The 132,834-nt window shown below is 44.9% G+C and overlaps 1 protein-coding gene across 1 annotated transcript; it reads right to left on the bottom strand.

Annotated features, from left to right (window-relative positions):
* Nucleotides 1-16,220: 16,220 nt before the first annotated feature.
* Nucleotides 16,221-130,103, bottom strand: SIK2 (salt inducible kinase 2). Its single transcript, XM_060786943.2, has 15 exons — nucleotides 129,827-130,103; nucleotides 104,269-104,385; nucleotides 96,771-96,834; nucleotides 74,913-75,074; nucleotides 58,384-58,508; nucleotides 51,680-51,803; nucleotides 49,076-49,296; nucleotides 46,954-47,106; nucleotides 41,443-41,607; nucleotides 30,478-30,706; nucleotides 26,382-26,678; nucleotides 24,651-24,814; nucleotides 22,034-22,147; nucleotides 21,660-21,751; nucleotides 16,221-20,104 (listed from the first exon to the last, which is right to left on the bottom strand). Exons 1-15 carry the CDS (start codon nucleotides 130,040-130,042, stop codon nucleotides 19,507-19,509), a joined length of 2,841 nt encoding a protein of 946 aa, XP_060642926.2. The 5' UTR covers nucleotides 130,043-130,103; the 3' UTR covers nucleotides 16,221-19,506.
* Between the last annotated feature and the right edge of the window lie 2,731 nt (nucleotides 130,104-132,834).

Raw genomic sequence — 132,834 nt, 5'->3', positions numbered from 1 at the left:
GCAGGGTTTTGAGCTTTTTGTGTGGTTTGTAAACCCTGAAGGCCAAGTTCTAGTTCAGGCATGGGCAAACTTGGGCCCTCAAGGAGTTTGGGACTTCAACTCCCACCATTCCTAACAGCCTCAGGCCCCTTCCTTTCCCCCCTCAGCCGCTTAAGCGGCTGAGGGGGAAAAGGAAAGGAACTGAGGCTGCTGAGGGGGAAAAGAAAAGGGACGGAGGCTGTTGAGGGAGGAAAGGAAAGAGACTGAAGCTCTTGAGGGTGAAAAGGAAAGGGACTGAGGCTGTAGAGGGTGAAAAGGAAAGGGACTGAGGCTGTAGAGGGGAAAAAGGAAAGGGACTGAGGCTGTTGAGGGGGGAAAGGAAAGGGACTGAGGCTACCGAGGGGGAAAAGGAAAAGGACTGAGGCTGTTGAGGGGGGGAAGGAAAGGGACTGAGGCTGCCGAGGGGGAAAAGAAAAGGGACTGAGGCTGTTGAGGGGGGAAAGGAAAGGGACTGAGGCTGCCAAGCGGGAAAATGAAAAGGACTGAGGCTGTTGAGGGGGGAAAGGAAAGGGACTGAGGCTGCCGAGGGGGGAAAGGAAAGAGATTGAGGCTGTTGAGGGAGGAAAGGAAAGGGATTGAGGCTGTTGAGGGGGGAAGGGAAAGGGACTGAGGCTGCCAAGCGGGAAAATGAAAAGGACTGAGGCTGTTGAGGAGGAAAAGGAAAGAGATTGAGGCTGCCGAGGGGGAAAAGGAAAGGGACTGAGACTGTTAGGAATGGTGGAAGTTGAAGTCCAAAACACCTGGAGGGCCCAAGTTTGCCCATGCCTGTTCTAATTGCTTTCCAAAGAGGAACCACACATTCTTCTTTGCTGTCCCTGTGAAATTGCACATATGCACCAAACAGCTTGTCAGAGCCAAATGAATGCATGGCTGAAGTAGACCCTGATCCATCTCTTTTGTCCAGAAGCAAACTGATGTTTCTTATCATCTCTACCTACCACCATTCCTAGGCTTTTCCTACACTATGGTGTTAATACAAGTGTTTGGCATGGGCAGGCTGGTCTCCATCTTGCCAAACTGTCTCCGTGAGATTGGCCATAGACATCTTCGTTCCAGAAATGGGAACAAATTGAATGTATTCATCCCAACCATAGGGCACAGGACCAGAAACTGGAAGCTATGAAAGTCTGGAAAAGGTTGAGGCTCTAGCTGGAGATGAGCAAATGAGCACGATGGTTGAATCATAGAATCATTGAGTTGGAAAAGACCTCATGGGCCATCCCTGCAAAGAAGCAGAAAGACCGCATTCAAAGCACCCCTGACAGATGGCCATCCAGCCTCTGTTTCAAAGCTTCCAAAGAAGGAGCCTCCACGACACGCTGGGGCAGAGAGTTCCACTGCTGAACAGATCTCACAGTGAGAAAGTTCAGGTGGAATCTCCTTTCCTGTAGTTTGAAGCCATTGTTCCATTGTGTCGTAGTCTACAGGGCAGCTCAAAACAAGCTTGCTCCCTCCTCCCTATGACTTCCCCTCATATCTTGATCCAAGGCCCTCATCATGTCTCCTCTCAGTCTTGTGTTCTGTGTCAATAGTGACAGACTGATGGGACTTGGCAGCCTTTTGAGCTTCTCCTCCGTAGGATATCTCTCTTGAGGCTATGCATGTGAATTTAATTCATCCGCTGGCAGTTTTAATCCCTTGCCTTTGCAGAGCAGAAATGCAGGAAGGCAGGTCGCTCCACAAGGACAGGAAGCTGCTCAGAGGGGTGTGCTTCAAGCGCAGTAAGAAGCAAAGCGCATCCCTCCACAATGGAAGGCTTGCCACGCAATGCTGAGGGAAACAATGCAGGCTCCTTGCAGAAGAGCATCTGCATTTGGGGGTCAGTGCCGCCCATCCATCTGCTCATGGCACAGGAGGAACCCGGCAGGCCTTTGGCCGTGTGCAGACGGGCGGCCGCAGCCTGGCGCTTCGAGAGTCACGACATCCCCGGCCGGTTTATGCAACGCCGCATGAATCACGCCGTCAACAAGCTCAGGGACTATTATTAGACCAGGAAACTGCTGCCTCAAGACAAGATTGGCTTATAAATATCAGTTATTTTTTGTCACAGCGCTTGACAGAAGGAGAAGAGAGCGGAGAAGAAAGAAAAGAGGAGGTCGGATCCATGGGACTCCTTCAGCTGGAAGCCACTAACCTTCTGGGCCCCGTCTCTTGTCAGTATTGGTCCACATGGGCTGTTTTGCAACACAGAACTGACCTTTTCTCTCTTGGGCATAGTTTGCCATGAACGCAGTTCCAAAGCCTGGCTGTATCAGATTAACTCCCTGATAACGGAGCCAAGATTTTTCTCTCTCTCCAAGTCATCCTTAGCTGCACCATTCACCTTATTTCACTTCTGGGAAGAATGGGAATTTCTCAAGATCCTCTGACAGGTCTTCTCTGGACTCCCAACAGGCCTCAGAGGTGAAAAATGCTGGGAGTTGCAGTCCCCGTAGCATCTGAAGACCCGCATCATCCTCATCCCCAAACAAAGGCAGAGTGATCTTATGCACAGAATCCAGACTCTGGGCATCGGAAACACTCTGACTTAGAGAATCCAAATCCAAAAGCTATTGCAAAGGAGGCAAGAAAAGAAAAAAGAGACCTTGAAATGGGTTGTTGTAGGTTTTCTGCGCTATATGGCCAGGTTCTAGAGGCATTTTCTCTTGACGTTTCGCCTGCATCTATGGCAAGCATCATCAGAGGTAGTGAGACCTTGAAATGCCCAAGTAACAGAAATAATATACAGGATTCTGAATTCCCATTAGACTCACTTCCAATATGTATTTATTAGGAGAGAGGAATTGTCTGGTTGCTGATGACACGATAAATATAAAATATAGGAGAGAGGAATATTCACCACATTTGTCTTCCAATTTACGTCTTCCAATCATAGCTCTACAGCAGGCATGAGCAAATGTTGGCCCTCCAGGTGATTTGGACTCCAACTCCCACAATCCCTAGCAGCCCCAGGCCCCTTCCTTTCCCCCCTCAGCTGCTTAAGCGAAAGACAGAGAGTTTTATCTACACTGATGATAGTGCCATCACCGCTCAAGCAGGGAGCTTTGAAATGGTTGAACAGAAGCTCTCCAAAGCTTTAGGTGCTCTTACTGCCTATTACAGGGAAAAATGACTGATTCCTAATCCTTAAGCGGCTGAGGGCGAAAAGGAAAGGGCCTGAGGCTGTTAGGAATTGTGGGAGTTGCAGTCCAAAACTCCTGGAGGGCCCAAGTTTGCCCATCCTTGATCTAGTACATGCCTTAGGCACAGCTCATACATGCCTATACTGTTTCCAAATGGCTATTCTCAGGTCTTTGCTCTCCACCCCAACTGCCCTCCATTCCCAGGAAGGGCTTCTTCTTACTGTTGTGAAGCTGCAAAGAGATGGCTCAGACCATGACAATATGGATACTATGCCCTCCATCTCTCTGCAGGTCTCTCATCTTGAGAAGCAGATGGCGAAAACAGAAGAATGGCCTGCCTCAGGGGAGCGTGATTGCTCCATCCATGTTTAACATGCACACAAATGATCAGCCACTGCCAGAAAGGCCAGAGAGTTTCATTTACGCTGACGATCGTGCCATCACCACACAAGCAGGGAGCTTTGAAATGGTTGAACAGTTCTCCAAAGCTCTTACTGCCTATGACAGGGAAAACCAGCTGATTCCTAATCCTTAAGCAGCTGAGGGGGGAAAGGAAGGGGCCTGAGGCTGTTAGGAATTGTGGAAGGTGGAGTCCAAAACACCTGGAGGGCCCAAGTTTGCCCATGCTTGATCTAGTACATGTCTCAGGCACAACTCATTCATAACCTGTCCTGTTTTCAAATTGGGTGCAATGGCGATTCCCAGGAAGGGCTTCTTCTTCCCATTGGGAAGCTGCAAAGAGAGGCTCAGACCATGACAATATGGATACTATACCCTCCATATCTCTCCCGGTCTCTCACCTTGAGAAGCAGATGGCGAAAACAGAAGAATGGCCTGCCTCAGGGGAGCATGCTTACTCTATCAACACAAATTATCAGCCACTTCCAGAAGGGACAGAGTTTTTCATGTACGTTGACGATCATGCCATCACTACTCAAGCAGTTATGGGGAAAAGGGAAGAGCCTGAGGCTGTTAGGAATTGTGGGAGTTGGAGCCCAAAACATCAGGAGGGCCAAAGTTTGCCAGTGCCTGCTCTATAGCCTACACTTTTTAAAAATTAGCTGTAAATAACTCCTTCTCTTTGTTGGATCACTGGTCTATGCAGCCTAAGAGAAACTCTGACTCTGTAAAGTGTCCTATCTCTTATCTATGCAGGTTGGAGTCACAAGCAGGATGATAGTCACTGTTTTGTTGGCCTAACTTTGTAGAATGAGAAGATGATGCTGAAATAAGGCTGGCATCGTGTTGGGGGAATACACAGGCATGTGCCAACCTTTCACCTGTGTATTTCTGTCTGTCAATCCAGATGCTGGCATTCCAATAGTGCAATTTACGGCACAGCTCCTCCTTTCCCCAAACCCATTCTGTGCCAAGAGGAAAGCAGGAGGGGAGACCATTGGAAAGAATTGTGTCACGTCGAGCCATACAAGATTGTGCCCTAAGCAACTCAGTCATCAAGTTTCTTGGATCCGAGATCCAAGGATTGTCCTTGTGGGCCAAGCATAACATGCAGAAACCGCTACCCCATCATCATCCCACTATTTCCTTTAGCTGGAGGGAAATGCCCAGCTAAGAAAACGCTTGTTATATTGACAGGGAAGATTGGGAGTTTTGATCCAAAGGGCCAGTTACTTTTGCTTTGGATGATTCTGGCTTTGGAGGAAGGAATCTGGCAAAGACGTGGCTCTCGAAAGGAGACATTTCCAGCACAATGATATTGAAGCAATGCGACGATCACTGGCGTTCCTGTCTCCAAACTCACCCTGCTCTTCCTTCTCCATGTAATAACCCCATGGACTGATTCATTGCCACTCTGTCAATGTCAGAAGTAAAGCTCATTGGGAAAACGGAGAATGGGGGGTAACGTTCCAAGCACCCGTCAAGGCAAGCCAGCAAGGAACAACATGGTCACAGCTTGTTCAGAAGAGCAAATATTGCTCTTGGACCATCTGGTCTCATCGGCTTGTGGCCATCACAGCCTGATATTTTTCTTCAGTGCCTAATATCTGCCTTCAGTTGATGGTGGAAATAGATTTTAGAAAGATCAAGATTTCCCCTTGACATTAAGTCTAGTTGAGTCCAACTCTAGGGGTTGGTGTTCACCTCCATTTTGAAGCTGAAGAGCTGGCGTTGTCAGTAGACACCTCCAAGGTCATGTGGCCAGCATGATTACACGGAGTGCTGTTATCTTCCTGCTTGTCCCATTGATTCGGAGTTGGTTTTGGCTTCGGCCCAGGGATGTGTTTTCTTTTCGAATTCTCAGCCGAGGTACCTATTGATTTACTCACATTTATATGTTTTCGAACTGCTAGGTTAGAAGCTGGGGCTAACAGTGGGAGCTCACGCCTTCCTGGATTCAAGCCGGCAACCTTTCGGTCACTAAGTTCAGCGGTTTAACCTACTTTTCACTGGGGGCTCCTGGGTGAAACAAAACTAAAAAGGAAAACGAAACAGTGGCAGGGGTCAAAAGGACATACTGCCCAATGTTTGGATTGTGGAAACTGCATCATAACTGGCAACCAACATCAACATGGAACGTAGTAGTACCTGTTGATCTACTCACATATGCATGTTTTCAAACTGCTAGGTTGGCAGAAGCTAGGCCTAACAGCGAAAGCTCACCCCGCTGCCCAGATTTGAACCATCAACCTTTTGGTCAGCAGCTCAGCAGTTTAACCCGCTGCACTACTGGGAACTCTGTGGAAATAGATATGGTGCAACATCTATAGTGGTTCTGCCATTTTACATGTTGTGCATTGCCACCCTTCCGCGTAAGGATTGTTCTAGCACAATCCATGCATGGCTCCGTATGGCTTACCAAATTGAGATTGAGTTTAGAATCATAGAATCAAAGAGTTGGAAGAGACCTCCTGGGCCATCCAGTCCAACCTCCTGCCTGGAAGCAGGAATATTGCATTAAAATCACCCCTGACAGATGGCCATCCAGCCTCTGTTTAAAAGCTTCCAAAGAAGGAGCCTCCACCACACTCCGGGGCAGAGAGTTCCACTGCTGAACACCTCTCACAGTCAGGAAGTTCTTCCTCGTGTTCAGATGGAATCTCCTTTCTTGTAGTTGGAAGCCATTGTTCCTTGTCCTAATCTCCATGGAAGCAGAAAATAATCTTGCTCCCTCCTCCCCGTAGCTTCCTCTCACATATTTATACATGGCTATCATATCTCCTCTCAGCCTTCTATTCCTCAGGCTAAACATGCCCAGCTCCTTAAGCCGCTCCTCATAGGGCTTGTTCTCCAGACCTTTTATCATTTTAGTCGCCCTCCTCTGGACACATTCCAGCTTGTCAATACCTCTCTTCAATTGTGCTGCCCAGAATTGGACACAATATTCCAGGTGTGGTCAAACCAAAGCAGAATAGAGCATGGGGATCATTACCTCCCTAGATCTAGACACGATGCTCCTCTTGATGCAGGCCAAAATCCCATTGGCTTTTTTTGCCGCCACATCACATTGTTGGCTCATGTTTAACTTGTTGTCCACAAGGACTCCAAGATCTCTTTCACAGGTACTGCTCTCGAGCCAGGCCTCGTCCCCCATTCTGTATCTTTGCATTTGTCATTCAAAGCACGTTTCTGTCCAAAGCTGTCTCCTTTTATCCCTTGGGGTGTCATTCCGTGGATCTGGAGTGTTGAGAAACAGGGACGCAAATAGGACAATGTTTCGTAGCTCCAGCCAACGCCGAGGGGTAAGATTGCCAACTGAACACAAGCTTAGTATGTGACAATTTCTGTTCGTTAGCGATGCCAATGTGATCACTGGAGGGGATCCTACTTGGGTAGAAGAGGGAATGTTGTGTTGCTGACTATCTGGTTGTCACTTGTCCATCATCAGAATTATTAACATAACGCTTAATCGAGACTCAAGGCAACTTCTGCCCAACCCTTGAAGGCACAGGAGCCCTCCTCGCCAGTGTTGATTTTGGAAACCTTTGCCCGAATGGTGACGCTTCTCCTCCTTTGCCGCCTCCAAACCCACTGTTTAGTTGGCCTCTTCTTCTGGACAAAAAGGCACGATTCTGCCAAGGGAGACGTCTGCCTTAAGCCCCCAAAGAGGCCGTTCCCTTTCCTGCTTGCAGACCGAGAGGACTTGACCTCAGGCAGCCCCTTCTGTGTGTCAACAGAAACCCTTGCGTCATTGCATTGCGCCTTGTGACCAGGAGGAATGTGGCCGCGGAGCTTCTCCCATTGATTCGGAGTTGGTTTTGGCTTCGGCCCAGGGATGTGTTTTCTTTTCGAATTCTCAGCCGAGGAGCAAGCAAAGCCAATGCCCTGCTACTCCACCATTGCGGCAGGAAATTAGGCATTTCTTCTTTCACGGGAAAACAGAGGAGCAATCTGGGTTGTTGTAGGTTTTTCCGGGCTATATGGCCATATTCTGGAGGCAATTTTTCTCCTGACGTTTCGCCTGCATCTATGGCAAGCATCCTCAGAGGTAGTGAGGTCTGTTGGAAGTAGGAAAAATGGGTTTATATATCTGTGGAATGACCAGGGTGGGACAAAGGACTTTTGTCTGCTGGGCTCGGTGTAAATGTTTCAGCTGATCACCTTGATTAGCATTTGATGGCTTGGAAGTGCCTGGGGGGAATCTTTTGTTGAGAGTGAGAGTGATTTTATGTGCAATCTTCTTCACGCTCATCCTTCGCACCAGTTTTAGAAACAAATAAGCTTCACTGTTCCCAGAATTGCTTGCAGATTTTTCTGAAATCTCACCTCAAGCCTTGACTTTTCTGGGAAGGCTCCAACTTGACCTCTCTATTTGAAAATCATTTACAACAAATCACCCAGTTGTTGTTATGCCTTGAAAGAGTTCTTTGTTATCCACCAATAATTGTTGTGCATCCAGTCCTTCATTGCTTCCCTGCTCGCTCTCTCATGTCTGCAGGAGAAAAGGGAAAAAAAGAATCCTAGAATTGGAAGAGACCCCCAAAGGCTATCCAGCCCAGCCCCCTTCTGCAGGAAGGAAAGGCACAATCAAAGCTCTCCTGACAGAGGATCCAGCCTCTGTTTAAAGAGGCTGGATTTTTGGGAGGATAGCATGGCTAGCACTTACTTAGGTGATCCCTCATAGCCTGAGGATTATAGTCCTCCAAGTGTAGTGTCTTGATGGTGGATCCATAGGTGGCTATGGAGGCCTCTTCTCCTTCAGTGAGGACATCGGTTTCCACGTAGAAGGCAGTCCCGGTCAGGGTTGGCTTGATGTGCCTTCCTCTTGGCACGTTTCTCCCTTTTGTCCTCCACTTGTGCCTTTTCGAATTCCACAACACTGTTGGTCACAGCTGACCTCAAGTCAGAGTGCTCAAAGGCTAGGGCTTCCCAGTTCTCAGTGTCTGTGCCACAGTTTTTAAGGTTGAAGCCCATCTTTAAATCTCTTTTCCTGTCCACCAACATTACATTTTCTGTTCTGGAGTTGGGAATAGAGAATCTGCTTTGGGAGATGGTGATTGGGCATTCGGACAACATGGCATTCAGTCCAAGCGGAGTTAGAATCATAGAATCAAAGAGTTGGAAGAGACCTCATGGGCCATCCAGTCCAACCCCATTCTGGCAAGAAGCAGGAATATTGTATTCAAATCACCCCTGACAGATGGCCATCCAGCCCCTGTTTAAAAGCTTCCAAAGAAGGAGCCTCCACCACACTCTGGGGCAGAGAGTTCCACTGCTGAACGGCTCTCACAGTCAGGAAGTTCTTCCTCATGTTCAGATGGAATCTCCTTTCTTGTAGTTTGAAGACATTGTTCCATGCCCTAGTCTCCAGGGAAGCAGAAAACAAGCTTGCTCCCTCCTCCCTGTGACTTCCTCTCACATATTTATACATGGTTATCATATCTCCTCTCAGCCTTCTCTTCTTCAGGCTAAACATGCCCAGCTCCTTAAGCCGCTCCTCATAGGGCTTGTTCTCCAGACCCTTGATCATTTTAGTCGCCCTCCTCTGGACACATTCCAGCTTGTCAATATCCCTCTTGAATTGTGGTGCCCAGAATTGGACACAATATTCCAGGTGTGGTCTAACCAAAGCGGAATAGAGCATGGGGAGCATGACTTCCCTAGATCTAGACACTATGCTCCTAACCTCTGAGATTTGGAGTTGATGGCATAGGATCATCGCTTCAATGCTGGTGGTGTTTGCTTCTTCCAGCATGCTGACATTTCTCCACCTGTCTTCTTTCCAAGAGATTTACAGGAGGCAATGCTGATGGAACCGTTCCAGGAGTTGAATGTGACACCTGTAGACAGTCCATGTTTCGCAGGGTTAGGGGACAATAGCTTTATAAACAACCCCTTGGTCTCTCTAAGGATGTCCCGATCCTCAAACACTCTCTGCTTCATTCGGCAAAACGCTGCTGCACTCGCAGAGCTTAGATGGTGTTGCATTTCAGTGTCAATGTTGACTTTTGTGGGGAGGTGGCTGCCAAGGGAGCGGAAATGGTCAACATTTTCTAATGTTACACCACTAAGCTGTATTTCTGGCATTGGAGAGGGATTGGCTGGTGACTGCTGGAAGAGTTATTATTATTATTATTATTATTATTATTATTATTATGGGAGAGCACTTTGGTTTTCTCAATTTTCGATGAGAAAAGGGAAAAAAGTCCTAGATTTGGAAGAGACCCCCAAAGGCTATCCAGTCCAGCCCCCTTCCGCAGGAAGGAAAAGCACAATCAAAGCCCTCCCGACAGAGGATCCAGCCTCTGTTTAAAGACTTCCAGAAGAAAAGATCATTGGGAGGCTAGCATGGTTAATAACCCATCAATCATTTTATCCATCATCATTTTTCCAATCGTCCTTTTAAAGCAAAGCAAAATGAATGATAACTGATGTGAAGAATAGAGAACAATAATTTAAAATAAATATTTAAGATCTTTTGCTGTGTATTTAGCTATGAAACAGGTTCAGGCTTCTAACCCACCCTTCGCTTCACCTCTCAAGCAACGAGGGGACCAGAACCCAAACTTTTTAGTATTCTCACAAAACGAACTCTCAGCCAAGTCTCGTTGGCAAGAGATCAAAAAAAGTGCTTGTTTTTTTGAGAAAAACATTAACAAAACCCAGAGCGGGAGGTTTTGGACTTTGAACTGGAACAAGGATAAATAAATAGCTGATAAAGGGAAGTGGGGTTGGGAGGAAAAGGGCTTTGAAGGGCAACGGGTGGGCAGAATGGGAAGAACAGGGAGAGGCCTGAAAATATGACTGGGTACGTTCAGCATAATATTTTGCAGAAAGAAAAATCCCCCTCCCTACACAAAAATCCTTTGAATCCCTTGCTTTGTTTTCAAGGAGTTGCACTGATGCAACATAAGAAACGGAAAAAAGAACCAGGGGGAAAAGTCCTGGCCAAAAAGCATCCTGGGAAATTCACCAAGTCAGAAGAATGGTCAGAGATAAAGAGCTAGAGATAGGCTCTTTCGGGGGAAAGATTACCTGGGGAGAAATCCCACTGGAGCATTGCAGCACACCCAAATACCTGGGAGTCACTCTGGACCGTGCTCTGACCTACAAGAAGCACTGCCTGAACATCAAGCAAAAAGTGGGCACTGGAAATAATATCATAGGAAAGCTGAATGGCACAACCTGGGGATCACAACCAGACACAGTGAAGACATCCGCCCCTGCGCTATGCTACTCTGCTGCTGAGTATGCATGCCCAGTGTGGAACACATCTCACCACGCTAAAACAGTGGATGTGGCTCTTAAGGAGACATGCTGCATTATCACGGGGTGTCTGCGCCCTACACCACTGGAGAAATTACACTGTTTAGCATGACCACCTGACATCCGCCGGGAAGTTGCGACCAATAGTGAAAGGACCAAGGCAGAGACATGCCCAGCTCATCCCCTGTTTGGGTGTCAGCCAGCATGCCAATGACTTAAATCAAGAATTAGTTTTCTAATTACACTCGCTGGAACACCCCAGCAAGCGAGAGTCCAAAAGTGGCAGGCTCAAACCCAGAACCTCAATCCATGGCTGATACCAAATAAGAGACTCCCCCCTGGGCAGAAAACTGGGCGACTTGGAAGGCGCTGAACAGACTGCACTCTGGAACAAACAAGATGCAGAGCTAACCTTAAGAAATTGGGCCACAAAGTGAGTCCACGACATGCAAGTGTGGAGAAGAGCAAACCACTGACTACCTGCTGCAATGCAACCTGAGCCCTGCCACATGCACAATGGAGGACCTTCTTATAGTAACACCAGAGGCTTTCCAAGGGGCCAGCTACTGGTCAAAGGACATTTAATAGAATGCCAAGTTTGCTAACTTTGTGTGTGTGTATGTGTGTGTTTTAAATACAATAAAACTGTTTGGTTTGCTCCTGACACTATAAATAAATAAATAGAGGAAGGATCTGTTCTTGCCCAAGCAAACACTATTAAATGCACTTGGGCAATTCTCCTTTAAGGAAGGCAGGAATGAAGAAAGGTAGGAATGAAAGAAGGAAGCAAGACAGAAAGGAGGGAAGGCAAAGAAGGCAGGCAGACAATGTTTGCTTTGAGCGTGCATTTTCCCCGAAATTTGAAATAAACGGGGAGGAAAGCATGAAGAACAGTTTCCCCGGCAACCGCTGATGTCAATGCGAACCTGGCAGGATGCAGCGGCTGCGCAGGGCCCTTGCATCTCTGATCCAGCTGCAAAAGAGCAAAGGAAGATTGGCCCAGAGAGAGGGATGCTGCAATTCAATACTGAGGCCGGCTTCAGGGAAGCCAGCAGAGGCTCCAACAACCCTTGAACTATTAGATGCAGAGTTAAGGCTATTCCCATTTCACTTGCAATGCACTGAGGCCCACCTTACAAGGTTGTTGTGAAGCTTGGCTGGGTCAACGGACAGAACATTTCAGTTGCTCAGTGTCATTGTGGCTGTAAAGGACAGTGCTTCTCCACTGCAGAATTATGACAGTTTTTGGCACTGCTTGGTTCAATGCTATGAGATCCTGGGAGTTGGTAGTTTTGCAAGGTCCTTCACTTTCTCTGCAGAGTGTGGGTGCATTGCAAAATTACAACTCCCAGCATCCCACGGCCATGAAAGTGTATGCATTCTGCAATATGGATACACCCGCTTCCACTGGAGAGTTAACATAAAACTGAACCAGTTCCTTTGGCTCCCCGTCTGTGCCCATCTGAAAATGGATTCATGCTGCTGAAGAAGAGAAAGAGAGAGAAAGCCATGCATTATTCAGCCTCGTCAAAGCCGCTGCTGGAATCGTAATGAGGCGGAGAAGGCCGCCGTTACCTCTTGCTCAAGGTGACCGCAGGCCAAGGGACAGCCAGGCATCGGCATCCGCACCACGAGGCAGCCGCCTCGCGTCTCCTTGGAGCCGTTGCCATGCCGACACATCTGCCTGGGTGATTGCCACTTGTTGAACCTCCGTTGGGAGAGAAATCGGTCCAAGCAAAGGGCAGGAAGAGGAAGAGAGAGATGAGTGGCTTATCCCTCCCTCGCAAAAGCAATTTGGGGTACCCAAGAAACTCTTCAGCCCCACAAAGACAAAAATGGGCCAAAACACATCCCTAGAAGCCAAGATGGCTCAACTGAAGCCGTCATACTTTGGCCGTATCACGAAAGACTGCATTCCTGATGGACTTGTTCAACAAAAGCCACATCTTTTCTGTATTGTTGAAGGCTTTCATGGCCTGAATCACTGGGTTGTTGTAGGGTTTTTTGGGCTATATGGCCATGTTCTAGAGGCATTCTCCTGACGTTTCACCTACATCTATGGCAAGCATCCTCAGAGGTAGTGAGGTCTGTTGGAACTAGGAAAAGGGGTTTGTATATATGTGGAATGACCAAGGTGGGACAAAGAACTCTTGTCTGTTGGAGCTAGGTGTGAATGTTTCAACTGACCACCTTGATTAGCATTTGATGGCCTGGCAGTTGTTTGGTGTGGCTTGTTGGTGCCTGGGGCAATCTTTTGTTGAGAGGTGATTAGATGTACCTGATTGTTTCCTCTCTGTTGTTTTGATGTTGTAATTTTAGAGTTTTTTTAAATACTGGTAGCCAGATTTTGTTCATTTTCATGGTTTCCTCCTTTCTGTTGAAATTGTTCACACCTCTCAACAAAAGATTTTCCTAGTTCCAACAGACCTCACTACCTCTGAGGATGCTTGCCATAGATGTGGGTGAAACGTCAGGAGAGAATGCCTCTAGAACATGGCCATATAGCCCGAAAAAAACCTACAACAACCCACATCTTTTCTGATTTTGCCAGACTTGAGCAGGAAGAAGCATGACAGGGATTCAGAGGTCTCCAATTCACCAGATCATCACGAGTCCAAAAAGTCAGCCTGAATTGCAGGTTGAGGCCATTGAACAGTATAGGATTTTGTTTGGAAACCTTCAGGAGGCGTGCAGCAGAGATGCTTCTGAGCTAAACAAAAGAGAGAAATAGATACCTACATCTGCAATGCCGAAGACATGGAATCTGAGAACAACAGATTCCATGCTTGGGAAACCTCGCCAAACTTTGGCAAGCGTCATTTTTCTAGGCCGCACTGACAAAAGGGAGATGTTTCATGTTTTTATTATTATTCTACTCTCTGCTCTGGATGTCTGCTCTGCTTTTTGCAGAGATGAGAGAACATGAAAAGGCCTTGTACACAAGACCAGAGGGGCCGTGCAGCCTTCTTGGCAGAAGCACCACTGAAAGGGGAATGCACACTCCGGCGGTTTCAAGGTGCACAGTCCTTTTGAATGGCTTGGAAATGCTGGCAAGCATTGCGTTGCTCATCCCTGCTGCAGAACTCCAAGCGGACTCTGTCCAAAAGGAGAAGTCACGGTCATTGCTCTTCCCTATGGACAGAACGAGGAAGGATGCCCAGTGGTCTTGAGCCCCAGATGTTGGCGCTGATCCCATAGAATCATGGCTGGAATGGACCACAAAGGCTCTTGCATCACACCAATGTTTGAGCAAAGGATCGTGGAAATGAATAAACACCTTCCTCCGAGGTCCCTGGAGCCCGTTCCCCCCTTTCCAATACCTGCCTCCTGCCAGGATATGAATTATTCAACCTGCCTGATAAGGGGAGGTTGCAAATTAATTCCACAGGTTCATTAGGGAGAGAGTTAATTTTATTCAGATTTGTTTTCTGTGCCGCAAAGAGCCCGGTTTGATGGAGAAGGCATAAGATAATCAGACATTGCTCGTCAAATCTGAGGTGCCCAATAAGCAAACGCATCCGTGAGCCAATGTCTTCATTCCCAAAAGAAACTCCTTTATGAAACAGATCAAGGTGAGCATGGGAGGAGAGGAAGTCAAAGTCAAAGCCAACTCTGACAAGGGTTTTTCTGGCCATTTGGGGCCACTCTGCTCTTGGCTTTCTCACTTAAGGCTGAAGTTTGCACTAATCTTGCACAGAGCAAGTCATGAATATTTCTCCCGCACCTTAAAGCAAGGAAAGGGGAACACCGCAGAGATCGAAAACAAGGAGAATGAAAGGAGTGATGAAAAAGAGCAAATGAAGGAAGCTTGGAGCAGAACGGCCAAAGCGATAGGAATCTCCCCTTCTGCTGTTGCTCTTGCGTCTTTTGGGAAATACAGCAGAATCTCACATATCTATATAAATAAAAATGTAATGTTCATTTGTGGGATTAACATAACTCAAAAACCACGGGGAGAATTGACACCAAATTTGGACACAAGACATATATCAGGTCAACAAGTGACCATCACTCATAAAAACACTGAAAAACACAGCAGAAGGGAATTAAGAAGCCAAAAAAGCAAAAAGACGCTACAGCGCATGTGCAAAAATGACTCCCCCCTGGCAAACAAAACACACAATAGCATAGCCACACTCTCTTCCGGACTACAGCTCCCAGCATCCCTTAGACCAGGCATTTAGGAGAGGAGGAGGATCCAAATGCACTGCTTCCAAGTTGCAAGCTTTCTTCTCCTTGGATTTCTTTAAGAGGATCCCTGCATATTTTCAATTTCCTATTCCTAGACTGAAACTCCCAGCAATCCTCCAAATAGATAAGATAGATAGATTCGATCTATCTTAGATAAGATAGATAGATTAGGTAGGTAGGTTGAGCAGGCCTGCTGGGAGTTGCAGTCCAAAAATAAGTAGAGAAGGAAGAAAGGGGAGAAAGAGGAAGGGAAAGAAAAGGTGTGGGGGGGAGAAGGGAAGAAGAAGAGAAGGAAGAAAGGAGAGAAAGGAAGGAAGCAGAGAAAGTGAGTGGGAAGAAAGGTTGGCCACAGCTAAATGTGGCGGGTACTGCTAGTCTGACATAAACGGGCCACCACAATATTGGATAAGCAAAAATGTAATACGGAAATGTTGGCTAATACAAGAATGGATACCACGGTCGAGTGCCAGAGAGCGAGGCCAGCAGAGCAGCTAATGCAGCAGGCAGCCTCCCCCTTTATCTGCACAGGGGCCACTTCCATGAAGCCTTGCCTGGGCTGAATGTGAGGACCCAGGGAGGAGAGAGACAGGAAGGAGGGAAGCGGAAGAAGCAAGGAAGGAAGGAAGGAAGGAAGGAAGGAAGGAAGGAAGGAAGGAAGGAAGGAAGGAAGGAAGGGCCTCCTTGCAATTCTCCAAGGAATTGGAAGAGCCTTGTTTTGATTCTTCCAAGCCAGAAGCAGCCAAGGTGTGTTAGATAATACGGAATGTCGGATAAGCGAAGGTTGGATAAGCGAGACTCTACTGTACGAGTGAACCAGAGCAGAAACCCTTCCCAAACACCCAGGAGGCTTTCAAAAACATTTCTGAGACTCACCTGAGCAAACGAGGTTCTGAAATACTGTGCATGCGCAGGAAAATCCCATATGTGCGAATTCAGACACCACAAAGAAGAAGCGTGTTTTGTTCTTGATCCATAACGCAATCTTCTGTATTCAGCAACGGTAGAGGATGCCATTCCAAGCTCACCAAACATTTTTTTAAAAACCAGAAAATCCACGTTATTGTGGATTTTATTGTGCATCAATACACTGTCAATGCTTTTACAGAGTCCAGCATCCTGACTGTGCCGTCAACCTGACATACGGATGCCTCCGAACGGATGCTCACACCACTAGCGCATTTCTCCCAAAAGCTGAGACCAAAACCCTTTCAACTCTTTTTATTTTAAAAAAATACATTAAAGAACGTACCACACACACATATTGCACTTGTCTCCAGATTTGGGGGGAGGAAAGAAGAAGAAAATGGTTGTTTCATCGCCCCTCCCGCACGCTCACCTCTCACCAAAGTCTCTCCAAAGGAACCTGTATTCAGAAATCATAAAGCTAGTAGTTGTTATACAGTAGTAGACACAGATCCTATCACAACGGACGCGGCAGACGCAACAGAAGCAGCTACTGCGGAGCAGCGAAAAGGCGGAAGAGGGGAAGGCAGTCCTTCAAGGGGGACCAAGGCGAGCCTGGCTTTGAGGGAGAAACCCGGGTTTTGCTCTCTATTCCTGTAATAGAAGGAACACCAAATGGGCACGGCATTGGAAGGGTGGTGGAAGGGGGTTCTCGTCTAGTTTTTACATTCAGAAACAAATGAGATCCCCTCTCTGACCTTGAATGTTGCTCTGCTGCCATTTGGGCCCTTCTTCCCTGGACAAGAGCTGGGATGTTCATACGAACCTTCTCTTCTCCCAAGATGTCTGCCATGGAAGAGCATTGTCGTTGGAGATGGACGTCCTTCCATCTTCGAGTATTTGCTCTCCGCAGCCAAGTTAATACTATGGGACATAGCCTGGGTAGGTGTTGCAAGACCAACCAGATGCATCCCATCATCTAGGATCTATGGCTGGGAGTTGCATCAGCCCCCTAAGAAACCCTAAAAGGCTACACTCCTTCCAGATCTCTTCAAAACCTATTTCTTTTTTGCCCTATAGAGATGCATGGGGCTTTTTTTTTTGCTATGTTTCAGAGACATCCCTTGATTATTTTAGGCCCAAGAGAGACTTTTTTTGAGGGGGAGCAATGTTTAGTCATTTCCTATTTTAGAAGAAGGCCTCTCATGAACCCAGGATGATGCCCAAAACATAGCAACAATATCCTCTATGCCCCTTGACTCTCACAGCCCATGAGCCATTCTTTGCCTGCTGCTGGCCTGGCAAGTATAAGCTGCGGAGCTCTGATGATCTGGGTGCAAATGATACCCCGCTGAGGACCAAAAAGGACCCATGGGTTTTGGATTTGCAGAGCGGAACGCATCTGTAGGGCCAGCTGAACTTCCTCCCCGAGTCTGACGAATAAACAAGGTCAGCCTTTCTACTCCGCTTTCACCACGGTGACTCTGTTCTATGGAATCTCCCATCATTTCATGAGGTATGGAGAAATCTCTGCCAGGAAGCCCTGCAAGCTCCCTGCAACACAAACCCACAGTCAAACTGGAATCGAAGTGCTAGAACCATGGGGTGCGGAAGGGTCTTGGGTGGAAGTAGTGGAGGAGGAGGACTCTCAGTGGAGGGCTCAATAAGACATTCTCCAAAGAGAAAAAGGTTTGGTGCCGACCCTGCTATGGTCTAGATCAGAGCTTCTTAAGCTGCAAGTGTAAGGGAGACACGAGTGTGAGGGAGAGAAAGAAAGGACAAGTTGAGAGAGAGGGAGAAAGCAGAAAGGGAGACACTCACAAGAGAGAGAAGGGAAAGCAGAGAGAGGAGCCAGCAAGGGAGAGAGACAGGGGACTCAAGGGCAACCCCAGCATACCATTATGGCAACCCTATTTGGGGTCCCAACCTATAGTTTAAGAAGCTCTGGTCTAGATCTGTGACTTCCAAACTTACATCCTCCATAGGTTTTGGACTTCATGGCCAACTATCAGGAACTCTGGGAGACGAAGTCCAAAACATCTCATATGGGAGTTTGGGCATCACCGGTCTGAATAGTCCTTGTCTTGGGACATGGTGTGTTTCCCTTCATCTCCAGAACAGACAGTGGCCGCATTGAGGCTCCTCTCCAATTTCTCTCCTGACACATCTACACCCTGGAGTGGCCCAGCCCAGCCCAGCAACAGACTGAATCCCTCCCTGCTCCGAACCAACCCTGCAAGTCCATGGTTCTTTGTGCTTAAACCAATCTGTGTTGTGCTTGATTCTTGATCTGCTCCAGAGCACCAGTGCCTTCCCTTAACACTGTCGACAGCATTTGGCAAGAGAGAGAGAGAGAGAGAGTAACAGAGACCGACAGAGACTTCCTTCTGTGCAACACGGTCAAGGGACTGTCTTCTTCCTATGGATCTGTGGTCAAGAAAGGGCTTGGCAGAGCAGATTGGCTGTTGGGAGAGCGTAGCAAACCCAACAGTTATTGATATTCCTAGATATTGCTGTAATACTTCTTAACGTTTTGGATATATATATAGAGAGAGGAATGGCTCAGAACCACTCCAGGAAAAGGTGGAAGGTGGGCTCTGAAGGGACTTTGGCCTCAGCGCGGACACAAAACGGGGGCGTTTTTCTACTCGAGAGGAAAGAAGTTGGGCCGGGGAAAGGGTTAGTAAGAGTCTTGAAAAGAACCCAAAAGAAAAAGGCACGGCACTATCACTTCACATGGGTTTTCTGATAAGCTCGTTTTGTGTTGTCCTTAAATTGCTACATCCCTAAAGAATTGTCCAAATATACAAAGCCGAAGTAGCCACCAGCGATGCGCCTCATTCAGTCCTAGGAGAGTGGCTTCATTTGAAACAGGAGGGAAAAGCAAGAGAGGGCAGCTTATGACAACATCTCCAGAGATCCGCTTTCCTCTCCCTCCCTCCCTCCGGCCCCTTCCCCTTGTTTCTCTCTTCTCGCTGGTTTTTGGGCCGTCTCCCAAATACATTTCAGTGCCCTGGAAGGCCTGGAATGATGGACGGACCCTGGGTGTCAACGAGGGCATGAAGATAGGCCATTTCTTGGAAAGAGTCACCAGCCAAAAGAAGAAAGCAACTATTACTCCGAGCCCGACTCAAGCAGCTCAGAGACAAGTCAGTCCACATCTCCATTCCTGATTTGCTTTAGTGTCAATCCCACACCTCTGTCCAGGTCCAAGTGGGGGAAATGTATTGCTTTTATTGCCAAGACATACGGTATGTCCCATATCTATGCTTCCACAGCAAAGAGAACACCAAAGAGGCCGGATATAGTCAACATCTTCCTTCCTTTTTTCCTTCCTTGAAGTGTGTCACCTCTTTCCCTGCAAAGGCCTTCCTCTTCCTTCCCTTGAAAGTGCAGAACTGCTCTCCTCAGCCACCCGCTGCTAGTACCAATAGAGAGAAGGGTCTGTGTGTTTGTCCATTCAGGGCAAGGCCTGGGGATGAAGCCGGTACGTGTTTAAGGGAAAGGGCGCACATGGAAAACCCACCCACGTCTCTCGTCTTTTGCTTCCACCTTCTTCCGAGAACAGGCCAGCGTGGCCGCCTTTCTAGTTCACCAAAACGTAGCCGCTGTGCTGAGGGTCGACCGTCTCCATCATTTCGCAATCGAAGAGAGCAGGCAGCTCCGCCAGACCCAAGGCCTCATAGCCAGGCTGGGACCCGGGCGTTTCGGGGTTCCTCTGGGCACCGTCGCCCATTGCTACAGTGGCGCTCTGCTGGGGATACTGGTGCTGGCTGGGGTAGTCTGGCTCCGGCGCGGGGCCCACTTGTGACAAGTCGCACGGCTGGTAAGGAGGAGGAGGATAGTGCTGCTGTTGCTGCTGCTGCTGGGGTGGGGGCTGCTGCATGGGCAGCCGGGGCGCGCCGTGGATGGGGGGCGAGGGAGGCTGGTGGTCCAGCGGCTGCAGCTTGGCATACTGGCCGAGGAAAGGGCCGTATTGCATTTGTTCCATGGAGGGCTCCAGGAGGGGACCCAGGGGCTGTGGCGCCAGGCTGAAAGGAGCTGGAGCCGGGGCTGGCGGGTCCTCGGGGCAAGGCAGCGGCATCTGGCTGGGCCCCGGGTAGGAACTCTCCGCTATCTGCATCTGGTTGAAGTAGGCTTGCAGCTGGGACTGCTTCTGCAGGAACAGGCGCTTCTGGTGGAGCCTGAGCAGGGAGAGAGACCCAGAAATCTACAAGCCACAACTCCACCTCCCCCATAACAACTCTGCCCCCCTCTGCATGCAAGTGGGGTGCAAAGGGATTTTCTGTCTGATTTGATGCTGTCAGCTAAGCCTGAGCTGAACCCTGTGCCAGCCCTTTTGGAAAAGGTCTTCTATTCTCCTTCCTTCCTTCCTTCCTTCCTTCCTTCCTTCCTTCCTTCCTTCCTTCCTTCCTTCCTTCCTTCCTTCCTTCCTTCCTTCCTCCCTCCCTCCCTCCCTCCCTCCCTCCCTTCCTTCCTTCCTTCCAAGTGCCCTGGAAGTGTCTCAGGGCAGACTAAACATTCCTTCATCTGCACATCTGGATCGTGTCAGCCTGTCCTGACCCCGCTTCCCTGCTTTGGAGCTGCCCCCATTCCCCACAAGGGATGTTCCTCCCACCGGCCCAAGGGATGGCCGTCCTAATCCAAGGGATTAAAGTAAAAGAGTTGTATCTGGAGCAGAGGAGGTGGGCAGGCCTGGTCTATGAATACCAGTGGCATGTACTTATCGATGAAAGACAGCCTTGGCCCATGAGTCTGCCTGCCTACCACCTACCTGGGCTACCTGGCGTGCCGCTTACTGCCACTGGTGTTTTGTTGTTCTTGGGTGCTCTTGGGTGGAACTCAACCCCATCCTGCACAAGGCTGTAGTCCTCATCTCAAAGACTTAGAGAGCCAGATGAGTCAGGTCCCTTCCACACAGCTGAATAATATCCCACGTTATCTGCTTTGAACTGGGTTATATGGCAGTGTGGACCCACATATTCCAGTTCACAGAATATGAAGAAAAGAGGAATAAAATGGAGGACTCAGGGGCTTGCCATGTGCTCAGAAAAGGTAATAAAAAAAGAGAATAGAGTGACAGGCAGGCAAACAAGCCCATGAGAGAAGAAGGGCTTTCCTCTTCCAGCTGAAGGCCCTTCCACACAGCCATATAACTCAGGATATCAAGGCAGGGAATCCCACAATATCTGCTTTGAACTGGCAGTGTGGACTCAGATATTCCAGTTCAAAGCAGATATTGTGGGATTCCCTGCCTTGATATCCTGAGTTATATGGCTGTGTGGAAGGGCCTTAGTTGGAAGAGGAAAGCCCTTCTTCTCTCATGGGCTTGTTTGCCTGTCTGTCACTCTGTTCTCTCTTTTTACCATCTTTTCTGAGCACATGGCAAGCCCCTGAGACCTCCACTTTATTCCTCTTGTGTTCATCTCCTGTGAGCATGGAGAGAGACAAGATGTCTGCTGTGAGTTTGAATAAAGTGTTTTATAACTTTTTAAGCTCGACTGTCACTATATTGCTTAAAGCTCAAGCTGCTCTATTGCTGGCACTAGATGCTTCTGACCTGCTGAACTGCTGCTGCTGCTACTACTGTTGTTGCTGCTTTACTATGTTTTGAATGCCTTTTCCTTTTTGGAAATTGCCCTAAGATGGCTCTGTTCTCTTGGCCTGACCCAAGGCTCCCTCCCGTGGCTGTGTTTCCAAGGGACCCCTTTCCCGAGACCCCCGCACCCTCTCGCTCACCTGTGCTCCTGTAACTGCTGCTCCAGGCTCCGGGGCAACTCCTTGCAAAACACCTGGCAGGCATTTTGGGCTTTGGAAAGCAGGTTGGGCTTCTGAAGCAAAGAGAGAAAGAACCGTTGCACGATGGCTACATACAAAGAGCGTGACGCCTTCCAAAAGGAGGAATAAACAGCCTTGTGGTATTTTTACGAAGCATGGACTACGGCCCATTGTATAAACCGCACAGCCTGAAAGGCACCACAATACTACATTTTCTTCTTTGTTTACACTCAAACTGCCAAACATGGCCATCACTACAACAACGGCACATACTGATGCAGAATGGAAAGGGAGAGAAAGAGAGTGGATAGCTGCTTCGTGAGGAGCCGGCGTACCTGGAGCCTGTGCTGCAAATACTGTGTTTCTAAGCTCTGCCGCCGCGAGAGCAGCTGTGGGTGCAAGCCGTTCGGGAAGGCCGAGGCAGCATCCGGTGGCTGGGAGGCCTCCTCCTTGGAAACACAGAGAAGAGAGAGAGAAGGAGAGAGAAATGGAGGAAAATAGTGAACTCACAGCCCAGTTCCACCATCCCCAAGTCAATGTATTATCGAAGGCTTTCATGGCTCGAATCATTGGGTTGTTGTAGGTTTTTCGGGCTGTCTGGCCATGTTCTAGCAGCATTCTCTCCTGACATTTCACCTGCATCTATGGCAGGCACCCTCAGAGGTTGTGAGGTCTGTTGGAAACTAGGAAAATTGGGTTTATATATCTGTGGAAAGTCCAGAAATAGGAGAAAGAACCCTTGTCTGTTGGAGGTAGGTGTGAAGAAACAATGAAAATGAACAAAATCTGGCTACCAGTATTAAAAAAACTCTAAAGTTATAACAGTAAATAAAGTTATAATGGAAAAAAATCCATTTTTTTTCCAAAAAAAAGTAATGGATAAAAGGTTAAGGGAAAAATATAGTCAAAATAGAGGATTGGATAAAGGTTGGAATGAAGAAGGAAATGATTATGGAAGAATATAGAGAAATAAAAATTCCATTGTATACAATTAGAACAATGGTTTAAAATCTGGGTAAAAAATTAATAAAAACGGAAGTAAGCTTAACCAATTTGAACAAATAATACAAAATGGAAGGGTTGTAGAGGAGCATGAAAATCTGAAAGGAGTAACTAGTAAAGTATACAAGATAATAATTGAAATAAAGGAAGGAAGAACAAAAAACAACATCCTTGAGGAGGTCTGGGAAGAAGACTTAGGGATAAAAATAAATGAAACAGAGTGGCAACAATTATGGAGACAAAGACGTGGAAAAATTTATCAGTATAGGTTAAAAAAATACTATAAGTTAACATGGAAATGGTACATAACATCAGTAAGAATAGCAAATATAAATAAAAACTATTCAAAAATTGCTGGAGAGGATGCCAAGAATCAGGAACATATACACATATGTGGTAGCAATGTAAATATGTAAATTATTTGCGGGGGGGGGGGGGAGTATTTAGAGAAATAGAAGATATAATGAACACTAAAATAGAAAGAAGTCCCAGTATAGCTTTATTATAATTATATAATAATAACTGAAAAAAGAGGATAAAGATGCAATAACAAACTTATTAACAATAGCAAGACTGCTTATAGCAAGGAATTGGAAAAGAGAAATAAATATAAAAAATAGAGGAGTGGTACGAGGATGTATGGACATTGGCAATAGATGATAAGCTGATGTGTATATTAAAAGTTAAAAGAGGTATATGGAAACCAAGTGATTTTGATGATGTATGGAGAAAATTTATTGAAAAAGGATCAAAAAATATAGAAGGAAAAGTCACCTCCAGCTTATCATACGAAAGCTGACTGGCACAACCTGGGGATCACAACCAGACACAGTGAAGACATCTGCCCTTGCGCTATGCTGCTCTGCTGCTGAATATGCATGCCCAGTGTGGAACACATCTCACCACGCAAAACAGTGAATGTAGATGAGAGACTCCCCGCTGGGCACACAGAAGACTGGGTGACTTGGAAGGCGCTGAGCAGACTGCTCTCTGGCACCACGAGATGCAGAGCCAACCTCAAGAAATGGGGCCACAAAGTGTAATCCACGACATGCGAGTGCGGAGAAGAGCAAACCACTGACCCCCTGCTGCAATGCAACCTGAGCCCTGCCACATGCACAATGGAGAACCTCCTTGCGGCAACACCAGAGGCACTCCAAGTGGCCAGATACTGGTCAAAGGATATTTAATCAGCTACCAAGTTTGCAAAATGTGTGGGGTTTTTTAAAATCTGTTTGTCTGTTTTGTTCTGTTAGAAATGTAATACAATGTTCTGGTTGTGGATGACACGAAAAATAAATAACCTCCACAAGAAGAATTGAAATTTTGGACAGATTATATGTAAAAGATGTGGTTTGGGGCGGGGGGGGGGGGGGGTGCACAGGGGTGAGATAAAATAATTAAATAGTTAAAAAGGTAACAGTAAATAAAGAACAAAACGCAAAGACAGGGGAACCCCAGACAAGAAACAATCAGCTAATCACCTCTTAACAAAGAATTCCCCCAATAATAATAATAATAATAATAATAATAATAATAATAATAATAATAATTCTATAAGCCCCACTTTCCAACAGACCTCACAACCTCTGAGGATGCCGGCCATAGATGCAGGTAAAACGTCAGGAGAGAATGCTTCTTGAGCATGGCCATATAGCCCAAAAAACCTACAACAGCCCATCCCCAAGTCAATCATCTTGTCTTGAGACTGAGATTGGGAGAAACGAATCTTAGCGGCTTGGGGAGGATGGTATGCTTGACCTTCTCCTCTTGAGCCAGAATCATGGCCGGAAACTGGTTGGAAAACTCCCCATTGCTGCCATGTTTGCAAAGGAAGCCCATGTTCTAGATAAAAGCTGGAAGCAAGCTTGCTCTCTCAGGCGCAACGGCCAAAGTTGGCTACACAGCAGCTTGTGAGGCTTCACAACGAACAATACACAAGCCCCATACCTGTTGTGGAGCACTCCTGAGGTCCTGAAGCTGAGAGGAAGGGCCCCCCAAGGCCGTTGCGTCTTCAGTCCTCATCTGTTCGTAAAACAGCTGGACTTTATTCAGCTCCAGGATGCCTTTGGTCCGCGCCAGGTTCTGGAGGTGCTGCCGAAAGGCTACGATTCCTGGGTCGGGAACATCCAAAACGACTGTTAGGAAAGAAAGCTATCCTGGTGTCATGAAAGTACAACCACGCTGCCAATTCTTAGGCGATGGTTCTTAAGGTGGTTTCAGCACATGTATATGGGCACCATATTTGTGGGGAAAGTCGCAAATAAACCATATTTTGTATTGTCAAAGGCTTTCATGGCCGGAATCACTGGGTTGTTGTAGGTTTTTTCGGGCTATATGGCCATGTTCTAGAATGCCTCTAGAACATGGCCATATAGCCCAATAAAACCTACAACAACCCAAACCATATTTTCTCCCAATCACACGAAATACGTGGAGGAAAGCAGTACATAGGTGGACAAATCACAGAAAGAGACACCATGGGTCATCTAGTCCAATCCCCTGCCATGCAGGAAAAACACAAAGTATCCCTGACAGATGGCCATCCAGCCTCAAGTTTCCAAGGTTTCACTGTTGGTTAGGAAGTTCTTCCTAACGTTTAAGTGGAATCTCCTATCCTGTCATTTGAACCCATTGCTCCACTGAGGCAGAAAGTTCCACTGTTGAACAACTTCTATGATTAGGGAGTTCTTCCTAACATTTAGATCCATCTCCTTTCCTGTCATTTGAACCCATTGCTCCATTGAGGCAGAGAGTTCCACTACTGAACAACTCGTATGGTTAGGAAGTTCTTCCTAACGTTTAAGTGGAATCTCCTATCCTGTCATTTGAACCCATTGCTCCACTGAGGCAGAAAGTTCCACTGTTTAACAACTTGTATGGTTAGGAAGTTCTTCCTAAAGTTTAGGTGGAATCTCCTTTCCTGTCATTTGAACCCATTGCTCCATTAAGGCAGAGAGTTCCACTACTGAACAACTCGTATGGTTAGGAAGTTCTTCCTAACATTTAGGTGGAATCTCCTTTCCTGTCATTTGAACCCATTGCTCCACTGAGGCAGAGAGTTCCACTACTGAACAACTCATATGGTTAGGAAATTCTGCCTAACGTTTAGGTGGAATCTCCTTTCCTGTCATTTGAACCCATTGCTCCACTGAGGCAGAGAGTTCCACTGCTGAACAACTTGTATGGTTAGGAAGTTCTGCCTAACGTTTAGGTGGAATCTCCTTTCCTGTCATTTGAACCCATTGCTCCACTGAGGCAGAGAGTTCCACTGCTGAACAACTTGTATGGTTAGGAAGTTCTGCCTAACGTTTAGGTGGAATCTCCTTTCCTGTCATTTGAACCCATTGCTCCATTGAGGCAGAGAGTTCCACTACTGAACAACTTGTATGGTTAGGAAGTTCTTCCTAACGTTTAGGTGGAATCTCCTTTCCTGTCATTAGAACCCATTGCTCCACTGAGGCAGAGAGTTCCACTACTGAACAACTTGTATGGTTAGGAAGTTCTTCCTAACGTTTAGGTGGAATCTCCTTTCCTGTCATTAGAACCCATTGCTCCACTGAGGCAGAGAGTTCCACTACTGAACAAATCGTATGATTAGGAAGTCATGAACCATATCCCAAACTCCCTGCAGTGTGCCCTGAAACGGCACGCTCTTCTTTGCTCAATGCCCCTCCGTACCTTGTGTCAGGGACGTGTCGGATGCCCGGCGTCCCTCTCGGAAGCTGACGGGGGAGCGGTTGTGGGCCTCTCGCTTGTGGGAGGCCAGGGCCTGCATGGCAGGGTTGGCAGGCCTCAGGCCGATGAAGGGCAGCGGCGTCGGCGGTGTCATCCGAGGTGCTGGCGGATTGGTCAGGACCACTTCCTTCAAGGAGGGGCCGTCTTCCAGGAAGCTGAGGTCTCTCTGGATGGAGCCCATGTCGTACTCGGAGTCCACGCTGCTCAAGGATGGGTTCTCCTCCACAGAGAAGACCTTTCCTGTAGAAACCCAGAAAAGGGCACATGTTAAGTCAACTTGGGACAGAAGCCCTTTCTACTGATGGACAAGAGATAAGCTTAACATGGGACTCTAGACCCAGATAAGGGTGCTCCCATGGTGCAGTGGGTTAAACTGCTGAGATGCTGAACTTGCTGACCAAAAGGTTGGAGGAGAAGTGTCTCTGGGCCATAGGAGAGCTTCCTTCAGTCCCAAATTTGAAGGGGTCCCACCACAGTCACTTCAATCTCCTCATTTTAAGACGTTGGTGTACCTAAACTCATACAGGATGCATGGAAACATAAGGAAAGACCTACACTACATTTGGAGCCCCTGGTGGCATAGTAGGTTAAAACACTGAGCTGCTGAACTTGCTGACCAAAAGGTCAGCGGTTCAAATCCGGGGAGTGGGGTGAGCTCCCGCCATTAGTCCCAGCTTCTGCCAACCCAGCAGTTCAAAAACATGCAAATGTGAGTAGATCAATAGGTACTGCTTCTGCTGGAAGGTAACCACTCCATGCAGTCATGCTGGTCCCATGATCTTGGAGGCGTCTATGGACAACGCCAGCTCTTTGGCTTAGAAATGGAGATAAACACCAACCCCCAGAGTTGGACATGACTAAACTTAATGTCAAGTGGAAACTTTTACTTTTTTTAAGGCCCAGCTAAGAGAAGCAATGGAAGACTGTCGGGAAAGGGACAATTACCCCCCACCCCCCGCCAATAGACTTCCATCTCTGGCAAACCCAAGCATCTCAATTTTCCTCTGAAATTGCAATAGGGAGTGACAACACATTGCTTCCTGTTGCCATTCTGGGAAGGGCTGCAACAGGAATGGACACATTGAGGGAAAATTGAGATGCTTGGGTTTGCCAGAGATGGGGATCTGTGCGGGGTAATTGTCCCTTTCCCAACAGTCTTCCATTGCCTCTCTATCTGGGCCTAAAAAAGTAAAGGTTTTCCCTGACATTAAGTCTAGTTCTGTCCAACTCTGGGACTCTGGTGCTGATCTCCATTTCTAAGCTGAAGAGCCAGCGTTGTCCATAGACACCTCCAAGGTCATGCGGCCAGCATGACTGAATGGAGCACTGTTACCTTCCTGCTGGAGCTGTACCTATTGATCTACTCACATCTGCATGTTTTCGAACTGCCAGGATGGCAGATGCTGGGGCTGACAGCGGGAGCTCACCCCGCTCCTCAGATTTGAACCACCAACCTTTCGGTCAGCAAGTTCAGCAGCTCAGCGGTTTAACCCGCTACATCACCGGGGGCTCCAAATGTAGTGTAGGTCCTTCCTTATGTTTCCATGTATTCTGTATGAGTTTAGGTACACCAACATCTTCAAATGGGGAAGATTGAAGGGACTGTGTTGGGGGCCCTGCAAATTTGGGATCCTAGGAAGCTCTCCTATGGCCTGGAGACACTTCCCCTCCAACCAAGAGCCAAAGGGATCGAGTTCAAACATCTAAAAGGCACAAAGGGCAAAGCGACAGGCTTCCTTTGTTGCTTTACGGCTGTCAACATCTCAGGGAGGAGGCCTGTTCAACCACTATTTTGGCAGAACACCGCTTGCCATGTCACTGTGCTGGATTTTGTTTATTTCCACTTCAGGGCCAGGAATTCCCCCTGCAGATCCAGAGCGCAAAAACGGGACACTATCTCCGAGAAGCAAGACGTTTCCCAGGTCAGGCGAGGACACGGCCGCCCCTTTTCTATTTGACAAGAGAGACCTTTTCTTCTCGGAGGGGCTTTTCCACTTCCTTTTTTCCATCCCTGTTAAGCCCTCGATTAGCTGACGGCTGGTCTGTTTGCTCTTCCCAGTCTTTGCTGCCATGAGACCGCTTGGCAAAACAAGCAGAAGCCATCTGTACATTGGCTCCCCCCTCTTATCTCCCTGCAAAGCACACTCATTGTTGGTTCGGAGGTAATAAAAACACACAGAGGACTTCTCTTTGTCGGCGGCGACGTTTCAGCAGGATGTCAAGCGGAGCCGGAGTCTGCAAATCCACTCCGGCCTCTTCCCTTGAAACATTTGCTTCCTGAATTTGCAGCAAAGATAGACGTTTCTTGAGTGACTCCTCTCAGAAATGCATGGAGGTTCAACTCAGAAATGCTTGGACTTCAACTCCCACAATTCCTAACAGCTTACTGGCTGTTAGGAATTGTGGGAGTTGAAGTCCAAAACACCTGGAGGGCTCTTCCCTTGAAACATTCGCTTCCTGAATTTGCAGCAAAGATTGACGTTTCTTGGGTGACTCCTCTCAGAAATGCATGGGGGTGCTCAAAAAAGTAACTTTTTTGCTTGGACTTCAACTCTCACAATTCCTAACAGCCTACCAGCTATTAGGAATTGTGGGAGTTGAAGTCTAAAACACTTGAAGGGCTGAAGTTTGCCCAGGCCTGCTCTAAAAGAATCACTACTTGTTCCATCTGGACTTTATGAATCCATGGGTCAGATGAAACCTCATGATTTTGGCCACCAAACCTGTCCTTTGGGGTCGACTTACATAGGAGTATATGTCAAAAATATTAACAATTAACTAGGTATGTGAATCAAGCACTGAAAGGGTTAAATATATACAATGATTGAGCAAAAGCTGCAGTTCTATATAAGCAGGTGTACCTGTAGCTTAGTAGCCCTCAATATGTGAGAGGCCTCTGTGGGAGAGGGTCCTCAGTGTGTTGGTAGGCCTCGGTACGAGAAGGCCTCAGTGTAAGTTTGCCTCAATGTGAGAGAAACATCAGTCTGAGAGACCCTTCACTGTGAGAAGGCCTCAGTGTGAGGTCGGCCTCAGTGTGAGGTCGGCCTCAGTGTTAGTTTGCCTCAGTGTGAGAGAGGCATCTGTTTGAGAGAGCCCTCACTGTGAGAAGGCCTGAGTGAAGTCGGCCTCAGTGTTAGTTCACCTCAGTGTGAGAGAGCCATCGGTCTGAGAGAGCCCTCACTGTGAGAAGGCCTCAGTGTGAGGTCAGCCTCAGTGTTACTAGGCCTCAGTGTTAGTTTGCCTCAGTGTGAGAGAAACATCAGTCTGAGAGACCCCTCACTGTAAGAAAGCCTCAATGTGAGGTCGGCCTCAGTGTTACTAGGCCTCAGTGTGAGAGAAGCATCAGTCTGAGAGACCTTTCATTGTGAAAAGACCTCAGTGTAAGGTCGGCATTAGTGTTACTAGGCCTCAGTGTTAGTTCGCCTCAGTCTGAGAGAGGTATTGGTCTGAGAGAGCCCTCACTGTGAGAAGGCCTCAGTGTTAGTAGGCCTCAGTATGAGAAGGTCTGGTGTGAGAAGCTTTGGTGAGAGGAAGCCCCAGGTTGAAGGTCTTGTGTATAAAGCTATTGTGTGAAACTCTAATGTGAAGGCTTCTGTGTGTAAAAAGCTATTGTGTAAAGCTCCTGTGTAACCGGTCTTGAGAGGAGGCTCTGTGAGAGTGAAGCTGTCTATCTGCATGAGAAAGAATCCCAGTGTGGAAGCAAAGAAGGAAGTATAAAGAACTTTATTTGTGTTATGGAAACATAGTTCTTGTAAATAGTGAAACTATATTATTTTACTACAAAGAAAAGCCTCCTAAGGAAGAGATAACATTGGTCTGTGTGTTTTTGTTCTTTTTATCACTTTGAACTACTGGTGCTGGGTCACACTGCTGCTAAGTTATTCTGGTATACATTCATGGGGAGGATCTTTCGTTAATAAGCCCACTTGCCCAACAGTATATATGATGACGAAGACAACTTGAGAATTCCTCCCTTGTCTTAAGGTTGTCTCCCTCCAATCAACCAGCTCCAAACGTGCCCGCGCTGCCCCTTCCTTACCTGTGCCCGGCATGACCATCAGCTGGTTGGTGACCTCTGCCAGAGTGTGCCTTCTCTTCCCGCAGCGAGTGGCTTGCAGGGCAGCAAAGGCTTGGGCCGGGTCCTCTTCTGACTCCCCTTCCGTCTCGATCCCTTCGTCGATGGAGGTCTCCATCATGCTGCTCGGCAGGGACTGGCAGCCCTTCCTGACCATCATCGGGGGCACTGGGTCCAGCAGGCAGCCGTTCACCTGATGCCACGATGAGCGGGGAGGGAAACAGACCAGGCTCAGTGAAACAACAAACAAAGATGGACTCTGACATTTGGGATCTCCATAAATGGAGTGAGAAGCAGAACCTTTGGGAATGGAGCAGAGGCAGCCTGCCACAAACCGTGGATCTGGCTCTTGAAAAGTCAAGAGTGGAGCTGGCAAGGCAGAGCAGAAACAGGCATCCATGAAGTGACCTTTGCAGGAAGCAGGCTGCAGACCCCTCTCTAAAATATCACCCTCATCCTTTTCTGAGAGATTTCAGTCCAGTCGCTTCTCTTCATTGACTCTTGGATGTGTGCATCACCCACACTCCATGAAAATAATAATAGAATCCCAGCTTATCCAGTGCCACCTCAATAAATAATGATAATTTGTACATGCCGCATTATCACGGGGTGTCTGCGCCCTACACCACTGGAGAAATTACACTGTCTAGCCGGTATTACACCACCTGACTTCCGCCGGGAAGTAGCAGCCAATAGTGAAAGGACCAAGGTAGTGACATCTCCAGCCCATCCCTTGTTTGGGTATCAGCCAGCACGTCAACGACTTAAATCAAGAAATAGTTTTCTAAGATCTACAGAGACACTCGCAGGAACACCTCAGCAAGTGAGAGTCCAAAACTGGCAGGTTCAAACCCAGAACCTCAATCCATGGCTGATAGCAAATGAGAGACTCCCCCCTGAGTATACAGAAGACTGGGTGATGTGGAAGGTGCTTACAGACTGCGCTCTGGTACCACGAGATGCAGAGCCAACCTTCAGAAATGGGGCCACAAAATGGAATTCACAACATATGAGTGTGGAGAAGAGCAAACCACAGACCACCTACTGCAATGCAACCTGAGCCCTGCCACATGCACAATGGAAGACCTCCTTGCAGCAACACCTGAGGCACTCCAAGTGGCCAGATACTGGTCAAAGGACATTTAATCAACTCTGTTTTGTCTGTTTGTTAAAAATTGTTTAAAATGTAATAGAATTGTCTGCTTGATACTGACACGATAAATAAATAACCTGGTTCTTGACTGTACAATTAAATGTGAAATAACCCCACCTCGAAGGGACCTCCTGGGATGTCCCTATTGACTGACGCTTTTCCCAATGTAAGAATCTTCATTCTACTATTATTTTCATGGAGTGTGGTTGATGCACACGTACAAGAGAGAGAATGAAGGGAAGCCACTGGGCTGAAACCTCTCATCTCCTTGAAAAACGGGTACAAAATGTGCTGCCGGATGATGTCCCTCCCGCAAAGGCAAAGTTTTTGAAGTTTGGTAAACTTTCCCCATGTTTTTATGATAGAACCAATTAGGAAATGACATTTCTAACCCAGGAACCAAAGATCGTGTTACAAAGTGTTATAGTAATCGCTATGTTTATTGTACTCTGCCAATTGTGTTTGATTTTATGTTATGTCAATTTGTGTGGTTTACTTTATGTTTCTATTTTATGTATTTTATTCCGTTGTAAGTTTGTTGTCTACATTTTGTATTTTATTTTGATGTATTGTATCTTCGGGCTTGTCCTCGTGTTAGCCGCCCCGAGTCCCCCTCGGGGAGATGGTGGCGGGGTATAAATAAAGATTATTATTATTATTATTATTATTATTATTATTATCATCATCGTCGTGGTGTTAGTGTTTAATGTTTACTGCTAGTCTTTTAATGCTTATTGTTTTGTTTTATGAGTTTATTTATTGTTGTATTTGTTATGCTGTTGTTTTATTGATGTGTTGGGCCTCGGCCGCTTGTAAGCCGCACCAAGTCCTTCGGGAGATGTTAGCGGGGTATAAATAAAGGTTTATTATTATTATTATTATTATTAAAGTCAATCTCTATTCTCTGCATGTTTCACTAACACAATGTTTTTGATGGTGTACTAACTGGCAACTCAAAGGATCAAGGCTCTGGAGAACAAGCCCTATGAGGAGTGGCTTGAAGAGCTGTGCATGTTTAGCTTGAAGAAGAGAAGGCTGAGAGGGGACATGATAGCCATGTATAAATACATGAGAGGAAGTCATAGGGAGGGGGGAGCAAGCTTGTTTTCCGCTGCCCTGGAGACTGGGACGCGAGAGAACAATGACTTCAAACTACAGGAAAGGAAGGAGATTCCACCTGAACATGGGGAAGAACTTCCTGACTGTGTTCAGCAGTGGAACTCTCTGTCCCAGAGTGTGCTGGAGGCACCTTCTTTTGAGGCTTTTATTTATTATTTATTTACAGTATTTCTATGCTGCCTTTCTCAGTTCGAAGGAAACTCAAGGCAGCTTACAAATTGGCAGCAATGTGATGCCACAACAAGCAGAGACTGGATGGCCATCTTTCAGGGTGCTTTGAATGCAATTTTCCTGTTTCTTGGCAGAATGGGTTGGACTGGATGGCCCATGAGGTCTCTTCCAACTCTAGGATTCTATTATTCTATGACTGCAACACAGAAATGAGCAGGCAATTGAACTGCACAAGGATTACTGTCAACTGAAAGAAACGGCATATGCTTTCTCTTGGAGACCAAAAAATGGGGTACAAATGACAGGGAATCCTTCTCTCTGATCCGCTGAAAGTGCTCTTGTCCAGCCAGGATCACGTGGAAACCCGTGTCCCAGGTGTGTGCAGTGCCGAAAGCAAACAGTCCTCTTGGCCGGCGGACGGGTGACCGACCTTGCTACTCTTGACTAATTCCCAGCCGTTTTGGCCACTGTTCCCAAATTCCCCCAGAAATCTGTCCCACGGGATCAGCTTCAAAATTAGTTAATTGCAGAGCGGCTGAGGCCAGGCCAAGGACCCGGTAGTCTATGGGTTTGTGCCGCATCTCTAAAAGCTTTTCTGCCTTTAGCGACTGTGGCATCAAGCGAAAGAGGGTTTGGTTTTGGGGGTGATAGCAATCTCTCCTCCAAAGGCACGCTCAACTATCCCTTCTAAAGCTGAAAAGGGAGGTCATGCTAGAGGTTTTAGCACAGAGGGGAAAGACAATCAGCTCCTTGAAGCTCAGCTTTGATCTTTCCGGCAATGTGGCCCCAAACCAGAGTCACAGAGTGAAGATGACTCCTGCAAAGCATGAAAACAAAAACACCTGTGGTTTTAATCTATTCTTCTGGGCGAAGAAGCCACCAGCACGTTCGTCACTAGGTTTGCTACAACTGCTCCAGAAATACTAGTTGGACCCGTCTGGGGATTGCTCTGGGTGCAAGTGGAAGCCGTTCCTCCATTCTGTCTTGTGATCAAACAGTCTTTCTCAACCTTCTTAATGCCGCGACCCCTTAATGCACTTCCTCAATGTTGTGGTGACCCCCAACCATCACATTATTTTCGTTGCTACTTCAGAACTGTCATTTTGCTCCTGTTATGAATCATACTGTTATGAATCCATGCAGTCATGCCGGCCACATGACATTGGAGGTGTCTATGGACAACGCCGGCTCTTCGCCTTAGAAATGGAGATGAGCACCACACCCCAGAGTCGGACACAACTGGACTTAATGTCAGGGGACAACCTTTACCTATGAATCATCATGTAAATGTCTGGCATGTATTTTCATTCTCTGGACCAAATTGGGCACAAATACCCATTACGCTCAAATTTGAATACTGATGGGATTGGGGAAGAGATTTATCTTTACATTTGAGAGTTGAAGTTGCTGGGATTTATAGTTCTCACTCAAGAGAGCATTCTGAACTCCACCAATGAAGAAATTGAACCAAACTTGGCACACAGAACTCCCATGACCAACAGAAAATACCGGGAGGGTTTGGTGGGCATTGACCTTGAGTTTTGGAGTTGTACTTCAGCTACATCCAGAGATGACTGGACTCAAACAATGATGGATCTGGACCAAACTTGGCATGAATACTCAGTATGCTCAAATGTGAACATTGGTGGAGTTTGGGGGGAAATAGACCTTGACATATAGGAGTTGCAGTTGCTGGGATTTATAGTTGACTTACAATCAAAGATCATTCTGAACTTCACCAACAATGAAATTGAACCAGAACTCCCATGACTAAAAGAGATACTGGAAGGGTTTGGTGGGCATTGACCTTGAGTTTTGGAGTTGTAGTTCACCTACATCCAGAGACGACTGTGAACTCAAACAATGATGGATCTGGACCAAACGTGGCACGGATAATCAAAATGCCCAAATGTGAACACTGGTGAAGTTTGGGGAAAATACACCTTGACATTTGGGAGTTGTGGTTGCTGGGATTTATAGTTCACCTACAATCGGAGAGCATTCTGAAACCCAAGACAAGGAACTGTATTAAAGGGTCACGGCATTAGGAAGGTTGGGAAACACTGTCTTCAAAGGACACCCCAAACTAATACACAGTAGACTAGTTTGGGCTGAAGGCAGCAATCGTATTGGCTGGGCCTACATCTGCCTTGGACCAGGGAAGGACTCCACTTTGATAAGGGCTAAATCCTTTATTTCACTACCTCCCGCTACACTGATGTTTCTCGTAGCCGAAAGACACCTGTGCTATGCAATACCTGTCCCTAAAGCCTTTCCAATGGAAGGCCAGCCTGAGCAGATGGCATGTGTTATATAGACATGCCTTCCCCGTGAGAGGAGAAAAGCTGCAGGGTCCCTTCATCCAGATTTGGAGCGGCGAGTCCGTACATGCAAAGACTCCTCCGGGGAAAGCTGACGGCTGGTTTGCCGTAAGACCCGGGCACTGAGCCAACGAACACGGGCTCCATGGCGATGACCGGGAGGGATACGGGAAGCGGCGTCATGCCCCGCTTGTGAGATGGGATTTGACAGCCGAGCGCAGAAGAAAAACAGGTTTAGGGCAACTCCACCTGTAGAAGCGGATTAGTTGGGCTCGGTTTTGTGGCCAGTGCCACACAACCACCCCTGCGTCACGGCTTCGGTGAGGGAGACATCAAGGATGGGGCTGCTCACGCCATCCCTGGCAAACAGAAGTGGTTCAAGACAAGACACCTGATGCAATGTAGAAGGTTCTCCTGCTTTGTTTTCAACCTGTTTGGAGTCATTCTAAGGGGAGGAGCACTCAAGACTGCGCAAAGTGACACCGGCCTCAATGGCACCCTGTCAAGGTGATGATAATGTGGGGTTGCCTTTGGAAACTGTTTGGAGTCGGCTACAGTTAAACCGCTGAGCTGCTGAACTTGCTGATTGAAATTCGGGGAGTGGGGTGAGCTCCCGTTGTTAGCCCCAGCTTCTGCCAACCTAGCAGTTTGAAAACATGCAAATGTGAGTAGATCAATAGGTAATGGTGCTCCATGCAGGCCACATGAACTTGGAGGTGTCTATGGATAATGCCACCTCTTCAGCTTAGAAATGGAGAGGAGCTTGCAGGTTCAAATCCAGGGAGCAGCATGAGCTCCCACTGTTAGTCCCAGCTTCTGCCAACCTAGCAGTTCGAAAACATGCAAATGTGAGTAGGTCAATAGGTAATGGCGCTCCATGCAGGCCACATGAACTTGGAGGTGTCTACGGACAATGCCACTTCTTCCGCTTAGAAATGGAGATGAGCTTGCAGCTTCAAATCCAGGGAGCAGCATGAGCTCCCACGGTTAGCCCCAGCTTCTGCCAACCTAGCAGTTCGAAAACATGCAAATGTGAGTAGGTCAATAGGTAATGGCGCTCCATGCAGGCCACATGAACTTGGAGGTGTCTACGGACAATGCCACCTCTTCCACTTAGAAATGGATGAGCTTGCAGCTTCAAATCCAGGGAACAGCATGAGCTCCCGCTGTTAGCCCCAGCTTCTGCCAACCTAGCAGTTCGAAAACATACAAATGTGAGTAGGTCAATAGGTAATGGTGCTCCGTGCAGTCATGCAGGCCACATGACCTTGGAGGTGTCTACGGACAATGCCACCTCTTCAATTTAGAAATGGAGATGAGCACCAACTCCCAGAGTCGGACATGACTAGACTTAATGTCAGGGGAAAACCTTTACCTTGACCTTACAGGAAGAATATAGAACTCCCTTCTTGAAATAGAGCTATTGGCTACCAGTTTGTTTGCCGACACAAAGATATCAGGAGCATAATTTAACTCAAGGGGCTGCTCATGAGCTACAGAATCCTATATTGTTTAGGTTGGTAGTCTAAAAGATCTCATCTATGCCTACGAACCTGGCAAAGTCTTACAGTCTTTCACGGAGGGCTTCGATCCTGCTACCGTTCTGAACCAGTTTGCTAAGACAGATCTGACTAGGTCAGAAACTACTTCAAGGCACACCAATTTCATTAAGTGGTTAATGGCTGGAGGAAAAAAGGTTCAGAGATTGCCCAGAGCCAGCGCCGGGGTGCTAAATATCGGCAGCCCTGCTCCAGTTTAATCCAGGCTTATTGGGGGAAGCTCCACGAGAGATACTCCACGAAAGCATGGGAGGGATGCTAATCAATCTCCAGAGCTACTACTTTGAAATGGCTGATAAGACCAAAGCTCTTTGAGCCCCCGGCCTGAAAATATTCCTGCTGGAAAATTCTTGAGGCCTCAAAGCCTTTTTGTTCCCATATACTTGGGATAAAAGTTGCAAGTTCACCTTTTCCGATCCCTGAAACAAAGTGTGGGAGGATCAGCCCTCTTGACAAGCTCAGGTACACAACTCACACAAGTGGCCGACTGTGCAAAACCAAGCTAATCCTATTCAGCCCCTCCTGGGCCATCTGTTGCTCACAGAAGATGCTGAGCTGGACAAAATGAGAATGACCACTAATGTCAGTGGTATTACACATCGGATTCGGTCACCAATGGACCTCCTTCTCTGACAGGAAAGGTTTCCAAGACATATGTCACGTGCATCTGATGCCCTGCTGCTTTCCTTGCTTCACCTTTGGCTTGTCCCGTAGAAGACAAACCAAGTTCAACATAGCATTTGTATTCTTCCTTGCTGGAGCAACTTGAGAAACTGCAAGTCGCTTCTGGTGTGAGAGAACTGGCTGTCTGCAAGGACATTGCCCAGAGGACACCCGGATGGTTTACTATCCTGTGGGAGGCTTCTCTCATGCCCCCGCACGGGAAGCTGGAACTGATAGATGGGAGCTCACCCCATTGCCCGGATTTGAACCGCTGACCTTTTGGTCAGCAGTTCTGCTGCCACAAGGGTTTATTATTTATTTATTAGTATTTATTTATTTAGAACATTTATACCCTCACCCATTCTCGACCTCCAAGGAGGGACTCAGGGCGGCTACCAACAGGAAACAATTCGATGTCAACGCAATGTAAACACATAAAAAATACAATCAAATCCATAAAAATAAATATAAATATACATTAAAACAGTTCACCAGGTTAGAAGCATCATCCAAATCAGTCCAAATTGCAGTCAATAAAATCTCATCTTTGCCAGTAAAATCAGTCTCATCTGAAACCCTTGCTTCATAACCAGGACTTAAGTTTCTTCCGGAAGGTCTAGAAGGAGGGGACAGATCTAACCTCCTTAGGGAGGGAGTTCCACAGCTGAGGAGCCACCACGGAGAAGGTCCTGTCTCGTCCCCACCAAATGTGACTGTGATGGCGGTGGGACCAAGAGCAGGGCATCCCTGTTTGATCTTAAAGTCCTTGATAGTTCGTAGAGGGAGACACGTGTGGACAGGTAAACTATATTGGAGTCACCAAGGCCTTCAATGTAGCAGTGCTCTGCCAACGTGGTTGCAGTCAGACATTAAGAGCAACCACTGCTCCTTCCTGGCTTTGGTGCACCGCACATGCTTCATTCAGTTCGAAGCCAGCCCAGGTTGGAGTGAGCTTCTGACCAATTTATGTAGCTTATTGTCGACCTTTGCAGCCCGAAAGACAGTTGCATCTGTCAAGTAGGAAATTTAGGTACCACTTACGTAGGGAGGCTAATTAAACTAATTTACGAGGCCATAAAAATCTCCAGCAAGCATGCAAAGAACGAGGAAGTACTTCAAATGGGCGTTGAAGCGACAGCTCCCCTGGTAGCCAGAAGCTGGAATGTTAAATAGCCTCTGAGTGTCTGTCGATATATGTTGTGTGTCTATGGCACTGAATGTTAGCCATGTATATGTACATTGTAATCCGCCCTGAGTCCCCTACGAGGTGAGAAGGGCAGAATATAAATACTATAAATAAATAAATAATAATAATAATAATAAATAAAAATAAGGCCATGTCAGGTGCACATGCTTGTAAATCATTTAACATATATGTTAATCTCTTATTTTGCTTGTTCGACGTCAAGCTTTATAGATAAGTTTACTGTTTATACTTTTCAAAATATATGAGTCGAGTTGCATGCCCGGAGATCTGGGAAGTAGAACAGAAATATTTCAGTGAATAAGGAAACGTTCCTGGGAAACAGCTCTCTCCTTGGAGAGGAGGCGTCTTTCGCAACAGCTCTTCCTGGACCCAGAAAGAGTCAGGTGCCTCAGGTGCCATGTTTATCTTGGGAGCTTTGCAAACCACTCATCCTGGAAAATACCCATTTCCTGCTGCTGAACGGAAGCCTCCGAATCCGTTCCTCACACACCTCTCCCTTTTTAACAACCTGCTTCTGGCACCTTTTGCGGTGAGGCTGAGCAAAGAGGGGCACCCTCACAACCGCTGTAAATGAACAGGAGCAACTGTACATCACCGCAAGGAAATTGAACACGGTTCTGCCATGAACAGAGTGAGGAACCGCAACACATGTACCAGAGAGAGAGAAAGAGAGCAAATGCACTGGCAGAGTTTGCTTTCTGATTCTTTGAACATCCCTTGCCAGCATTTCTCCAGAGTGTCTTGCAAAATCGGTTAATACAATACTGACACAAAACAACATAGAACCTTTGCACATAAAGCACAGTCAAAATCAATCTTTTCTAAAATTACAGGAATGGAAATTTGGACGACGTATTGGATCACGACTCTAGTTATGAGATGCATTGTGTTGTCTATTGTTGTGTCAATATTGTATATTATGCTTTTATGGTTTTAAATTGTATATCGTTGATTGATTCTTATCCTTGTTGTAAACCGAGTTGAGTCGCCTGTTGGGCTGAGAAACTGCGGTATACAAGTAAAGTAAAGTAAATAAATAAATAAATAAATAAAATGATACCAGCAATGTAGCTTCAATTTATCAAATGCTGCTAGATGCTTAGAAAACCAAAAGCAGCTTTTTTCTAGGAGCCCAAAATAATTGTTCGGGTTGATAAGAGAGAGAGGCCTGGGTTCCAAAAGCAGACACAGTCACCGAGAAAGCAGCCTCCTCTCACATCGCTTCCAAAACTCTCTCTAGCTGCTGCTGCAGAATTCTGGAAATTCACCAAACTAACCTTTCCAAATCCTATTCTTTTTGGTATCCTAGTGCCAAGCTATTCAGAGTTTTATAGTTTTACAGACTGACTTAAATTATTATTATTGTTATTATTATTATTATTATTACTACTATTATTATTAACAATATTTCTACCCTGCCTGGGGGGTGGGGGTGGGGGGCTCAGAGCGGATTACACTGGCAACAGTTCGATGCTGCAACAAATATGATAAATATAACAGCAATATAAAATAGTAAATAAAAAATAAAGTAAAAACAGTTTAAACATTATTATCACAATCATGTAGCCATTTCCATTATTATCATGAAATAGTATTAAATCAAGAAATAGTTTTCTAAGATCTACAGAGACACTCGCTGGATCACCTCAGCAAGCAAGAGTCCAAAAATAGCAGGCTCAAACCCAGAACCTCAATCCATGGCTGATACCAAATGAGAGACTCCTTCCTGGGCACACAGAAACCTGGACGACTTGGAAGGCACTGAACAGACTGCGCTCTGGCACCACGAGATGCGGAAATGGGGCTACAAAGGGTCCACGACATGCAAGTGTGGAGAAGAGCAAACCACAGACCACTTACTACAATGCAGCCTGAGCCCTGCCGCATGCACAATGGAGGACCCCCTTACAGCCACACCAGAGGCACTCCAAGTGGCCAGCTACTGGTCAAAGGACATTTAACAACATGCCGAGTTTGCAAACTTTGTGTGTGCTTTTAAAAAAAATACAATACAACCATTTGGTTCTCTCCTGATATGATAAATAAATAAACAGACTGACAGCAACTTTAAGTCCTTAACCACTAGCTTGATCCGCGTAGCTCTTCTGATACAACTTCATTCTGCAACAACCAACGCCTCCAACGCCATAGGAAGCCCCTGTAAAGTATTATCGCTGCAATCTAAAGTGGGTGTTAGCCAGGGCATGGAGAACAGAGGCAAGAGCAAGGTTTATTTTCCCAGCTTGAACATCAATTTCTCTTTTCAGCACCAGAAGCAGGGATCCCGCTAGGACACTGAATGCTGTTGGGTAGAGTAGGAGAGAAGAAAGCAACCACCAATCGATGGGATGGATTGACAGCCACTAACTTTGAGGACAGAGCTACTGCTGGTGACCAGTCAGGATGGCTTCATATCATCACCAAGATCGGATACGATACACTTCAGCAGATCACAAAGAGGAAAGCACTGCTGCCTTTCCACCCTGTTTGTGCATAACCTTGGTCACTATAGGGCAGCGTTTCTCAACCTTCCTAATGCCGTGACCCCTTAGTACAGTTCCTCATACCATTATTTTCGTTGCTACATCGTAGCTGTAATTTTGCTACTGTTATGAATTGTAACGTAAATATCTTTTATGCAGGATGTATTTTCATTCACTGGACCAAATTTGGCACAAACACCCGATACATCCAAATTTGAATCATCACAGGGCATTGGAGAAACGCAAATCTCACCTTTGGAGTGTCGATTCTCTCTTCCTCCATGAAAGCAGCCTCCGCCTGGCAGGCCGAGAGAGGGAAGGAGAAGGCTTCTGCGGCTGATGGCGGTGGGAGGCCAGGAGACCTCAGCAGCCGCACGTTCTGGGGTCGCAGAGTGACCGGAGGCATGGAGGCCTGGGCCTACAAGGGAGAAGAAAAAGCAGCTCTTGTTGCTCTCCAAGACTGGGAAGCACCTCTGCTCTGAACACACACTCCAGTCCAAGTAAAATAGCAAGCAGTATCACAAAACAGAGTCCAAAAATCAGAGATATTCCACAGAAATCAAGGCACATGAGAAGCATCCAGAAACCAGGAATACAGGAGCAGAATAAACCCAAAACATGAAATACCACCAAATGCAGCAATGCCCAAACACGAATCAAGGAACATGAAAGGCACTGCAGACTACTTCAACCAGAGAAGTCAGCCATAGCAGAGCACCTGAGGAACCAACCTGGACACAGCAGATTATTAGAGAACACATAAATGCTGGACCACTCTCACAACCACCATGTCAGGCTACACAGAGAAGCCACTGAAATCCATAAGCATGTGGACAATTTCAACAGAAAGGAATAAACCCTGAAAATGAACAAAATCTGGCTACCAGTATTAAAAAAACTCTAAAATTACAACAGCAAAACAACAGAGGGTAAACAATCAAGGACATCTAATCACCTCCCAACAAAAGATTGCCCCAGGCACTGCCAGGCCATCAAATGCTAATCAAGGTGATCAGTTGAAACATTCACACTTCGCTCCAACAGACAACAGTTCTTTGTCCCACCCTGGTCATTCCACAGATATATAAGCCCCTTTTCCTAGTTCTAACATACCTCACTACCTCTGAGGATGCTTGCCATAGATGCAGGCGAAACGTCAGGAGAAAAGCCTCTAGAACATGGCCCTATAGCCCGAAAAAACCCCACAAGATCCTAGTGATTCCAGCCATGAAAGCCTTCGACAATAGAAAGAGCAGAATAAATCCAAAATATGAAATTCACGAACAGCCCACAACACTTGGAAACAGGAACAAACATGGACCGTGAACATAGCAGTAGAAATCCCTTGACTTGACAGAAGTTCTATATTCAAACTCCAGTTTTGCTTCTAGTGACCAAAGACTCTGCTGGACTAGCTAATATAGAGAGAAAATCATGCTTTTTCCCTTGGGAAACAGATAAATACTTCTTTTTTTTTGCTAACAAGCCTCTTGATATTCTGACTTTTTCACGTGAAACCCTATGTTGACGAAACCTAAATCTTCTATCTAACTGCTCATTAGTCTGTCCATCTTGACTTCCATTATCATCTTCTGAGCTCAGCTCTGCTGAAATGTGGTCTTCAGACAGAAACCACTCATTTTCAGGGCCTAAAATTCCTAGCTATTCCTACTGACTTGCAGATTCAGAATCCGTAGGGATACCAAGGTGCTTGTCTATAAAGCTATTGTCCTCCCAACCCTGCTCTATGCCTGTGAAACGTGGATCGTCTACAGACATTACATGCAACTCCTGGAACAATTCCATCAGCGCTGCCTCTGGAAAATCCTGCAAATATCTTGGGAAGACAAGCGGACAAACGTCAGCGTGCTGGAAGAAGCAAAGACCATCAGCATTGAAGTGATGGTCCTCTGCCATCAACTCCGCTGGACTGGCCACGTTGTCCGGATGCCTGACCACCGTCTCCCAAAGGAGTTGCTCTACTCCGAACTCAAGAACAGAAAACGGAATGTTGGTGGACAGGGAAAGAGATTTAAAGATGGCCTCAAAGCCAACCTTAAAAACTCTGGCATAGACACTGAGAACTGGGAAGCCCTGGCCCTTGACCGCTCCAGCTGGAGGTCAGCTGTGATCAGCAGTGCTGCAGAATTCGAGGAGGCACGAGTGGAGGGTGAAAGAGAGAAGCGTGCCAAGAGGAAGGCGCGTCAAGCCAACCCCGACCGGGACCGCCTTCCACCTGGAAACCAATGCCTTCACTGTGGGAGAAGACGCGGGTCAAGAATAGGGCTCCACAACCACCTACAAACCCACAAAAATAGTCATCAAGGAAGACCATCTTACTCATCCAACGAGGGATCGCCTAAGTAAGTAAATAAAGCAGATCCAGAATACCTTGTGTCAACAGGCTGACTAACAGGCCCAGAATCCCCAGAGAGATCTGGTGCAGACACAAAGGCTGAACTACAACAGCTATAAAGGACATAGAGAGGACACTTTTTGGTGACCAAGTGGCCTTGAAAGAAAGCAACTCCTAACTTCAGAGGAGACTTCCCATTGCCTTGCACTAAACTGGAAACATGACAGCTAAATGGGGATTTGAACCCATGTTCCTCAGAATCTTAAGACTACTATGCAAACCGCTTCAGTACATTAGCATTCCACTGTTTGTTGTCATTCTGTATCTTCAGGCCACCCCATTATTATAAAGCAGGGGTCCTCAAACTAAGGCCCCGGGGAGGGGGGGGTAGATACGGCCCTCCAAGGTCATTTACGCGGCCCTCACTCAAGGTCAACCTAAGTCTGAAATGATTTGAAAGCACACAACAATAACAATAATTGTATCTCATCAGCCAAAAGCAGGCCACACTTCCCATTGAAATAGTAATAAGTTTATATTTGTTTAAATTGTTCTTCATTTTAATTATTGTGTTGTTTTTAAGTGTTTTTTGCACTACAAATAAGATATGTGCATAGGAATTCATTCATATTTTTTCAAATTATAATCTGGCTCTCCAACAGTTTGAGGGACTGTGAACTGGCCCTCTGTTTAAGAAGTTTGAGGAGTCCTGTTATAGAGCTTTCTGGTCAATGTTTATTTTGCCGCTGCAAATTGGCTAGCCCAACACTCCAAGTACGGCACCATACTGGCTCAAAAAACACAAATATTGAACCAAGAAGGACACTGAGCAGAAAGGAAGGTCGAAGAGTACCAGAATGTTGGGAAAAAGACCTGAGTATAGAAGAAAAACAGAAAACCAATAACATAACTGAAGGACTCAAAGGAAGCCCCACCACAAGGCAGAGGCACAACAAGAAGAAAAAAACAGGGAGCTCTTTGATTTTTTTAGTGTGTCGGCACTAAATGTCTTTAGTATTCCCACTCTTGGCAGCGGCCCAGAAAGGGGGTGGCAGAGGGCACAGGGATGCAGAGTTTTCCTAAGGGCTGGGCATTGTGCCTCCATTGTTATGGCAAGCAAGTGCAAGTCAGGATGCTCCAGGTATTGGCACCGGGCTGATTCAGAGGCTGCAAGATGCCCGCTGGCAAGGAGACTGCTGCATCAACACCGTGCGTCACAATGCTAGACCCAGAGGATGTCCCTTTGCCTCCAGCTTCACTGGAGCCCCCAAAGCCTCTCAGGCCCCACCACGACCAAACCCTGTTGTCATTATTGCCGATGTAAGACATAATGTGTTTGACCGGCACGACCTTGAGACGAGACACCAGGGCTCCCAAAATGGGAAGAGCGTGAGAATCGCTGTCGGCGCATTTCACTGACTTGTCTGAAAATGGGTTGAGCGGCCCCAGCACTTTCCGGACCACCAGATGCTTTGACAAGAGCGATAATGTGGGGTAGTTCTTACCCCGAGGCTTGTGAGTTGCACGCTAGGAGAACGGCAGCATCTGCCCAAAGCAAGGGGAGGGATGATTTGTGGGGAAAGCCATCAGCTACTTAGCAAGCATTTGCATAGCACTCTGGAGCAGCCAGACAGCTTCACGGGCAGTAATCCTCGCAGAGTGCCCTTTCGGGAAGGTCAATATGACCGTGCCCATAATGCAAAATAGGAAGGGGCGGGGAGAGGAAGTGGTGCTCGAGAGGCGCGGGATGTGTGACAGGAGCAAGACTGAGCCGGGGATTTCCTGGGTCACCCTCTTGGCGATTAGACCAGCCCCAATTTGGTGGCCTCAGGAGGGATCAGCTGCAAACATATGCACCAAGGACAGCGGCCTCAACTCCCCTTCCGGTTTCCAAGTTGCTGCAGCAGACAGACCACTTTCTGCAAAGGGTGGGGAACTGAGCACTGCCGCCCCTCACAGGAAACCATTCCTCTCCATTTTCCCCTGTAGTCCCTCTCCAAATGACAACAGGAAGTGACATCATGCCACCTCCTGTTATGCTACAGTAAGCTTTTCTCTAAAGGAATCTCTGGAGCATCCCAGGGTTTGTCGAAATCAGGAAACTGGACTGGCTCCGCTACAGCCTCACCCATTGTCCACACACATAATGCCACCATCATCCTTCCTGTGTTCAGAAAATATGATAGGTCATACTTGTGTCATTATTGTTGCTCCTTTCTAGCCACAGAAGTCCCATTTCAATCACTTTTGCTGGGATTAGAATGGGATGGCCAGTCCACTCCTTCAATGTCACTCTGACCATGACAGCCACACCCTTGCAGGGAGGACAATGGGACTGACAAGTGATGTGGTCTCAGCTTGGATACTGACATGAAGTCATGGATTTGACTTGATGTGTGTGGCCAGCATCACAGGTGATCCAGGGCCAATCTACAGCCGAGTGATCCAGACTGACCCTAAATTAAACAGTTGGTTTAGATGAAACCCTAGTCATGTTTACTGTGAGTACAGTAAGAATTTTGAGGAACAGTCGGGACTCCGAGTGCCACATATATGTGGTCTGAAGGCTGCACTAACCCCATTCCAGGCCAAGAACTTCAGCAGACGAATAGTTGGTGCCAAATCATTTTCAAGGAAGGAGAAGACACTGAAATCCTTTTCATCCCTGGGATCCACAAATGTAGGTCACCAAAGAATGAAAACTTATTTGCAAGGGGGTCTCTCAGTGAGAGTTGCGACCGCAAAGACAGACTCCATGGCTTTTCATTTCAGCGGGACAGTGCATGAAGAGCTTTTGACTAGATCCTGTTCCAGTTTGATGAAATCTGGAGCTTGGAGTTCAGTTCCCTGAATCCCATAGCACGGACATGGGAAAACCTTGCCCCCCCCCCCCCCAGGTGTTTGGACTACAGTTCTCACAGTTCCTAACAGCCTCAGCCCATTTCCTTTTCCCCCTCAGCAGCCTGAGTTCCTTTCCTTTTCCCCCGCAGTAGTAACAGGCCCTTTCCTTCCCCCCCCCAACAGCCACAGGCTCTTTCTGTTTCCCCTCAGCAGCCTCAGTCCCTGTCCTTTCCCCCCCCCCCCCCCAGCAGCCTCAGTCTTTTTCCATTTCCCCCTCAACAGCCTCAGTCCCTGTTCTTTTCCTCCTCAGCAGCTTCAGTCCCTTTCCTTTTCCCCCTCGGCAGCCTCAGTCCCTCCCCCCCCCCCCCCAGTAGCCTCAGTCCCTTTCCTTTCTCACCTCGGCAGCCTCAGTCCCCTTTCTTTTCCCTCTTAGCAGCCTCAGGCCCTTTCCTTTCCCCCCTCTGCAGCCTCGGGCCCTTTCCTTTCCCCCCTCGGCAGCCTCAGTCTCAGGTTCTGCTGCCAGTCTGCACACAAAGCGGTCTCCAATGCATACAGCGAGGCGCTTACCTTGGCGACGGTTTGCTCCGCAATGGTGCTTGGCCTCCGCTGCCGAGAATCCAACCGCTGCTCCACAGGGAAGCTACTCCGGTGGGACTTGAGCCTCTCTACCAGCAAGTAGTAGATAGCAGCAAAGTGGTTGTAGCTCTTGTTCTGGAGGGACTAAGAAGAGAAGGGGAAGTCAGGGGGTCTGTTACTTTCACTATATTGCAGGGTCGACATAGCCATGGAGACAAAGGAGCGAGTGGGGTCCCATTGAGGAAATTGGGGAAATTCACAGAAACAGAGCTGGATTTGGAAGGATGCTTGGAAACAGGAGAAGAGACTTGAGCCCTCCTCTCCCAACCCACTCCCCAGAAAGAATCGATGCCGCAAGCTCCTCACTGGCTAAAAATATCAATCGCACCAACTCCTTGGGGAAGCATTTCTGCATGTATTTCTGGTAAGAAGCTCGGTTGGAATCCCAGCAGAGACACCAAGAACATACAGACAAGTGCCCGCTTCTCTTATTTTTTAACCGCCCGTCACCAAATCTTGCATTTTAGACGCTTACAGCAAAAATAAGGTTTGCTTCCTTGTTTTGCTCTTCTTCTTTTATGCTTGGTATTTCTTAAAAATGAGTGAAGGGGGGGGGCAGGGGACAGTCCCATCTTGTCTCCTACATATGTCATCAGTTGGGGACCCCTCCACTCAGCACCAACTGCCACTCTGGGCCAGAGTGAAGAGAGAGGGGGCCAGGGGACAGTTCCACATTGTCTCCTGTGCTATGCTAACAATATAATATAATATATTGTGTATATATAATACTATACGTCCCCTGCCACGTCCCCTTTGTGTATGTATGTCTATATGTGTATATATGTGGTTTTGCACATGCGTTGTAATGTCCTTTTTTTGGCTTTTTAAGTCTCTTTCACTGTGTTTTTCAGTGTTTTTATGAGTGGTGGTCACTCGTTGGCCTGAGAGGTGTCTTGTGTCCAAATTTGGTGTCAATTCATCCAGTGGTTTTTGAGTTCTGTTAATCCCACAAACGAACATTACATTTTTATTTATATAGATAATGCAATGCAATATAATACTACTAATAATACGATATTATAATTACATATTTATATTACATGTACTATTACTAATAATATTACAATATAATGCTATAGTACAATATAGTAAAATATAATACTGATATTGTACTACGCTAATAGTATAATGTGTATGTGTGTGTGTATATATATGACCGTATCTCTGTTTACAAACCCACACGCTCCCTTCGATCATCTGGAGAGGCCCTGCTCTCGATCCCACCTGCGTCGTAGGCGCGTTTGGTGGGGACGAGGGACAGGGCCTTCTCTGTGGTGCCCCCCCCGACTCTGGAACTCTCTCCCCAAGGACATCAGACAAGCCCCAACGTTGGCTGTCTTTAGGAAGAGCCTGAAGACCTGGCTGTTCCAGTGTGCCTTTCCAGAATAGGAAACTCCTGGTTTCAAGTCCCAATTGCACTTTGCTAGAGATTCAGGATTATCTGCACATTGCACCTACCTCCATATACCTCTACATATTGCCTGTCAAGTTCAACATTTTAATTTTGTCCATTACATTTGGCCCGGCCTTGGTTTTAATTGTGTCACGGTGTCATTGTTTTACTGTTTTGCTTGATGTTTATTATTTGCTTTTGAGTTTATTGTGTATTGTATGTTGTTGATTGTTGGCGGCCTTGGCCTTTGTAAGTCGCACTGAGTCCTACAGGAGATTTTGCGGGGTATAAATAAAGTTAATAATAATAATAATAATAATAATAATAATAATAATAATAATATATTGTAAGCCGCTCTGAGTCCCCTTTGAGGTGAGAAAGGCGGCATATATATGTCGTAAATAAATAAATAAAAATCTATCCTTTCAACATAATGGGACATAGGACCACTCTCCTCTTTTTGAGAGTTGCTCTTTATTTACTGTCCTGATTTTAGAGGTTTTTTTAAATACAAGTAGCCAGATTTTGTTCATTTTCACAGTTTCCTCCTTTCTGTTGAAATTGTCCACATGCTTGTGGATTTCATGACAATGGCGCACAAAAAAGAGCGGCGCATGAAAGAAAGATGCTTCCCCTCCTGAGCAGGAGCGGCCGTTTTACCTCGATGGTCTTCTGCTGGTCGATTCCCAGGCTGTGCATCAGTCGCAGCACTTGCTCGTTGTACTCCCCGAGGGAAGGCTCGTTCTCCTGCCCCGGAGGGTAGAGGACCGACCTCTGGACGGGGACCTCCACCAGCATCCACTTGTGCTCTTTGATCTGCGCGATGGTCAGCCGCTTGGAAGGGTCCAGGACCAGCATCCTCCGGATCAGATGCTCGCACTCTGCAGAGAAGGAACGGGGAAAGGATCACCCATTTGGATCTCGGAGACTTTGCAACAAGGCCCTCTAATCAACAATGCCAACAGTCACTACGGCAGGCATGGGCAAAGTTTGGCCTTCCTCCAAGTGCTTTGGACTTCAACTCCCACCATTCCTAACAGCCTCAGGCCCCTTCCTTTTTCCCCTCAGCTGCTTAAGCGGCTGAGGGGAAAAAGGAAAGGGCCTGAGGCTGTTAGGAATGGTGAGAGTTAAAAAGGCAAAAGTCACGCTTCCATAAAAAATAATTTTTGAAAAAACTACGCCTTAATCGTGACAAAAGGCCAAAATGCATTTTCTCCACAGGTGAACCATCAAAGGGAGCAGCACCATTATTTCTCACGGCAGTGGCGGTACAAGGAATAATCGTAATGCTTTTTTGCACTCGCGGGGCCAACACGTATTCACAAAAGCACCACATCAGCAAGGGACAAGAACGCTTCGGGACGAGGTGAGAAAAGGCTTTGTTATTTTACAGCTAATGCGTCACAGGGATCCTGTGGCATAGGATGCTGCGTCGTGCCCCAAAATACCAGCTCCCTGGCCATGAATATATATACATATACATATATACATACATACATACACACACACACACACACACACACACATGCACATATATACTAGCTGTACCCAGCCACACGTTGCTGTGGCCCAGTCTGGTTAAATAGAGAAAAGAGAAAGTGCTAGATTATAATATATGTAATTTCATCATATATATATATACACACACACATAAACACACACAAGCTGTACCCAGCCACAAGTTGCTGTGGCCCAGTCTGGTTAAATAGAGAAGAGAGAGAGAGAGCTGGATTCTGATATATGTAATTTCACACACACACACACACACACACACACACCTCTTCTTGACGAGTTCATATGTGAAGAACACATTTTAATGTAGCGTCATTAGGTAAGTAGGAATGCCAGAAGGGGGTTTAGTTTCCTTTCAGTAGATCCCTAACTTATATTTAAATGCTATCCCAAGGTATCATCAAACTCTTAGGCGGACTATAAATCCCAGCAATTACAACTCCCAAATGTCAAGGTCTATTTTCACTAAACTCCACCAGTGTTCACATTTGGACATATTGAGTATTTATGCCAAGTTTGGTCCAGATCCATCATTGCTTGAGTCCACAGTGCTCTCTGGATATAGGTGAACTACAACTCCAAAACCCTTCCAGTATTTTCTGTTGGTCGTGGGAGTTCTGTGTGCCAAATTTGGTCAAGAGAATGACAATACATTCTGCATATCAGATATTTACATTACAATTCATAACAGTAGCAAAGTTATGAAGTAGCAATGAAAATAAATTTATGGTTGGGGGTAATCACAACATAAGGAACTGTCTTAAGGGGTCGTGGCTTTAGGAAGGTTGAGAAACACTGGCTTAAGCTTTCTGGCATCTAATTTAAGATCCTCTTCAATGTTTGCAATGGTTATTGTTCTGCTCGAAACATCCCTGTCCCTGTAGAACTTTAATTTGCAAGGGTTTCAACTGTATAACATGCCCATACTTGATTATTTTGTAAATGTATAGTTGGATTGATTGGTTATTTATAACTGTCAATCAATGTTGTTTGCACCAGTTATATTGCTTCCTCAGCTCAATTGCTTGGCTCCACCTCTTCCTGGAGGAGGGCAGAGCTTTTCCTTTTCCATTCTGCCATCAAACTTTCTATCAGATAGACGTGAAAAAAGAGACTGGGCTCTAAAGCCCTTAATTAAGTTACCTCTCATCACCAATTCTAAGGTTTTTACCCTTGGGACTCATACTTCATGCCCAGATCGCCCTGGACATCATTGAGGAGACCCAACCGCCTTCAAACTGGTCCTGTGGCACCAGAGGAAAGCTTCGTGCCTTCAAAATATAGGCCATTTGGATTGGGGCTGTGAATGTTCAGGCATTTACAGCCATTGAGAAAGAGGGAACCTGGAAAAGCTTCTCAGCTGCAAAATCTCCTTGGACCCAAGACAACCAGAGACTGTAATGTATATTTCCTTTATCCCTTTGAAACTTCCAGCTTATTGCCTTAAAGGGATAACTCTTTGTGAACAATAAAACCTATTTTGAGTTATCTACAGTGTTTTGGTCCTTGGGAGTTCCAGTTCTTTAAAGGAAGGCAAGGATCAATCCCCTGGGGGAAAGAGGTCACGTCTATGTCTCTTTCACTAAGAGCTATAGCCCCAGTTGCAACGGCACAACCCTTCTTCTTAGTCAGAGTGACAAACTGGGATTGACTTCAGAATTCTGCCTCTCCTTCCTTCTCTGCATCCTTGCCACAATGACGCTGCATAACCAAAACATGAAAATTTAAATCTCACCAAAACTGCGGTATTACCTTCGGACATGAAATAGGGAATCCGGAACCTTCCTTCAAGAACCCGCTGCCTCAGGATGGGGAGGGTTGGCCCGTCGAAAGGCAGCGCTCCGCAGACTAAAACGTAGAGGACGACACCCATGCTCTGGAAGACAGGGAAACAAACAGAGGAGTTCTGGGTTTGCCTCTCAACACAGGTCCACAGCAGCTAAGGTCCAAATCTACCCCACAGCCAAAGTCTCATCTACATCTTAAATGTTACCAAATTGCAATAACGATCCAAAATACGACTTGGGTCCAGGCCCTGTTCTCTTGTAAGAGAGATCTTTGGGTACAGTCCCACAATCTCATTGCACTCAAGGCATGTTTGGTGGAAAGGTAAACAAAGGCCTTCTTGGTGAATGCTCCCAGGTTGGACTCGCTGCAAAAGGGAGGCTATATAGCAGGCATGGGCAAACTTCGGCCTTCCAGGTATTTTGGACTTCGACAATTCCTAACAGCCAGTATTTGGAATGATTACACTATGTAGCAAAATAATATGAGTTATTATTATTATTATCATTATTATTATATGTAACAAAATTAGATTATTTTCTGTTCCTGGTTTGAAAATATAATTTCTGTGGTGTTAGGTCCCCCTGGTAGATCATCTTATACCAATTTTCTTTTCAATCATGTTGTTGTTGTTCATTCGTTCAGTCGTCTCTGACTCTTCATGACCTCATGGACCAGTCCACACCAGAGCTCCCTGTCGGCCGTCACCACCCCCAGCTCCTTCAAGGTCAGTCCAGTCACTTCAAGGATGCCATCCATCCATCTTGCCCTTGGTCGGCCCCTCTTCCTTTTGCCTTCCACTTTCCCCAGCATAATTGTCTTCTCTAGGCTTTGCTGTCTCCTCATGATGTGGCCAAAGTACTTCAACTTTGTCTCTAGTATCCTTCCCTCCAGTGAGCAGTCGGGCTTTATTTCCTGGAGGATGGACTGGTTGGATCTTCTCGCAGTCCAAGGCACTCTCAGAAGTTTCCTCCAACACCACAGCTCAAAAGCATCGATCTTCCTTTGCTCAGCCTTCCCTAAGGTCCAGCTCTCACATCCGTAGGTTACTACAGGGAATACCATGGCTTTGACTAGGCAATGGATCTTGGTTGCCAGTCTGATGTTTCTACTCTTTACTATTTTATCGAGACTGGACATTGCTCTCCTCCCAAGAAGTAAGCGTCTTCTGATTTCCTGGCCACAGTCTGCATCTGCAGTAATCTTTGCGCCTAGAAATACAAAGTCTGTCATGGCCTCCACATTTTCTCCCTCTATGTTCCAGTTGTCAATCATTCTTGTTGCCATAATCTTGGTTTTTTTGATGTTTAGCTGCAACCCAGCTTTTGCGCTTTCTTCTTTCACCTTGGTTAGAAGGCTCCTCAGCTCCTCCTCGCTTTCGGCCATCAGAGTGGTGTCATCTGCAAATCTGAGGTTGTTAATGTTTCTTCCAGCAATTTTCACCCCAGTATGTATATTTTCATTTTTTATTCCATATTTATTATTTATTTATTTGCAACATTTATACGCCACCCTTTTCACCCTGACTCAGAGCAGCTTACAAGTAAAAAGTAAATACAATATATTATATTATCATAGCACAATATTAATATTATATGTTACATCGTACTATAACATTATACTGTAATATTATTAGTAATATTTCATTTAATATAAAATATATAATTATAGTATATCTTTTCCCATTCTTCTAATTTTATTGTATGTCCAATATTTGCGGCCCATTTTATCACACAGCCTTAATTTGTTCTTCTTCTGTTGCCCATTCCAATAATTCCCCATATAACTTGGTTATTAATTTTTTTCTGTTAGATAGGGTTACGAATGCTGGAATGGACTATCTCACAGCGCTAGGGCAATACCTTCTCCATCTGCTCTATGTCTGTGATCCAACTAGACACTTGTGGTCTCTGCTTAACCAGCTGGATCCATCTGGAAGTGACGCCTCCATATTTGTCCTCCATTACAGTGTTGTTGATGCATTTAGTAGATGACACACTAAGTGGGACAACATCAACGCTCTGAACAGCATGGCAGGGAGACATCCTTTCACAGAATTGGGAACACCAGACAGAAGAGGTACCGGGTTGTGGCGAAGCTAGCTGGGAGCCAGCTGCATTAAATCACTACTGAATTACTGACCAAGAGGTCACGGGTTCGAAGCCAGCCCGGAGTCAGCTTCTGGCCATTAGTCTAGCTTGCTGTCAACCTATGTAGCCCTAAATACAGTTGAATCTGTCAAATTGGAAATTTAGATACCGTTTTATGCAGGGAGGCTTATTTAACTAATTTACAATGCCATAAAACCTTCCAGCAGCATGCAGAAGAATGAAGAAGTATTCCATCAAAGGACTCGATGTCACAAACGGATAGTGAAGTGCCAGCTCCCCCTGTGGCTGGAATCGAGCATACTCTCATGAAGACGGAAAAGGCTGGAACGTTAAAATTACCTCTGTCTGTCTATGTATGTTGTATGTCTAATTGGCATTGAATGTTTGCTGTGTATATGTGCATTGTAATCCGTCCTGAGTCCCTTGCGAGGTGAGAAGGGCGGAATATAAATACTGCAAATAAATAAATAATACCAGCTTAAATCCAAAGGCCAGCTCCGATTAGAGTATGAGGGTTGAATGAAAAGTAGCGCCTCCACCTTCGTTACTTGGGTTTGGATGGGAATATTTTAATAAATCAAATGCAGAAATAACCCTTAGAATGTGCTCTTTAACTACCGCTATTCATTTTTCCACATAATCACCAGACAATTGGATACATTTCTGCCAACGATGAACAAGTTTTCTGAAGTCGTCACGGAAGAAATCTGTGTGCTTTCATTTCAGGCATTAGCATCCTGGGTACCCATCGTGCACAGATCTTCCGACAGCCAAGCAAAGCAATAATGTGACCCACACATTCTTGTGAAATGCCGATTATGCTTGAAATTTGGGGTGACACCTTCTGCTGTCAAAAATTCAATGACTGCAAGTTGCTTAAGTCGCATTGACCGACCATCTGCACAGGGTTCCATACTTTGCACTTTAACAACACAACCGCTCAATGCTAAATCTTCCCACCAAAATGAAACTGTAGAGGAGAGTCTATTGAACAAGCCAGTACTTGCCACATACCAGTACTGCCGTCTATTGAGGAGTTATGTAGGTGGAGGCATTACTTTTCATTCAACCCTTATAGATCCATGGGAATGGAATTGATCTATGTCTTAACTGGCCAGTCAATCACTGAGTCAATCTAACCATTTGTTGGAGCAAACAAATGGGTTAGTTGTACAGCACGAATATACCCTCAAAGGTTGTAGATATGTTCTAGATAAACTGAAAAACTCTACAATTATTTCTGCAATTCTGGAATTGTAGAACAAATAATACTGATGAAGGAGGTTGGAATCTCAAGTTGGCTTTACTCACAAAAAGTGCGAGCCACCTTCATCAGAAGGATGAGTATGCTCAAGCCGTGTATGAATCCCACCCCAAATTTTGCACGAATCCCCCGCTGCTCGGGAAACACAAATCTGATCCGTTCCAGTCCCCAACTTGAGAAAGCTTAGGGGAAGAAATCCTTGCGAAGGTCAGGATAAGAGCCTCGGATCCTGATTTTATGCAAAGCCCGTTAAAGAGTTATTACATAAGGCGGGAGAGGGAAGAGGCAAAGTCAAAGCATCAGAGAGATGCTGACAGCTGAGCTCTCTTTTGGACGGATGGACATTATCTAAGAGCATGAGTGGACGCTTTAAACTCTGTGGGGACATTGCGTGAAGGCATTTCTGAGAGGGACAGGGTTTTATGTGCAAATTGTCCAAGTACTCTTACTGCCTTTTCTCTGTTCTCACTGGTAAGAGCTGTTTTGTCTCAAGCAGATTTGGGGTGATGGTGATCGCGGCTATTCATCCCAATCCGCTCATTATAGGAGGAATACAGGTTGCACTTTTGGGAAAAGACCACAACACACTTCTCTCACTTCTAATGCTGCTTCCGCAGCTCTTTTGTGAGCAACCTGGCAAAGAGTCAGCTGCTTTTGCAAACATCTCCCCAACCTCTGCTTGTCCAAGCCCATCCTCGCCTCAACCGCTGTAAATCTCTGGGTGCGGACAGGGCGTGCACCGGGTTCATTTGGAAGTTACAGGGCAACAAGGCGAGATCTGTTCCTTTGATGCTTGTTTTTGGGCTGTGTTTATCCACCAAACAACATGGATGTCTCATCACATGGCAGAAGGCAACACTCCCCCCAACTTGAGCCCTACCTTGTTTCTAAGGAGAAGGAATGCCAATTCCAACTCAAAAGGTTTTGGGCCTTTGTAATCCTCCCACTGTGGGATGACCACGGACCAAATGGATCTGTGTCAGAAATATTAAAAATTAACTAGGTATTTTTAATTACAAAAATGTGAGTCAAACACTGAAAGAATTAAATGGATGCAATGACTCAGCAAAAGCTGTAGTTCAATATAAGCAGGTATGACTGCTGCTTAGTAATGCTTCAGTCTGAGAGAGTTCTCAGTGTGAGAGAAGCCTCTCTGTGTGAGAGAACGCCTCAGTGGGAGAATAGGTCTCAGTGGTAGTAGCCTTTGCTGTGGGAGAAAGGCCTCAGAGTATGAGGTATGTTACAATAAGTCGTAACAGGATCAAGTATGTGTGTGTGTTAAAGAAAAGCTTATGCTGTTAATTATTATGTGCAGCTGCTAATAATAATTAGGAAAGCCCTGTTGGAGCTGTTTGAAATGTGTAATGTAGATTTCAAAGTATGTATGTTTCAAATGCAATGCTATGTGCCGAGTGTATTCCTGTGTGGAAAGAGTTAACTGTACTATGGAGGGAACAGCATTCCTAGAGAGGTCATAAATCAAAGGGTATAGAGCAATGGACGCAGCATCAGCGTTGTACATCATACATCACTCTGGAATGCAAGAGGTGTGGACTAGTACTGATAACAGTGGTGTAGGGCACAGATACCCCGTGATAATGCGGCATGTCTCATTAAGAGCCACATCCACTGTTATAGCGTGGTGAGATGTGTTCCACACTGGGCATGCGTACTCAGCAGCAGAGCAGCATAGCGTAAGGGTAGATGTCTTCACTGTGTCTGGTTGTGATCCCCAGGTTGTGCCAGTCAGCTTTCGTATGATATTGTTTCTAGCACCCACTTTTTGCTTGGTATTCAGGCAGTGCTTCTTGTAGGTAAGAGCATGGTCCAGAGTGACTCCCAGGTATTTGGGTGCGCTGCAATGCTCCAGTGGGATTCCTTCCCAGGTCATCCTCAGAGCTCGGGATGCTTGTCTGTTTTTAAGGTGCAAGGCACATGTCTGTGTTTTAGATGGATTAGGGATCAGCTGGTTTCCCCTGTAATAGGCAGTAAGAGCACCTAGAGCTTCGGAGAGCTTCTGTTCAACCATCTCAAAGCTCCCTGCTTGAGCAGTAATGGCACGATCATTTTTGCACTGTATGTAACATTGAAAGTTTATGTTTTAACTCCGCTGATAAGAGTAAAGTTTTTCTGTTCTTTTTCCTTTTGCCTGGGTGCAATGTTATTGTGTCTTCTGCACTGGACTTGAAATACGCTTAGTGCAACACGGTAGGCCTTGTTATGAGAAGGCCTTGTGTGTGAAGCTCCAGTGTGAAGGTTGAAATTTACTTGTGTTATAGAAATCTTGTGCTTGTAAATAGTGCAACTATATTACTCTACTATGAAGAAAAGTCTCCTATGGAAGAGATAACATTGGTCCGTGTGTTTTTGTTCTTTTTATCCCTTTGGGATACTGGTCCTGGGTCACACTACTGCTGCTAAGTTACTCTGCTGTATATATATATGGGGAGGGTCTTTTGTTAGTAAGCCCACTCGCCCAACCATCTGTACATCAGAAGATAAAATATTTCCTAACCTTAATGGTTTTCCTTGTAGGAGAGACCTGTGAGTACAACCCCCATGACTGCAAACCTGTCTACAAACTGCTGAGCTAAGCACCAGTGAAATATTCCTCCTGGCACGTCTCTGCTCCTTCCCTAAATCCGGCCCCGTAAGCGCCTGCAAAATCCCGCTGTGAGGATGGCGTTGCTAATACTCAGAGACACTAAGACCCAATTAGAAAAAGGAGAACAAATGAGGAGCAGCATGCTTGACAATGCCTTAAGATGTTTAAGGGCTCTGGCTCAGCATATTCTCCCTCTCTCCTCCTTGCACTTTGCGAGGCGTCCTTGTCACCCCGAGAGCCCCTTTCCATTAGGCAAACACGCACACATCGCACGCACATGCTCACTTGGGCTCCTCTGCATGCACCTGCCTGCAGCGAGAAACAGGCTGTCCGCTCAACAAAAAGAGGGCAGATAGCAGCCATGTGCAAATGACTCAGACAACGCCTCTGGCGCTGGAGAGGATTTGGTTTGAACTCCGAAGGCAGGCAGGAGGGATTAATGCTCTGAAGCACAGCATGGCTGGCCTTGCGCAGATTCGGGAATGAGAGGGTCAGCTCTCTGCCTCTGCTGAATTATTTCCCCATCTCACAAGAGTGGCCCAGTTCAAAGGGAGGCCTCAAAGCCATCCAGCCTCTGCAGCAGAAAAAGGCAAGAGCAAGGGATCCATGGGCCGGCAAAAGAAAGGAAGCCAAAGGGAAGGAGGGAGCGGGTTCTTTAAAAAGGACGCTTTACTTAATATGGTGGAGATACCCAAATATCCAGCTGCGGACCCTCGTACTGCTGGCCTTCGAAGACCTCGGGGGCTGCGTAGGGGGGGCTCCCACACCATGTCGTCAGGGGCTCGCCACTCTTGTAGAAGTTGCCAAACCCAAAATCTGGAAAAAAAGAAAAAAAGGGCAATAGATAACCATGCTTTCAAAGAAAATGTTTAAGGTATCCAGGGACTGTGGCGCAACTGACTGGGAGTCAGCTGCATTAAGATCACTGACCAAAACGTCATGAGTTCGAAGCTCACCCAGATCAAAGTGAGCTTCCAACCAAAATTGTGTAGCTTGTTGTCGACCTTTGCAGCCCAAAAGACAGTTGCATCTGTCAAGTAGGAAATTTAGGTACCACTTATGTGGGGAGGCTAATTTAACTGATTTATGAGGCCATAAAAGTCTTCAGGAAGTATGCAAAGAATGAGGAAGTACTTCATCAGTATCACAAATGGACGATGAAGCGACAGCTCCCCTGGTGGCCAGAAGCTGGAATGTTAAATAGCCTCTGTGTGTCTGTCTATAAATATTGTGTGCCTATGGCATTGAATGTTTGCCATGTATATGCAGTAATAATAATAATAATAATAATAATAATAATAATAATAATAATCTTTATTTATACCCCACCACCATCTCCCCGATGGGGACTCGGAGCGGCTTACATGGGGCCAAGCCCGGACAACATATTACAGCGAGAATAAAACCAAAACATAAACAACAAGCAAAATCATAAAAATTACAGGAGAAAAAAATATGAATACAGTAACAAAATAACATTACAATAAACAGAAACACAGTACATTGTAATTCGCCCTGAGTCCCCTTGCAGGGTGAGAAGAGCGGAATATAAATACTGTAAATAATAATAACAACAACAACAACAACAACAACAATAATTTGGTAGTTCTGGTGTACAAAATGGCAAGAATATCATTAAAAGTCCCTCTTGACTTCAAGGGACTTTTAATGATATTCTGGAAACACTTCTTTGTTAGTGAACATTTGACAGTTTAAAGCACAGTTTAAAGACCTGAATCTTGGAAAGCTTTTCCACTCGAGAAGAACAGAGATACCCAAAGATGCCCAGTTTGTCCCTGTTGTATCCCAGAGCAGGAACACCTCTATCCTTAAACAACATACCAGTAGAGTAAAATCAGCAAGCAGTTTATTGAAGGATATTTGTAAGCAAAGCAATAAAAATGATAGAAACAGTATAGTCCAAAACAGTACTTTCCAAAGGTAACATGAACTTCAAGGTACAAAGGTAAAAACACAAGATTCAAGGATGCAAAATCCAAAGGAACAAAACAGCATGGAGATCCAATGCCCAGAATAGGAGCCTGGCAAAACTTGAAATATGAAATTAGAAATCCACTTGGAAACAAGACCATCATGAAAATGCAACTTTGACCAGATTGAGATAAAATCCTTTTCCCGATCCATATAAAGCCTTTCCTGTCTCATGAAACGAAAGGAAAACATTATTTTTGCCTTTACAGCCAGATAAAGATTTCTTATCTCTCTTTTCTAGCAGACAGGCAGACCTTCAGGGATCTTGGGAACTTTGTCTTAGTTTACAGAAGTCTTGTCTTCTATTCTCAATCTCATTAACTTCGGCACCTGACAAATCATCCTCAGAAGACAGTTTCTGAGAGAAAGGCTGCCGTGGGCCTCTTTCAGGAATTTGACCTTGAGAATCTACAGGATAATCTACGCTTAACCTCGGGTCTCTCAGCAAGACCAGAACCAGGTCTTTCAACAAAGCCTGGACTTGCCTCAGGCCCAGGAAAACCCTCATCCCCTTGACATCAGACACAGGTGCAGGAAAACCATAATCCCCATTGATATCACACACAATCACAGGCTGAACTACAACAGTCCCACTGCTGATTGCTTTCCCTCCACATGGGAACTGTATTCATTTTAGGCCATGGTTGTCAAATATATATATAAAGATTTTGTGATATCTCTTTCTCTTCTTTTTTATTGTCTGGGGAGTTGCAGTCATCAACAACCAGTAAAATATTTCACTGCTTTATGGTGTGAGAGCTACTGGCTGTTGGTCTGCAAGAAGTATCTAAGCATCGATGTGGCTCTGATTTTTTTAATTTATTTCGTATCAAAAGCATTGCATAAATTAGTATAAAACTGATAAAAATAGGAGCACAGGTGGTTAAATATCTTTTGACCAAAAACGAGCAACAGCCTCCAATAGTTCTTCCTCTGTACATGAGGCAGAGCATAGTGGACAAGCATACAGATGCGGAGTTGTCTGTTCTGCTCCACAGTCACACAAGGTGTGGGATTCTTTTAGGTAGTGCCATTTTGCCAGGTTGTCTTTTGATCTGCCTGCTCCACTTCTGAGTCTGTTCAGGGACTTCCAAGTTGCCCATTCTTGGTTTGCCCCTGGAGGAAGACCCTCGTGGGAGGCCATCCAGTTGGGATCTCCCGGTTGAGCTGCCCAGAGGGATACCCTCACTGTTGCTGGGGGGATGCCAAGAGGAGTGGTAGTTCTCATAAAGCTTTTCCTTGATTTGAGTCTACTGGGAAGAAGCTGGTAGCCATGTAGTGAGTGGCTTTCACAGTGTTCAACCTTATTTCAAATTTAGCAGCAACTTCCCATCGCAGATTGGGAGGCAATGCCAGCTAGCTTGTAGAGTTTATCAACAGGTGTAGGTTTAAAACATCCTGTGTTTATTCTGCATGTTTTGTTCAATGGGAGTTTATCAACAGGTGTAGGTTTAAGACATCCTGTGTTTATTCTGCATGTTTCATTCAATGAGAGTTCATCAACAGGTGTAGGTTTAAGACATTCTGTGATTATTCTGCAAGTTTCATTCAATGCTATGTTCACTACTTTGCATGGGTAGACCTTTGCCAAACAGGGTGGTCATACTCGGCAATTGAGTAAGACAAGGCTAGGGCACTTGAGGCATTGCTCTGATAATAAAATGCCATAAATGTGTCAGAGGCCTTTGGCAGAATGGGGGAAAACTGCTGGTCTCTTGAGCGTGCCTTCATCGGGGTCTTCATTAAAGGTTGCCTGAATCACTGGAGCTCCTGAATACAATGGAGTACTGTTCGTGCCTTGGCTGAAGGGGCGTTTCGTGTGCCCTTGGGCTTTCTTGGATATCAATAACAGAGGCTCATCTTGTGCAGTCTCAAAGGCAAGGCTAATAGCCGAAGCAAGGGCAACCTGGTGATGGCCACATGTCTTGGACCAACACTGCATGGCCAATGGTCCAAACACTGGCGTCCAATGCCTCTGGAGGGCCTTCGAATGCCTACTCCTAGTTGAAACTGAACTAACAACAATGAACTAACAACTGCTTGTGGAAAAGCACAGTTTTTGGGGAATATGGGCTGGAAAAGTCATAGGAACCTTTTCTGAAAGTGCTTGGGGGGTCTCTGATCAGATTTAGACCTTGATTGGATTCCCATTTGCCTCCTTTTGCCCCGCTCCTATGAGATGAACTTCATCCTCTGCTCTGCGTAGGTCTCTCTGGGGATTCAACACTCCCCCCGAGAACCTGCAGCTGAATAACTACTAGTTGGCGTCTGAATTGGCAACCTCCAGCCCCGCTGTACATATCTGCAGCTCCACTTCCAAATCACCGAAGTCCTGAGGTGCCTTAAAAGCAGCTAAAATGCCTACCTACCAAGTCAGAACAGCTTAAAAGGGCAGAAATGTATGGATTGTGCATGAAGAGGAGGCGAACAATTCAGGCCCTTGGGGAGGACAACACAAAGGAGGAAAAGCTACAGCCTGTTCTCGCCCTTTTGCCGTTGAAAGTCTCCCGCGCAACGAGTGTGGAGGAGGAAACAAAAGTGCAAATGGGAGTTGATTTGAACCCAGAGACACGTTCCCAACTCTCTCTGCACTTTACTGTCTAACGCATAACATACCTGCATTTCATCTCCTGTGCTATTCTAATATAATATAATGTAATATAATATAATATATTGTATATACATATAATATTTATAATATTACTAGCTATCCCCTGCCACACGTTGCTGTAGCCCAGTCTTGTGATCTGGAAAATAAAGTAACGAGAAAGTGTTGGTTTCTAATATATTTAATTTCTTTATGGAGTTCAGAATGCTCTTTGATTGTAGGTGAACTATAAATCCCAACAACTACTACTCCCAAATGTCAAGGACTATTTCCCACAAACCCCATCTGTGTTCATATTTGGGAATATGGAATATTCATGCCAAGTTTGGTCCAGATCCAACATTTTTTGAGTCCACAGTGCTCTCTGGATGTAGGAGAACTACAACTCTCAAACTCAAGGTCAATGCCCACCAAACCCTTCTAGTGTTTTGTGTTGGTCATGGGAGTCCTGTGTACCACATTCGGTTCAATTCCATCATTGGTGGAGTTCGGAATGCTCTTTGATTGTAGGTTAACTATAAATCCCAGCAACTACAACTCCTAAATGACAAAATCAATTTTTTGAGTGATGGTCACTCCTTGCGTTAGCAGGTGGCTTATGGCCAAATTTGGCGGCAATTCGTTCAGTGGTTTTTGAATTATGTTAATCCCACAAATGACCATTACATTTTTATTTATATAGATAATGTAATGTAATATAATACTTATATTAATAATATATTATAATTATATATTTTATATTACATGTAATATTACTAATAATATTACAATATAATGGTATAGTACAATATAGTTATTGTACAATATTATATTATTGTACAATAATACAATATCAATTTAATATTGATATTGTACTATGCTAATAATATATTATATGTATATATACCTTGTAATCTGCTCTGAGTCCCCTTTGGTGTGAGAGGGGTGGCATATAAATGTTGTAAATAAAATAAATAGATAACATTTGTCTTTGCCGCACAGCTTCTTCGGGTGCTTACTATTAGCACAGAGAGAGGCTTAGCTTCTCATTCAACTTTAAAGGAGTTGACCTTACAAAAATAAAATTAAAAAACCCAAACCAAATGAGAACAAAAAAAAATGCATAACTCAAGCTGGCTCCTTGAAGAAAACCATGCCTGACAAAACAAGGAGCCCATTGCCTTCTGGTGGACAAGAGTTCCTTTGCGGAGTCCAGGGAGTTTTGAGTGAATTCCAAACAGTAGGAAACAGAGGACTGTTGGTTTGGCCTTATCTCCCATCTGAGATGTTCAGAGGCATGTGAGAACCATGAGGCTAGGAGGCCCTGGGCATGCACCAAGGCTTCTCTGCTCCAGCAATGGGCATGGCCATGCCTTCGGGTGGAGTGAGAGAGTCCATCTTCACCTGGTATGACCTGGATCTCCCACATGACGTTCTGCTATCTTTGCTTCTCTGTATGGTCCAAACTTTGGGATTGAAATGGCTTGACCAACCTGTGAAGGTTGACCAAATGTTCGGGGGCCAAGCCCAGAGCTCACAGGTGTAGCGTATGTCTTTTTGAAAATAATATAGGAAAAGAAACTTGGAATCCTAGAATCCTAGAGTTGGAAAAGACCTCATGGGCCATCCAGTCCAACCCCATTCTGCCAAGAAGCAGGACAATCGCATTCAAAGCACCCCTGACAGGTGGCCATCCAGCCTCTGTTTCAAAACCTCCAAAGAAGAAGCCTTCACCACTCCAGGGCAGATAGTTCCACTGTTGAACAGCTCTCAAAGTTAGGAAATTCTTCCTCATATTCAGAGGAATCTCCTTTCTCATAGTTTGAAGCCATTGTTTCGTGTCCTAGTCTCCAGGGCAGCAGAAACCAAGCTTGCTCTCTCCTCCCTATGACTTCCTCTCCTATATTTATACATCGCTCTCATCATATCTCTTCTCAGACTTCTCTTCTTCTTGCTAAACATGCCCAGCTCTTTAAGCCACTCCTCATAAGGCTTGTTATCCAGATCCTTGATCATTTTAGTCACTCTCCTCTGGGCACATTCCAGCTTAGAGTCAACCTCTCCCTTCAACAGTGGTGCCCAGAATTGGACACAATATTCCAGATGTGGTCTAACCAAGGCATACATTGCCTCTCCTGAGCCAAAACATGTACGAGGTGCATGGGATCTATGAAGTGCCATGATTCAAATGGCCTGAGTTCACATGAGAGGTGTGTCTCTCCGCATATTTGGATGATCTCTTGATGACGCTAGCAAAAATGTACCTGAAATACAAGTACCACGCAGCTTGTTTACTGTCTATAATTTTTAATCCTTTGTGTGTAATGTCAGAACGTTATCAAATGTAAATAGAGAACGGCTTGTTTCTTAGGGTTTTTTCTGTCTTGCACAGACTTGCAACGACTACTCATCTAAGGTGCACTACAACATATCTATATCTCTTCTTAGAAACAGTGGAGATAAGAACCCAACAAGATAACCAGCAAGGTGAGGACACTGCTCTTCAAGAATTCTGTCCCTCCTGATGTTTTCCTTCCACCCTGAACATCTAGCATTGAAGAGACTTAAAACTTCAGTCGAACATTTAGAAATGCAGTTTGAGCACCTGAAGAAAAGGGCCAGGCCACTGTTGAGTCTTGGAAGAACTTGCCTTCTGATGTTTCATATAATAGTTGAGATTAATATGTTGATGACAATGTAGTCTGTGCGCATTCAGAAGAAGAGCAGGCAAGAAAAGGGCCAGGCAATGTTCTTAAGGGAAGACCACCACAGCAAACAGGACTCTTCTAGGTGTAAATGATTGCCCATGTTTCCCTCTTTGCATTGTAACAAATTTGGTGACCAAAGAAAAATGTTGAGCAATAGAGCAGAATTTCCCCAGCTAAAGCCCTATTTATGGCAGACAGAAAGCCAAAACCAAGGTCACAACAACATCTATAATAGAACTCCAATATGCTGGTGATAAAGTAGTCTGTGTGCATTCAGAAGAAGACCTCCAAGCCACTTTGCAGAAGCATACGAGAAGCTCAGCCTCTCATTGAACACTGAGAAAACCAAAGTGTTCTTCCAGCAGGCACCAAACAATCCCTCTGCAATGCCAGGAATACATGGTGTAATGGCGTAATGGTGTAATGTTAGAAAATGTTAACCATTTCCGCTCCCTTGGCACCTCTCCACAAAAGTCAACATTCGACACTGATATACAACACCGCCTGAGCTCTGTGAGTGCAGCATGTTTCCAAATGAAGCAGAGATTGTTTGAAGATTGGGACATCCGTAGGGAGACCAAGATGCTTGCTTATAAAACTATTGTCCTCCCAACCCTGTTCTACACCAGCAAAACATGGACTGTCTACAGATGTCACACTCAACTCCTGGAACGATTCCATGAACGTTGTCTCCAAAAAATCCTGCAAATGTTTTGGGAAGACAGGCAGATAAATGTCAGTGTGCTGGAAAAAGCAAAGACCACCAGTATTGAAGCAATGCTCCTACGCCATCAACTCCACTGGACTAATTGCCACATTGTCTGAATGCCCAAAGATCACTGTCTCTCAAAGCAGTCACTCTACTCTCAACTGAAGAACGGGAAACGTAACGTTGGTGGACAGGAAAAGAGATTTAAAGATGGTCTTAAAGCTAACCTTAAAAATGTGGCATAAACACTGAGAACTGGGAAACCTGGCTTTTGAGCGCTCTAGCTGGAGATCAGCTGTGACCAGCAGTGCTGTGGAATTTGAAGAGACACAAATAGAGGGTGAAAAGGGGAAATGTGCCAAGAAGATGGGGCATCAAGCCAACTCTGACTGGGACCACCTTCCACCTGGAAGCCAATGTCCTCACTGTGGAAGAGTATGTGAGTCAAGAAAAGGGCTCCACAGGCACCTATGTATCCACCGCAAAGACTTGGAAGGCCATCGATATTTGGACAACGAGGGATCACCAAAGTAAGTATGGCTACCGATTTTATTTATTTATCGTGTCATCCGCAACCAGAACATTGTATTACATTTCTAACAGAACAAAACAAACAAACTGATAAAAAAAACCCCACAAATTTTGCAAACTTGGTAGCTGATTCAATGTCCTTTGACCAGTACCTGGCCACTTGGAGTGCCTCTGGTGTTGCCGCAAGAAGGTCCTCCATCGTGCATGTGGCAGGGCTCAGTGTGCATTGCAGCAGGTGGTCAGTGGTTTGCTCTTCTCCACACTCGCAGGTTGTGGATTCGACTTTGTGGCCCCATTTCTTGAGGTTGGCTCTGCATCTCGTGGTGCCAGAGCGCAGTCTGTTCAGCGCCTTCCAAGTCACCCAGTCTTCTGTGTGCCCAGGGGGGAGTCTCTCATCTGGTATCACCCACGGATTGAGGTGCTGGGTTTGAGCCTGCCACTTTTGAACTCTCGCTTGCTGAGGTGTTCCAGAGAGTGTCTCTGTAGATCTAAGAAAACTATTTCTTGATTTGAGTCGTTGACGTGCTGGGTGATACCCAAACAGGGGATGAGCTGGAGATGTCTCTGCCTTGGTCCTTTCACTATTGGCTGCTACTTCCCGGCGGATGTCAGGTGGTGCAATACCTTACACTAGGCAGTGTAATTTCTCCAGTGGTGTAGGGCGCAGACACCCCGTGATAATGCGGCATGTCTCATTAAGAGCCACATCCACTGTTTTAGCATGGTGAGATGTGTTCCACACTGGGCATGCATACTTGGCAGCAGAGTAGAATAGCGCAAGGGCAGATGTCTTCACTGTGTCTGGTTGTGATCCCCAGGTTGTGCCAGTCAGCTTTCGTATGATATTGTTTCTAGCACCCACTTTTTGTTTGATGTTCAGACAGTGCTTCTTGTAGGTCAGAGAACGGTCCAGAGTGACTCCCAGGTATTTGGGTGCGCTGCAATGCTCCAGTGGGATTCCTTCCCAGGTAATCCTCAGAGCTCGGGATGCTTGTCTGTTCTTAATGGCTACCAATTAAAAGCAGAATGAGTTGCTGCAAGGCTGTTAAGAAAGTTGAAGCAATTGGTTTGGGGAAACTGTGACAAAAAGATTCAAGAGCAGAGACTTTAAAAAGCCTCACTATTATCATAGTAGTATTAAGGCAGCTCTCCAAATGTCTTGGTCTCTCTTTCTGCCTCAACTGTTTTCTGTTTCCTGAAAGCACTAAACACGCCAGCTTTGTCTACACCAAACTTGGATTTTGTTTTGAAAAGGGTCTTACCTTTCCAGCAAGAGGAAGAGAGGAACTTTGATCCCCCCCAAAAAAGAGCAAATGATGTAAACCGAGAGTTATTTACGAAAGGGGATCTGGACGCTATCAGAAGGCACCTTCCTTGGCGTCACAGGAGAGATGCGTGGCTCTTTTGTGATTTGGTAATGAGAGCAACGCATTAATGGCCGGGAGAGGTGCTGATAGAAGGAAAGGTAGGAGAAGGAGGGAGGGAGGAATAAACCTGACCCGCTGCAGGGGCTGAATACTGATCGCCGATTGCCGGCCTCTGACGTCAATGCGAGTAACACAGTCCACCGGCAGAGGAAAGGAAAAGGGGGGAAACAAGGCTGCCCATCCACGCTTTCAGAATAACAGTCTCCCGTACCTACTTTCCATCGAGCGACCCAAATGCCATTGAATCCCAGGGAACCTCTGCTCTGCCAAGCATTGCCCTTTTGTGCCAGCCTCTCCGCTGGGCTTTGCCCTTCCTGGCCTTTCAAGAGGCCGACACAGACATTCGGGGAAGGAGTCAGGAGCAGACAAAAGAGCATCTCCGGAGGCCGCAAAGTACTGCGATTATAATTCTCAGCCCTGGCCCACATCACCTTTTCCTTTCCTCTAAAGGTCTCAAGGAAGCAAGGAAACAGCCCATTTTCAGAGGATTGTAGGAGACGGTTCGTCTCTTTATAGAGATGCCCCACAAAACACTGCAAAATCCAGCCAGAGGAATATTTATTTTGAGAGAAATAACTGTATGAGCCTCCAAAAAGGAAGTCTAGGTTGATATCCCTCTTTGATCTATTATCACCCGCAGGAAAAAAAACCTTTTGGTTGAAGCAGGCCTTCAGTTCTGAATTATTTGCTTACCATACCTATTTGTGCTTCTCATCAGTAACTTTTGATAACTCAAGATGTCTCGACCCCTATGTGTGATTTCACAGGGACCACGCTAAAGAAAAGCAGATTTCCTCACCAATACAACTTTAACGCAACACAAGCTGTGAGCATTTAGGACACTGGGCTGCTGTGCGTTTTCCAGGCTGTCTGGATATTTTGCCCACATCTATGGCAGGCATCCTCAGAGGTTGTGAGGTCTGTTGGAAACTAGGAAAATGGGGTTTATATATCTGTGGAATAATGTCCAGGGTGGGAGAAAGAAACCTGCTCTGTTTCAATTGGGCACCTTGATTAAGCATTGAATGGCCTAGCAGTTTCAAGGTCTGGCTTCTTACTGCCTTTTATGTCTCTGTGGAATGTCCAGGGTAGGAGAAAGAACTTGTCGGTTTGAGATAGGTGTGAATGTTTCAATTGGCCACCTTGATTAGCGTTGAATTGCTTTGAAGTTTCAAAGCCTGGCTTCTTCCTGCCTGGGGGAATCTTTTGTTGATTAGCTGGCCCTGATAATTTCTGGTCTGGAATTCCAGTATTTAAAAAAACTCTAAAATCATAACAGTATATAAAGGATAACACTTAAAAACAGGGGAATTCACAACCTGAGGATGTCTGCCATAGATACAGGCAAAACGTCAGGAGATAATGCTTCTGGAACATGGCCATACAGGTCAGAAAACATACAATAACCCAGTGATTCCGGCCATGAAAGCCTTCGACAATACATTTCAAGTTGTTCAAGTTCATGTTAGACGATTTCTCGTTGCCCGAGTAAAATTGTCCTCCAAGTGCGGTGTTATGGTGGTGAGTGACTGTGGAGCCTGATTCTTGACCCACATTTTCTCCCACAGTGAGGGCATCGGTTTCCAGGTGGAAGACGGTCCCGGTCGGGGTTGGCTTGATGTGCCTTCCTCTTGGCACGTTTCTCTTTCACCCTCCATTGTGCTTCTTCAAATTCTACAGCACTGCTGGTCACAGCTGACCTCCAGCTGGAGCTCTCAAGGGCCAGGGCTTCTCAGTTCTCGGTGTCTATGCCACAATTTTTAAGGTTGGCTTTGAGCCCATCTTTAAATATCTTTTTCTGTAGGACACTGTGATTGAGTATGCAGCATTTTCATGTCATTTCTTCACCTATGATGTAACCTTTGAGGATACGGAGAACAACGAGCACCAGAAATAAAGGTAAACAGACAAAAATATCATCCACATTTGCAACAGGAACAGACCAAGGCCTACCTAGTCTCACATTTTGTCAATGCAGCAGCCAGCTCCACAATATGCAGAAACATACTGGCTTTCATAGTAGATGTGGCACATAATTATCTTGGGTACTAATCAATGATCCTCCATGAATCAATCCAATCCCCCTTTTCAAAGCTATCCAAATTTGCAACCATTTGTATGCCAGCTAATTCCATAGTTCAGCTATTTGAGGCACAATATGGGGGAGAATGCAAGGAGATAATGATGCCCAAAAGGATGCCGGAAGCATTTATGACTTGATTCTCGAACCAAATTGACTCATGCTACAAAGTGAATCCGAATCGCACAACACTACTGCTTAAATAGTCAAGGATTTAAGGTTGTCTTTTCCCCTCTTTTTTTGTTCCTGTCCTCAAGAGATGTCCAAAAAGATGACCTGGGGACACAAATCCATTTTAGGTCAAACTGCAAATGCTATACTGTGAGAAACCAAAACACTTCCCCTTTCCCAGCTTCTGCTTTCCAATGCATAACTCATCACAGCGGGGAAGGAAAAGGTCAGAGGTATTCTAAGGGAACACATCAGGAAAAGACAGTGCACAAGCTCTGCTTTGTCTGTTCATGATCTAATTTACTGCAAAGGTAAACCAGGAAAGAAAGAAAGCCCTCTCCTGTAACTGAAAAATATGTTCCGATATCCTCATAAGCAGCCACTGACGTTGCGTCATTCTTTCCTCCAAATCTTTCAGTATTAAGATTTAGTGCTCCAGAGCTTTATCGCCCATTGATTTTCACTAAACTGTTGCTCCATACATCACTGGCAACCCATTTCCCCTGCCCAACATCCATCACGTGGGATTTATTGGCATGGGTGTCCGAAGCGCACTGTTTGCCAATGGTAAAGCAGGGAACCATTTCTAAAGGAAGGGAGGAATCCCTCCGCCGTTAACACTCATCAATATATGGGCCAAGCTGGGTGCGTTTTCTCTGTACCGGCACAACCCATTATGTTCCAGTTTCCTGGGAGCGTTTGATTCCAGCACTATTCATTTTCCAAAGCGATTCTTGCAATCGAGGAGAGGGATGTCTGCAACAAGCAGAACTGACTGCAGCTTGCCCGCCTTCCTGCCTTCCTTCCTTCTTTCTTTCCTTCCTTCCTTCCTTCCTTCCTTCCTTCCTTCCTTCCTTCCTTCCTTCCTTCTTTCTTTCCATCTTTCCTTCCTTCTTTCTTTCCAGCCTTCCTTCCTTCCTTAATTCTTTCCATCTTTCTTTCTTTCTTTCTTTCTTTCCTTCCTTCCTTCCCTCCTTCCTTTCTTTACATCCTTCCTTCTTTCTTTCTTTCCTTCCTTCCTTCTTTCCAGCCTTCCTTCCTTCCTTCTTTCTTTCTTTCCAGCCTTCCTTCCTTCCTTCCTTAATTCTTTCCATCTTTCTTTCTGTCTTTCTTTCCTTCCTTCTTCCTTTCTTTCCATCCTTCCTTCTTTCCTTCCTTCCTTCCTTCCTTCCTTCCTTCTTTCCAGCCTCCCTCCCTCCCTTCCTTCCTTCTTTCCATCCTTCCTTCCTTCTTTCTCCTTCCCTGATCATTGTTGACACCTACCCAAGGAAATGCTCAATATTCTCATCCCTCCCAGTATGTCTTTTGTGGAACTTAAGAAAGTCTGGAAGAGTTGTGTTGTCGAAAGCATTCATGGCTGGAATCACTGGGTTTCTGTGAGTTTTCCGGGCTGTCGGGCCATATTCCAGAAGCATTGTCTCCTGACATTTTGCCCACATCTATGGCAGGCATCCTCAGAGGGTGTGAGGTCTGTTGTAAACTAGGCAACTGGGGTTTATATTATCATCATCTTTATTTATATCCCACCACTATCTCCCAAAAGGGACTCATAGCAGCTCAAAGGGCACTACAAGGGTCATGTATAACATTAATGGTACATGAGTATAAAACAATATATCTATGGAATGTCCAAGGTTGGAGAAAGAACTCTTGTTTGCATGAGACAAGTGTGAATGTTGCAATCGATCACCTTGATTAGCATTGAATAGCCTTGCAGCTTCAAAGCCTGGCTGTTGCTGCTTGGGGGAACCAACAGCAAATAAAGAACAACTCTCTGAAAACAGGGGAGTTCCAGACAAGAAACAATCGAGGCCAGATGGCACCTCCCAACAAAGGATTCCCCTGGGCAAGAAGCAACCAAGCTTTGAAGCTGCAAGGCCATTCAATGCTAATCAAGCTGGCCAATGGTTAACATTCACACTTGCCACAAACAGACAAGAGTTTATATATCTGTGGAATGATGTCCAGGGTTGGAGAAAGAACTCTTGTCTGCTTGAGACAAGTGTGAATGTTGCAACTGGCCAGCTTGATTAGCACTGAATGGCCTTGCAGCTTCAAAGCTTGGCTGCTTTGTGCCTGGGAGAATCCTTTGTTGGGAGGTGTAAGCTGGCCCCGATTGTTTCTTGTCTGGAAATCCCCTGTTTTCTGAGAGTTGTTCTTTTATTTGCTGTCATGAATTAAGAACTTTTTAATACTGGTAGCCAGATTTTGAAGCTTCAAGGCCATTCAATGCTAATCAAGCTTGCTAATTGCAACATTCACACTTGCCTCCAACGGACATGAGTTCTTTCTCCCATCCTGGACATCATTCCACAGATATATAAACCTCACTTGACTCAATTCCAACAGACCTCACAACTGCTGAGGATGCCTGCCATAGATGTGGGCAAAACATCAGGAGGGAATGCTTCCCAAACACGGTGAGACAGCCTGAAAAACTCACAGCAACTCTGGAAGAGTTGCTAAACCTTTTAATTATTATTCCAAGGAGGCTCAGCTGCTTCAAAACATTTGGTTTTTGAGCATCCCTTGGTTTTGAAAATCTTCTCTGAGGATCCGAGGAGTTTTTCGCATTATACCGAGGCCAAAAAAGAAGAAGAGAAAATTATCCCATTGCAAGGAACATCTGCTGTGTCTAAATTTGTAATTAAAACTAAACCAAGCGTGCTAAAATAAACCAGGGAGCTTCCATTTTGAGCGCCTCCCTTTAATACTGGGGAATTATTTGATTAATTTGATTGTAACCTGCACATCTGGCAACGCTAATCTGTTGTCACGACACACACAGAAAATGGATAAAAAACCCTCAAAATCAGTGTCAATTTTCTGAAGAAGAGAAAATAAAGAAACATAAGAAGGGGTTGCTTGAAAGAGGAAGGGAGCTGTGCCAAATATTTTGCATTAAGCACAACGCAAACAGGTTAAACCATGCATGGGCAAACTTTGGCCCTCCAGGTGTTTTGGACCTCGACTCCCACCATTCCTAACAGCCTCAGGCCACTTCCTTTTTCCCCTCAGCTGCTTAAGTGGCTGAGGGGGAAAAGCAAAGGGACGGAGGCTGCTGAGGGGGGAAAGGAAAGGGACTGAGGTTGGCAAGGGGGAAAAGGAAAGGGACTGAGGCTGCTGAGGAGGGAAAGGAATGGGACTGAGGTTGTTGAGGGGGAGTTCAAGAGAGATGTTGACAAGCTGGAATGTGTTCAGAGGAGGGGAACTAAAATGATCAAGGGTCTGGAGAACAAGCCCTATGAGGAGAGGCTTAAGGAGCTGGGCATGTTTAGCCTAAAGAAGAGAAGACTGAGAGGAGATATGATAGCCATTAGGCCTGTTTGATCAAGAAAAAATTTGTTTCTAAAATCGATTTGTAATTAGGGTGTTTTTTTGTTTCGATATTTAAAATAATTACAAAACTTTCCCCCAAAAAAGTTTTGGTATTTATGAAATTTTGTAAATATTAACGAATTTTTAGAATATTTTTTGTATTTTTTAAGAATAATATTAAAATAATATTAAAAAAATATTTTAAAATGGAAATGCCCTCTTTGGCAGGAGCCTCCTCCCCGCCCCTCTGCTGCTCCGTGGCTAAAAATTCCCTTCCTTCCTGGGGCTGGGCTCCCAAGCCTGCTGCCGCTGAGGGCGAGGAGGAGGCTACTGGCGAAGGGGGCCTCAGCAGCGGCAGCTTCCCCCTCGCCCCTTTGCTCCTCCGTCCTCCTTCTTCCCCAAGCTGGGCGCCAGGCTTGGGAGCCCAGCCCGGGGAGGAAGGAAACTTTTAGCCACGGAGCAGCAGAAGGGCGAGGGGGAAGCTGCCGCCGCTGAGGCCCTCTTCGCCAGTAGCCTCCTCCTCACCCTTCTGCTGCTCCGTGGCTAAAAATTCCCTTCCTTCCCGGGGCTGGGCTCCCAAGCCTGGCGCCCAGCCTGGGGAAGAAGGAGCACGGAGCAGCAAAGGGGCGAGGGGGAAGCTGCTGCCGCTGAGGGGGAAGCTCCTGCCAAAGAGGGCCTCAGCCTAAGGGCGAGCGCGCGCGGGCCGGCCAATCGGGAGCCGCGCTCGCGCCCAACAGGCAGGCGCGGGGCTTGGCTCACTGGGTGCGCGCTCGCGCCGCCCCTTCGCCCCTGCCTGCCCCATTTACGAAACGAGCGAAAGCTCGTTAAAACTGTGGGGGTTGCCGTTTCGACATTTAAAAACCCTTCCGGGTTTGAAAATATGTTTTGTTATCGTTTCGTATATGCAAAAATTAACGAATGTTTAACGAATTAACGAATTAACGAACGAAACCGCACAGGCCTAATAGCCATGTATAAATATGTGAGAGGAAGCCACAGGGAGGAGGGAGCAAGCTTGTTTTCTGCGTCCCTGGAGACTAGGACGCAAAACAATGGCTTCAAACTACAAGAAAGGAGATTCCATCTGAACATGAGGAAGAACTTCCTGACTGTGAGAGCGTTCAGCAGCGGCACTCTCTGCTCCGGAGTGTGGTGGAGGCTCCTTCTTTGGAAGCTTTTAAACAGAGGCTGGATGGCCATCTGTCAGGGGTGATTTGAATGCAAAATTCCTGCTTCTTGGCAGAATGGGGTTGGACTGGATGGCCCATGAGGTCTCTTCCAACTCTTTGATTCTATGATTCTATGAAAAGGAAAGGGATTGAGGCTGCCAAGAGGGAAAAAGAAAGGGACTGAGGCTGCCAAGGGGGGAAATGAAAGAGACTGAGGCTGTGGAGGGGGAAAAAGGAAAGGGACTGAGGCTGCAAAGGGGGAAAAGGAAAGGGACTGAGGCTGCAGAGGAGGAAAAGAAAAGGGACTGGGGCTGTCGAGGGGAAAAAGGAAAGAGACTGAGGCTGCCGAGGGGGAAAAGGAAAGGGACTGGGGCTGTTAGGAATTGTGGGAGTCAAAGTCCAAAACACCTGGAGAGCCAAAGTTTGCCTGGGTTAAACCGACCACAAGGAAGTTGGCAAAGACTTTGGAGGAGAATACCACATAAACCCAGGCCTCAGCTGAAAAATAAAAAAAAGAGTTTGGGATACCTGCAATTTTAATATTCATGTTGTTATCAAGCAGGAGGTTTTCAGCTTTGAGGTCGCGGTGCACAATCTTCCGGCCGTGACAGTATTCCACCGCAGAGAGGATTTGCCAGAACTTACGCCTGGCCTCTGACTCGCTCAAACGGCCGTGATTCGCAAGGTAATCTGTGGAAAGAAAGAGAGCTTTTCAAAGGGGGGGAAACATAATCACAGGTAGAGCCTCGAGTTTTCAAAGATGCATCAAAGGTAGGCAGAAAGAACAAGAAAAAATGCCATCAACTCCTTTACTAGAGACTGAACATTTCACCCTTCCTTCTCGGTACTGAATGTTTACTACAGACATCAAAGTCTGTAGTCCCTTCGCCTAGAGCCTTCCCCAGTTTTCTGATAAGGCTGGAAAAGATCCTTCCTTTCCGATCAATACAATAAAACCAAAACGGTACAGAGGCTGTCAGGGAAAAAGATAGCTATTTCGTCTGTAGTCTCTTCCTTGTTTTACATTTCTGAAATAAAGGATGCCTATTATAATCCAAGCAGATCGGAAAAGAGTCTCGATATTCCTTAGTGACATTAATAATTCGGTAGCTGTGGGTTTTCCAGGTTGTTTGCAGAAAACCTACACGCACGGATAGATAGGTAAAGGTAAACATTTCCGCTTGACATTAAGTCTAATTGTGTCTGACTCTGGGGGCTGGTGCTCTTATCCATTTCTAAGCTGAAGAACCAGCGTTGTCAGCAGACACCTCCAAGGTCATGTGGCCAGCATGTATGGAGCGCCGTTACCTTCCTGCTGGAACGGTATGTATTGATCTACTCAATTTTGCATGTTTTCAACCTGTTAGATAGGCAGAAGCTGGAGCTAACAGCAGGAGCTCACCCCGCTCCCAGGATTTGAACCACTAACCTTTCGATCAGAAATTTCAGCAGCTCAGCAATTTAACCTGCTGTGCCACCAGGGGCTCTAACATGGACAGATACCTACATAAAAACTCCAACCATCACTAAAGTCAAAAACGCTCTGGCAGACCGTGCAAAAAGCATATGTGAAGCCCACCTCCTCCAAGGTGAATGGAACCACCTAAACAGGCTCTAGAGGCCAACGGAGACACCGCCACAGACATCAGAAGAGCTGCAAGGCCAAGAACAAGCCATGAGAGTCAAAACAAAGATCCATCCAGAGGAAAGGTGTTCTTACCATATATCAAGGGGACCACTGATGAGGAAACACAACATACAAACTATCTACAGACCCACCAAGAAAATCCAACAAATGCTCCATTCAGCAAAGCACAAGAGGGATCCTCTCACCTCTGCAGGAGTCTACCGTGTACCATGAAGCTGTGGACAAGTCTACAGAAGGGACCCCCAAATGCAGCGCCCAAAAACGAATCAAGGAACATGAAAGGCCCTGCAGACTACTTCAACCAGAGAAGTCAGCCATAGCAGAGAACCTGATGAATCAACCTGGACACAGCATATTATTGGAGAACACAGAAATGCTGGACCACTCGGGCAACCACCATGTCAGACTACACAGAGAAGCCATTGAAATACACAAGCATGTGGACAATTTCAACAGAAAGGAGGAAACCATGAAAAGGAACACAATCTGGCTACCAGTATTTTTAAAAAAACTCTAGAATTAGGACAGTAAATAAAGAGCAACACTAAATAGCTCCACAATCACCTATGCACCCACTGTCAGAACACTGCACTTGGAGGACAATCTTACTCAGACAACGAGGGATTGCCTAACTTGAACTTGAACAACTTGAAATGTATTGTTGAAGGCTTTCATGGCTGGAATCACTGGGTTGTTGTGTGTTTTCTGGGCTGTATGGCCATGTTCCAGGAGCATTATCTCCTGACATTTCGCCTGCATCTGTGGCAGACATCCTCAGAGGTTGTGAATTCCCCTGTTTTTGAGTGCTGTTCTTTATTTACTGTTATGATTTTAGAGTTTTTAAATACTGGAATTCCAGACATGAAACAATCAGGGACAGCTAATCACCTCCCAACAAAGGATTCCCCCAAGCAGTAAGAAGCCAGACCTTGAAAACTTCTAGGCCATTCAATGCTTAAAAGGGACAAGCCCAAAAAATTACAGATAAAGACACAAACAATCAAAAACATCAGATAAAATGTAAAGACAATCATTTCAAAGCCTTTCCAAATAACAAAACACACAGAGAATTTTGTTGTTATTGTGTGTCTTCATTGGGGGTTGCCTTTGCCTTTTCAGAGGCTGAGAGAGCATGACTCATGGAAGATGGGTTTCCATAAGTGGATTTGAACTTTGGTCTCCAGAGCCATAGTACAAAGCACCCCACACTTTGGCTGAATGGAGCACCAACTCTCCCTGCCCCCTCCAAAGCTGCAATACCATGTCACCCCTTACCCTCAAAGGCTGCAGAGAGATGATTGCAGACTTATTAATTACTAGCGGAAGTCTGCTTTCAGATGCGACGGATGATGGCCAGAGACCGTAATCCCCACATCGCTGGAGGGGAAAGGGAGCGGCAGAGGAAAAACAACCGTCTACATCTCGGAACATGCAATAATTGAAGCTTAATACACCGAGAGAAGGAACAAACATTCTCCTCTGGCAATATTTCAGCAGCACATAAAATTGTCAAAAGAACAAATCTAATTTACAGGACCAGTTAAGCTGTTTGTTTATGGTACAGAACGTAATGAGGGGAACTTGGCTGGCACAGAACCCACAAGGAATCAGGGCTGAAATCCGGCGCAAACCCACTCCTTGACAGATAAGCCGCGCACTGGACTTTTAACTGCCTCCGACCCAAAGTAGGCGGCTTGGGAATTGGAAGGGAGATGCAGAGCGCTCCTTGGAAGGAAGGAAGGAATCCCGACTGAGGGCCTGGAGCTTACACTAACCAGGAATTAGCAAACATGGGAGGGGAATGTCAAACTTTCTGCTGAAAGCCCCAGGGCATTTTGCTGGTGGACACTTGGCTTTCTCAGAAGGGTATATTTAGCAGGAAGAATTGCCATGACCGCATGGATTTGGAATCTCACTTGTTTCCTAACGGGGTTTTCCAGAATATCAAACTGTCAGCATTCTTCTCCGCAAAGGGTTTCTTTCGCTCATGTCTTTTTTTTTCAGTCTATACCAGAGCTGTCCAAACTTTCCATATTGGTGACACACTTTTCAGACATGCATCTTTTCGCGACACAGGAATTCGGTTTTCATGGAACCACATATACGTACAATATATTATATTATTAGTATAGTACAATATCAGTATTAAATATTACTATATTGTACTATACCATTATATTGTAATATAATGTATTTTTACAGACTATTGCTGGTGCTGCAAACATCATTTGGGTAAAGGAAGAATATGATAAAAATGTTTTAAATTGTTTTTTAACTTACTGTTTTATTTACTGTTTTAAATTGTTGTTATATCTGTTATAATTGTTTTGTATGTTGTGGCATCGAATTGTTGCCTGTGTTAAGCTGCTCTGAGTCCCCCCTTGAGAAGAATGGGGTAGAAATGTTGGAAATAAATAAATAATATTATTAGTAATGTAACATGTAATATAAATATAATTATAATATATTTGTATTAGTATTATATTGTATTACATTATTATTATTACATTAGTACTATTTATATTATTTATATTATTATATTTTGTTTATATAATTTGCTGAATTGTATTTTATGTTGTTGGGGGCATCGAATTGTGCCTCAGGCCCCTTCCTTTTCCCCCTCGGCAGCCTCAGTCTCTTTCCTTTTCCCCCTCAACAGCCTTAGTCCCTTTCCTTTTCCCTCAGCAGCCTCAGTCCCTTTCCTTTTCTCCCTCAACAGCCTTAGTCCCTTTCCTTTTTCCTCAACAGCCTCAGTCCCTTTCCTTTTCCCACTCAACAGTCTCAGTCCTTTCCTTTTCTCCCTCGACAGCCTCAGTCCCTTTCCTTTCCCCCCTCAACAGCCTCAGTCCCTTTCCTCCCCCCCCCCCAATAGCCTCAGTCCTTTCCTTTTCCCCTTTGGTAGCCTCAGTCCTTTCCTTTTCTCCCTCAACAGCCTCAGGCTCTTTCCTTTTCCCCCTCAACAGCCTCAATCCCTTTCCTTTTCCCCCTCTACAGTCTCAGTCCTTTCCTTTTCCCCTTCAACAGCCTCAGTCCCTTTCCTTTTCCCTCAACAGCCTCAGTCCCTTTCCTTTTCCCCCTCAACAGTCTCAGTCCTTTCCTTTTCTCCCTCAACAGCCTCAGTCCCTTTCCTTTCCCCCCTCAAAAGCCTCAGTCCCTTTCCTTTTCCCCCTTGGTAGCCTCAGTCCTTTCCTTTTCTCCCTCAACAGCCTCAGTCCCTTTCCTTTCCCCTCTCAACAGCCTCAGTCCTTTCCATTTCTCCCCCCAACAGCCTCAGTCCCTTTCCTTTCCCCTCTCAACAGCCTCAGTCCTTTCCATTTCCCCCCCCCCCCAACAGCCTCAGTCCCTTTCCTTTCCCCTCTCAACAGCCTCAGTCCCTTTCCTTTCCCCCCTCAACAGCCTCGGTCCCTTTCCTTTTCCCCCTCAACAGCCTCAGGCCCTTTCCTTTCCCCCCTCAACTGCCTCAGTCCCTTTCCTTTTCCCCCTCAACAGCCTCAGTCCCTTTCCTTTTCCCCCTCAAAAGCCTCAGTCCCTTTCCTTTTCCCCCTTGGTAGCCTCAATCCTTTCCTTTTCTCCCTCAACAGCCTCAGTCCCTTTCCTTTCCCCTCTCAACAGCCTCAGTCCTTTCCATTTCCCCCCCAACAGCCTCAGTCCCTTTCCTTTCCCCCCTCAACAGCCTCGGTCCCTTTCCTTTCCCCCCTCAACAGCCTCAGGCCCTTTCCTTTCCCCCCTCAACAGCCTCGGTCCCTTTCCTTTCCCCCCTCAACAGCCTCAGGCCCTTTCCTTTCCCCCCTCAACAGCCTCAGGCCCTTTCCTTTCCCCTCTCAACAGCCTCAGTCCCTTTCCTTTCCCCCCTCAACAGCCTCAGGCCCTTTCCTTTCCCCCCTCAACTGCCTCAGTCCCTTTCCTTTTCCCCCTCAACAGCCTCAGTCCCTTTCCTTTTCCCCCTCAAAAGCCTCAGTCCCTTTCCTTTTCCCCCTTGGTAGCCTCAATCCTTTCCTTTTCTCCCTCAACAGCCTCAGTCCCTTTCCTTTCCCCTCTCAACAGCCTCAGTCCTTTCCATTTCCCCCCCAACAGCCTCAGTCCCTTTCCTTTCCCCCCTCAACAGCCTCGGTCCCTTTCCTTTCCCCCCTCAACAGCCTCAGGCCCTTTCCTTTCCCCCCTCAACAGCCTCGGTCCCTTTCCTTTCCCCCCTCAACAGCCTCAGGCCCTTTCCTTTCCCCCCTCAACAGCCTCAGGCCCTTTCCTTTCCCCTCTCAACAGCCTCAGTCCCTTTCCTTTCCCCCCTCAACAACCTCAGGCCCTTTCCTTTCCCCCCTCAACAGCCTCAGGCCCTTTCCTTTCCCCCCTCAACAGCCTGGGGCCCTTTCCTTTCCCCCCTCAACAGCCTCAGGCCCTTTCCTTTCCCCCCTCAACAGCCTCAGGCCCTTTCCTTTCCCCCCTCAACAGCCTCAGGCCCTTTCCTTTCCCCCCTCAACAGCCTCAGGCCCTTTCCTTTCCCCCCTCAACAGCCTCAGGCCCTTTCCTTTCCCCCCTCAACAGCCTCAGTCCCTTTCCTTTCCCCCCTCAACAGCCTCGGTCCCTTTCCTTTCCCCCCTCAACTGCCTCAGGCCCTTTCCTTTCCCCCCTCAACAGCCTCAGTCCCTTTCCTTTCCCCCCTCAACAGCCTCAGGCCCTTTCCTTTCCCCCCTCAACAGCCTCAGTCCCTTTCCTTTCCCCCCTCAACAGCCTCAGTCCCTTTCCTTTCCCCTCTCAACAGCCTCAGTCCTTTCCATTTCCCCCCCAACAGCCTCAGTCCCTTTCCTTTCCCCCCTCAACAGCCTCGGTCCCTTTCCTTTCCCCCCTCAACAGCCTCAGGCCCTTTCCTTTCCCCCCTCAACAGCCTCAGGCCCTTTCCTTTCCCCCCTCAACAGCCTCAGGCCCTTTCCTTTCCCCTCTCAACAGCCTCAGTCCCTTTCCTTTCCCCCCTCAACAACCTCAGGCCCTTTCCTTTCCCCCCTCAACAGCCTCAGGCCCTTTCCTTTCCCCCCTCAACAGCCTCAGGCCCTTTCCTTTCCCCCCTCAACAGCCTCAGGCCCTTTCCTTTCCCCCCTCAACAGCCTCAGGCCCTTTCCTTTCCCCCCTCAACAGCCTCAGGCCCTTTCCTTTCCCCCCTCAACAGCCTCAGGCCCTTTCCTTTCCCCCCTCAACAGCCTCGGTCCCTTTCCTTTCCCCCCTCAACTGCCTCAGGCCCTTTCCTTTCCCCCCTCAACAGCCTCAGTCCCTTTCCTTTCCCCCCTCAACAGCCTCAGGCCCTTTCCTTTCCCCCCTCAACAGCCTCAGGCCCTTTCCTTTCCCCCCTCAACAGCCTCAGGCCCTTTCCTTTCCCCCCTCAACAGCCTCAGGCCCTTTCCTTTCCCCCCTCAACAGCCTCAGGCCCTTTCCTTTCCCCCCTCAACAGCCTCGGTCCCTTTCCTTTCCCCCCTCAACTGCCTCAGGCCCTTTCCTTTCCCCCCTCAACAGCCTCAGTCCCTTTCCTTTCCCCCCTCAACAGCCTCAGGCCCTTTCCTTTCCCCCCTCAACAGCCTCAGGCCCTTTCCTTTCCCCTCTCAACAGCCTCAGGCCCTTTCCTTTCCCCCCTCAACAGCCTCAGGCCCTTTCCTGGCGCCTGAAGCTATTAGGAACGGTGGGAGTTGAAGTCCAAAACACCTGGAGGGCCCAAGTTTGCCCATGCCTGCTGTAAAGTCATGAAAGTGCTGGCTTCAAGAATGTTCAAGAATAAGGGCAGACCCATAGAACAAGCACAAGAGTGGCATGATTTCAGAGAAGAATGAACTGTGGCAAAGGAAAGCTGGACAGGTAGCTGCCACCACCAAGATGGAAGATAACCATAGTGCTTTTGCTGAGGAAGAGGAAAGGTCTAGCAATACACCTTGGCAATAGAGAGAATCTGGGGAGCAGAGGGCAATCAGATTTCAAAGAAGGAAGTGTTGAGTTTGTTCAACGGGACAGACAGCAAATGTTGGCATTAATAGGGTCACATGAGGCGAGAAAGGCAGTAAAGGAAAGGTGAGACGTTTGTTTTGGATCCTTAGGAATCTGGGACACATCGTCCTTCTTATTTTGCTATTCTCTCTGTCTTTGTACAAATAGTCTGTATAACAGGATGGATGAGATGAAAAAGGTGTCCCATTCTGTCTGGGAGTGATTCCCACTCAACTCGTCTTCTCCATGAGCAGCCACGTTGCAGCAAAACCCAGAGCCGTGTGGCACCTTAAAGACTCATCATACGTGTTGGATGGAGTCAGCTTTCATGCATTTCAATCCATGTCAGCAGGTGCTTGGGAGTGTTATCCTGCCTCACAGGTTGACGTCAGCTGGTGTGTATGTACCCACACACACGTACAAAGGCTTGAAGGAATGGGGACGCCAAAGAGGAAGTGGGCTCAGAGGGAAATAAAGAAGGCCAGAGTCCTCTAAAGCATAAGGCAAAACACAAAAGTTGAAAAATTTCTGTTCCTGGTTTGAAAGGGTTATTTCCTGTTTAATTATGTGATACTACATTTGAACTCTATTACTAACAAAAATACAGGAGGGCTTTAAGGAAACACACTTTGATTTATAGGAGTTATAGTTCACCTACATCCAGAGAGCACTGTGAATACAAACAACAATGGATCTGCACCAAATTTGGCACGCATGCCCGATATGCCGAAATTTGAATATTGGTGGGTTTGAGGGGAATTGGCTTTGACATTTGTTAGTTGTAGGTACTGGGATTTATAGTTCACCTGCAATCAAAGAGCAGTCTGTAATCTACCAACAATGGAACTGGAGCTAACTTTGCACACAGAACCCCCATAACCAAGAAAACATATTGGAAGTCTTTGGAGGGATGTATAGGAGTTGTAGTTCACCTACATCCAGAGCACACTACAAACCCAAACAATGATGGATCTGGACCAAACTTGGTATACACACCCAATATGCCCAAGTCTGAATACTGGTGGGTTTTGGGGAGAATTGGCCTGGACGTTTTAGAGTCATAGGTACTGGGATTTATCGTTCACCTGAAATCAATAAGTATGTTGAATTCCACCAAAGACGGAATTAGACCAAACTTGCCACACAGAGACCCCATGACCAGCAAAAAATACTGGAGATATTTGGTAAAATTCACTTTGATTTGGGGGGGCTATAGTTGCCCTACATCCAGAGCATACTGTGAACCCAAACACCAATGGATCTGGACCAAACTTGGCACACATACTTGATATGCCAAAATTTGATTACTGCAGGGGTTTGTGGGAAAGAGATTGTGAGATTCCATCTGAACATGAGGAAGAACTTCCTGACTGTGAGAGCCATTCAGCAGTGGAACTCTCTGCCCTGGAGTGTGGTGGAGGCTCCTTCTTTGGAAGCTTTTAAACAGAGGCTGGATGGCCATCTGTCAGGGGTGATTTGAATGCAATATTCCTGCTTCTTGGCAGAATGGGGTTGGACTGGATGGCCCATGAGGTCTCTTCCAATTCTGTGATTCTATGATTCCATGAAACTGATCTTCCTTTCTGGGAGCTGTAGTTCACCCACAACCAGAGGAACTCTGATGTCCATCAATGATGGACCTGGACCAAACTTGGCACATAGAACTTCCATGACCAACTGAACCTACTGGAGGGATTTGAAGAAACTGACCCACCATGGTGAGAGTTGTAATTCATCCTAGAGCCAGAGAGCACATTGAACCCTACCAATGATGCATCTAGAGCAAACTTGGTGGAGTTTCAGGGGTTTAACCTGGCATGATGTGACTTGTAGTACACCAAATTTGCAGCAAATTCTGCTTAATATGTCAACATCTCTGCCTTTATTCCAAAAGAGATGTGGCCTTACTAGCAATCTATTGATGACTGGCAGACGAAGGCTCCAAAACAAGTTGCAATAGCTGGTGAACAAGTCAAACTGAATCTCAAATTCAGGATTGTTTCTATCTCTGATGCTCACTGAGTTCTTCAAAGACCTCATCATATTAGAGAATGAATCCACTTTAAATCAGAGTTTGTAGTTTGGTGAGGCTGTTAAAGGCTCCTCCCTAAACTACAAACCCCAGAATTCTGTAGGAGGCAGCAACCGGATTTAAAGTGGATTCATTCTCTAGTGTGATGAAGCAGAAAAATGAACATATAAGCAATGCTGCATGCAACTCTAGACCGACACTGGCATGCAACTAATACTGTGAAAAGAATGAGCACTTCCCAAGCGCAAAGCTCAGCTGAATTTGCTCGGCGGAGGTCAAAGCTTTTGCTTTTTAAAATGTAAACAAAAGGAGATGATGTAATGATGGATGCAAGGCCTGCTCCTGTTTGTAATAATCTTGTCGTAAGATCTGATTAATGGTTTTACTTACGGATTTCAGTCAAACTGGTTATGCAATTGCAGCGGGCCAAACGGGGATGGCCTAGAAAATTTAATTTCTCAATAGCGACAGGTTTGGGAAGCCCCGGGCGAAAGCAGGCCAATTCTGACCGGATTAGTTCATTGACAGTCTGTCAGAAATGCATCTGTCCCTGCACCCCACATCTTTTTCCCCCAATCAGGATGTCCCTTCTGCTTCTCTGGGTAAAATACAAAGAGCGCTCAATGTGTGAGGCGCGCATTTATAAAGGACGCAAGAGTCAAGAAAGGAGCTGGGAAACTCATTTTCCCACTAAGCAGATGCACAAGAGCAATGTACATAATTCTCTATGAAAGAATATTGATTTCGTGAATATCCACAAATCCCTCGAAGCAAAGGCAAGGCCTTGAGAAACAATGCCCTCTCAGGGCAAGACCTGACCCCTCAATGGAAAGAACTGGATCTTTCTCTCGATCCATCTCCAGAGGACCACAGATTAGCGAGGATCCATCTCCAGAGGACCACATATTGATGAGGATCCATCTCCAGAGAACCACATATTAACAAAGATCTATCTCTAGAGGACCACATAGTGGCGAGGATCCATTTTGAGAAGACCACATATTGGTGAGGATCCATCTTTAGAAGATCACATATTGGCAAGGATCCATTTCAAGAAGACTACATATTGGCAAGGATCCATCTCTAGAAAACTATGTTGGTGAGGATCCATCTTTAGAAGACCACATATTGGAGAGGATCAGTTTCTAGAAGACTACATATTGGTAAGAATCCATCTCTAGAAGACTACATATTGGAGACGATCCATTTCTAGAAGATCACATATTGGTGAGGATCCATCTCTAGAAGACCACATATTGGTGAGGATCCATCTTTAGAAGTCCACAAATTGGAAAGGATCCATTTCTAGAAGACTACATATTGGTGAGGATCCATCTTTAGAAGACCACATATTGGTGAGGATCCATTTCTAGAAGACTACATATTGGTGAGGATCCATCTCCAGAGGACTAAATATTGGTGAGGATCCATCTCTAGAAGACCACATACAGGTGAGGATCTATTTTGTGAAAACCACATAATGACCACAAATGTTCTCTAGACCATATTTAGAGAACAACATATTGGTGAGGATCCATTTCAAGAAGACCACATACAGGTGAGGATCTATTTTGTGAAGACCACATAATGACCACAAATGTTCTCTAGACCATATCTAGAGAACAACATATTGGTGAGGATCCATCTCTAGAAGACCATGTATTGGCAAGGATCCATCACCAGAGGACCACATATTGGCATGAAACTGTATGTCACCTGTAATAGCAGTAAGGTTTCGTCCTGGCTCTTTCATTACTGGTGTTTAGTTGGACAGTTACGATCTTTTCATTTCATTCATTTTCTCCCTTAATTGCTTTATGCCTTTATTCTAACCTATGAAGTTCTGCTTCGGTTCTCATTTAATCCGCTGATTATTGTGGACAGTTTTATGTGTTGAGCGCCTGGGAACGTCTTTGGACTGAGAGATAATAAAGACGTTATTAAGTAAAACAATACATTATTCTTGTATGAATAAATATAAAGCAGTGGACACAGACGACACAGTAGAGACTGACAGTTTTATGACTGACAGCCCTTTCAACTATGGACCTTGCTAATTATAATTAGTGTCAAGACATGCTTATGAAGCTGGTATCTGCCATGCAGTAACTCGAGATGGTCGAAGTGTGGCTATGGGTGCTTTTCAGTCGTTGACACAAATCCAGGACAAAACAGGGATGCTGGATGTCTAGGATCTTGTTGGTTCGGATGACAGACGGCTCTTCTACACAACAGGGGTTTTGACACACCAGCTGGACCTTGCTCTAAGGAGATTTGGAAGAGCCGACTGCAAGATAATAATTTAAGCTGCAGCTTTTTCTCCAGGGACGATGGCTTGCTTATTAGGGATATTGCAAGAGGAAGTCTCAGAACTAGTTTCCCATTACATACAGCCAAGGGAAACCCAAAGGGAAAGGACCAATAACATGTACCAATACATTCTGGATTGATAACAGAGCTCAGCAACGCACGCCACCTTTATGTATAAGCAGGCCATTCCAGTACAAAGATTGAAAAAATATTTATAATTTTAAAAATGCCTTGCCCTTTCAAGGTTGCTTGTTGCTGTCAGTAAAACAACATAGAAAAACAACCGCAGGTACAACAAAAATCAGACAGAGCAATCAAATTAGGTCATTTTAGGAAGCAAATAAAAATACTGAAAATCTGAGAACAGACAGAATAGGCAACACCAGAGCTGGGTGGAAAAAAAGGTCCTTAGAGACTGCCCCAAATCCAATGAGGAAGATGAACAAAAGGTACATTCCAGAGGTTGGAGCCAGCACAGAAGAGTCTAGCACAAGCAGGAGCAAACGTTCTAACTTGGGGGCCATATGCTAGGAGGATTGGCTGCCCAGTGATGGAAGGAAGGAAGGGAAGGAGGAAAGAAAGGGAGAAGGAAGGATGAAAGAGAGGAAGGGAAGGATGGAAAGAGAAAGAGGGAGAGGGGGAAGGAAGGAAAGACAAAAGGGAAAGAAAGGAAATGAGGAAGGAAAACGAGAAGGAAGGAAGAAAAAGAGGAAGAGGGAGGGATGGATGGATGGAAGGAAGGACGGACAGGATAAAGGAAAGAGAAAAGGAAGGAAAGACAAAAGGGTGGGACGGAATGGAGGGAGGGAGAAAGAGGGAAGGAGGGAGGAAAGAGAGAAGGAAGGAAAGACAAAGGGGAAGGAAAGAGAAAGAGGGAGAGAGGGGGGAAAGAGGGAGGGATCAAAGGAGAAAGAGGGAAGGGAGGGAGGGAGGTAAGGAGGAAGGAAAGAGAGAAGACAAGAGAAAAGTGGGTGAAGGATGGAAGGAAAGAAGGAATGAAAGAGAGAAGGAAGAATGAAAGGATGGAAGGGAATTGAGGGAAAAAAGGGAGGAAAAAAAGAAAAGGAAGGAAAGACAAATGGGAAGGAAGGAAGGAAGGAAGGAAGGAAGGAAGGAGAGAAGACAAGAGAAAAGTGGGTGAAGGATGGAAGGAAAGAAGGAAGGAAAGAAAGAGAGAAGGAAGGGTGAAAGGATGGAAGGGAATGGAGGTAGGGAAAGAGGGAGGAAGAAAAGAGAGAAGGAAGGAAAGACAAATGGGAAGGAAGGAAGGAAGGAAGGAAGGAAGGAAAAAAGAGAGAGGGGGAAGGAGGGAAGGAAAAATAGGGAGGAAAGGGAGGGAAGGAAGAAGGAAGGAAAGAGAGGAAGAAAAATGAAAGGATGGAAGAGAAGGAGAAAGAAGGAGGGAAGGAGGCAGGAAAGAGAGAAGGAAGGAAGGATAGGATGGTGTGAGAGAGGATGGCCTGAGAAAAGAGCCCAAGGGGCTGCATCTGGCCCCCCGGGCCTGGGTTTGCCTATACCTGGTCTAGCACTTCAGATGTCAATCATGAGGCTTTAGTTAATACAGAGGAGGATAGACAAGAGTTTGCAACTAAAGTTAAATACATGAATCTTAAACTAGCCTCAGAAATGAACAGGGAGTCAATACAGGTAGACCAAACCAGTCATAAAGTGATGGAAAAAAATATTTAGCTCCCACAAACTCTGGCATTCAATACCAAGTAAGCCTTCTGAACAGTCTTTAAAGGCAGCCCTGCACAGAGCGCATTGCAGTAGTCCAACTTAGAGGGTTCTCAAAAGACTTGGCCCTTTCAAGGAAGCTCGCCAACACCAGTGATATCCTATGATTCAGATCAACAATCCCTAACTTTACACTCAAAAAGCAGCAACAATAATATCCTCCTTTGTTTGCCAGGTATTAGTATGCGACGCCTGCCCTCTGACATTGCGGTTTATTCCACGCTTGCGTTACAGACACGTTCCGCCTTCTCCAATTGCTTGGGGCAATTCAGTAGAAATCTGGAAACCTCCTCAGACTTGAGTAAAACAATAGCTGGAATTGAGAGGCCTTTTGCTTGGAAGCGAAGTGGCTTCCTGTCCTGCTCTCAGCAGTGTGTTCCTTATTTGGAGGTGAAACATGTGGAAGAACTTGGAACAGGCTGATATTTCCAAACACATGACCTAACAGAAATTAAGCCCAAATCAACCATTCTGATTTTTCTAATCAGAGGTATTTCTAAGGTTTTCTTTTTTTAACAAAAGCACCAGATCTTGGAAGCTAAGCAGGGCCAGTGTTGGTTAGTACTTGGATGGAAGACCAGCAATGAATGCCAGGTGCTGAGGCCTATGTTTCCGAAGAAGGAAAGGCCAAAACTGCTGGAAATCACAACCTGAGATGTTATTTTAAAAGAAGACTATTTTTCTTTTTTAAAATCTCTGAATGCATATTTTTGAGCAACTTCAGCTTCAAAGAAACAACCATCCACTGCTAACTCAATATATAGTTTTGTAACAGCATGTCTTTATCCTTGGCAGTTTAAAGACATGGTTCTTCAGTTTAACAGCTGAGCTACCTATGTGCAGTTTACATGAATGCTTATGAATATCACTTGCTCAAAGGGTTGACTTCTAACAAGGTCATGGTTTTCAAAAGTGGTCTCCACATGTTCATGTGCCAAACGGATGTGACATCATTTTTACCTTTTGTCAATAAGGTTATAGTGCACTTATTTCCAATAGGTTATGCAATTTCGAATATAAAATACCTCTGAGTACTCTTTATGTAACGTTGATGGGACCACCATAGGTACATCGTAGGACTGGGACATCCGTAGGGAGACCAAGGTTCTTGTTTATAGAGCTATTGTCCTCCCAACCCTGCTATATGCCTGCGAAACGTGGACTGTCTACAGACATCACATGCAACTCCTGGAATGATTCCATCAGCATTGCCTCTGAAAAATCCTGCAAATCTCTTGGGAAAACAGGCATGCTAGAAGAAGCAAAGACCACCAGCACTGAAGTGATGGTCCTCCGCCATCAACTCCGCTGGACCGGCCACATTGTCCAAATGCCTGATCACCGTCTCCTAAAGCAGCTACTCTACTCTGAACTCAAGAATGGGAAACGGATTTACAGAAAAAGAAATTCAAAGATGGGCTCAAAGCCAACCTTAAAAACTGTAGCACAGACACTGAGAACTGGGAAGCCCTGGCCCTTGAGCATTCTAACTGGAGGTCAGCTGTGACCAGCAGTGCTGTAGAATTTGAAGAGGCACAAATGGAAGGCGAAAGGGAGAAATGTGCCAAGAGGAAGGCATGTCAAGCCAACCCCGACTGGGACTGCCTTCCACCTGGAAACCAATGCCCTCACTGCAGGAGAACATGTAGGTCAAGAATAGGGCTCCACAGTCATCTACATATCCACCGTCAAGACACATGACTTGGAGGACCATCATCCTCGGACTATGAGGGATCGCCTAAGTAAGTAAGTAAGGTACAAAAGGTACACGGATAGTCTTGAAGGCCCAAGAAAATATGTAGAGAGATCCAGCACTGTAGGTGTGTTCTTCAAACAGAAGCAACCAATCACTAAAGGAGAGGTGTGATAACAGCTCCAGAGCAAATTCCTTTTATGTATAGCTTACTGAATATTTGAAGTATGTTTATAAAGCTTTTAAAACACTTCAAGGTACAGGAGAGGGCAAGAAGGTCACTAAAAACAGTGTCTTAGATAAGCAAAAGCTGACATCTCACTTTGCCTACATGCAGAATGTCTCTGTGCAGCCAAGAAATGGGGCGCTGACACCCAGTTAAGCTAGAGGTTTTAAAAGGGATTAATTGTATAGCTTGGTGGGTTAAGAATACTGTTTAATCGCAAACTAGTTACTTTGGTTGGTATCTTACTTTACTTTACTTAGGCGATTCCTCATTGCCAGAGTAGGATTGTCTTCCAGGATCGGTGTACTGGTGGTGGATCCATAGGTGACTGTGGAGCCCTATTCTTGACCTGCATCTTCTCCCACAGTGAGGGCATTGGTTTCCAGGTGGAAGGCAGTCCCGGTCGGGGTTGGCTTGACGCGCCTTCCTCTTGGCACGCTTCTCTCTTTCGCCCTCCATTCGTGTCCTTTCAATTTCTGCAGCACTGCTGGTCACAGCTGACCTCCAGCTGGAGCGATCAAGGGCCAGGGCTTCCCAGTTCTCAGTGTCTATGCCAGAGTTTTTAAGGTTAGCTTTGAGCCCATCTTTCAATCTCTTTTCCTGCCCACCAACATTCCATTTTCTGTTCTTGAGTTTGGAATAGAGCAACTGCTTTGGGAGACGGTGGTCAGGCATCCAGACAAAAGTCCAGCAGAATTTATGGCGGAGGACCATCGCTTCAATGTTGGTGGTCTTTGCTTCTTCCAGCATGCTGACATTTGCCCGCTTGTCTTCCCAAGAAATTTGCAGGATTTTCTGGAGGCAACGCTGATGGAATAGTTCTAGGAGTTGCATGTGGCGTCTGTCAATAGTCCACGTCTCGCAGGCATATAGCAGGGTTGGGAGGACAATAGCTTTATCAAGAAGCACCTTGGTATCCCAACGGATGTCCCGGTCCTCAAACACTCTCTGCTTCATTCGGAAAAATGCTGCACTTGCAGAGCTCAGGCGATGTTGAATTTCAGTGTCAATGTTGACTTTGGTGGAGAGGTGGCTGCCAAGGGAGTGGAAAAGGTCAACATTTTCTAATGTTACACCATTAAGCTGTACACCAATAAACTAATTGGCTGGTAACTGCTGGAAGAGCACTTTGGTTTTCTCGATGTTCAATGACAGGCCGAGCTTCTCGTATGCTTCTGCAAAGTGGCTTGGAGATCTTCTTGTGAATGCGCACATACTACAGTATCATCGGCATATTGGAGTTCTATAACAGATGTTGTTGGGACCTTGGTACTGTCTTTCCGTCTGCCATAAATAGGGATTTAGCTGGGGAAATTCTGCTTGGTTAGTATTAATAAGAGTAGGAAGCCCTTCACCAGCACAAGGGAGTTTGATTTCCTTTGCCAGCTTTCGTTATCAACAGCAGGCTCGCTTTGGGGCTCTTATAAAACATCTGGTTGACCAACACCCAGGACGCCGCAAGGTACAGTTCAATGATAAGCTCCCAGAGCAAAAATACAGCACAAACATGTTCAGGACTGCTGCCAGCTCAGCAAGGCTCGCTCTAAAGCGGAGGCATTGAGCAAAGAGGAGGGCAGCGTCTCTTGGCATCTCCACCTCCTCCGCTCGCCAATCCCTAAAGCCCTCTTCTCCAGCATGAAGCAATGAACTCCACTCCAGTCAAAAGAGTCCTTCCTCCACCCAAGAACACTGACAAAGCCACACCGACTGCCTGCCATTTAGACTAGTGACTTTAAGCAAGATTATCCCCTTAACTGCTTCAGTGTCACTTTGCCCTTCGAAGAATATCTCACCCAGATCAGCAAGCAAGCCGTTCCCAGACCTGAAGCCAGGTTTCAGGAATGAAGGCCGGTTTGCGTTCTGTTCCTGGATGATGTAACCGCAATGCGCTTAAGCCATGACTTACACAAACACACAATCTTTCAGACCTATTGTTGAGGAACGTTTTTGTGAAAGTCACCTCTGCTGCGCCCAGCTCTTGGCCTTCTGACAACGAAATAGGCACTGCTCGAGTTTCACTGCTTCTAGCTTTTTCAAAATTTATTTATTTTTAATGGGAAAAAAGTGGGGGATAACAATAACAACAACAAAATTTATTTATTTTTAACGGTTTTTAATAATTTTAATTAGTTTATTTATACATATTTACAATTTGAATGCTTCTAAGGTTGCTTTGGGCCCGTTCTGGGGAAAAGTGGGGGATAACAATAACAACAACAACAACAACAACAACAGGATTGCTGTGAGTTTTCCGAGAATGTTCCAGGAGCATTCTCTCCTGATGTTTCACCCACATCAATGGCAGGCATCCTCAGAGGTTGTGAGGTCTGTTACAAACTAGGCAAAGTGGGGTTAATATAATAAAAATAATAAAAAATATGTTTAATTGTGTTTTAATTTAATGGCTTTTATTAATTTTAATTTGTTTATTTATACATATTGACAATTTGAATGCTGCTAAGGTTGCTTTGGGCCCATTCTGGGGAAAAAGTGGGGGATAACAATAACAACAACAACAGGGTTGCTGTGAGTTTTCCGAGAATGTTCTGGGAGCATTTTCTCCTGATGTTTCACCCACATCAACGGTAGGCATCCTCAGAGGTTGTGAGGTCTGTTACAAACTAGGCAAAGTGGGCTTGATATAATAAAAATAATAAAAAATATTTTAATGGTGTTTTAATTGAATGGTTTTTAATAATTTTAATTAGTTTATGTATACATATTTACAATTTGAATGCTTCTAAGGTTGCTTTGGGCCCGTTCTGGGGGAAAAGTGGGGGATAACAACAACAACAACAACAACAACAAGGTTGCTGTGAGTTTTCCAGGCTGTCTGGCCATGTTCCAGGAGCATTCCCTACTGATGTTTTGCCCACATCTGTAGCATGCATCCTCAGAAGTTCTGAGGTCTGTTGGAAACTTGGCAAAGTGAGATGAATATATCTGTGGAATGTCCAGGGTGGGAGAAAACAACTCTTGCCTGTTTGAGGAAAGTGTGAATGCTGCAAATGGCCACCTTGATTAGCATGAACAAAATTTGGCTACCACTATTTTAAAAAATCTAAAATCAGGACAGTAAAGAAAGAACAACACTCAAAAACAGGGAAATTCCAGACATGAAACAATCTGGATCAGCTAATCACCTCCCAATAAAGGATCCCCATGCAGCAACCAGCCAGGCTTGGAAGCTGCAAGGCCATTCAATGCTAATCAAGCTGGCCAACTCCAACCTTGATTAGAAGACAAGATCAAGGTTCTTTCTCCCACCTTGGGAATTCCACAGATATATAACAGCACTCCATGCAGTCATGCTGGCCACATAACCTTGGAGGTGTCTACAGACAATGCCGGCTCTTCAGCTTAGAAATGGAGATGAGCACCACACCCCAGAGTCGGACATGACTGGATTTAATGTCAGGGGAAAACCTTTACCTTTACCTATAAGCCACACCTGACTAGTTTCCAACAGACCTAACAACCTCTGAGGATGCCTGCCATAGATGTGGGCAAAATGTCAGGAGAGACTGCTTCTGTAACATGGCCAGACAGCCGGGAAAACTCACAGCAACCCAGTGATTCTGGCCACGAAAGGCTTCGACAACACAACAACACCTGAATGGCAGGGGATTGGATTGGATGACCCTTGCGGTCTCTTCCAATTTTATGATTCTATGAACAATAACCACCTTCTGATAGATTCAGTTTAGAATTTCCTCATTTGGACATAAGAGGGAAACAACCACTTTCTAAAATAGCTCCTAATTGTACAGATGTCTCATAAATTCATTTTATGGGTATAATAATATTACGGGTGAAGTTTGGAGAGAATACCTATGATTAAGGAGATAGGTCTCAGTCCTTCGGTTTAAAATAATGTATAGGTTCTCTTCTCAACAAGACTCTGTCACATGGAGTCCTATGTCGAATGCTAATGGTAATTAGCCAACTCAAGCAAAGTTGCCACTGAATGACAGGAAGCCTCATCTACATGGAAACGGCCCCCAAAAACAATTGCTGTGGGAAAAGATAAAGTGATAATGAACAGAGGAGCGTCGGGTTTGTCCTTGCATGCAGGTTGGTGCCCTCATTCCTGCATTTCCTCTCAGGAGACGTCTCTGCAAACGCTGGAGAGAGACGCACCACATCCGAGAGGGAACAACAGAGGATTGCTCAAATTTCACACTTGGGGACACGGGAAGTACGGATTGTCCCAGCATCGAGGCATTGAGTTTCCCAAACTATCTCCATGAATTATTTGAGTGGCAGCGAGATGTAAAGTAAAAACTGTAAAAGCTATGAAACATAGAGTGGGGATACCCCACAGCCTGTGTCCTCTCCCCAACACACAACTTCACATTATATGGAAATTGGTGTGATTAATTTACATTACGCTACCATGAAAATGAACAAAATCTGGCTACCAGTATTTAAAAACTCTAAAATCAGGACAGTAAATAAAGAGTAACACTAAATATTTTTTTTAAAAAAACCTAAAAAAAACCAGGGAAATTCCAGGCAAGAAACAATCAGGGCCAGCTAATTACCTCCCAACAAAGATTTCCTCCAGGCAAGAAGCAGCCAAGCCTTGAAGCTACAAGGCTAATCAAGGTGATCAATGGCAACACTGACACTTGCCTCAAGCAGACAAGAGTTCTTTCTGCCACACTGGACATTATTCCACAGGGGTATATATATATATATATATATATATATATATATATATATATATATACACACACACACACACACACACACACACACACACACACACACCTCACTTGCATAGTTTCCAACAGACATCACAACCTCTGAGGATGTGTGTCACAGATGTGGGCGAAATGTCAGGAGAGAATGCTTCTGGCATCTGCATAGAGGTCTGTTGGAAACTGGGCAAGTGAGGTTTCTATAGACCTTATTCAACAGGGATATATATATAAACCTCACTTGCCTAGTTTCCAACAGACCTCACAACCTCTGAGGATGCCTGCCATAGATGTGGGTGAAACATCAGGAGAGAATGCTTCTGGCATCTGCATAGAGGTCTGTTGGAAACTAGGCAAGTGGTTTCTATGGAATGTCCAGGGTGGGAGAAAGAACTCTTGTCTATTCGAGGCAAGTGTGAATGTTGCAACTGGCCACCTTAATTAGCATTGAATGGCCTTGCAGCTTCAAAGCCTGGCTGCTTCCTGCCTGGGGAAATCCTTTATTGGAAGCTGGCTAATCAAGGTGGCCGACTGAAACATTCACACTTGCTTTGAACAGACAAGAATTCTTTCTCCCACCCTGGGCATTCCAGATATATAAACACCACTTACCTGGTTTCCAACAGGGCCCACAACCTCTGAGGATACTTGCCATAGATGGAGGCAAAACATCAGGAGAGAATGCTTCTGGAATATGGCCAGGCAGGCCAGAAAACTCACAGCAACCCAGTGATCCTGGCCATGAAAGCTTTCGACATAGATATAATCCAGTTTCTGAATCAAGATTATCTGCTTGGAAGTGGATTATAGGAGTCTACACTGCCATATAAATCCAGCTCAAAGAATGATCTGTATTCAGAAACTGGATTAGAAAGTAGTGTAGATGGGACCTGAAGCACTGGTTTCCAAACATTTCAACCATTAGGCCATGACTTTGCTGTCACGGCTTCATCCTGGAACACCATCTCCTTCCAAACTAAAACACAACAAGTCTTTGGTTTGGGTTTGGTTCCCCTTGTAGATACCAAAATCTGGGGATGCTCAAGCTGCATTATATACAGCTGTGCAGGGAAATAGCATGCATAATATCAAATTGCACAACCAAGGTTGAATGCGTTGATGCAGAATCTATGGATATGGAAAGCCAACTTGTAGGATTTCAAAGATAATAATAATAATAATAATAATAATAATAATAATATTAAAAACTTTATTTATACCCCACTACCATCTCCCCAAGGGACTCGGTGCAGCTTACATGAGGCCGAGCCCAAAGTACATCAACAGTAAAAGCAATAAGAAAACCATCAATACAACAGTTAAAATAAATCTCATAAACAAAAGTAAACAATAAACAGTAACAATAACAACATGCATTTAAAATCTATGGCTGGGCCAAATGTAATAATTCAAAATTTTAAAAATAATACTGGGCATGTACAGGGTAGGATATAACTGGGATAGAGTTTTCAGGTAGAGATGGGGTGCGCAGATAATCCTAAATCAGTGATAAAGTGCATTTAGGGACATATTGCTGAGGGTATTTCCTTACTCTGGGAAGGAAAATACTGTTTCATCGTTTAACCATTTAACCAGGTCTGCAGATACCATAATACAACATGTGCCCAAAACACATGATGGATGAAGATGTTTCTATGGCTGATCATCTGCTTCGCTTTGCAAAAAAATATTTTTTTTAAAAAAAAGAGCTGCAAAGCCTGGAAAGTATTCAAAGCCTTATCGTGTTCAGCCACCGCCCAAGATGGCTGGATTAAAGAGATTATTAAGGCGGGTTCAAACCATTAAAGCCTTTCCCTAAAGACCTCGACGGCTTCCTCAAGCAACTAACTGAATGGAATATGACCCTCATATTCTTCTCTATCTTCCCTTACATTTAAAGAAGCAGCACAACCATGATTAAAAACAAGTTGAATTAGCTCTTGCTTTATTACGCCTGAAGAAAACACTGAGAGATATAAATCTTCCGCGTTTGAAATCAAAACAATCCCCAAATAAGCCAGAGCACGCCGCCATTGAAATAAGCTAGCAAGCTATTTTTGACGTGAGAAGGCTTACCGAATATTTCTCCATTTTTGGCGTATTCTGTCACCAGGTATAACATGCTTTTGGTCTCCATCACCTGTGGACAGAGAAGCCACACATTAGTGGAACTGCGCAAAAAAGAAGGGAAAGAAGGAAACAATTCCTAGAAACTTTGTTTTTTTCTATTTTGTCCCCAAACACATCACAAGTAGCCACTGAAAGCTTCCTCGCTGCTGTTTACTTCACGGGTTTACGATCAAGCGCTTCTCTAAACAGAAGCCTGCGTTTTTTTCCCCCAAAGGTCTATAAGATAAATTTATGTCTTCCAGGAATATTTGCAAAACCAAGGCAAAAGGCTCTTAGCCAACACTTTGCATCTTGAAGGCAGAGACACAAAGGATGCCGAACTGGGAAAATTCACCCACAAAGGATCAAAATTGTGGTGGTTTGCTCCTGTATTTTCTTTGAGCCGTTTCGTCTCCGTTTTGTTTTAAATTTGTTTGTGTTGGAAATAGCAACCTTCTCAAGCCTCCACTTATTCGTTATGTATATAATTCAAATTGCTTACTGCACTGTATATGTGTGTATCAGTTTGCAGTTTTTTTCTCGACTCTTTGTTGTGGGTGGGGCTGCAGACCATGTGATAAGGTCTGGGTTTGTTCAGGACTCAGACTGCATTTTAGAACTGTATGCTTAGAGACTTCAGTAGGAATGTTATGATGAGAGACTCCACTGGACTTTCAGACTAGATAGACTTTGTTGGGGGGGGGGGGTGGCGGCTGCAGACCATGTGATCAGGTCTGGGCTTGTTCAGAACTCAGACTCCACTTTAGAACTGTATACTTACAGACTTCAGTAGGAACGTTATGCTTAGAGATGCCATTGGCCTTTCAGACTAGACAGAGACTTTGTTGTGAGTGGGGCTGCAGACCATGCGATCGGGTCTGGGTTTGTTCAGGACTCAGACTATTTTAGAACCGTATGCTTACAGACTTAGTAGGAATGTTATGCTTAGAGACTCCATTGGACTTTCAGACTAGACGGAGACTTTGTTGTGAGTGGGGCTGCAGACCATGCAATTAGGTCTGGGCTTCTTCAGGACTCAGACTCCATTTTAGAACCGTATGCTTAAGAGACTTCAGCAGGAACATTATGTTTAGAGACTCAATCGGACTTTCAGACTAGACAGGAACTCAACTAGAATCTCAGAAGAGAGAGATTCTTTGAATTTTGGACTGTTAAGATTCAAGAAAGATGCTCTGTGTTATCTACACAGAGAAACTACTTCAAATCCTATTTGAAACTGGATTGATAAGTAAAGTATGCTGAATACATGAAGTTTGAGTAAACCAACTATGTTACTTCTAAAGAAGTCTGCTTATTTTTGTCTATTGAAACCGAGATTTAAAAGCAACTGTATTTTAAGAGAGAGTAGATGTTATGGGGCAACTAAAAAGAACACTTCTGAAACTCTACATACATGTTTTGTGCATTGGCATAGCTTTGTCCCTAACAGTTGAAATACTTACATCAGTTTAAAAGCTGAGAAACTCAATTGCCTTGCATGAATGCTATTTTCCCAAAACGTTATGGCATCATTTTTCAAAAGGTTTTGACTTCTAACATGGTCATGCCTTTCCAAAGATCATAAAAATTTCCAAAAGGTTGTGGATATTTAAATTTTTCAAGTTTGCAACTTCTGCAAGCTTCTCTCATTTGTCAATCCCTATATTTGCTTCTTTTTGGCCAGATCTCGCCAACCGCTTCCCACTGCTTGAAGGAAATGAGGATTATCCAAAATGTATAGTGTATTAGAGGAAAAAAGATACCGTATTGACTCAAATCTAATGCGCATTTACCATATTGACTCAAATCTAATGCATACATCAATTTTCAAAATCCTGAAAACATGAAGCGTATTTGCTGCTAAACAATATGCAGAGACAAATAGTGCACTCTTTTTGAAAATTTAAAACATCAAAGCTTTCAACGATGGGAAAGGAAACCTTGGGGTACTGCAGAATGAATCCACTTTAACTGTCTTAGTTCAATGCTATGAAATCCTGGGAGCTGTAGTTTGACAAGGTTGGAACCTTCTCTGCCAAAGAATGTCGATGCCTCACCAAACTACAAATCCCAGAATTGCACAGCATTGAGTCCTGGCCATTAAATGAGAGATGACGTCCTTCAAAGAGGAGCTCCAGAGGCCCCTGAGGCAGCTTCCCCATGAGATGACCGTATGATGCAAATCTAATGCACACCTTAATTTTGGATAGGTAATTTAGCCAAAAAGAGGTGAGCATTAGAACTGAGTAAATAGGGTAATTATTGTCTTCTTTCTGTCTCTTGTGGTCAAGTAGACACAACAGGAAATAAGCCTAAAGTATTTATTTAATATGTCAACTGTCTATAACAAGCAACTCCAATCCCTCATTATTTGAATTCAGACTAAACTCTTCTTCCCTTTTCTCTCCCTATCCAGATTTGTCACATACTTGAAACTGCTATAACAGATATGTTTTTGAAACTACATACAACATGTATGAAACTCTTAAATTTCTCCCTCTGCACCTTCCAATTCCTCTCTGCTTTTACATGACTTCTTCTTTCACGTCCATTCCTAAAAATGGGAAGGGCTAACAATTCACAGGATTGTAGTGAGTCCCACAAATTCCAAGATGGTTTCCAAATACTCTCGTGGCACAAGAGCACACCACTGGCACCAAATGAGGGCTAAGCTCATTTAGAGTCTTAAGGTGCCCATGGTAACGTGTCACGGCAACAAAAAACAGAGAATAATCCAAGAAATAAGTTGCAAGAGAGGAGCGATAACTCCTTAACTCTGCAATTATTCATTTTGTACATCCTCGGTTATAACGGTGCCTGACATCCATGTGTCATGTATGCCTCCACCACCAAATACTTCAAAAATATCTCCCTTTTAAGGCATGTTTCAGGTGACTATTGGTGGAAACATTTCCGAAGGAAGGAATTCAATTGTGATGTTATTTTTGCAAAATTAACCACTCTTTCCTTTACTCCTAATTTAGAAAAAAAAAATGTTTGCATCCTTCTATTAGAACTACCCACTTACGGAATTCTGTCATCAATAAGACATGATTGAAGAAAACTGAACTACTACTACATTTCTGGTAATGGATGTGTTATCCTTTTAAAGAACGTGCTATCAGAGCACCAATGGGATGAATGTGGCCCCAGAACAGAGCTGAGGAACACTTTGAGGACAAGAGGCACTAAAAAGGAAGGTCTTCTCAGTGCATGCCTTTCTATCTGTCCGCCAGCTTAAGCATATAATGAAGAACCACAGACTGAAGTCATGCTTACATGACCCATTTAAAGAGTTTCAAACCCAGCTATGCCTTTTGTGGGTTTGATCAAGGAAGCAGTGGAGGTGCATACTTCTAAAAGAGTGGTTCCCAACCTTTTTTTTTGTCCAGAGGCCACTTTGACCAGGGACCACTTGACCAGGGGCTATTGTGACCAGGAACCACTTTGACCAGGGACCACTTTGATCAAGAACCACTTGACCAGGGACCACTTTGACCAAGGGCCACTTTGACCAGGAACCACTTTGACCAGGGACTACTTTTGACCAGGGACCACTTTGACCAGGGGCCACTTTAATCAAGAACCACTTGACCAGGGACCACTTTGACCAGGGGCCACTTTGACCAGGAACCACTTTGACCAGGGACCACTTTAATCAAGAACCACTTGACCAGGAACCATTTTGACCAGGGACCACTTTGACCAGGGGCCACTTTAATCAAGAACCACTTGACCAGGGACCACTTTGCCCAGGGGCCACTTTGACTAGGAAACACTTGACCAGGAACCACTTGGACCAGGGACTACTTTGCCCAGGGGACACTTTGACCAGGGGCCACTCCCCAACATTAGTACCAAAAGGGTTACAAATCTGTTTTTGGTCAACTTTAGATTTGGTTTGGTTATTTGAAGTGCTAACTCAGAAAACTGCATTGGATTGACCACATCAGCTGTAGTTTCTGACACAGAACATATGCCATCCAGTAGTCGTCATCTGCTTGCCCACAGAAAATCATATTTAATAATGTAGAGCTGATGTGGTTTACCCAATGCAATTTTCTGAATCAGCACCCCAAATAACCCAGGAACAGGCCTAAAAACAAAGACACCAAGGCTCCCTCGCTTCCAGGTGCCACGTGGAACACCTTCACTCAAGGAAGGGAAGAGGAGGAGGACCAGCAGTCAGGAGGCTTGTTGTTGAGCCTTTGTGGATAGTCATAGCTTCTCCCCTCCTGACATCCCCATTGCCTCTGCACTATAAGAGGGTTTTTGTGGCCACTCACTCTCATTGCAACTTTGTAGTAACAGTGAGACTGTGGACCACATTTTAGTTCTTCAGGGGTCACGGGTGGTCCACGGATCACAGGTTGGGAACACTAGGAAATTCTTCAAGAATCCTCAGAATTCAGCAAACAAAAATGCACGACTCCAACAGAGGAAGCAACGACACTGACATTTCATCCTAGTTTATATTTATAGGACACGCGGGCCCTTAGGTTCAATGTGAAGCATGAGCAACCCAATCAATGTCTCAAGCCGTGTCTGACTAAGAGAGAAAAACAACTGAGTCATGAAAGAGGGATGTTTTCCTCCGCCCGCTTAGTATTCAGGACATGGGAGAAAGAAACTTCCGTCATTGTATAAAGTCAGCCTCAAACTTAGCCGCCTTAAAAAAAAAAATTTTCCAACTCAACCACACAACTTGGCATAAACCCCGTAAATTAGGAAGCCCACGCTCCAAGCTTTATGCTACCTTTGAGGTTCACTGCTCCGCACTATTTAATTGGCTGAACTGTGAGCTGCACTTCTGAACCTGCAGCCACAGAACTTTCCTCTTCAACTGGAATTTGGGAAACCAACAGGACTCCGTGAGAAAGGAAGTCTCGTTGATTCCACAAGCCCCGTGGAAATCCTTTTCCAGCCTGGCTTGTGAGAACAGTCAGAGTGAGAGAGAGATCGGAATGAGACGGGTTTAATCATGAATGAATGTTGAAGAACAATGACACTTTTAGAGCTAGGTTCCTCCGTGAACATGAACCCAGCCATACTTTCTTCCTTTGTTGTTGTTTATTCATTCAGTCACTTCTGACTCTTCGTGACCTCATGGACCACGCCAGAAGCTCCCTATCAGCCGTCACCACCCCCAGCTCCTTCAAAGCCAGTCACTTCAAGGATACTATCCATCCATTTCGCCCTAACTTAGCCCCTCTTCCTTTTTCCCCCCTTTTTCCTTTGTTGCTGTTGTTTATTCGTTGAGTCGCTTCCAAGTCTTGGTGACCTCCTGGACCATTCCATGTCAGAGTTCCCTGTCGGCCATGGCCACCCCCAACTCCTTCAAGGCCAAGCTAGTCACTTCAAGGATCTCATCCATCCATCTTGCCCTGGGTCGGCCCCTCTTTCTTTTTCCTTCCTTTTTCCTTTGTTGTTGTTTATTCGCTTCCAAGTCTTGGTGACCTCCTGGACCATCCCACGCCAGAGCTCCCTACTGGCTGTAGCCACTCTCAGTTCCTTCAAGGCCAAACTAGTCACTTCAAGGATACCATCCATCCATCTTGCCCCTGGTTGCCCACTCTTCCTTTTTTCCTTCCATTTTCCTCAGCATCACTGTCTTCTCTAAGCTTTCCTGTCTTCTCACTATGTGGCCAACATCTTTGCCTCTCATATCCTTCCCTCCAGTGAGCAGCTGGGCTTTACTTCTTGGATGATGGACTGATTGGATCTTCTTACAGTCCAAGGCACTCTCAGAATTCTCCTCCAGCACCACAGTTCAAAAGCGTCTTTCTTCCTTCACTCAGCCTTCCTTATGGTCTATAGGTTGCTACAGTGAATGCCATTGCTTTGACTATGCGGATCTTCATTGCCAATGTGATGTCTCTATTCTTCACTATTAATCAAGATTGGTCCATGCTCTCCTCCCAAGAAGGAAACGTCTTCTGATTTCCTGGCTGCAATCTGTGTCTGCAGTCATCTTCGTACCTAGAAAAACCAACCCTGTCGCAGGCTCCACCTTTTCTCCATCTATTTTCTAGTTATCAATCAGTCTGGTTGCCATCATCTTGGTTTTTTTGGTGTTTAATTGCATCCCAGCTTTTGTACTTTCTTCTTGGTTAAAAGTCTCCTCAACTCCTCCTTGCTTTCAGCCATCATAGTGGTATCATCTGCATATCTAAGGTTGCTAATGTTTCATCCAGCAATTTTAACTCCAGCCTTGGATTCGTCAAGCCCCACACATTGCATAATGTGTTCTGCATACAAGTTGAATAGGTCGGGTGAGAGGAGACAGCCCTGCCGTACTCCTTTCCCAATCTTGAACTAGTTCCGTGGTCAGTTCTGACTGTTGCTCTTGGTCTACAGATTCCTCAGGAGAGAGGCAAGGTCAATTGGGATCCCCATACATACCACCAATAACTTGCCACAATTTATTATGATTCACACACTAAAGGGATTCCTTTAGTGGAGCAATAAATCCACCCTATTAATCTGAATCTAATGCTAACTTCTCCCTCCCCCCCAAATGACCTTGCCAAACTAAGGGTGCGCATTAGATTCATGTAACAAAATAATCTTAGTGCTGAGCCAAAGCAAAAAGGAAGATGCTTCAGGAGCATCTGGAGCTCCTATTTGAGGGACGTCGCCTATCATTTAATTGCTCAATGCTATGCAATCCTGGGATTCATAGTTTGGTGAGGCATCAGTTTTCTTTGGCAGAGAAGCCTCAAACCTTGTCAAACTACAGCTCCCAGGATTGCATGGCATTGAGCTAAGGCCATTAAAGTGGATTCATTCTGCAGCATGGATGAACCTCCAAGGGTTTTTTCCCCCCATTGCTGGAAGCTTTGATGTTCTAAATTTTAAAAAGGAGAGCAAATAATGTAAATGTGATAATAACAATAATAATAGAGTACAATAATGAATATAATAAAAATAATAGAGTAAAATAATAAATAAAATAAAATAAAATAAATGTAATAATAATAATAATAGAGTAAAATAATAAATGGAATAAAATAACAACTACAACAGAGTAAAACAATAAATAACACTAAGTATAAGCCAAGGGGGACTTTTTCAACCTAAAAAAGGGTTGAAAACTAGGCTTATACACGAGTATATACGGTACTTCGTTTCTCTTGTTCTTCATAGGATCAAGCAGACCTAAACCATGTCCTTGCAATAAAAACAACAGAAGTTTCAAGACCAAATCATCATGATCAGATCATGCACATAGATAGACAGTTCACATCAATGGGAGTCTACCGTCCCTGGCAGATCATGAATCCTTGAAAGCTATTCAGATGTCAACAACTACACTGAATTGAACACAAACAAATTTTACACACTTTTAGACGTGTAAAAACCAGAATTAATGGATCACTACATAAGAGTTGGAATCAAGAGTTGGACAAATCGATGTGACTTTTTGGGGCAAGAAGCTCAATCCCCACCAAGGACGGCTACAGACCTGATAAAGCTTGATGATGTGTGGATGGTCCAGCATTTTCATGATCTGCACTTCGCGATATATCTTCTCCAGGTTCACAGAATCCAGCTGAGACTTGTCAATAATCTTTATCGCCACCTGGGACGAAATAAATGCACGAGAGGGGAATTTTTAGTTAACGTTGCCAAACCAGATTATGCAAAGCAAGTACACTATGATCTTCTTCTCTTGCTGTGGTTGTCATTGCTTCTAAGGAACCTACTTCTTCTGCATTCATGCCAGAACTTTGTGTACAAAAATTTGACAAATTTTTGAATGGGTGTATACAGGTGTTCTGATGTGGAGTAGACATTGTGCTCCACATCAGAACACACAGTATTTTCTGTTGTCATGGGGGTTCTGTGTGGGAGGTTTGGCCCAATTCTATCATTGATGGGGTTCAGAATGCTCTTGATAGTAGCTGAACTATAAAGGTCTATTTTTCCCAAACTCTACCACTGTTCACATTTGGGCATATTGAGTATTCATGCCAAGTTTGGTCCAGATCCATCACTGTTTGAGTCCACAGTGCTCTTTGGATATAGGTGAACTACAACTCCAAAACTCAAGGTCAATGCCCATCAAACCTTTCTAGTATTTTTTTGTTGCTCATGGGAGTTCTGTGTGTTATGGTTGGTTCAATTCCATCATTGGTGGAATTTAGAATGCTCTTTGATTGTAGGTGAACTATAAATCCCAGCAACTACAATCCCAAATGACAAAAGCATCCCCCCCCCCACCACCAGCATTCAAATTTGAGCATATCAGATATTTACATGACGATTCATAACTAGCAAAATTACAGTTATGAAGTAGCAACGAAAATAATGTTATGGTCATGGGTCACCACAACATGAGGAACTGTATTATGGGGTCACAGCATTACGAAGGTTGAGAAACAATGATTGATGGTAGTTTAATCTCAATTTACATTGAAGCATGGTTGGAAATTACTTTCAGATATATTTCCATATTTTCCACTAGTTCCATCAAAGTATTTGAAATCCATAATCATATAAATCCTTGAATATGCCTTATAATGATGATGATAATGGTAATAATAATAAAAAAAATTATTTATACCCCGCCATCATCTCCCAAAAGGACTTGAGGCAGCTCACAAAGCACTCAAGGGTGCAGACACACAAAATATAAAAGTGCATAAACAATAACACAAAACCACATATAACTTCTCTGGTTAAAATCAACGAAATGCAACAATAGCTGCAGATACAAACAAACTGCAATCAATATCAGTCTTATAAGTCTGCCTGAGTAGAAAGTCTCGTCCTTTTAATGTCTGTTCATTTCTGGCCATGTGTTTTTTATTCCATATTCTTTCTGTAAGTTTTAAAAGGTTTGCTGGAGTTCTCCTACTTTTCGCAGGATCTTCCCTGATTTTCTATCTAAGGATGAATCGACAACTGCACTGAAATCACCTAGGATTAATGGAGCTCCTGTGTTGCAATCGGTTAAAGCCTTGTGCCACTGCTCACCGAAAGGTCAGCGGTTTGAATCTGGAGAGAGAGGGTTGAGCTCCCTCTGTCAGCTCCAGCTCCCCATGTGGGGACATGAGAGAAACCTCCCACAAGGATGGTAAACATCAAAACATCCCGGCATCTCCTGGACAATGTCCTTGCAGACAGACAATTCTTTCACACCAGAAATGACTTGCAGTTTCTCATGTCACTTCTGACATGAAAAAAAAAAAACCAACCTAGAATGAATAAGTCTTGAATATTCAAATTATGCTAATTATAGTTTTTCATTCAAGTCGTATCTCTACTGCTGACTTGCTCTATATAGGACATGACCAAGAAAAAAATAATAAGCCAAGTCGCTTAGTAAATGAAATGAATGCAACGCCATACTATCACGAAAGGATGAAAACACCTGCTCAACAACAGAAATATATCTATATAGAGATATAAGGTAAAGGTTTCCCCTTGACATGGAGCCCAGTCGTGTCCAACTCTGTGGTGTGGTGCTCATCTCCATTTCTAAGCCGAAGAGCAGGCATTGTCCGTAGACACCTCCAAGGTCATGTGGCCGGCATGACAACATGGAGCGCCGCTGCCTTCCCGCTGGAGCAGTACCTATTGATCTACTCACATTTGCATGTTTTCGAACTGCTAGGTTGGCAGATGGTGGGGCTAACAGCGGAAGCTCACGCTGCTCCCGGATTCGAACCTGCGAACAGCGCTTTAATCCACTGCGCCACCAGGGGCTCCAGATATAGATATAGATATAATGCATGCATGCACACACACACACACACAAACACACACATATACACAGACCGTTGTTTCAACTTACAAACGACCTGTAGTTAAGAATGGGGGTGAGACAACAGGAAGTGAGAGAAAACTTCCCATGGAAAGGGAATTTCACTCCTAGCAGAGTTGTTATTATGGGGAAATTGGGTATTTTTGAATCTCAAAATGGCTCCTACTAGCAAAATTCATACATGTATGCATCCCTAACTTAATAATCCCCAAAGAGAAAACATCCATGAACATAAAATACAATTACAGGCAAAGCTCATCTCACACACAGTGAGAAAACAAAATCAATGCTGTCTGAATTACTACAAGCCGCCCATTTTAACCGTGATTCATGTTCTGTGCATACAGTCATTTATAATCACAGCAATGAGACTGGAGTATAAGCTTTCCTTAGGGAAACCCAAGCCACTTAAAACGCAGGAAATGCAGCACGACCTGCCTACAACCCAGCTCCAACATGATGTTAATGTAGTGTTAAAGAAATGGTGGAAATTCGTTCTGAAGGCACGATGAGAAAAAAGAGCACAGAATGACCAACCAGGCCTGCTCCAGAGACGGCCCTCAAACCCACGCCAGAAACGAATGACCTCTGCAAAGTAGCAGCAACTGTTAAACACACATGCAAAGTAAACCTGAGTGGCATGGGTTTGCTTTACACAAAAATTCCAGATAAAAAAAGGGCACACAGCAAAAGGTAGTCCCTTCACAGCAAAAGGCCTTTACTCTGTACACAAGCCTGAGAAACGATGGAAGATTTTTAAATGTTGTCAAAAAGACAACTGTCAACGGATGCATCAGCTTCTCTAGGTTGGTGTTATGTTCTCTTTTTATACAGTGGCCATCTTTCATGAATGCCTTGGGTTCCTTCGAATGGGATACAGTAATCCCTCACTTTTTGCGGACTCGCTATTTTGCGGTTTTTCAATAAATATTAATGTAAATATTTTTCGCAGTATTTCAGACCTCACCTCTGAGGATGCTTTCCATAGATGCAGGCGAAACGTCAGGAGAAATGCCTCTAGAACATGGCCATATAGCCCGAAAAAACCCACAAGAACTGAGTATTTTAGCTGTTTCACGGGTTTTTGCGGTATTCGACCATTGACATCGACTGGTTCTCCCACCAAATCAGGCAAATTCACTGCCAGTAAGGGCTGGTTTGATAAATTTCAGAAGCGCTATGGATTTAAGTGCAATTGTCTGGATGGAGAGGCTGCCTCTGCAGATAAAGCCAAAGCCAAGGATTACGTCAGGGGTCCTCAAACTAAGGCCCGAGGGCCAGATACGGCCCTCCAAGGTCATTTACCTGGCCCTCGCTCAGGGTCAACCTACATCTGAAACTACTTGAAAGCACACAACAACAACAACAACAACAACAACAACCCTATCTCATCAGCCAAAAACAGACCCACACTTCTCATTGAAATACTAATGAGTTTATGTTTGTTAAAATTGTTCTTCATTTTAATTATTGTATTTTTAAAGTGTTTTTTTGCACTACAAATAAGATATGTGCAGTGTGCACAGGAATTCATTCATGCTTTTTTCAAATTATAATCCAGCCCTCCAACAGTTTGAGGGACTGTGACCTGACCCTCTGTTTAAAAGGTTTGAAAGGTTCCTGGATTACGTGAACAACACATTCAAGGAGGGTTATGTAGTGTATAAGTGTGTGTGGAAGGTTTATAAAGACTTTTTTTTTGTCGTGTCAGGAGTGTCTTGAGAAACTGTAAGTCCCTTCTGGTGTGAGAGAATTGGCCGTCTGCAAGGACGTTGCCCAGGGGACGCTCTGATGATTTTTTTAATGTTTTATCATCCTTGTGGGAGGCTTCTCTCATGTCCCCGTATGAGGAGCTGGAGCTGATAGAGGGAGCTCATCCGCCTCTCTCCGGATTCGAACCTGCGACCTGTTCGTCTTCAGTCCTGCCAGCACAGGGGTTTAACCCACTGTGCCACCGGACTTAAAATAGTGTATAACTACTAAAATAAATGTATAAATATTAAAATAAATATAGCATCCCTACTTCACGGATTTTCACTTTTTGCAGGTGGTCCTGGAACGTAACACCCGCAATAAGTGAGGGAATACTGTATACCATTTGATCTGACCAAGCTTCAGAATATCAAGAATGCTATACTCTATGATTGTGGAGGACAGGCATCTAGGTGTCCTTGTTCTCCCAAATGCTCAAGCTCAGGTTCATCCAAGCGAGATGAATTGCAAAACTGTAAAACGAAGTGCTTCTTTACACAGCTCACAGTTAATATTGATGGAATTGCCATCAGCAGGACATAGTGAGGGCTGCCAGGCTTTAGAACAGCTGGTTAATTATCATGATCAATAGATCACACCAATCGAAAGGTTGGCAGTTCAAAGCCCGGGTCAGGGCAAGCACCCAACCTTCAGCTCAGCTCGCTCTCCATCTAAGCAGTTCAAAAACAGCTGTGAGCTGTGAGTAGAGAAATTAGGCACCACTTAAGCGGGGAGGTATTTTATGGCACCATAAAAAGGAAATACTAGAAAATGCCAGCGATCAAAGGAAGGAGGAAGTCTGTGATGAAAAATGCTCTTCATCATAGAGGATGGAGCGAAAGCACCCCCTATGGCTGGAATCGAGCACAACCTCCAGGACGCCGAAGTTGGGAAAAATGCAGACATATACCTCTATCTGTTGTCTGTCCTGTCTAACGGCATTGGATGTTTGTGTATATGTGTTCTGTGATCCGCCCTGAGTCCCCTTCAGGGTGAGAAGGGCAGAATACAAATGCTGTAAACAAATAAATAGATGGCTTCAAAAAGAGCCAGACCACACTTGCCAATGGCTAGTAGTCAGGAAGACTATAAAATATCAACAGGACATTTCTGAAGATTGATGGCTGTGAAAAACAAGCAGGAAGGCACTGCATGCCAACAAGGTCTGGTTTGTGGCTGGTCACTGTGGGGACAGAAGGCTTTTCTTATGTTTGAGAATGGAGTTCTCTTTCTTTTTCTTCAGGGGATCTCTTCCACATCATGATTCAGGGAAGGGCTTGCGGTCCAAGCAAATTTTTGGGCCTCTTCCAATGTAACCAATTCTTTTACAGCATGTTCCATGGAAGGTCCCCATGAGCATCCATGAAGCATGCTGTAGAGATCTCTTTTATTTACTGGGAAGATCCACAGAAGCTAGTCAGCCATAAGGAGAAAATGGGATCTGCAGGTGGACTATTATCCAGTTGTGACAGAATTAAGAAACGTTCCTCCTCTGCCGTAAGTCTGAAGTGTTGCTAATTCCAACTACTTCAAGGCTGTCCATATATTTTAAGGGCTCAAGGCCCCATACCTGTAAAGACCTGCTTCGAGACCTATTACTTCTCTGTAATAAGATTAAGAAAGGTACAAATCAATACTCTTTTGTGGAAGAATAAAGCACACACTTCCTTTGTTTACCCAACAGATAACCGACCTGCGCAAGCGTCATAATATATCATTAAGATTAGCTCAGCTTTTAATTTAAAGAATAGGGAAAGCCAAGTGAATCATGAGAAGATACACATTTTACTAGGAAAGGCATTCTTATCCGACCCAGGCACCTTGCGCGCCATTCACCAAGGGCACTGCGCATAATGATGTGTATGCAAGCTCTTGCCTCCATTTCAAAAAGCAAAGATATCAAGGCAGTAGTTCACAGAGAGCCATGAAAACATTCAAACAAAGCATGTGTCCTTGTCGACTGGAGTGCTCAAGTACTAGCCTTTTCTCTGCCTGGCATTTTGAGTTGAACCCTGACCCACAACAGTGCGCAAAAGTATGATGTATTACAGATCAATAAATAATACAGGACCAAGACAATACAGCAGAAGGGCTATGTGCATATCGCACAGCACACAATGGAAATAGGGACACTGCTGTCGTAAGATGGGGATGAACCCCTGAAAAGAAGTACTAAACGCACCGGAAGATCATTCAGCTGCCCTGTGCAGCAGTTCGAGGATATTATTTTGCATTCATAGCCATGGCAACAAATTGTCCATTAGGAGGAAAACCAGGGTTATAAGAAGCAAAAATGATCCCCCACCAGGTTTCGTGTGGAAATGGGTGGAATTCACATTGGGCATGCATTTTCATAAAAGCTAACCTAATCCACACTTTCTCGACTGATTCATATGCCTGCGAAACGTGGGCTGTCTACAGACATCATACACAACTCCTAGAACAATTCCATCAGCATTGCCTCCGGAAATCCTGCAAATCTCTTGGGAAGACAAGCGGACAAATGTCAGCGTGCTGGAAGAAGCAAAGACCACCAGCACTGAAGCAATGCTCTTCCACCATCAACTCCACTGGACTGGCCATGTTGTCTGAATGCCCAATCACCATCTCCCAAAGCAGTTGCTCTACTCCGAACTCAAGAACGGAAAAAGGAATGTTGATGGACAGGAAAAGAGATTTAAAGATGGGCTCAAAGCCAACATTAAAAACTGTGGCATAGACATCAAGAACTGGGAAGCCCTGGTCCTTGAGTGCTCCAGCTGGAGGTCAGCTGTGACCAGCAGTGCTGCAGAATTCGAAGAGGCACAAATGGAGGACAAAAGAGAGAAACGTGCCAAGAGGAAGGCGCATCAAGCCAACCCTGACCGGGACCGCCTTCCATCTGGAAACCGATGTCCTCACTGCGGGGGAACATGTGGATCAAGTTTTGGGCTCCACAGCCACCTACAGACCCACCGCCAAGACATTACATCTGGAAGACCTTCATCCTCAATCTATGAGAGATTGCCTAAGTAAGTAAATAAGTAAAGCATAGGCCAAAAAAAAAAAGTTAGAGACTTTGGTTTCATTTCCCTTAATTGTGCAATGATGTTATCTAGTCCAAAACCCTTTTCCATTAGGGAAAAATGTGCAAGAAAGGACAGATTCATTGCAATCTGATGTGAAAAACTGAAGGCTGTGGTTGATACAAAGGTTGATGACACAGACCAAACTGCCTATGGCTCACTGCAAATTATGAATGAATGAATAGTTTATTGTACCAGCCACAGGCCATGCATGACATCAAATAATATACAAACTTTCAAAGTACAATAAGCACTCTCCAATATAAATATTAAAACTTAATTCCATTTGAAATTATAGTAGGAGTGACATGATAACAATAACAACTGTCTGATTTGTACCATCCCAAACTATCTCCATTTCCATTTCCAGCCTCCATTGTGGACTTTACTAATTCAGCTCTGATTTTTTGGGCTGAGACTGCAAATGCAAACTATGAATGATAAAGACAAAGTCAAACATTTGCCATCATTCCTTTGGAGGCAGCTCCTGTTTACATGGAAAACAAATCCTCAGCGACTTATATATGTCTGAAAATATAGTCTGTTAGGAAAATGGTGACATTTATATGTTCAGCTTTGTGCAGTAGGAGCAGAGAGTGTTTGAGGACTGGGATCAAGACGCTTGTGTATGAAAAGCTGTTGTCCTTCCATTGCAAAACATAAACTGTCTACACACTTTTGAGTTCTGTAACAGTGTCACCTCTGACAATTGACTACCAAAGAAGCAACCACATGTTTTGGCCTCAATTCAGAAAATGCAAGAAAATGCAAGTGGGATAAAACTGTTGAAATGGAAACTGAGTTGGAAAATTCATTTAAAATCAGTATTTCTCAACCTGGGGGTCAGGACCCCTGGGTGGGTCGCGAGGGGGATTCAGAGGTGTTGCCAAAGACAATCAGAAAACACATATTTCTGATGGTCTTAGGAACCCCTTTGGCAGAAAAGGTTGAAGATCTCTCCACCTGACCTTCTCTTCCTTTTTGGAAACAGACGGTGAATCCTTTCACCAAAAGCCTTCCTCCGCTGTGATTGGCCGGTCTCTCAGCCAAGGGTGGAACACAGACATGCTCGGCACAGTGTGGTGCACATGTGCAGGCGAGGGAGAGCGTGCAAGGCTGGAGGGAGACTTATGCCAGCAAGTATTTTCAAGGCAGAGGGAAAAGCACCCGTCCAACGTGGGACTGAGACTGGCCCAGCAGAATCAGGAGGAGCAGAAGCAGCTGACGTAATTTGTAATGCTATTTATTAGAAAAAGGATACTTCCCTTTTGTTTTTTTATTAATGCTCTCATTGGAAAACGCATAAAGATGTGGGTGAACTACAACTTTCAAAATCATGAATCAGTCCTTCCCAAATCCCACCAGTAATCCCAGTTGGCCATGTTGGGTCTGTGTGCCAAGTTTGGTCCAGATCCGTCGTCAGCTGGGTTCAGTGCTCTTTGGATGTGGATGAACTACAACTCCATATACCAAGACCAATCATCCCAAACCGCACCTGTATTCACAGTTTGACATGTTGGGTCTGAGTGCCCAGTTTGGTTCCCATCCATCATTGGTGGGGTGTGTTCTCTGGATGCAGTGAGAGCTATAATTATCATGTTGGGTCAGTCCACCCCAAACCCCATCAATATTCAAAGTTGGTCAAATTGGGTATTTGTGCCAAGTCTGGTCAAGAACCATCAGTTGGATGCACATTGCCCTGTCGATGTGGGTGAACTATAACTCCAAAACTCAAGATCAATGCCCACCAAAACCTTCCAGTATTTTCTGTTGGTCATGGGAGTTCTGTGTGCCAAGTTTGGTTCAATTCCATCATTGGTGGAGTTCAGAAGGCTCTTTGATTGTAGGTGGACTATAAATCCCAGCAGCTACAACTCCCAATGACACAATCAATCCCCCCCCCCCCAACCCCACCAGTATTAAAATTTGGGCATATCGGGTATTTGTGCCAAATTTGGTCCAGTGAATGAAAATACATCCTGCACATCAGATATTTATATGATAATTCGTAACAGCAGCAAAACTACAGTTAATGAAATAGCAATGAAAATAACATTATGTTGGGGGCCACCACAACATGAGGAGCTGTATCAAGTGGTTGTGGTATTAGGAAGGTTAAGAACCACTAGTCTACACACTTTTGAGTTCTGGAACAATTCCATCAGCATAGTTAACTGCCAAAGAAGCAACCATATGTTTTGGCCTAAATTCAGAAGAATGCAAGAAAATGCAAGTGGGATAAAGCTTCTGCAATGGAAACTAAATGGGCAAATCCATTATTTAAATCATCTGGCAGTTGACCCAAAACTTAAAGGGAGTAGATGTATCTCTGGGGGTTCCATCTAGTTATAGTCTATTAGTTCATTTCATTCTTTTGTATCTCAACAATGCAATATCTTTGTCTTACAGTATTCACTTGTGGCTAAGGCTACCAATTCAGAACCCTCCAAAGACAGACAACATGTAAAGAGACAGGAGCAGTTTTGATGCAAAACTTTTGGTTCCAGTTTCACAGTGTCAATCTGGTTTGCCGCGGCTCCCTTGCTCTCTGCACGTGACAGCTATCTCCATATAACCTTTCCAAACAATGACGAAACGAATTATTTCAACTGAAGGTCTTCAAGCTATGCGGTTCCAAGAATTCCAGTTCCCAGTAAGTCAGGCGTTTCACAGCAAATCCGAGGAAGAGCATTTTAATGGCTTCCACATAATTCTCTCAACTTCGGGAACATGGAATGGGCGCGAGGGAACATGACACTAAATTAATTCCAAAGCATTTTGAGTGGAGCCAACTTCCAGAGAGACTGTGTCTCAGGAAGTGCTAATGCAATACCAGTCATCACAGTCACATCCCTTTCTGTGGAACACTTTGTACCAAATACTTGGTGTTTGTGCCCTTTTTCCACAGGAAAAAAGGCACAAACAGTATAGTTTTCCTACTATACATTTCTGATTTCTTTTCTCATTCCACAAAATGCATCATCCCTAGTTCTTTATCCTTTCCCACTGAAGTGTGTGAATACATTGCCTAACCTCTCCCCTCTGACAGAGCTACATTATGGACCAAACACCTTCGCAGAAGCACACAAGAAGCTTGGTCTGTCATTGAACATCGAGAAAACCAAAGTGCTCTTCCAGCAGTCACCAGCCAATCCTTCTCCAATGCTGGAAATACAGCTTAATGGGGTAACATTAGAAAATGTTGACCATTTCCTCTACTTTGGTAGTCACCTCTCCACAAAAGTCAGCATTGACACTGAACTACAATACCACCTGAGCTCTGCAAGTGCAGCATTTTTCTGAATGAAGCAGGGAGTGTTTGAGGACCGGGACATCCGTAGGGATACCAAGGTGCTTGTTTATAAAGCTATTGTCCTCCCAACCTTGCTATACGCCTGCGAAAAGTGGACTGTCTACAGACGTCACATGCAACTCCTGGAAAGATTCCATCAGTGTTGCTTCCGAAAAATCCTGCAAATCTCTTAGGAAGAAGCAAAGACCACCAGCATTGAAGTGATGGTCCTCCGCCATCAACTCTTCTGGACCAGTCACATTGTCCGGATGCCCGACCACCGTCTCCCAAAGCAGTTGCTCTACTCTGAACTCAAGAATGGAAAACAGAATGTTGGTGGACAGGAAAGGAGATTTAAAGATGGGCTCAGTGCCAACCTTAAAAATGCTGGCATAGACACTGTGAATTGGGAAGCCCTGGCTCTTGAGCACTCTAACTGGAGGTCAGCTGTGACCAACAGTGCTGTAGAATTTGAAGAGGCACGAACGGAGGGCTAAAGAGAGAAACGTGCCAAGAGGAAGGCGCGTCAAGCCAACCCTGACTGGGACCGCCTTCTGTCTGAAAACCATGCAGATCAAGAATAGGGCTCCACAGTCACCTACGGACCCACCGCTAGGACACCGATCTTGGAAGACAATTCTACTCTGACAACGAGGGGTCGCCTAAATAAGTAAGTAGGTATGGACCAATGCTTCTGTGGTGCTGCCATCACCACCACAACATATGTCTGTCCCATAAACCACATTTACCTGTCTCTAAGAAACTACTATGTCTAAAAATGGTGACACAGACACTCAAAGAGAAAGGAAGTAGACTGCTATAAAGCAAAGAATGGACATTACTAACCAAGTAACTCAGTGTTGCAAGCAACACCCCAATTCAAGTGATTTCTATACTCTTCAAAATATACTGTATGAACTTGATATGGAGACTGGCTTCAAATGCCTACCTAAATAACAGCGTCCCACGTACATGACTACGTGATACAGCATGAAAGGAAAAGCAGCACAGAGAGCAGGGGTTGGGGTAAGAACGTGGAATCGTGCATGGCTTTGCAAGACAACTTCCCCACAAAAGTCATCTCCTCCCCCAAAACCTTCTGGAGTTGTGAACCCAACAATCCCACAAGACATCATCTGAAGGAGAAAAAGAATTAGCACATCCTCAACGTGGTTTTCAGGAGTCGGCACACAGCCAAAGAAGTCTACACCTCGAAATGCAACAGTGGTCAAGAATTAGGACAAGTTAAAAGGTTAGGCAAATTGAACTGAGGAACACCCTCCTCTTTCTGAAGTCTCAAAGTGGGGTACAACACTGGTGCCTCTGAACAAGAGATATACTACAAGGTCTGTGATTTAGTATGTAAATAAGTGAAAATAATGTGGTAGTGATTGCTTGTCACATTAAAACATCTGATGCCTATTATCAGTAGTTTTTGAACAAGAAGTCACATAATTTATGAACTTTCTGACTGAGACAATGGGATTTCGCGATGCTCAAATGTTTCAAGTACATTATGCTACCTACTACCCCAGCTCTACAGTTTACCAAGAGCAAACAAAGAGGGACGAGACACAGCAAGCCCTGGGTTCATACATTGCTCCCTCTTAATTCGCAGCCAGACAGGGTTGGGAAGCTTTAGTTCGGTTGCTATTTGTTGTGTCATCCAACCCTGAAACTACGATTTACTGTTAGTGGGTTATTGTAGGTTTTTTCGGGCTGTATGGCCATGTTCTAGAAGCATTCTCTCCTGATGTTTCACCTGCACCTGTGGCAAGCATCCTCAGAGGTTGTGAGGTTTGTTGGAAACTAGGAAAATTGGGTTATATATCTGTGGAAGATCCAGGGTGGGAGAAAGAACTCTTGTCTGTTGGAAGCAAGTGTGAATGTTTCAATTGGCCGCCTTGATTAGCATTTGATGGCCTGACAGTTTTTAGGTGTGGCTTGTTACTGCCTGGGAAATTCCTTTGTTGAGAGGTGATTACGTGTTCCTGCTTGTTTCTTGTCTGGAGTTCCATGTTTGGGTTTTGTTTTTTATTTACTATTATAATTTTTTAGTCCAGATTTTGTTAATTTTCATGGTTTCTTCCTTTCTGTTGAAATTGTCCACATGCTTGTGGGTCCCAATGGCTTCTCTGTGTAGTCTGACATGGTGGTTGTGAGAGTGGTCCAGCACTTCTGTGTTCTCAAATAATACGCTGTGTCCAGGTTGGTTCATCAGGTGCTCTGCTATGGCTGATTTCTCTGGTTGAAGTAGTCTGCATGCCTTTCATGTTCCTTGATTCGTGTTTGGGCAATGCTGCGTTTGGTGGTCCCCATGTACACTTGTCCACAGCTGGATGATATACAGTAGACTCCTGCAGAGGTGAGAGGATCCCTCTTGTCCTTTGCTGAACGGAGCATTTGTTGGATTTTCTTAGTAGATCTGTAGTTAGTTCAATCAACCTGGATTCAATAACTATGATTTTTAAGTTGGGTTGGAAGGCGCTCTGGTACCACAAGATACTCTACTTCATCACACTAGAAAATGAATCCACTTTAAATCTAGTTTCTGCCTACTGCAGAATTCTGGGGTTTGTAGTTTAGGGAGGCGCCTATAACAGCCTCAATAAACTACAAACCTCAGAATTCTGCGGGAGGCAGAAACCAGATTTAAAGTGGATTCATTCTCTGGTGTGATGAACTCAGCAAAGCCGACCTTAAGAAATGGGGCCACACAGTGGAGTCCACAACATGCAAGTGTGGAGAAGAGCAAACCCCAGACCACTTACAACAATGCAACCTGACCCCTGCCACATGCACAATGAGGACCCCCTTACAGCCATACGAGAGGCACTCCAAGTGGCCAGCTTCTGATCAAAGGAAATCTAGTATAATGCCAAGTTTTTAACTTTTTTGTGTTTTTAGATACATTACAACTGTACCCTCAATTAGCTTTTAACATGAAAAATAAATAAGTTGGGTTGTTTTTTAAACTACGAGGGTTGAATGAAAAGTAATGCCTCCACCTTCGTAACTCCTCAACAGATGGCAGTACCGGTATGTGGCAAGTACTGGCTTGTTTAGTAGACTCTCCTCTACAGTTCCATTTTGGTGGGAAGCCTTAGCATTGAACGGTTGTGTTGTTAAACGTACAAAGTATGGAACTCTGCACAGATGGTCGGTTAATGCAATTTAAGCAATTCTTGAAAACAGAAGGTGTCACCCCAAAGGAGATTCATCAGAGAATGCAAGCTGTTTATGATTGTGTTGTGTGAGTACTGTGCATCACTGGGCAAGTAAGTTTAAAGATGTTGAGGTGGGAACATCTGACTTGTGTGACAGACAAGAAGTTGGATGTCCTGTAACAGCAACCACCGAGTTTCACAAGCAAAAGGTTGACAGATTGAGCCAGGATGACCGTCGTATCACTCAGAGATAAATTTCAAGCACAATCGACATTTCACAAGAATGTGTGGGTCACATTATTGCATTGCTTGGATATCAGAAGATCTGTGCACAATGGGTTGCAGAAACAGTGTGTTGACTTCTTCTGTGACGGCTTCAGAAAACGTGTTCATTGTTGGCAGAACTGTATCCAATGTCTGGTGATTATGTGGAAAAGTGAATAGTGGTAGTTAAAGAGCACATTCTAAGGATTATTTCTGCATTTGATTTATTAAAATATTCCCATCCAAACCCAAGTAACGAAGGTGGAGGCATTACTTTTCATTCAACCCTCGTAGCTGCAGGTAGCATGCTCAAAATGGCAACTTCATACCACAACTACTGAAGCCTGATTATTTCAACTAACTGTAGCTCAAGTTAACTGGATAGCAAGCCACAAGTTAAGCCAAATAGGAGCAAAACATTCCCAAAACCAAGCAGGAGAAAACAGGAGGACATCATCAGGGAGCTCACTATCATTAAGCCTGACTAGTTCAAAGGTAAACTAAGCTACAGCCTAAAAGTGACACTTATACATCACCTACAAATATCGGATAATACTAAAGGAAGCAAAATATAGCTTTTAAACATAAGAGAGATGGCAGTATTGATGCAAATTTACATGAGGTTGAACTCCTAGAAGACAACGTGATGCAAGTTCCACTTGAGCTCACTTGGGCTTCAAGAGATGTGATGATGGATATAAATAGAAAGCTAAGTGGAGAATAAGAAAAGGACTCAGGAGATATTACCAGGATGGCCACAAGACTGGAATCTCTCCATGTTGGCAGCTGTCAACATTTGAAAGGGAAATGCCTTTCAAATCTGAATCGGGTAAACTGCTCTCACTAAGAATGAAACCCATTTGAATTTATGACTCCTTTCTGCAAGAGAAAAGCTTAACTATGGATCCATATTCCACACTCCTAAGCATAGAATGCCCAAATTGATATGCTACCACTAATTATTGCATGCCAACGGTAAAGGTTTCCCCTTGACATTAAGTTTAGTTGTGTCTGACTTTGAGAAGTGTTCATCTCCATTTCTAAGTCGAATAGCCGGCATCGTCTGCAGACACCTCCAAGATCATGTGGCCAGCATGACTGCATGAAACACTGTCATTTTCCCTCCAGAGCGGTACCTATTCATCTACTCACATTTGCATATTTTCAAATTGCTAGGTTGGCAGAAGCTGGGGCTAACAACAGGAGTTCACTCCACAGATCTGAACCATCAACCTTTCGGTCAGCAAGTTCCACAGCTCAGCGGTTTAACCCGCTGCGTCACCGCGGCCCCACTATTGCACGTTACTCAGTTTCAAATTATGTATTCATCTTATTCAAAACTATAAACAAAAATGATAGCATTCTTTGAAGGTCCTGATTCACAAAACTTGGGTTGTAAAGCAAAAAATATTTTAAAAGAAATGGCCATTCTGTTGGATCCATGTTTCTATGTATTTATTTGACGTTTGCTCACATTTTCTCTCCAAACTGAAATTTTAGGAGATGAATGAAGCAAATATACATTACAGAAACACAATATTTCTAGTTCTCAGCCTGTTCTTATACACAGGAACCAATTTAGGATTTTGGATTTCCTTTTGTAATACGGATAGCTTCTCAAACTTGTTCAAGGCCTTCAGAAAACACTCAATAAAACTTTAAGAGTAGAGAGAAACGATCATGAAACCACATCAGTTAGGAAACTAATTTTCATCAGGAACAAACTTTCACTGTCTTAAATGTCTTTTTAAAAACATTGGTTGTAGATGCTCCAATATTACGCAACAAACAATGTTCCAATATAATATTTAGCCCAGCTACCTATCTATTCAGTAAACTATAATTACGTGTACTTTCTGCTTTCTTTCTTCCCCTCCAAGACTTGAACTGTATTTAATATGTAGCTTCCTATGGCCTTAATTCAATACGCAGACAGAATGATTCATATACTCTGGAGGTAAAACAGAACCATCCTTCTTTAAGCTGACGCCAGGTCAAGAAAAACAGTTTTGCGATCTGCTTAAAATGGATGCACGACTTGGAGTTCCAAAGATTGTGATTTGGAACAGATTAAACCACAAGTCCTGCCGTCATTCTGATCCAAGAAGTAAATATGTGTGTGTATAAAATATATAAACTTATATAAATTAAAACGTAACGTTCATTTGTGGGATTAACATAACTCAAAAACCACTGGATGAATTGACACAAAATTTGGACACAATACACCTATCAGGCCAACGAGGGACCATCACTCATAAAAACACTGAAAAACACAGCAGAAGGGACTTAAAAAGCCAAAAAACAAAAATTACATTACAACACAAGTGCAAAACCACATATATACGCAAATACACACAAATATATATATACACACATATACAAACACAAAACACATATACATAGACTGGGCCACAGCAATGCGTGGCAGGGGCTGGCTAGTCTATATATATAAAAATGTAATGTGCATTTGTGGGATGCACGTAACTCAAAAACCACTGGGTGAATTGACACCAAATTTGGACACACACCTATCAGGCCAACGAGTGACCATCACTCATAAAAACACTGAAAACACAGCAAAAGTGTCTTAAAAAGTCGAAAAAACAAATATTAAATTACAACGCATGCGCAAAACTACATATATGTACGCAAACACACATATTCACAAATATATATATACACACATATACAAACACAAAACACATATACACAGACTGGGCCACAGCAATGCGTGGCAGAGGATGGCTAGTCTATATGTATAAAAATTTAATGTGCATTTGTGGGATGCACGTAACTCAAAAACCACTGGATGAAATGACACCAAATTTGGCCACAAGACACCTACTGACTCAAGGAGTGACCATCACTCAAAAAAATCCCCAAAAAACAGCAAAAAGAACTTTACAATCCAAAAAGGTAGAAGACACAGCGTGTGCACGCAAATGAATTCCATGGCCCCACCCCCTCCTGTGCGAGGACACAGCAAGTGTGAGAGGCACTGCTGACCAATCTCCCTCTTGCAGCCAGAGCAGGAGCTAGGAATGGACGGCACAATGGTGGGTCCGGCAAGGGGGGAGCTCCATCCACGCCAGGGAAGGAAGGAGAGGAAGAAAGAAGGAGAGAAAGAGGGAGAGAAGGAAAGAAAGAGAGAAAGAAGGATGGAAGCAAAGAGCGAAGGAAGGAAGGAGGTAGAGACAGAAGAAAGGAGAGAAAGAGGTAGAGAAAGTAGAAATGAGAGAAATAAAAGACAAAGAAAAAGGGAGGGGAAGGAAGGAAGAGAAGGAAAGAAAAAGAGAAGGAAGAGAAGAGGGAAGGAAAGAAGGAGAGAAAGAGGGAGGGAAAGTTGGCCACAGCAACGTGTGGTGAGTACAGCTAGTATATTATTATTGTTGTTGTTGTTGTTGTTATTATATTATTATTATTATTATTATTATTATTATTATTATTATTATTATTATTTTTATAGCAAAGAATCTGGCACAAGCCAGTCAAGGTAGTCCCAGTGGTGATCGGCACACTGGGTACAGTGCCTAAAGACCTTGGCCTGCACTTAAACACAATCGGCACTAGCAAAATCACCATCTGCCAGCTGCAGAAGGCCACCTTACTGGGATCTGCACACATTATTCACCAATACATCACGCAGTCCTAGACACTGGGGAAGTGTCCGATGTGTTGTTGTTTTTTTGTCGTGTCAGGAGCTACTTGACAAACTGCAAGTCGCTTCTGGTGTGAGAGAATTGCCGTCTGCAAGGACATTGCCCAGGGGGACGCCCAGATGATTTGATGTTTTTATCATCCTTGTGGGAGGCTTCTCTCATGTCCCCACATGAGGAGCTGGAGTTGATAGAGGGAGCTCATCCGCCTCTCCCTGGATTCGAACCTGCGACCTGTTGGTCTTCAGTCCTGCTGGCACAGGAATTTAACCCACTGCGCCACCGGGAGCTCCTACGTGTGACCCAATACAACAGCCGGCAGAGTGTCTGCTGTGGACTCATCTTGTTATGTTTCAAATAATAAAAATAATAATAATAATAATAATAATAATAATAATAATGTTTGTGATTTTGTGATACGAAATCCAGCATATAGATCTCATTTGCTGTGACCTACTGTGCTTTTGTGTCAATAATAATAATAATAATAATAATAATAATAATTGTTATTTTTATTATTATATATCTCACTCCAATCTAGATCTGGAGATGAAGCCCTCAAATACTGTTTCCTGGGAGCAAAAGTCACAGCAAAGTTTGCCATGACTTTCTCGCTTGGGAAGCTGTGAAAGGGAAAAGGAACCACTTCTCCCTTCCCTCTTCGAGTGAGATGCCAAGATTGTGCCAAACCTGGATTAACTTCTTTGCCTCACTTGCTGTTGCTATGAGAGAGAAAAAAGAGGACAAAGGAAATCATACATCCCACCTCATTCCCAGCTCCTGGAAAGGAAATGACTGTGGTCAAGGCTACAAGGACAAAACGCCAGGAGAGGCAAAGGCTGGCCGTGTCCAAAAAAGAACAGAAGAGGGTGAAAACGGAAGAAGAAAAAAGGCTGTCCTCATGACTTCCAGAAGAGGTTTCCCTCTTAGTCCAGGGAAAATATTTGCCCAGAAACCTTGCATAATAATAATAATAACAATGGAAGGTGCAATCCTTTTCTAGGCCAGATCCTACTTAATAACAAAGCCTCTACCTCCCTATTATCATTATTATTTGAAAGGTAAAAGTTTCCCCTTGACATTAAGTCTAGTCATGTCCAGCTCTGGAAGTTGGTGCTCATCTCCATTTCTAAGCCAAAGAGCCAGCGTTGTCCGTACACACTTCCAAGGTCATGTGGTCAGCATGACTACATGGACCAGCGTATTATTTACTGTATATACTTGAATATAAGCCTAGTTTTTCAGTCCTTTTTTTAGGCTGAAAAAGTCTCCCCCGGCTTATATTCGAGTCAATGTTATTTATTATTTTATTTTTGTTGTTATTATTCCATTTATTATTTTACTCTATTTATTATTGTTATTGTTACATTTATTATTTTACTCTATTATTATTATTATTATTTTACTCCATTTATTATTACTGGAGGACATGTAAGCATATTTACATTGATGAAGGTTAGAATAATGGTTTAATCAGAGTTGGACAGTCTTATCTTGAAACTTTGGATGTGGCTCTTATCTAAAACAGTCTTATCTAAAACAGTGGATGTGGCTCTGAATGAGACATGCCGCACGGGGTGCCTGCGCCCTACACCACTGGAGAAATTACACTGCTTAGCCGGTATTGCACCACCTGACACCCGCCGGGAAGTAGCAGCCAATAGTGAAAGGACCAAGGCAGAGCCATCTCCAGCTCATCCCCTGTTTGGGTATCAGCCAGCACGTCAACCACTTAAATCTAGAAATAGTTTTCTAAGATCTACACAGACACTAGCTGGAAAACCTCAGCAAGCGAGAGTCCAAAAGTGGCAGGCTCAAACCCAGAACCTCAACCAGTGGCTGATACCAAATGAGAGACTCCCCCCTGGGCACACAAAGGACTGGGCAATTTGGAAGGCGCTGAACAGACTGCGCTCTGGCACCACAAGATGCAGAGCCAACCTCAAGAAATGGGGCCACAAAGTGGAATCCTCGACATGCGAGTGCGGACAGGAGCAAACCACTGACCACCTGCTGCAATGCAACCTGAGCCCTGCCACATGCACAATGGAGGACCTTCTTGCGGCAACACCAGAGGCACTCCAAGTGGCCAGGTACTGGTCAAAGGACATTTAATCAACTACCAAACTCACAAATTCTGTATTTTGTCTGTTTGTTTGCTTTGTTTCTGTTAGTAATGTAATATAATTGACTGGTTGCCCTGACACGACAAATAAATAAAATCTTGAATTATAGTTTTATGTAAATATTCAAAAACATGTAACCTACTAATGCCTAAATTAATATAATTGGTATCTATTTTTATTTTGAAATTTACCTGTAGTGGATGCATTTCCCACCCTCGGCTTATACTCGAGTCAAAACATTTTCCCAGATTTTTGTGGTAAAATTAGGTGCCTCGGCTTATATTTGGGTCAGCTTATACTCGAGTATATACGGTATTTGAATCACGCCACCAATTTCCCATTGCAAAGTCTCCATCTCAGACTAACCTTATTGTAAATACACACGTATCATAACCAAAATCAAACTATTCTTTTCTTGAGATGCAGTGCCCTTCCTGATGCCAAATCCTTGCACTTCTTTGGTGACTCCATCACCGAATGTCTGCCTGTTCCAGCTTTCTTAATTTCTATTTCCTGCCTCTTACAATATTTTTCCAGTTCTGAAAAATATTAGCTTTTTCTCCTCTGGTTTCAAAGGGACTGCCACCAATTTATCACTGCCACGTTCTCCTTTTAGGAACACTAACCATGAGGGAGATTCTCACAGCTCATTCTGTCCTATTTCTTTTCCTTTGGGCCTCTTTGAATTTCAAAACCCTTCCGCATCTTCCGTGTCCCCCTTAGTTTCATCTTCTCCTCCAGCTTATTTTGCTTTCTTAGCCGAAAATGGGATTACGGGCTTCTTGTCTTCACCTGGGGCTCAAGTGAAAGGAGGACATTTCAGGGCTTCACCTTTAAGACGGATGTATTTTAGCATGTTTTCATGGCTCGGAATCCACGTCCTCAGATGGAATACAATAGTCAAGCTTCAGATACAACTGGGGGTGGCAGCCAGCAAAATGGGATGAAGAAAAGGGCAACTGCAGCAGGGATCATTAAATATTTCCAAAATCTGGTTTAATGCAAAACTTCTGTCTGTAAGTAAAAGTAAAGATTCATTTCCAAGGCTATTTTATGGAATTCTAGAGTTGGAAGACACCTTGGTGGGCCATCCAGTCCAACCCCATTCTGCCAAGAAGCAGGAAAATTGCATTCAAAGCACCCCCAACAGATGGCCAGCCAGCCTCTGCTTCAAAGCCTCCACCACACTCCATAGCAGAGAGTTCCACTGCTGAACAGCTCTCACTGTTAGAAAGTTCTTAGATCATAGAACGATAGAGTTGGAAGAGACCTGGTGGGCCATCCAGTCCAACCCCATTCTGCCAAGAAACAAGAAAATCACATTCAAAGTGCCCCCAAAGATGGTTATTCAGCCTCTGTTTAAAAGCCTCCAAAGAAGGAGCCTCCACCATACTGCAGGACAGAGTTCCACTGCTGAACATCTCTCACAGTCGGGAAGTTCTTAAGATCATAGAGTGATAGATTTGAAAGAGACCTGGTGGGCCATCCAGTCCAACCCCATTCTGCCAAGAAGCAGGAAAATCACATTCAAAGCACCCCCAAAGATGGTCATTCAGCCTTTATTTAAAAGCCTCCACCACACTCCAAGGCAGAGAGTTCCACTGCTGAACAGCTCTCACTGTTAGGAAGTTCTTAGATCATAGAATGAAGAGACCTGGTGGTCATCCAGTGCAACCCCATTCTGCCAAGAAGCATTAAAATCGCATTCAAAGCACCCCCAACAGATGGCCTGCCAGCCTCTACTTCAAAGCCTCCAAAGAAGGAGCCTCCACCACATTCCAGAGCAGAGAGTTCCACTGCTGAACATCTCTCACAGTCAGGAAGTTCTTAAGTCATAGAATGATAGAGTTAGAAGAGACCTGGTGGGCCATCCAGTCCAACCCCTTTCTGCCAAGAAGCAGGAAAATCACATTCAAAGCACCCCCAACAGATGGCCATCCAGCCTCTGTTTCCAAAGAAGGAGCCACTTCAGTCCAACTTCAGTCCAACTCACAAAAGCATGTGCAAGAAAGAAAATGTATTACTACTCTATTGTTTGTAGGGTTCAAGGTAGTTCTAGGATTTCTTCTGCAATCATCCACTTTCTTCAATACTGTCATGAAACTGCATTAAATGGTCAGTGTAGATGGGGTGTTATTTTTCGCAATAAGTTGTTCCCAGGATCTATCTATTCTTGTTCTGAATAGGAGCTCTCCAACAGCACTTTGTCGCTCATTTTGCCGAAAGTGACTCCTTCCTATCCATGTGCATTTTAAAGTGACACTCTGATTAAATTTTGAGAGAAGCGGGGAAGACGATCAAACTCATTTTCACCGAGGGCCATGTTAATTAGCCTTATAGTTACCTTCAAAGAGGTGTTGAGCTGATGGACAGAGAATCCAAATGAGCCAACTATAATTTTATTTACTTAGTGGTCCATGCTCTTCCGCTTCTACCCCAAATTTGGGTCCCCAGATGTCGCTGAACAATTACTCCCATCACTTCTGATTACCCACTCTGTTGGTATAGTGGGTAAACCCTTGTGGCAGCAGGACTCAAGACCGACAGGGGAAAGCGTGGATGAGCTTCCTCTGTCAGCTCCAGCACATGAGAGAAGCCTCCCACAAGGTGATAAAACATCAAAACATCTGGGCGTTCCCTGGGCAACATCCTTGCAGACGGCCAATTCTCTCACACCAGAAGCAACTTGCAGTTTCTCAAGTCATGGGGAAAAAAATAGGGATGATGGGAATTGCAACCCAATAGAATTTGTAGCTCTGAAAGGACAGGAAAAGGCTAAAGAGCATTTTAAAGTCAGGCGTCATATCCACAAGCCTTGGATCTCAATCCAACCCCTGCTCTCCTGACATCTGGAGGAAAGTCACCTAAAATGACACGGCCAGATTCGGCCCGTGGGTCTTGGATCTGACACGTTTGCAGTAAATCAGAACAGCCAAAACAACAACGGAGAGTCCCTCGAACTTTGATTTCCCTCCTCACCGGGATTGAGGTTTCATCCTTCATTTCACAATTATTTTGAGGAATGCCAAGGCCTCTCCCAAGTCGCAGGTGGAAGAGACGGGAGGCCAGGGCTGAGGGTCCTTGGAAATGAAACTTTATAATTTTAGTTTTATTATATTTATATTTATATTATATTTATTTATTATATAAGGGAGTCAAGGCGGCTTACAACAAAATAATCAGTAGCACACATTCAATGCCAACAGAAATATATAAACAAATCAAAACCAACTCAATAAATAATGACAACTTAAATAAATAAGACGTAACATGTATCTTTTGTCACCATAACAAAGCAAAGGAGGAGAAAACAGGGGACAGATTCTTTGGAAGGAAAAGGAACCCCAAAAAGAGAATATGGGGGGTGTCCCATAAGCTGGAATACGAAGAAGAAGTGGGGGCAAATCAGGAAGGAATGAGCAATAAGTTATAATTTGGATGGAGAAAGAAACCATAAAGGAGCATGAGGGACAGGTTCCCTTCCAAGGCACCCCACAAAGTGGAAAGAGAGAAGGAAAGAGAGAAAGGAAAGTTATTGGGGGCAAGGAAATTATTATTATTATTATTATTATTATTATTATATTTATTTACTTCATTTATTTATTTACTTCATTTATATACCGCTTTTCTCAGCCCTTAGGCGACTCAAAGCGGTTAACAGCAGCAAAAATTCAATGCTAAACATCATAAAAACAAATAAGGGACAGTTAAAACAGTAGCATAATAAGCGATTAAGCATCAGTATAACAAATCATTAGCCTTATACTGACACAAAGCCACAGTATATCACAGCAAACTAGATTTATATGCTGGATTTCATATTATTATTATTATTATTATTATTATTATTGGAAAGCCAGGTAACATCTCCCAACAAAGGATTCCCCCAGGCAGGAACGAGCCAGGCTTTGAAGCTGCAAGGCCATTCAATGCTTATCAAGGTGGCCAATTGCAACTTTCACACTTGCCTCCAACAGGCAAGAGTTCTTTTTCCCAGAGAAGGTGCAAAGGGATTCCCTTCCAAGGTAATCCATATGGTGGGAAAAGAGAAGAAAAGAGAGAAAGCAAAGGGAAAAAAAGAAAAGGAAAAGGAGAAAAGAAGGAAAAAGGGAGAGAAAGAAAAGAGAAATGGAGAGAAGGAAAAAGAGAAAGAAAGGAAGGAAGGAAGAAAAGAAGAGAGAAGGAAAAGGAGAAAAAAGAAAAGGAGAAAAGGATATGTAAGAAAGAGAGAAAGGAAAAAGGGAAGGAAAGAGAAAAGAAGAGAGAAGGAAAAAGAGAAAGAAAAGGAGATAAGAAGAGAGGAGGAAAAGGAGAAGAAGAGAAGAGAGAAAGAAAGAAAAAGAGAAGGAAAAGGAGAAAAGAAAAGGGAAAGGGAAAAAAGAGAAAAGCAAGAGAGAAAGAAAAAGAAGGAAAGGGAGAAAAGAAGAGAGGAGGAAAAGGAGAAGAAGAGGAGAAGAAAGCAAAAGAGAAGGGAAAGGGAAAAAGGAGAAGGAGAGAAAAAGAGAAAAAGAGAAGGGAGAAAAGAAAAGGAAAGGAAAAGGAGAAGAAGAGAGAGAGAAAAGAGAAAGAAAAGGAGAAAAGACGAGAGAGGTAAAGGAGAAAAAGAGAAGAAATAAAGAAAGAGAAAGAGAGAAAGAAAAAGAGGCGGAAAGGAGAAAAGAAGAGAGGAGGACAAGGAGAAAAGAGGACAAGAAGAGAGAGAGAAAGAAAGAAAGAAAAAGAAGGAAAGAAAGGAAGAGAGAACGAAAAGGAGAAAGAGGAGAAGAAGAAAGGAAGAGAGAAAGAGGAGAGGAGAAAAAAGAGAGAAGGAAAGGAGAAAAGAGGAGAAGAGAGAAAGAGAAAGAAAGAGAGAAGGAAAGAGAAAGGAAGAGAGAACGAAAAGGAGAAAGAGGAAAAGAAGAAAGAGAGAGAGAAAGAGAAGAGAAGGAGAAAAAAAGAGAGAAGGAAAGAAAAGAGGAAAATAAGAGAGAAAGAAAGATAGAGAGAAGGAACGAGAAAGGAAGAGAGAACAAAAAGGAGAAAAAGAGGAGAAGAGAGAAAGAAAGAATTGAAGAGAGAAAGAAAAGGAGAAAAAGAGAGAGAGAAAAGGAGAAAAAGAGAAGAGATAAAGAAAGAAGAAAGGAAGAAAATAAGGAAAGGGAGAAAAGAGAAGGAAAAGGAGAAAAAGAGAGAGAGAAAAGGAGAAAAAGAGAGAGAGAAAAGGAGAAAAAGAGAAGAGATAAAGAAAGAAGGAAGGAAGGGGGGAAAGAAGGAAAGGGAGAAAAGAGAAGGAAAAGGAGAAAAAGAGAAGGAAAAGGAGAAAAAGAGAGAGAGAAAAGGAGAAAAAGAGAAGAAAGAAAGAAAGAAAAAGGTAAGGAACGGGAGAAAAGAGAAGGAAAAGGAGAACAGAAGAGAGAAGGTAAAGGAGAAAAAAGAGGAAGAGAGAAAAGAAAGAAAAGAAAAGAAAAGAGAGAAGGAGAGGGGTAAAGAAAAGGAGAAGGGACAAGGAAAGAGAAGGAAAAGGAGAAAGGAATGAAAGACAGAGAGACAAGAGAAGGAGAGAAAAGGGGAGAAGAAGGAGGAGAGAGAAAGAAAAGAAAGAAGAAGAGAGAAAGGAAAGAGAGAGAGAGAAGAGAAGGAGACAAGGGAAGGAGAAAGAGCAAAGAAGAGAGAAGGGAAAGCGATGAGGAGGTCTTTTCACAGTCTTGCCCAAATGCATTGTTATTATGACTATTCTAAGACAGGCCTGAGCCAACTTGGGCCTTCCCTCCCTCCCTCCCGTCAGGTGTTTTGGACTACAACTCCCACAATTCCTCACAGCCGGTAGGCTGTGAGGAATTGTGGGAGTTGTAGTCCAAAACACCTGACGGGAGGGAGGGAGGGAGGGAAGGCCCAAGTTGGCCCAGGCCTGTCACAACGCAAGAGGCCTGTCTCTCTCTCTCTCCCTCACCTCGCTGCGGGTGATGCGGTGCCGGCCCAGCTTGACCACGGCGAAGTTGCCCTTGCCCAGCGTGCCCTCGATCTCGTAGAAGCCCACCCGGACCGGGCCGGGACCCCCTCGCGGAGGAGGAGGAGGCGGCGGCGGCGGAGGGAGAAGCAGAGACGACGCGGAGGAGGAGGACGAGGAGGCGTCCGGGGGAAGGCGGCGGGGCTCGGCCATCACCATGCTGCCCTGCGCAGCCCCTCCCAGCCACGTCCGCCTCCGCCGCTGCCTCGCGGAGGACTGAGGCGACGACCCGGCCCGGCCCCGCCCCCCTCGCCTTCGCCACGCCCACTTCCCCCCTCGCGTCAACGCTCTGGCGTCACGCGCCTGCGCCGTCTCCACGGCAACCCCTCTCCCCTCTGCTTTCCCGTCGGCCCCCGCGCTGTATTTAAACACTTCCGTCCATAGCCCTGCCCAGTCTGGCTGTGAGAGCTGTTCAGCTGTGGAACTCTCTGAGACAGGATGAGGGCAGTGTCTAAATATGCAAGGGTGAGCATATTAATATAATATAATAATATAATATGCTCACCCTTGCATTTTTAGACACTGCCCTCATCCTGTCTCAGAGAGTTCCACAGATGAATAGCCCTCACAGTCAGAAAGGTCTTCCTATTCTGAAGGCAGAAGACGAAGAGGCCTAGTCTCCAAGGTGGCAGAACACAAGCCTGCTCCCTCCTCATTATGACTCCCCCTTGCATATTTATACATGGCCCTCATCCTGTTTCAGAGAGTTCCACTGCTGAACAGCTCTCACAGAAAGTTCTTCTGATGTGAAGGCAGACTACAAAGAGGCCTAGTCTGCAGGGAGGCAGAAAACAAGCCTGCTCCCTCCTCCTTATGACTCCCCCTTGCATATTTATACACAGCCCTCATCCTGAGTCAGAGAGTTCCACTGCTGAACAGCTCTCACAGAAAGGTCTTCCTATTGTGAAGGCAGAATACGAAGAGGCCTAGTCTCCAGTGTGACAGAAAACAAGCCTGCTCCTGCCTCCCTATGACTCCCCATTGCATATTTAGACAGGGCCCTCATCCTGTCTCAGAGAGTTCCACAGCTGAACTGCCCTCACAGTCAGAAAGGTCTTCCTAATGTGACAAAGAGGTCTAGTCTCCAGGGTGGCAGAAAACAAGCCTGCTCCCTCCTCCTTATGACTCCCCCTTGCCCATTTAGACACGGCCCTCATCCTTACTCAGAGAGTTCCACGGCTGAACAGCTTTCACTGTCTGAAAGTTCTTCCTAATGTGAAAGAAGAATACAAATAGGCCTAGTGTCCAGGGTGGCGGAAAACAAGCCTCCTCCCTATGACTCCCTCTTACATATTTATACATGGCCCCCATCCTGTCTCAGAGAGTTCCCCTGCTGAACAGCTCTCTCAGCTCTCTTAGGCCTGCCCAGTCTGGCTGTGAGGGCTGTTCAGCTGTGGAACTCTCTGAAACAGGATGAGGGCAGTGTCTAAATATGCAAGGGAGAATCATAAAGAGGAGGGAGCAGGATTGTTTTCTGCCACCCTGGAGATTAGGCCTCTTCGTCTTCTGCCTTCACATTAGGAAGAACTTTCTGTGAGAGCTGTTCAGCATTGGAACTCTCTGAAACAGGATGAGGGCCGTGTCTAAATATGCAAGGAAGGTCATAAAGAGGAGGGAGCAGGCTTGTTTTCTGCCACCCTGGAGATTAGGCCTCTTTGTCTTCTGCCTTCACATTAGGAAGAACTTTCTGTGGGAGCTATTCAGCATTGGAACTCTCTGAAACATGATGACGGCCGTGTATAAATATGCAAGGGAGAATCATTAAGAGGAGGGAGCAGGCTTGTTTTCTGCCACCCTGGAGACTAGGCCTCTTCGTATTCTGCCTTCACATTAGGATGAACTTTCTGACTGTGGGAGCTGTTCAGCAGTGGAACTCTCTGAGACAGGATGATTCATGTATAAATATGCAAGGGGAAGTCATAAAGAGGAGGGGGAGCAGGCTTGTTTCCTGCCGCCCTGGAGACTAGGTCTCTTCGTATTCTGCCTTAACATTAGGAAGACCTTTCTGACTGTGAGGGCTATTCAGCTGTGGAACTCTCTGAAACAGGATGAGGGCAGTGTCTAAATATGCAAGGGAGAATCATAAAGAGGAGGGAGCAGGCTTGTTTTCTGCCACCCTGGAGACTAGGCCTCTTTGTATTCTGCCTTCACATTAGGAAGAACTTTCAGACAGAGTGTTCAACAGTGGAACTCTCTGAGAGGAGACAGGATGAGGGCTAGGGATCAAGAGGTGAAGAGTAGTCATAGGGAGTAGGCTTGTTTTCTGCTGCTCCAGAGACTAGGACGCAATGGAACAATGGGTTCAAACTACAGGAAAGAAAGGAAATTCCACCTGAACACAAAGAACTTTCTGTGAGAGCTGTTCAGCAGTGGAACTCTCTGAGACAGGATGAGGGCCATGTATAAATATGCAAGGGGGAGTCATAGGGAGGAGGGAGCAGGCTTGTTTTCTGCCACCCTGGAAACTAGGCCTCTTCATATTCTTCCTTCACATTAGGAAGAAGTTTCTGACTGTGAGAACTGTTCAGCTGCGGAACTCTCTGAAATGATTACCTGGCTGAAGTTAAATGCTGTTTGTTTGTAATTGTATCTCAATCACTTAGGAACAGGTAACCTTGCCTTTATTGGGATTATGAACTGGGTCTTTTGCAGCGTATAATTTTGGGATTTGGGTGAGTCACGGAGTCTCAGAAGGAAGAAAGAGCGTTTTTCATTCCAGACAGATTCCCAGGCCGGTGTCTTACTCCAAAGCAAAACAGCAGTTATACATGAAAGAGTATAATAGCCTCGCATCTGTATTCAGTGCTTTGGCATAAATAGTAATCAGGAGCAGGTCACGGTGCTTTGCAGAAGCAGACAGAGGAAGGGATCATTAGGTTATGATGCCGGAATCCATCATGGTCTGGAAATCGAAAAGGAAAGGTCGCCTCAGGAAGAAAAAGCCAGGCTCA

This window comes from Anolis sagrei, chromosome 7 (assembly GCF_037176765.1).
Source record: "Anolis sagrei isolate rAnoSag1 chromosome 7, rAnoSag1.mat, whole genome shotgun sequence".
In the NCBI taxonomy this organism is placed as follows: Eukaryota; Metazoa; Chordata; class Lepidosauria; order Squamata; family Dactyloidae; genus Anolis; species Anolis sagrei.
Note: the sequence above shows the minus strand (reverse complement) of the source record. Positions and strands in the feature narration are given on the sequence as shown.

Bases quoted from the DNA above. Each gene is read 5' to 3' on its own strand.
- SIK2 (XM_060786943.2), bottom strand. From the start codon at position 130,042: ATGGTGATGGCCGAGCCCCGCCGCCTTCCCCCGGACGCCTCCTCGTCC. The intron at 49,297-51,679 runs GTAATACCGCAG...CCTTCTCTGCAG, and splicing joins TCCCTATTTCATGTCCGAAG to AGTGCGAGCATCTGATCCGG. The intron at 20,105-21,659 runs GTGAGCGAGAGG...CTCCCTGCTCAG, and splicing joins CAGCAGTTACAGGAGCACAG to GCTCCACCAGAAGCGCCTGT.